The following is a 144,179-nucleotide window of genomic DNA, read 5'->3' on the forward strand; positions in this document are numbered from 1 at the left end:
ATATAGTAGAATACTCTATTTGGCCGGTCATATAGCACGAAAAACCGATTCGTGGAGCAAACGTCTACTGGAGTGGCGACCATGGGGGGAGGAACATCCTCAAAGTAGACCCCAGATGCGTTGGGACGACGACATCAAAAGGACTGCGGGGAAGAAGTGGCTCCAGGTCGCACAGAACCGTGACGAGTAGCATAAAATGAAGGAGGCCTACAAGGGCTAAAGAAGAAGAAGACTCTATTGCGGGTATTTTACCAGTCTTTTTAATTTCATTGTATGAAATCCAAAATCAACAATAATCTTTCTTTCACCGGTCTCCATCACTGAAGCCGATTTTTTTTTCTTAAAAAATATTTTTATGTCAAAGACTTTCATCATACAAATGTTAAAATTTAGGACGTTTAAAATGCGTAAAATACGCCTTTAGAGACCGATTATTATGTCCACATAAAAATTGTAATCTTAAGTTTTTGGCCCATACATAGAGGCTTTTCTCATTTTTGTGATATTATAGCCTGTATGGGCGTGCGGGGCGGCAAGCAGCTGCCGCTGTCAGTAACAGATTCCTTCAATTCTATACATTTTGATCGTGCCGCTCGTAGCCAGGCAGCGCGAGCGGTGGTTGGTGGTGAGTCGTCATATATCCGAAAACGGGAAGTAGACCTCCAGTGCCCTGGGCTAGGATCAAACCAGCGTCCTCTGTATTCGCGGCAGATACCACTCGGCCACCGCGGTATAAAATTTTCTCGAATATGTGCAATTTCTTAAATGCTTCATATACAGTTATTAACTGATCTGTGCTTACCCATCATCAAATCTCTTCTTCAAAACATCATACACTTGTTTTATAATCATACCGCTTAAGCAAATATTAAAGGTTAATATATTATTTAGTATTTCATTTGTGAACGTAGAACAATCCTTTTAACAACTTAACTTTGCTCTGTAGTTCTGACTTCTGAGTTCTGCGCAGGTCTTACTGTTTTTATATTTCCTGCTATATAAGGTTCTGTTCCGTAGGTGAAGCGAGGCGAGATAAAATAATAAATAAGATTTTTTTTATTGCCACATAAATGTAAATACAGGTACATAAGAACATAAATAATAATAGAAAAAAATATACAAAACAATAAAACCGACCAAGTGCGAGTCGGACTCGCCCACCGAGGGTTCCGTACTTTTAAGAACTTGTTGTTATAGCGGCAACAGCAATACATCATCTGTGAAAATTTCAACTGTCTAACTATCATGGTTCAAGAGATACAGCCTGGTGACAGACGGACGGACAGCGGAGTGTTAGTAATAGGGTCCCGTTCTACCCTCTGGGTACGGTAAAAATGTAGAAATGTACCGGGCAAAGATCCAGTCTCACCGTGTGTTAGGCTGAGATGCCCAGCGCTGGTTTTCAGGCCAGTCCCAGACTTGGACGGTCGGAGACACAGTAAAAACCCCTTATTACCCATCATTTTGGTAAAGAGCTGATACTCTTCAAACTGCTAGATTAATCACTATGAAATATAACTCAGAACCACTGCAAGGAAACTAGCTTTCGTGTAAATAAAACCGCATCGAAATTTGTCCATCTGTTGGAGCGCTACGAAGCCAAAGATAGACATTGACAGCAAACATATAATGCCCCTCTTTTTGCATTGGGGTCACAAACAGCAATAGAGTTATAAGTCGTTAGCAAAATGTTACAATGTCTAAATAAAACAAAAACTAAGTACTTAACAAACATTCCGTTGAAATACCACGTCGGCAAACAAGCATACGGCCCGCTTGATGGTAATCAGTCTCCGGAGCCTATGGATGCATGCAACTCCAAAGGTTTTACATGGCTGTTGCCGACCCTATCACCCCGCAAGTCCGCACCCTCTGTGCCTACTTACTCACCGGCAGGAACACAACACTATAAGTAGGGTCTAGTGTTATTTGGCTGCGGTTTTCTGTAAGGTGGAGGTACTTCCTCAGTTGAACACTCTTAAACATTCAGATCTGCAACACCTGGATGTAAAAATCAAATCACATTATACAACTATTTATTTTTATCAATACAGTTATTTAATTTGGCATTTGGCATAGGAATTTTCTCGCTTCGCTCCTCTACTGGATAAGGTCTGAACATACTACAATAAGTAGGTAATTGTAGCATATAACTGTTATATATGTGTATGCTTATATATTTGTAATAAAGGGGTAATGTCGAGTAATAAATACTTGGCAAGCAATACGTCTTTCATTGAACAGTTGAGGCGAATGATAAAATTATAGTACCAAGTCATACTCATTATAAAAAAGCTGCACTTTATGAGGTCACCAGAATCACAAACAAACGGCCCGATTCGAAGAATGATTAAGACACGTAACCTTTTGAACGCCAAGAGCCACTAAAGTGGTCGTGTGCTGTCGTGCCTACCACGCCAACGACCACTAAAGTAGGCTTGAGTCGGTCAGGACCGAAGAACTAAAAAGAATGAAATCCCACCACAGACCGAAAGGAACTAGTTCATCTTAAGCGCTCTTAATCGGTCTCGGTCCTTTAGTTCAGTAGTCGGTATGTCAGCGGGCCTACCGCGAACTACGTTCGGCGGGTTGCCTCCCTGCTTGCGTACGAATTTACAAGTGCGACAGAGAGGCAACACGTCGAACGTGGTTCGCGGTAGGCCCTCAGTACCAAGTAACAAATCGGTCGGGAGCGAATGATCGGAATGAGTCAAGGTCAAGAAATTCGCTCTCTCACGCTCTCGCTCTGTTTATTTGCGAGCGAGAGCAAGATATAACCTAGTCATCCTCATTCAGATCTCGAGATTTGCTCCTGAACTAAAGGAACTAAAGGACCTAAAAGAGCGAACTAGTTCGTTTGACCGATTGACCGAGATCGGAGCGCTCTTTTTAAAGACCGAGCGGGCACAACTCTACACTAAAGAGGTCATGGCAGACGCTGTCAAAGCAATTTTACTGTTGACAGATAAGGTTTAAATTCGTTTCTCAATAGTTGACATATTGGCGTGTATGCCACATTGTGATGCGAGGGAGAAAGCGTTGAAAAGGTTAAGATCTTGGAAAGATCTTTAAAAGATCGATAACTAAACGACATGTCAAAATTGACGTTTATTTCGATTCCACTGTGATCCCAATAAGATCCATCTACGATATTTCTAACTTCAAACTGACATTGGTTGCCCGAATCGAGCTGCTTCTGTCAATTATACGATATAAAAACGATATTTAAATTAGAACTTATCGTTATCGTATCTCATTCTTCGAATCGGGCCGAAAGTAAAAAGGGGGTTCAGGTGCAATAGGTTCAGAAAACGGGATTTTTAAAAAGTCGTAGCGCTTTTTATTTGGATCTCAAAACGACTGCCATAAATTTAATTAGCAATCTTGTGGCATTTCTCGGGTACCCACTGTACCGATTGGAATCCCGAGTTTTAGACTTTCGCTCTATAGAAAAAAAGTCATGAACGTAGATCTAAAATGCAATTTAATTTGTAACAAATTATGCACAAAGGCTAATAACATGAAAATTGCTTCTAAAATCGGTAATTTCATGTTTGAGGGAACGTATCCATTGTTTTTTATTTTATTTAAACGTTCAAATAATCAAAATTAAACTTGTTTCGTGTCGCTCACGGTGACGGTTCTAATTATGTGTCGAAAGATGGCAGTAAATTTACGTCGCTACAAAGTTTTCTTTGACAATACACGTCTATTTCCAATTCTCTTTGGTATAGGTTCATTCGTTCAATTATGTACTAATGCGGTAAATAAAACCATGTCAACCATAACGCCATCTATGTGACCTAGCCAGCATTTCTTAAGCGTTTAGCAATGGCTCTTGAATCAACATCAGGGTATAATAAGCTAAACAGTTCCACGCTTCTCCGCTAGATGTCAGTTACAACTATTATAAGATGTTTATTTAGATGTGTTATTTTTAGTTTACTACGTTTGTAGCAAATAAGCATACGGCCTCTCTGACGGAAAGCAGTCTCTATAGCATATGGACGCCTACAACTCCTGTGTGTGTTAATTTTGTTAAATATTAAAAGGTGGCGCCATCTTACCGGGCACCACCTAAAGGTTATGGCGCCATCGCTCGAAACGATGCTGCTATCCTTTGGCCTTTGATCTATTACGTTGGCGCCACTTTTTGATATTTAACACATATCAGTGAAAGAATAAGTATCAAAGTCAAACGGCGTTCTAAAAGTTTTAATCATGTGTCCAAAGATGGCAGTAAATTTATGTGGCTACAAAGTTTTCTTTGACAATACACCTCTATTTCAAATTCGCTTTGATACTTACCTAGCACGTTGGTTTATTGCATATTAAGCTATAAATTTTACTTTAGACTCGCAAACTTGCCGTCTCCCTCACACACCGAAGCAGTGGGCTGATCCGCATCGGCGTGATAACCGCGTTTAGCTTTTTCAACCTCATTACGACGTCGTAGATTGATTCGTCTTCCCACCTATTTTAACGGTTTTCAAGATGGCGACCAAAATAGCGCTTTGATGTCTCCGCGTCGAATTACAAAAGTCGAACTTCCTTCTGATCTGTTGGTCGCATTTATAGGCGATATTTAATATTAAATTATAAAAACCCTACGCAATAATCATTATGCCGTTTTATGACATTATATATTTAACTTCATTTTGAAAAATAACCGATACTTTTCAAACTGCTGGATCGATTTTTATCAAACTTAGGTACTTAGCTAGGAACTACCGCAGGGAAACTCATTTTCACGTAATAATAGCGCATCGAAATCCGTCCATCCGTTTGAGAGCTACGATGCAACAGACAGATAGACATATTGACGTCGAACGTATATCACCCCTATTTTTTCATCAAAGGTTAAAAAGTCGTTGGGATTTATAAAATGTTGAGCCATGATACGAGTACTTTCTTTATTTACGAAAAAAACATCAAAAAGTTTTTACGCTTTTTTCTTCACTCTTTTTTTTTCTTTTTATTGGAGAAACAACAGAAGTATGCGACAGGATAATAGGATACATTGTTATGTACAAACAATATAAAGATGAACACTTACTTCCTTAAACGCTCTCACTAAAACATACATAAAATAAACGGACTTAACTAAACGGTATGTTAACATACAAGTTTACCAAGTGTTGTAGACCAAGCTTATGTATATTATAATTTAGGTACTAAAATTCTAATGGAGAAGAAAATAAAATCAGCAAAAAGTCGAAATTAGATACTGATAACCAATTTGCGCAAAATATTATTAAGTACATTGACAGTACCGATACTAGCAATGATGACGACACACTACTGATGAACATTATGTTGGCCGTTGAGAATATTGAGTATTTGATAACGGAATTTGGGCCTAGTGACATTGAATATATCGATGGAAATAAATTCTTTATTGTAAGTGTTACAAATACGACTCTTCTAAATATCTACAGTTTTTATATATATATTTCCTTATCATATAAATTTATTCGTGGCAAAATAAAAGAGGAAAACAACAAGTAACAAAACATAACATATGTTAACGTGGCGTTTGGACATTTAAGAGAAAATTTGGAGTATTTTTGATATTTCACCGACACCTGTAAAACTTCTACCGCTTTACGCTTTAAAAGTTGAATTTCCAATTCGTCTTTTATGTTTGCTATGTATTGAATGAAAGCTGCAATTGGTTTTAGTATTATTTTATTTTATTTTTATTTTATTTATTAAGTACAACCACATCGTATATATTACATATGTTACATCACAATAATCTTAAAGTACTTCACCTGATATAATACGACAATTATGGAGTACATAGCATTGTCCAAGCATGATATTGGGACGACATAAGAACTATGGGACATTACATTTTAAAACATTAAATTTGTAAGACTTATAAAACAATTAACTACTATATGTACATTATTTACAATTTTACATATAAATACTAATTCTAATATATAATTTAACACAGAATAATTTAATTTAATTTAAATTTGAAATTTGACACTAATTATTATTTTTGTTTCGGCAATATCTTAGATTTAAATGTGGCTAGACGGTCATGAAAGATGTCAACGAAATTTTTGTGGGTTGTAAGGCTGTTGTAACTCGAGCATATTCGTACCATGGGGGCTTGCAGATCAATGTTTGTCCTGGTAATCGGTATAGAAAAGGGTTTAGCTATAGGCCGCCGTGGGTAGTTGTAGGGTGTAGTTAACGAGATTTTCTCAAGTAGTTTGCTGCTTACCTGTCCGTGTGTTATTATTATTAACCAATTAAAACTGTGTTTTTTTGCTCCAGTCATGGAATGTATGGCGCCATTTATTTTCAAAATAACAAATATCAATTAAAAATTAAACTTAAGCAGCTCTTTGGCTCTTGTTTATGGTAAAATGTTGCCAGCGATTAAAAACTGATGGTAAATACTTGTTGTACAGGATTTGTCTATACCATCCCATTACTGGTGCCTGTTCCATTATAGGGGTGTTTACTATAGTTTCTCTGTAGAAAGATACACGTGAGGTTTTCTTATACCCCCCCCCCCCCCCTTCCTCACGTGTTCTGTCGTAATTTTGTAGTGTCCCCCTCCACCCCTTCGAACCTCGCGTGATTTGTGCATAAGCCCTTAGCGTCAAGACGGAAACAGTGGCTCAGTCGCCCAAATATCGCCTCTCTCGTGTTGATATTTGTTTGAGTGAGTCACTGTACCCGGCTTTTTTCTACCAAGCCACTGTTCCCTCCTTGATCCTACTCGTATTATATTATCGAGGAATCTTTAATACCGGTCAATAAATTTAGTTTTACAAGCTCAAGCTATTATTAACACAGAATATGTACAAGGTAAATAAATCATTTGCTTCGAATTTTCAACGGAAATTAGGAAATTACATTTGCGTGTTACCCGATACAGAGGAAGTGAACAAAATGATTGAATTTAGGTGCTTTTTCATGTTAAACAACAATATGTTGTGAAAAGTTCTATAAAGTCTATGTAGACTAAAGTTAGACTCAATTTGGTGAAAATATAGTCTCCATAAAACTGGCTTTTGTAATTGTTGCCTTATAACGGCCCGATTCGAAGAATGAGTAAGACACGTTTAAGATCTCGGAAAGATCTTTAAAATATCGATTACTAAACGACATGTCAAAATTGACGTTTATTTCGATTCCACTGTGATCCAAATAAGATCTATCTACGATATTTCTAACGTCAAAGTGACATTGGTTGCCCGAATCGAGCTGCTTCGGTCAATTATACGACATACAACCGACATCTAAATGAGAACTTATCTAAACGAGAACTTATCATTATCGTATCTCATTCTTCGAATCGGGTCGGGTCTTTATGTATTTATTTTTACGCCCGTCGTCTTTAAATTAACAATATAAAACAAAGATCCGTAACGTAATGGTTACCGTAAAACCACCCAACTATAGTCCAATACTGCAACTATGGTCCACAAGTTCAAAAGGAAATTAAGTATCTATACCAATGTTCCTTGTGGTTTACTCCTAGTTTTACCTTCCATTTATAAACATACTTTGCCTTAGAACTACAAAAATATAGTAAAATACACACCTGAACGAGAAAAATTGAGTTTATTTGTGGACCATATTTGGGAGCTTTGGACTATAGTTGGGTGGTTTTACGGTATTCCAGTATTTGACAATGACCAGGTGGCCTTTTGAGGTCAAAAACATGATTTTAAAAAACAAGAACACGTTGTCTTTATTCACGTATATAAAACTAACCGACCCTTACTGAATGCAAGGCGGAATGTAGCAACGCATTGTACATTTTGACGTCAATTATCTTGATTTATCTCATCAATTACACAACTCATGAAAGTATTGTTTGGTGAACTGGTTATTCATGGCATCGACTTCATTTCTGTAGTTGCCGTTACACGATTGATTAACTTTTATACCAGAGAAAATCGTATCAAAATGCCCCATTTTAAACAAGCATTTTCATTGTACAGGCAAATGGGAGAGATTCAAGCCTGTATAATCCATGTAGATTTGTCTTAAGGGGCTGTCAACACCCATTATCCTTGAAATTGATGTTACTTAAACAGTTTTTTAAGAAAGACTATTTGTTTTAGTCAAGTAAGAAAAATATATGTTCATATTGATTACATTTCAAAGACCGTGGTTGTACTCGATAGGTACATGATTGAACGAAATCGGCTCGATAAAAAATAATTGCAAAGATTGGTCTTAAAATCACAATTAAACGGTTCTATGTCTTTATTGTTTTGACTTATGGGTCTGCAATTAAAATCACAATTTCAGAACATTTATATCTAAACCTCTAACGAGTCAAATATTACACTAATAATCCACTTTTTTTTATTTAAATAATTTTCTTATTATTCCCTTGCCTAGGCCCAGCAACATGCGACAGTGCTATCTCATTTACTCCGATACAAATAGTCAGTGTGCGCGCTTTAGGTATTGACAGCCTCTTAAACAGACTTCAATACTGTAATTGTGATTTTTGGATTATTTCTTGTTTTTTTACTTTAAATAGTAAAACCCGTTTTGCCGCATGCGACCTTATAGAATAAATAAGCTAGCGCAAAATCAAATTCACTACTCGCGAATTATCGGGATGAGCGTGGGTTTCGGGAAGCAAGCAAGCGCCGCATTTTTTGATTTTATTGTTTAACCATGCGTCAACTTAAATAGGTTTAAAGATCATTTATTCCCATTAAATAAATAAATATTATAGGACATTATTACACAAATTGACTAAGACCCACAGTAAGCTCAATAAGGCTTGTGTTGAGGGTACTTAGACAACGATATATATAATATATAAATATCTATAAATACTTAAATACATAGAAAACACCCATGACTCAGGAACAAATATCCATGCTCATCACACAAATACATGCCCTTACCAGGATTTGAACCCGGGACCATCAGCTTCGTAGGCAGGGTCACTACCCACTAGGCCAAACCGGTCGTCAAAGAAAGAAAGAATAAGAATTTTACAATTCACTTATTATGAGAACATAAATTAATTACTTAGTAATAAGCGTTAAGAAAACAAAAAGAAGGTAGTTTACAAAATACGCGGACAATAAGTTACCGATACACATTTCCGACTCATGCGCTGCAGAAACATAATAATGGATAATATATATCTATAAGTGATAGTAGATTGTGATACAAGTGTGCTAAGTTGGTCATTACACACAAGGCGATATTGTGCGCGCGAGCTGCAAGGGAGCCGATGTGTGTAATGACCATAGCACACGCGTTTCATACGACGTTTTTCAACACACTTGCGAGGAAAAAAGAAACTTTCACATTAATCAAATTTTAATTGTTAAATCGGTTAGTAAAAGTCTTGCATCTGTCATACGATACGTGATTTTAATTATTGTCATGCTGTAAATATTTGATTTTAATTACCTATTATTCTATTTGTCATTGTTGTTTACAGATTTATTTTATAAGAGAGTGCCTTAGAAATAAGTACTTAGACATAAAAATGTTGCTACGCCCTAGTAGGGTCCATGATTGTACTCTATTTAAAGAACATCTGTAATACCATGGTTGCAACGAATAAATGAAATGAAATGAAATGAAATACTGCCTGCCGCCCCTCGCCGGGCCGGGGCTTGCGGGCGCCGGCTCCCGCCAGTCCACGTTGTCAAATCTACTCGACCAATTTAAGAAGGCCCGGTTTCCATACATATTATTAGCAATTAGTTACCTTCTTAACTCAGTCGGATAACATAATGAAAAAGCCCAAGTGTTATAATATACTGAAAAAGCACGCGTGTTTAATATCTAGGATTATGAGCCAAAAAATTAAGAGCCGGTGGAATAAAAACGCCGTTTTGAGCAAGTGTGTTGAAAAGTATCAAAGAATATACCTATTTTCAAACGATTTTTCCACAAATCAATAAGTACTGTTATTATAATATACCCATCTCAACCGGTGGTCTTTAACAAGACAGTTACGTTTAGTTCCGCGCCGTTCCGGACTATTATATTTTATCGATTAACAATAATAACAATTAACTAAAGGAATTCGTGTTTAATTGGTGTTCGTATGAGTCAACCGGATTTACAGTACATTGAACTTAATTATAACATACCTACAAATGGCGCCAGGCTATATCGAAGAGAATTGGAATTTGGTGTATTGTAAAAGGAAACTTTGTAGAAACTTAAATTTACTGCCATATTACATCGATCCGGACCCGGACCCGGATACGTCCTTAAACTACGTCCAAAAGAGAGGTATGGACATTGTGAATGTCATCTCGCTTTGTGTGGTAGGGCACAGCCAGTGGATGTCATTCCAGATCTAGAGCAGAGCCCAACTGGGGATGTACCTCCACCTTACAGAAAACAGCAGCCAAATAACGCTAGACCCTACTCATAGTGTTGTGTTCCTGCCGGTGAGTAAGGTTGCCAGAGCTCAGCGAGGGGGGGCGGGTTTAGGGTCGGCAACGCGCTTGTAACTTCTCTGGAGATGCAGGCGTACATAGGCTACGGACACTGCTTACCATCAGGCGGGCCGTATGCTTGATTGCCACCAACGTAGTATTAAAAAAAAAATTAGTTATATTAAATCCTCTTTACCTATATATCCATTATACTCACAACATCATGCACTCGTTTTAAAAACATGCCGATTAAAACCGAAAATTCAGTAATATTATATTATTGAGTATTCTATTTATGAATCTTTATGTATGTCTGTATGTATATACTTTATTGTACATAGAAATAAAAAACACGAAAAACACAGTTACAGAGTAAATTAAATACAACAAAGGCGAACTTATCCCTGTATGGGATCTCTTCCAGTCAACCTTTGAGGAAACAAATTGCGTAGAAAATTCCATTTAGCAACTTTGTTTGTGGTTCACGTGACCCATAAAGTGCAGCTTTTTTTATAATGAGTATGACTTGGTACTATAATTTTGTCATTTGCGTCTACTGTTAAATAAAAGACGTATTGCTCGGCAAGTATTTATTACGCGACATTATCCCTTTATTGCAAATATACATGTATACACATGTAAGGCTGTGGACTGTACGCACGCGGCGCACGGCGCGGAGAACGGGGCGGCGGGTAGCGCGAAAAAGCGCCGCCGCTGTCGTTTAAAATAGGTTAATTAAGAGGAAAGGGGACGGCTGCTTCTCCATACAACCGTAGTCCTCATTTTCCTCTTTGGATATTAATATTATTGACAATATTTTTACACAATTTGTTGTATATCGACCACAGCTATGCCCCTACGTTTGATTGTATTTTCGAATTTTTAATAAGTAAGTAAGTAAGTAAATATTCTTTATTGCACCAACAATTATACATTTTACATACATGTAAAACTACAAATGATAATAATAATTATAAGATATAGGAGTATTTCATTTATAGTATTTTATGCAACAGTTGTATAAGAAGGGTCAAAAAAGGCGAGTGGCGTGAGTTACAATGTGAGCCGGAGCCGAACACGTAGGCGAACATTGTAAAGGAATACGCCACGAGCATTTTTTTACCTACTCATACAACGTTGCATACAATACTTTTCCTACGAGTCAACAAAAATAAATCTTAATTTAGGTAAAGAAAGCAAAAGTATAGAGCTAAGATACGCGAGCATCCCTTGTTACGCGCCCTGCCCGCCGCGGCCTGGCCTAAGGACTACGTTTGTATCGATAGGCGATTTCCCACGGGTGATTCGCGCGGTGGTGCGCGCGGCACGAATAAAATCTACAGACTTGAATGAACCTCTTATGGATCGGTTATTCGCGGATGGTCTAAAACGCAAAAAGACTAGTGTAATATTTTGCCTACATCGCTTTTAGTCTACATCGCGAACGGTCTAGAACGCAAAATGACCACTTTTTTTATTTCATTAGGTAGGTTAGGTTTGTTAGTTATCTTCAAATGGCCGAACGCCAACCGCCCAGAATAGGAGCTCCGCGGTAGCGGTACTAAAAGCGATATAGGCAAAATATTACACTAGTCATTTTGCGTTTTAGACCATCCGCGAATAACCGTTATGGATGACAGCAGCGCCGCCCGCCGCGCCGCCGGCCGCTCCGCTCGCCGCGCCGCGCGGTGCTTGCGTCCAGTCAGCCGCCTTTATACACTATAATTACCTACTTATTAGAACGTGCCTAGAGCTTATCCAGTAGTGGAGCGAAGCGAGGAAATTTCTATGGCAACAAATTAATAATTTTCCCTCCTAGCACTTTTTTACACGCAATAAAAATTAATTGAATGAATTTAAGGGGCTCCCCGCGGTTTTCATCGATTTTTGGCGAGTTTTGAGTCGTTACTCCTTAATTTGCACTACAGATAGAATTATAAGACAAACGGCTATCGGTTCTTTAATCTTTTATCTCAATTTTTGTCTGCCGGATTTTGAAAGAAATTAATACTTATTTTTTTATGATTTTTATAAACATTGTCTAAACAAACACTATTTTCGTAACTAGATTGCTATGAAGGATCTTACATATATGAGATCAACATATTTGTGTTCGTCTTTGACGTCTCTAAAAATTTGTCAGAGTTTAATTTTAAATTAATTAACAAAAAAGTTATGGGCAGAAAACCAGTTTTTTGGCCTAAAATTCTTCAACTTTGATGCCAAATATCTCGAATATAATGAACTTTGAAAGTAAATATGGGATACTATATTGCTTACAGCCAATGCTGTTAATATGATTAGCTACTAAAAACATTAGAAAACTAAGGGATTCAGATCGAAGGTCATTGGCGTTAGGGACCCCCTTAAGGTGTGCCAACAAGTGTAATATATTTTTCACCACACCAACTAGTAAAGGCCTTCTTGATTGTTCAAAAACTAATGAGAAAATTGCATTTTATCCACATGTGGGGCAAAGTAATCAGATGCAAATTTTGAGTTGTTTCCTAATGTTAGCTGGTAGAATTGACTTTTAAATGATGATTTTGAATGACACATTTTTTATTACATTCGTACGTTACGGATTTGATTAGGTTTGATTTTTTTGGTATTTCATAGTTAGTATTTTCCTCGCGTTGGTGTGGTGAAAAATTTTGTGTTTCACTCGGGGGCAAAGTTTGTTTAACCCTCGTGCCTTGAAACCCTCGCAACGCTCAAGATTACACTTCTTGAACCTTTTCGGAATCTTTCGCTTGCTCGGGTATCAATATTAGCACGAGCGGTTAAACAACAACTTTTCCCCCTTGTATAACAAATAACTATTTCTCTAACTTGCAATGAAATGTTGACATGACTTACTTCAAATTAGGTCCGGAATTACTACATATCAGTTGCGATGAGTGTCGTTTGTAATCTCAGTAATCAGGATATAATGCATCCAAGTCGTCCCGCTATCTCTTTTTGGTATACCTACACCGGCTATACGGAAAAAAAAAAAAAAAAAAAAAATAAATCATTTATTCTGGTAAAAAAACCCTGATTTTACAATTTTATTTTCTTCTGCCAAACTGTAAGACAGTTTGTTGGCAGAGGGAACTCCCTTAAATACAGATGGGTTAGCTTATTTCCTAGTTAATTAATAAGTAAGTACGGTACATCTTATAGCTTATTGTGGTGGTAATTTAATTTTGTTTAATAGGTACGTTTTCAATTTACATTTAAACATCCTAAATGATTTACATTCCCTTATATCATACGGAATGATTCAGGAGACGTGAGCAGGAGCTATTTAGTAAGTTATAAGCAACTGTTTCGTACTAGTATTTGTGAGATAAACGTTAATTTAATTTCAACTGTTTAAAAAAAGTTTTAATTTATTTACGACATTTATGGTCACCCTCTTTGTTTTATCCATAACAAGTGACAAATTGAATGTCATCGGAGCCAGGTTACTTTTGAAAAATCGTATCTCACTCAAGTGTGACATTTTGTTTTCTTCATAATCAAAGTGCTGCCATAACGGTTAAAGCGGTTTTATCTTTGTTAATTAAGCGTTGTAGGGTGTCCATGATTGTAGATAATCAAATTTGTCCTTAGCAAAAAGTTAAATAACAGAAAAACAGCGTGATTGTTTTACTTAAATATGATCGTTAACGATTCATTAGATTTACTTATTATGTAGGCTTATTTTTTTTTATAATACGTCGGTGGCAAACAAGCATACGGCCCGCCTGATGGTAAGCAGTCTCCGTAGCCTATGTACGCCTGCAACTCCAGAGGAGTTACATGCGCGTTGCCGACCCTAAACCCGCCCCCCCTCGATGAGCTCTGGTAACCTTACTCACCGGCAGGAACACAACACTATGAGTAGGGTCTAGTGTTATTTGGCTGCTGTTTTCTGTAAGGTGGAGGTAATTCCCCAGTTGGGCTCTGCTCTAGATCTGGAATGACATCCACTGGCAGTGCCCTACCACAAAAAGCCAGATGACATTCACAATGCCCATACCTCTCTTTTGGACGTAGTTTAAGGACGTACCCGGGTCCTAAAGGGCTTAGTCCTGCTCACGTCTCATGAATCACCCTGTAGTGTTCCATGGGTCCCCACTCGGTAACCATTTTGGCTCGTCTTTCCGGCTGCATGCAGCATGTTTGTCCAGCCCAGCCCCACTTAAGCTTAGCAGTTTTGACGCCTACATCTAAAACTCAAGTTGTTAATAGATTCTTTAAGCTAAATTCTGGATACTGACATTATCAGGGTTGATGGCAAGAGGCCTGATGGGGTGTCCTTGGTTCCTTGGAGCCTGGGACGGATATTAGTGTGGGATGCTATCTGCGTAGATACACTGATACCGTCCCACCTCCAACGGACTAATGTTAAAGCGGGCGCATCGGCGGAAAACGCTGAAATTTTGAAACGTAATAAATATAAGAGCCTCGGTAGAGAGTAACATTTGGCGTTGAAACTCTAGGGCCATGGGGTCCCAGCGCGCACAAGTTTTTTGCAGAAATCGCGAAGCTGGTCGACGTAACTGGTGACCGAAGAGCTGACGGCTTCCTCGCACAATCTATCGGTATTGCAATGCCTCAAGGGCCTATTTTAGATTTAAGCTAGCTATAGTACCTATAGTGCCTATGAAGCTGATGGTCCCGGGTTCAAATCCTGGTAAGAGCATATATTTGTGTGATGAACACAGATATTTGTTTCTGAGTCATGGGTGTTTATATGTATTTAAGTATTTATAATTATAACATATTATATCGTTGTCTAGGTACCTACAACACAAGCCTTATTGAGCTTACTGTGGGGCTTAGTCAATTTGTGTAATAATGTCCTATAACATTTATTTATTATTTATTTATTTATTTATAGTAATCCTCTGTATATATCCATTATGTATATTGTTACTGTAAATTATAGATAATATTGTCATTCTTGGTGGAAATATACTAGTAATTCTTCGATTCTCGTCTCGCCTCGCTTCGCCTCTGGAACAGAACTTTATACCTACTTAACAGGTAATGTAAAAACCATAAGCACTGCGCAGAAGTTATAATAGCAGTACAAAGTTAAGCGGCTAAATGAAATGTTCTACGTTCTTAAATACAATATTAAATAATATTAACCTTTAATATTCGGCTATATCAGCATGGATATAAAACGATTGTATGAGGTTTTGAAGAAGAGATTTGATGATGGGTAAGCACAGATCATAAATTAAAATAAATGTACCAAAAAAAAATAACGATGCCCTTCAGGGGCAGAGTTCGGATTCAAACCGGTGTCTTTCGGCCCGATTCGAAGAATGAGATACGATAACGATAAGTTCTGGTTTAGATAAGTTCTCATTTAGATATCGTTGGTATGTCGTATAATTGACAGAAGCAGTTTGATTCGGGCAATTAATGTCACTTTGACGTTAGAAATATCGTAAATAGATCTTATTAGGATCACAGCGGAATCGAAGTAAACGTCAATTTTGACATGTCGTTTAGTTATCGATCTTTTAAAGATCTTTCCAAGATCTTAAACGTGTCTTAATCATTCTTCGAATCGGTCTGTTTAGCTGTTTTTTTCTCGCTATAGCGGCTACCCCGTCACGGCGGTACCCAGTCCAATTTATCGAGTATATGCATAAAGGTCTTAGCACATTGTTACAACTCAACAGCCACTCGACTCAATATTAAATATTGAAATTAAAGCCTTATCTTGTATGCCCTATAGTACAATGTTTAAAATTTAGGTAACTGTCGGGTGGTCTACGCGTCGTCCACTCGTCGTCCACTAAGGTGAACCAAAAGTGAGTTGAGTTGGTGTGGAATTGATATAGTGTGCGAAGACCTTTATGAAATCTTAGAAATGTATTATTTCAGTTTATAATTTAAGTATATATAAGTATAAGTAGTAGTGTGCTACTTAAAACAAATTAAAATACTCTAAGAAATAATTAAATTACTTTCTAGAGTTAGAGCAAGATAAGTTGGCAGCGATTTTGGCAGACCAGTCAGTGTAAGTGTTATTTTAAACGTATGAAAATATAAATAAATAAATATTATAGGACATTATTACACAAATTGACTAAGTCCCACAGTAAGCTCAATAAGGCTTGTGTTGAGGGTACTTAGACAACGATATATATAATATTTATAAATACTTAAATACATAGAAAACACCCATGACTCAGGAACAAATATCCATGCTCATCACACGAATAAATGCCCTTACCAGGATTTGAACCCGGGACCATCAGCTTCGTAGGCAGGGTCACTACCCACTAGGCCAAACCAGTCGTCAAATATGACGTTTACTAAACCCTTGCACAGGCTGGGCTATCAAAATCGTTGCCAACTTATCTTGGTGATGAAAATATTTTAATTTGTGTTAATTTCAAGTTAGCACAATCGGAATAGAACAAACCTCGAAATCTCTGGGACAGTCCTGAAATTTGGTATGTAAGTAAATTAGAGGCCCTTGTTCATGTCCACACCATTTGACATTTAGGGACCTCGAGGAATCGCAGCCATCTTGGAAAATGGGTACCATCATTGAGAAATTCGCGTTTTACTCAAAATCGACGACGTTCTCTATGAAAATATGTTGTAGGAATTTTACACAAAAAAGTCCTAGATATCTTTGCGAAAAAAATACACCTTGTTATAGAAAATACTTGCTGAATCTAGATTTAGCGCTTATACACTTCCAGGGGACATTCTCTTAATAGGCAACTCGGAGGAATATGAATTCCAATTTTGGCTAAACATTTGTACATCTAGGACTTTTTAGAATTTAATAAGCTTTAATGTTGTCTTACACCATATTTTCCTAGATAACGTAGATTAAGAGTAAAATGCGAATTTCTCCAGGAAGGTACACATTTTCCAAGATGGCTGCGTTTACTCGAGATCCCCAAATGTCAAATGTTGTGGACATGAAAAGGGGCCTTTAATTTACTTACATGCCAAATTTCAGGACTGTTCCAGAAATTTCGAGGTTTTTTCTATTCCGATTGTGCTATTGACATTCATATGCGCATTGTGATAGGTATGCCTATGTAGCCCAAGTAGCATTTTACTCCATTTAAGAGTACACATTTAGTTCCCAGGTGTACTTGAAGCATTATTACAGTTCACTCGTGATGTATAAGCTGCATTATTGCGATTAATAACACCTATACCTGTCTAAGGGACTTATAGGAGGGTAGAGTTATACTTTTATACGACTGTTGGTGTTATAATACTCTAACAACTATCCTTTAGTCAGCCGTCTGACTAAGAGCATTATAGGAGGGTAGAGATACGGCAACCGCTGTTTAACAGCCTACTTGTACGATGTTGTAGAGCTAGCATTTTAATAGAACACACATGGTCATTTATAAAGCCAAAAGCTGTTATGTTTACTTGTTTGAGACTGTTATACAGCTAGTAGCTGTAGTAGGACTTGTTTGTGATCATTAAAATAACCTTTTTTTACTAGCTGTACAGAAGTGTTTAAATGGTTCGCATGTGCACTGTAGGCTGTTAAAAGGATTATATGTGTTGTCCATTAACATCAATAGCAGTTTATTTGTCCACAAGTACTACTCTAATTTGCTGTAAGCTGAAAATGAATGTGAATGTGATATTCTATTACACTTATCCCACAAGCTGTGTGTTTATATTACGTCGCGTGCAAAAATTTCTGAAAATGAATAACAAACCTTGGAAAATAAGAGCGAGAACCGGTGGAAGAAGAAAGGATCTCTAAAATTTCAGTATATTGAAAGAATTATACGATGATACACAATTGACCTAAACTACATCTTAAAGCTGTACATTAGTTCACATTAGAATAAATTTATAGACATTGGCTCTGTAGTGGTACAAATGTGGGACTTTATATAGGTAACAGCATTCTAACAGAACACATGTGAACCTATTATACGCTCACCGCATTAAATTGGAGTTATATCAGTTCACATAACCGTATTTCATTTCCACCATTTTGTTCTGCGTAACCTAAAATATTTACCAAATAAATCTCCAAAATTATCATGCAAATTTATCACAAAATACGCAGATAGAGCGATTGAGTTTTGGTTTCATGCTATAATTAATTACCGTAGTATAATTATAATGCCAATATAATGTCAAAAACTGAAAATTGTTGATTTCCTCTCAGCCAGTTTTAAATATTTTAAAATGAATATCGCGTTTTTACAGAGGCGCGTGAATATTTTAGCTGTAAATATGTATACATTTCACGATAAACTTGCATTCCCATAGCATTTAACATTATTAAGAATTTAAAACAGGTACTTTACCGCGTGTTATCATAAAATTTATCCAAAGGATATCCGCCGGTGTTTCTGATGGCACACAAAAAACCAAACTTAATGAGGAATAAATAAAATAAAGAAATATAATGGACCCACGTGAATTTTAGGTAGCACTGGAGTACTTTTGTCGGATTTTATAACTGTGATAGCTGTGTATTTAGCCACTTGTTACTCTTTATTACACTCATGTACGTTGTATGGTTCACACTGCGTCCCATATAGTGCCATTAGTCAGCCTTAAGTCCGATGTTACTACTTAAACTGCTATTATAATGCTATTATACTGCTAATGTACAGCCATAGTGAACTTAAGGCTGTCTAATTTGTGCCCAAACTGGTTCTATAAGAGCATTATAGCAAGCTATACAGCTCTTATACAGCTGACTTACACAGCTTGTGGAGTACATGTGAACGACTAGACATCTCATATAGAACCCCGAATGCTACTTGGGAGGTACTAGAAAATAAACTAAGTATCTGGTATTGAATTTTTCTTTTACTTTCTATCATTATCTTTTCAGTTACGTCAATTCGCCTCTAGATTTTAAGTATGTGGCTCAATTGCGTTTCGTGATGACGACCATAGGCTCCTGGCCATATAAGCAATTTGGACGAAATCAATTAGCGGCCATTTTGTCCATATACAACGCCTTTCTCATACTCGTTGGCACCACTTTGTCCGTTTTGGGATTAATCTATATGCGTGTCAATAGAGTAAAACTGTCGTTTTTTGATTTGGGCCATACTATTTTATGTTGGACTTTTGATACCCTGTATCTGGTAAGTAATGAATAATAATAAAACAATAAATTTCCATAAACTTACGGATTTTGAGGACTTTGTGAGTATAGTAAATATATTAAAACGGGTCACTCACGTTATTTTAAGTGTCGCGTCATGTCGAGCGTTTAGACTGAAAATACGTGAGTGACCCGATTTAATATATTAAATATGTCTGTTTCTCACGGAAGTTTTGTTACTTTGTGAGTATTTTTGTGTAGGAATACCTCATGGCATTCCTACACAAAAATACTTACAAAGTCCCCACAATAACCATTCTGACATTTACCTCTGGTTTGCCTTTTATACGACGTTTACTGTGCAATAAAGTTTTAATAAAATAAGCTTTTTGGCGACGTGGACAACACTGTAATAAAATCAAGCAATCATTGAAAATTGGTTCGTTAGAATTGTTTAAATAAGTATTAATTAGATTTCTTTAAAAAAATCATATAGATTATGGAAAAAAATAAGAGAAAAAATATTATCTTACTTTTTTCTCTTATTTTTTTTTTATAGTATAAGGTTTATAAAGCCCTTATGAGCTGACTGTGGGTCTAGGTCGGTTTGTCTAAGATTGTCGATTATTTATTACCATTATAATTTCAGCAAAGGCTATTGACGGCAAGGACAAGCAAATATCAAGAAATAATAAAGGATTATTTACTTGACTTTCACTTGTTTTACTTCAAAGGCCGGTCACCATACGCTGAAAAGGTAGAATATTACTTTTTATAATAAATACCTACATAATTAGGGATTGCGCCAATTAATTGTGTATTGGATTACTGAGCGTACTGGGGTACCTTAAAAATACCTACGAAAGAAATGAATTAAGTTTTTTTTAATGGAAAGTGGTTCATATTTCTACATATTTCTTTAAGAGTTCGCAGCAAGCTCGGTTCTCCATACAAACGTAACTAGCTTGATTGCTCTAAAACTTTGTACTAAAATAATATTATAGGGACATTCTCATACATAGAAAGTCCCACGGTAAGCCAAGAAGGCTTGTGTTGTGGGTACTCAGACAACGATATATAATATACAAATACTTAAGTACATAGAAAAAATCCATGACTCAGGAATAAACGGTCGTGTGTGCTCATTACACAAATAAATGCCTTTACTGGGATTCGAACCCAGGCAATCGGCTTTTTTTTATGATACTGGAGGCAAACGAGCAGACAGATCACCTGATGGTAAGCGATTACCGCCGCCCATGGACACCTGCAACACCAGAGGGGTTGTAAGTACGTTGCCAGCCTTTAAGATAGGAGTGCGCTCTTTTCTTGAAGGTTTGAAGGTCGTATCGATCCGGAAATACCGCAGGCGACAGTTCATTCCACAGTTTAGCTGTGCGAGACAGGAAGTTTCTGGAGAAACGCACAGTTGAGGACTGCCAACCATCTAAGTGGTGAGGATGGAAATGTTGTCGCGTAGTGCGATGGCGAAAAGAAGCGGCAGGGATTAATCCGAACAATTCCTCGGAGCACTCCCCATTATAAATGCGATAGAAAATGCAGAGTGAGGCCACATCTCTACGCAGTGCCAAGGGGTCAAGCCGATCCGAAATACGCTGGCAGTCGACAATTGAGTCGCTCTTCGTTGGATGCGGTCCAGAGGGAGAAGCTGGTACTGGGGTGCCCCTGCCCATAGATGAGAACAGTATTCCATGTGCGCCTTATAAAGCTGTAGGCGGTGGGCCGGTGTGAAATACTGTCCCGATCTGTTGAGCACACCAAGCTTTTTTGAGGCTAATTTAGCCTTACCCTCTAAATGGCCGCGGAACTGGACTTCACTCGAGATGTTGACGCCAAGGATTCCGATACCGGCTGTGGCAGTCAGGGGAGTGCCCAGGCCATTAAATAGGTTTCAATCCACTAAGTGGGCCAATTTATATATTGCTGTCGATTTTTTTTCTAAAATTTTCGGTAAAATTTGGTAAGTTTGAAGGGTTACTCATCAGTAGGGCTAAGATGGTCGGTTTTTTTTATCATCTGTCACTATGCCTAACACGTTCTAATAAGTATGTAAGTGCGAAAGTGACGCATGACATGAAGTGATAAAAATATGACCACAATACCGCCGCTGGGCTCAATAAACAGGAAATCCCAATTTGGGACAAAAATGTATATAACTTTATTAATTTTCCTATGAGGTACAAAAATACCATACGTATTCGAACCTTAAAGGAAGATTTGTAAGAAAAGATACGGTAGAATTGCGCTTATTAAGTATATTAAAAACGGGTCACTCACGTATTTTAAATCAAAAAACTCTCGATATGGGTCACTCCGTACCGAGGAGCCCACCAACCGCCGCCAACTCATTCAAGACACTTCTCGGTACGGAGTGAAACGTATCGAGTGTTTTTTGACTTAGAATACGTGAGTGACCCGTTCTTAGTATATTTGATATGTGTCTCACGAAAGTTTTGATATTAAATTTGCGCTTATATTGCACAAAATAAAGGAACTCTCTATCTATACATCCAATTTTATCGAATTCTGACAAAACGTTTTCTTATTTTTGTCGAAAGTTTATAATGTTACAGATATATTTATCCGACGACGACGACGACCGGTCTGGCCTAGTGGGTAGTGACCCTGCCTACGAAGCTGATGGTCCCGGGTTCAAATCCTGGTAAGGGCATGTATTCGTGTGATGAGATGATATTTGTTCCTGAGTCATGGGTGTTTTCTATGTATTTAAGTATTTATAAATATTTATATATTATATATATCGTTGTCTAAGTACCCTCAACACAAGCCTTATTGAGCTTACTGTGGGACTTAGTCAATTTGTGTAATAAAGTCCTATAATATTTATTTATTTTAGGTACACGTGCAAATCCACATTATATCAGGAATGTTCACGATCTACGTGATGTGGCAGATGTTCATAGGAGTGTCTTTGTTCATATTCATGCCGTGGTTCAACAATTATAACAGAGGCATGTTCAGTGAAAACCGGCCCCAAAACAGCACGTTTGAGCACTCTGTATACTATTATCTGCCTGAAGCCGTTTATACTACTGAAAAGGGTATGTTGTGTACGGATTTACTGTCATAAAGTAACCAAAATTGCGAAATTTCCACATGGAAACATTTCGGAAATTTATCATATTTTTGTATGGGAATGGAATTCCATTTCTACAAAGAAAGTTTCTTCTTTGTTACCTGTGTCCTGAAATTCCCGAGAAATTTTGTGTTGTGTGTCCTCAACCGGAGCTCGATTCTGATTTGTAACTTGATACGGTTTTGAACTGATTTTTATCAAAATCAAATTTGCGAGCGATACTACAGATGTTATCAAGGAAAAGTTTTTCGCTAATATTAAATTTATGGTACAAGCTTTTATCGCTGACTGTACTTTCCTTCCCACAGGTAACTAATACTCATCGAGAAAATTCTAAAAACCCCAAACACAATTAGGTTGCGTTGTTTCACCACAGAGTTCATATGGCTACCTCCTGTCTCCATCATTACATTAACTCGATGGCCTTTTGTCCGGATCTGCCTAAAACGTAGTCTGACTAATTCGCGTTATGCCTAGACCAACCGAGAAATAGTCGCACTGAGACAGGCCTAATGAGTTTTTGTCCAAATGCGAATCTGGCACAAGAAGACTTAAGCCTCTTGCATTATAGTAGAAAAGCGAATCTCGCACAGAGAGACTTGTATCCAAATGCGAATCTAGTGTTACTTTCTCCTATAATAGATTATTTCTAATAATTTCCTTTCCAAAAACATTTCCTCTTAAACGTAACTAGACGGAGCCCCGCTTTGCGGGGCTCCTATTTCTGGGTAGTTTGCCCTCCGGGCATCTGAAGCTACCTAACGAACCTAACCTACCTGACTAATTGTGACTTCCCTGAAAACATTACACTTTGGGGGGCGACTAAGGCGAATCGCGAAATGGACAAATAGTTACTTAGGCTTACTGCGTTTGGGACATATTGCGAAATAGGTAATATAAGTAATAGGTCAATAGCGATTTAGACGAATAGCGAATTTCAAATGAAGTTTTGTCATAACGCGAATTAGTCCGACTAAGTTTTAGGCAGACCCGGACAAAAGGCTCGATGGTACCATAACATTGCATTGTCACCCGACTTACATATGTATGCAAAATTTCAGCTTAGTCGGAAACCGGGAATTTGACCCACACATACATATGAAGGCATGTTTACAAAAACAATATCACTACACTAGACATGATTTTACAGGAAACGAAATAACTAAATGTCTTCTTATATATTAGTTAGTACTAGTAGAGATAGATATTGTAGTGATTTTAGTAAGTGGCCAGTGGCCAATAGTTCGGAAGTATACGATTACACATTTCAAAGACCAGTAATTTTGAAAAAATAGGAAAAAAAGTTTCGTCACTTATGCTGTTTTTATTAAATTTTGTTAGTTATGTTCTTTTTGTAAGAAAATAAAAGAACTTTCTATAGAAATTATCTTCTTATTCTATGGGAGAGGTACAGGCTTATTTTACTTAACTATGTGGATTTATTTTAATCCTCACATCCGATGCTGTTGTCATCGCTATCTACCTCCAGAGACGACGATTTTTTGGATACAACATGGATTGGTAGAATTGATGGCTCGATGGTTTGACCAAAAACTGCATCCATTTCCTCAAGGCACGTACTTTGTGAGGATTTAGGGGTAGTGGAGACTCATAAGAACGTTTTAAATTCAAGTATTAAAATGGCTGAGGGCGGGACTTATTGCTCGTAGTACCGACATCCGATGGAGCTTAAAGGTTCTTGGGTGGCGACCGCGAACCGGAAAATGCAACAATTAAAGACCCACAAACAAGGTGGTCCGACGACCTGGTTAAAGTAGCACCGAGCTGATGGATGAGAGTGGCGCAAGACCTGTCGTTATGGAGATCACTGGGCCTATGTCCAGTGGACGTCTTTCGGCTGATATGATGATTAATATTAATAATATAATATTATAGGACTTTATTACACAAATTGAGTAAGACACAGTAAGCTTAATAAGGCTTGTGTTGAGGGTACTTATACAATGATATATATAATATATAAATATTTATAAATACTTAAATACATAGAAAACACCCATGACTCAGGAACAAATATCCATGCTCATCACACGAATACATGCCCTTACCAGGATTTGAACCCGGGACCGTCAGCTTCGTAGGCAGGGTCACTACCCACTAGGCCAGACCGGTCGTCTTCATCATGATGATGATGATGACTCATTTTTCGATAAAAAGGAATCTCGGTAATGAAGGAATTTTCAAAGAAAAGCTTGAAGCGGCTATTGCTTTCCTTCCATGACTTTATCTATGTATAAAATGATAGATCTTGCTGTGTGTCATCCATTTTACTACACAATTTTTGGCTTTTGGGTACGGTTGCCTGAGTTAGACAATTACCCCATAAAAAAAATCGCATCCAAAACAATTACTTCTACTTTTCCCTAATCAGAATACAATACCAAATATGCCTTTAAGGGGCTGTCAACACGCAATGTCCTTGAAATTGATGTTACTTAAACAGTTTTTTAAGAAAGACTTTTTGTTTTAGTCAAGTAAGAAAAATATATGTTCATATTTATTATATTTCAAAGACCGTGGTCGTACTCGATACACGATTGAACGAAATCGGCTCGATAGAAAATAATTGCAAAGATTGGTCTTAAAATCACAATTAAACGGTTTTATGTCTTTATTGTTTTGACTTATGGGTCTGCAATTAAAATCACAATTTCAGAACATTTATATCTAAACCTCTAACGAGTCAAATATTACACTAATAATCCATTTTTTTTATTTAAATATTTTTCTTATTATTCCCTTGCCCAGGCCCAGTAACATGCGACAGTGCTATCTCATTTACTCCGATACAAATAGACAGTGTGCGCGCTTTAGGTGTTGACAGCCTCTTAAACAGATGCCACTATTTTTGTAACACTTTGTATACGTTTTTTTAAGGTCATTGGATGTTATTTATCTTCAATATTCCAATTTCCTACGTCACCACAATCGGACTTTGCGTTTTTGATCTCTTACTGATCTTGATAGTGTTCCAAATTTGGGGGCACCTGAGGATTCTGAAGCATAATTTGCAAAACATTCCACTCCCGGAAAACAGTATTATGTACTCAGTTGAAGAAAATAATAATATACGAATGTTATTAAAGGAGAATATATCACATCACAACTTTATTATAAAGTAAGTACCGCCTTTAATGAAGGTTATAGTTCGTGTCATCAACGATGGCGCGCAGATTTGTCAAATCTAACCTTTAATAATATGACAATACAAATCAAGGCACGCGTCTTCGTGAATGACACGATCTATAAGCATCAATACTACGATGGATAGCCGGGTGTTGACTAACGAATGGTTAAAAGCTTTTCAAGATTATTCTTCGTTAGATGTGTTCGTAAAGTTAATAAAATAGAATTAGGATTAAGTAAGTAAATAAATTAGGTTTTATTGTAATTATACTTATGATTGTAAATTATAATTTTAATATTGATTGTAATTACATGTTATACTTAGTATAATAAATTTAGTTAAAATTGAATTCAAATTAAATGTATTATATTTTTCTTTGAATAGTTACAACAAATCTCATTCAATTGTTTTGTAATAATATTTATATAAATAAGCTATATATATACATAGTTAAACTATCAAAATGTACCGTATAAAATAATAATATGTCAACTGAGATAAACCCGAAAAACTCCTTCAGGAAGGAGCGGTACCTCCTAACACAAGTATTGCTATCTTACCAGGAGGTATCCATTACTAATATTGTTTAAATTCTACTAGATACCAAATAAACTATTTTGATTTTGATTTGATTTTGAGTTGCACACTTCCACGTTAGTATAAATGTATCATTATTATGCAAAAAAAAACTTGACACGACTTCGCCATTTTGAAGTTTAATCTGAAATCAAGAATTTCTTGTTAACAGATTCGTAGACAGATGCTCGGATGCGTTCAGCGAATACCTGTTTGGATTCTACTTGTTTATGCAATTCATCACATGCATCTTGCTGTTGGAAGTTACGTCGTTCACCGCCGATTCGCTGGCTAAGTACGGCCCCTTAACCATTGGAATGCATCAGCAGTTAATACAAGTGTCCATATTGTTCGAGATGTTGAACACTAAGGTACATATTTTAAATTAGTTTTCACCACACCAGCTATAAAAGTTTTACCCTCGCGTTGCTGTAATGAAAAGTTTTGTGCTTCACTCGGTAGAAAGTTTGTTTAACCCACGTGCCTTGAAACCCTCGCAAAGCTTCATTTGCTTGCTCGGGTATCAATATTAGCACGAGGAGATAAACAATAACTTTGCCCCCTTGTAAAACAAATAACTAATTAGTCGAATTTAGAGCTGCGTCTTCTTCCTCGCGTTGTCTCGGCACTTTGCCACGGCTCATGGGAGCCTGGGGTCCGCTTTACAACAAATCCTTGGAATTGGCGTACGTTTACGAAAACGACTGCCATCTGACCTTCCAACCCAGAGGGTAAAATAGGTCTTATTTGGATAAGTCCGGTTTCCTCACGATGTTTTCCTTCACCGAAAAGCAACTGGTGAATATCAAATGATATTTTGTACACAAGTAAGTCCTGAAAACTCATTGGTACGAGCCGGGGTTTGAACCCGCGACCTCTGAATTGCAAGTCGCACGCTCTTAGCCCTAGGCCACTGGCGCTTCTGGTGGCAAAGTGAATTTAGAACTTCATCTCCACTACCTAAAGCTTGTCTGGAAGATATAGCTCTTACCTGACTATATGAATGATGTGTGTTCCTTTTAAATTTATTTTGAATTTGTGCAATAAAGCGGTTTGTTATTGTATCGTATAGTAACCATGTGTGCCGCTTGCTGTGGCAGACCCGGTGCCCTCCACCAGACGTGTACGTGCAGGCTTTGGAGCAACTACCGCCTGGCCATAAAGAACCTTGGCCAATTTGGAAGTCCTTAAACAGGCTCAGGTCCCAAGTTGGTCGCTGCAAGCAAAATATGGCCAAATGGGGATTGCTCCGTAGCTCCTCGACTCAATGTACCTGCGACACAGCAACGTAAACCATGGCACATCTACTGGCGTGCCCCACATGCCCGCATCACTGCTCGGAGCTGGATCTGAGGGACTCGACAGCCAGGGCTGTCAACACCGCTGCCTATTGGGCTTCCATCGTATAAAAAAAAAAGGAACCTCGACACGAAAAGAAGATAGTAACCATTATTTTTATTTTTCTTCAGAGTGAGCAGCTGGTAGACGCCGTATACGCCATCCCGTGGGAGCATATGGACACGAAGAACAGGAGAACTGTGTTGTTTTTCCTGCACAGGATCCAGAGCCCAGTCAGTCTGAAGGCCGCCAAGGTCGTCCCTGTGGGGGTTAACACTATGTCTGCGGTAAGCATATTCAATTATAATTGCATGTACATGCTGACCGTACGGTCAGCTGCAGAGAAAAAGTACCCCCCCTGTATACAAAATTTCTATACCTTTTTTCTGCAGCTTATTGTACTAATTAAAATATCGGGTGAAAATGCGCGTTGAGCATGTTTCGATCCGCTATCAGCGCTAAAGCGACATCTGCTTTTTGAAGCACTACTTGTTCTTAGATTTTAAAGCTATAGTCTACAACTAAAGGCAGAAATACACTAGGATGCATCTGGCGCACTTGCATAACAGCTCATCATTCAATCATCCATTGTCATGCATTGACATATATCTAAGGAAAGGCCTTAGAAGCGATAAAAATGAGGCCAGTACAGCGGTGTCACGTACACGAATTCGAGCCAATCGTGCAGTGGGGTTGTCATGTGTATAGTTAGACTAATTTGCATGGCTGTATCAGGAATTCCAGTCGATTGCGAAACATTTAATTTACTGGCATGCCACATGAGGGGGATGGGGGCACATTTTCTTTGGAGTATTGCTAATTGACTTGTAAAAGAGACTTATTAGACTAGAGCAAAATATTTTTTTGCATTCTGAATTTTGACCTATTTATTTAACCTATTTGTTCTTAGACTTTAATATACTTCTAAACTCATTTATACAGTAAAGCCAGGGATAGACTAGACGTCAAATGTCTCACGACACGTGTCGGCAGCGACGTCGGGTGATGTGGCGCGACGTTGCCGGACTTCAATCGACATGTCTGGCGACATCGTATGTAAGGCCGCGGACTGGACGCACGAGGTGCGCGGCGCGGCGGGCGACGCGGTAAGCCACCGCCGCTGTCGTCCAAAATAGGTCCATTCTAGTCTTGATCGTGCCGCTTGGAACCAGACGGCGCGAGAGGTGGTCCGCGCGACCGGCGCGACACGATCAAAATGTATTGAGACCACGTTAAAGGACTTAGCCCGACATGTCGAGCTAAGTCCTTTAACGTCTCGCCACATCACCCGACGTCGCTGGAGGCACATGTCGTCTAGTCTATCCTTTCTTCTTCTTTCTTCTTCTATCCCTAGCTTAAGTGTCTAGTTCGTGTGTTTGTTTCAGGTTCTAAAGACTACGTTCTCGTATTACATGATGCTGAAGGCGTTAGCTGGGGAGCGATAAATCAAGTGGGAACGTGCGAAAATATTTACATAGTCAGATATAAATTATCAATAAGTTTTTTGCAGAAATTTCATTTTTGGTACAAGCATTATCGCTGCCTGTTCGTTTCCTTCCACAGGCAAATAATACTTATCGAGACAATTTTAATAACCCCAAACACAATTAGTTTGCATTGTTTTATCAGAGAGTTCATCATCATGTGATCATAATATTGCATTGACTTCCGATTTTTATGTACGCAAAATTTCAGCTCAATCGGAAATCGGGAAGTGGGTCTTTAGCTTCCAAGATTCGATCCACACAAACTAACAAACGTACATACTAACATCTGCTTTATCTACATCCATATCATAAGCTTCAACACAAAACGCAACAAACTATTCATATACTTACAAACTAATTAAAAGATAACAAAACGTCAAATGGCGGTAAATGATTTTTTCAAGCGTGTTACGCATCCGTACTTTTTTTTAATTCAGAGACAAACTAGAGTCGGGGCCGACGGCCATATCGTTCGATATCAAGTCATACGAGATTCGTCAAAACTGTTTGCAATTGATATTTCATTTCGAATAAATCGTCATCTCGGCTGATATTAGAATAGACGTCAAATCAAATTCCTTTGTTTCTTCATTAAAATATTGGCTATCCATAACGTAAAGTAAAGATTACGATACCACCACAGATTAGGGTTTGTAAATATAGGCCATTATAATACCTTATCGCTTCTGAACATACTGTAGGCAAGTTATGATATGGAAAGTTATAATTAGTACATTACGATACGAGTGCGAAAAATAGGAAATTCGCGACGAGTGGGGATAAATTAAAACACGACCAAAGGGATTGTTTTAAATCGACACGAGTTGCGAATTGCCTATTCGCACATGTATCATACAACATTTTACGTTTTTTGACGACCAGTTTGTCCTAGTGACCCCCCTACGAAGCCGATGGTCTCGGGTTCAAATCCTGGTAAGGGCATTTATTCGTGTGATGAGCATGGATATTTGTTCCTGAGTCATGGGTGTTTTCTATGTATTTAAGTATTTATAAATATTTATATATTATTATATATCGTTGTCTAAGTACCCTCAACACAAGCCTTATTGAGCTTACTGTGGGACTTAGTCAATTTGTGTAATAATGACCTAATATTTATTTACAGTACATAATGTCACTTTACGTACTCTTCGAAAGGTCTTGGACGTGCGCACGGTTGGTGCGCCTCTCCTATACTTGCGCACGGTTGGTGCGCCTCACCTACTAGCGCGTCCAGTTGGTGCGCCTTCCGTGAGTGCGCCCCACCTTTAAGCGTGCGAGCCTGGGCTCGCTTCTGGAGTACCCCTGCCGAAGTGTGTACCTGCCGGACGACGGTGCGCCCTGCGCCCTCCCTTCTTTATCTAGTTCGGAGTTGACCTTTTCTTCTTAACCTTATATAACTAAACACGATCTAATGATACACGATTTTGTCTGCGGTAAGCGTGTACCGCCTTTGTAATTTTAGTGCCGTATTGACTCGGTGACTTTGGCTGGAAAATAAAGTAACCTACCCATGACCATGTTTTTCACTAAACCTCCTCGCATTCCCCGGTTTCTCCACACTCTGCTCGGTTACGTATTCTTCCAAGACCTTTGGAAGAGTACGTAACGCGACAATATGGCCCTTTAAATTTTCGACACAGTTACGTAATATGCTAATTTACAGTACATATGGGGCTACTTTATAGCACTAGTGCGAGAAGTAGCATATTACGTTACTGTGTCGAACATTTAAAGGGCCATATGTACTGTAAAACGTTGTACGATACATGTGCGAATAGGTAATTCGCAACTCGTGTCGATTTAAAACACTCCCTTCAGTCGTGTTTTAATTTATCGCCACTCGTTTCGAATTTCCTATTTTTCGCACTTGTATCGTAATGTACTATATCGCACTAGTAAATAAGATTAAGTTAATTTAAAAAAAGCAAGCATACTTTCAATTAGTACGACATTTTAACGTCAATAATTTAATGAATAATAAGCAGTTTGGTTTTACACGGGGTTGCTCGACAACCGATGTTGGAGTTGAGCTAATTAAGCATATTTTCGATGCCTGGGAGGAGTCACGAGATGCTTTAGGTATCTTCTGTGATTTGTATAAGGCCTTCGACTGCGTTTGTCATGAAACTTTAATCAGGAAACTACACTACTTAATAGTACATTACGATACAAGTGCGAAAAATAGGAAATTCGAAACGAGTGGCGATAAATTAAAACACGACCGAAGGGAGTGTTTTAAATTGACACGAGTTGCACCCACGTTTGAGAATTTCTATTTTGCCCTATAGTTGACTGGTAGAGAATGCCTTAAGGCATTAAGTCCGCCATTTGTACTTAATTTTATTGTGCAATAAGGTGACGACCGCTCTGGCCTAGTGGGCGATGGTCCCGGGTTCAAATCCTGGTAAGGGCACTTATTCGTGTGATGAACATGGATATTTGTTCCTGAGTCATGGGTGTTTTCTATGTATTTAAGTATTTATAAATATTTATATATTATACATATCGTTGTCTAAGTACCCTCAACACAAGCCTTATTGAGCTTACTGTGGGACTTAGTCAATTTGTGTAATAATACCCTATAATATAACAAAAAAAAAAAAAAAAAAGTTTTTTTATTTTTATTAGCCTATTTGTGTGTCCCACTGCTGGGCAAAGGTTAAATAAATAATTTTGATGGCAGCCGTATTGTGATCCAAAAAGCACTGCGACTTTTTTAAAACTCCGTTTTTTGAACCTACTGCACCTAACCCGCCTTTTAACTAATTTTTTTTTACCATAACAATATGAATAGAATGAATGAATAGAGCTTTATTAATTCCATACAGATTGACTTAAATTAAATTACACATAAATATTACCATTGATAAATTGATTCTTGCATGCTAAGTATATACAGAGGATCACTATAACTAGCTTAAATCTAACTAGGCCCTTGAGGCATTGTACCAAGGATGCTGGCGGCATTTCCTCGTGGTATCGCAATACTGATACGTTATGCGAGGAAGCCGCTAGCTTTTAACTTTGTGATTCGTGTGACCGCATAATGCAGCTTGTTTTCGAAATGAGTATGACTTGGTACTATAATTTTATAATTTGCCTCCACTGTTAAATAAAAGACGTATTGCTTGGCAAGTATTTATTACGCGACATTACCCTTTTATTACAAAAATATAAGTATACACATATATAACATACATTTATATGCTACATTACCTACGTATTGGAGCATGTTCAGACCTTATCCAGTGGAGGAGCGAAGCGAGGAAATTCCCATTTCAAATTCAATAATTTTAGTAACTTTAATTTAAACTTTTGGACCCGGGTACGTCCTTAAACTACGTCCAAAAGAGAGGTATGGGCATTGTGAATGTCATCTCGCTTTGTGTGGTAGGGCACAGCCAGTGGATGTCATTCCAGATCTAGAGCAGAGCCCAACTGGGGAAGTACCTCCACCTTACAGAAAACAGCAGCCAAATAACACTAGATCCTACTCATAGTGTTGTGTTCCTGCGGGTGAGTAAGGTTGCCAGAGCTCAACGAGGGGGGGCGGGTTTAGGGTCGGCAACGCGCATGTAACTCCTCTGGAGTTGCAGGCGTACATAGGCTACGGAGACTGCTTAACATCAGGCGGACCGTATGCTTGTTTGCCACCGACGTAGTATAAAAAAAAAAAACTTTAACTAACACAAACGACTAACCAAACCACTGGATCGAGCTGCATAACCCTAAAATCCTTTCCACGGATCGCCATTTCTACAGTAGAAAAGTGCGGGAAGCCATTGAAATCAAAAAACATTGCAATTTAAATCGGGACGAGGGTTTGGGGATCTCATCCACATGGAATCCAGTCATTAGCAATGAGCGGAATTCTTCATAGCAAAAATCAAACTGTCAGAGGGATTGACCTAACTGTTTTATCGACTTATCGATAAATATTTGTCACTTAACGAAACACAGGTGTCCCTAATTAGCTGACCGCCACTGTATTTTGGTATAATAAAGCCACTGTATTTTGGTAAAGAATAAAACAGAAAATACTTTTATGATGTAAATGAACGTAACATTTAGAGCAATATATTGTGGAAGAATCTTCTTTGAAACTGAAATAAGAATCTTTCTGTATCCATTTTTTTATTGTTTTCTTTTAGGATTAACCATTTTAGTAACACGGCACGGAAATCACTCATGAAAACTCAAGTGACATAAATGACATATGTGACGCTGACATGATTTACTTTAATACGGAGATGCAAGTTGCTTATCAAAGAGGTCAAATGTTACAGAATAATCTTTTAAGTTGATTATGGATACCTAATGCGATATTATTCCGTAACATCGATAAGTCGATAAAACAGCTAGGTCAATCCCTCTGACAGTTTGATTTTTGCTATGAAGAATTCCGCTCATTGGTCATTAGTTTATGTAAGCGAGAACGAATATTGACAGTCGAAAAATCGAATATCGTTAGTGTTGTGTGTCGACAAAGTAACATCCCTAGTGCGCAGAATGTTCAAGTCAATAAACAAGATCAAGTGCGGGTAGTTCGAAAAACTCGCGCGGCTAGATGTTGATGTCAACTTTAGCCAGTCTTCTCCGAGACCACGGAGACAACGCTGTCCTCGAAAGGTCTGAGGTAAATTTAAAACTTAATACGCGATTAAGTCCCGTTTGCTCAGTGACTTTGTTGATAAGAATTAATAGTTGTAAAATGTGATTCTTTATTTAATCAAAATCAAGCATTAATAAAATAATGACAAATTCATATCCGCAACGCAGTCTTCGTCACGAGGGTACAACTAAAACAATAAAGCTATCCGCAACAGGTTTCGTCATTTTTATACACAGTTAGTTAATTTAAAAAGGACTACCCCGAATCGCATCCGATCCAAAGTTCCCATTACGCTAGCAGTGGTTCTACGTTGTATAGCTAATGAAATCCCCTGCACCAGATACGATCCGGAGAGTGGATCACAGCCTCTATCCCTAAGTCGACGACCAAGATCTTTTTTTTCATGGTAGAGGAGGCAAACGAGCAGACGGATCATCTGATGGTTAGCGATTACCGCCGGCCATGGACACCAGAGGGGTTGTAAGTGCGTTGACGCTCTTTTCTTGAAGGTTTGAAGATCGTATCAGTCCGGAAATACCGCAGGCGGCAGTTCATTCCACAGTTTAGCTGTGCGAGGCGGTAAGTTCCTGGAGAAACGCACAGTTGAGGACTCTTTTACAAAAACCTTAGCCTCTCTTCGCCAGGGTCCCGCAGTCTTTACTGCAATTGGCACAAATACATTGGTTCCAGGGCACTGTACTTAGCGTGCTTGAGTTTGGCCTGGTTCAGCAGCTGCCCCAGCAGATCTAAGCGTGAGGCTAAGGTGGGAAATGTGATTTGCTTTTTACAACTAGGTGTTGCAGATGAGAGTGTTTCATTGTGTTCAACTGGGGAAGTACCTCCACCTTCCAGAAAACCGCAGCCAAATAACACTAGACCCTACTCATAGTGTTGTGGTCCTGCCGGTGATAAGGTTGCCAGAGCTCAAAGAGGGTGCCGAGTGTTAGGGTCGGCAACGCGCATGCAAAAACTTTGGAGTTGCATGCTACGGAAACTGATTACCATCAAGCGGACTGTATGCTTGTTTGCTGACGTGGTATTTTAACTGAATGCTTGTTACTTATTTATTGTTTTATTTAGATATTGTAATATTTTGCTTACGACTTATTACTTTATTTCTGTTTGTGACTTGTTTTAACCCCCCGATGCAAAATGAGGGACGTTATATGTTTCATGTCTATCAGTCTATGGCATTGTAGCGCTCCAACAGATAGGCCGATTTCGATGCGGTTTTATTTAAACGAAAGTTAGTTTCCTTTCAGTGAGAAGAACTTATGTTTCATAGTGATTAATCTTAGCAGTTTGAAGAATATCAGATCTTTTCCAAAATGATTTTGGCATAAAATTGATTGTGTTAGGTTAGGTTAGCGTAAGGGTTTTTTACTGTGCCTTTGACCGACTTTTTTTTTGTTATACTACGTCTGTGGCAAACAAGCATACGGCCCGCCTGATGGTAAACAGTCACCAAGCAGTCAGATGGATGGGACTGGTCTGAAAACCAGCGTCGGGCAACTCGACCTGGCACACGATGAGACTGGAACCCTTTATTAGGTTTAGAATTTAGATTAAATTTTACATTCCTGAACGTCAAACCTGTCTTGTTTAAAAAAAAAAAAATTAGTTCCTAGTTTCCTCACCTAGCGCCACTGTCAATGTAATTTCCCCTCATGTCTTTTTGGTTAGAAATACCAGTCGAATAAATTGAGTGTTATCAGAATTTCTTGTATTTTTATTAAATGGGCTACCGATTTCCTATAAACTATAATAGGTTGTGGGCCCAGCCATTTAATAAAAACACAAAGAGCAGTGCGCGGACTCGGTACAGTGGTAAAGTAAAGATTACCAAGTCATTGTTAGAATAACCTCAAAATATGGATCTCGGCGGACTCAAGATGAATGTGGAACATTTCGATGGTAATAACTTCCGTCAATGGAAATTTCAAATTAAATGTGCGCTGAGAGCGAAGGGCATTGATATATCTAAGCCAGAACCAGAGAACAACAAGGAATCATGGCTCAAAAACGACGGCATGGCGATGTTCATTATGACGTCCGCCATGGATTACCGGCAAATCGCGCTTGTGGAAAACTGTAACAGTGCGTTGCAGATTATGGAGAAACTTGAGTCAATTTACGAAAAGAAGTCAGAATTTAACAAAATGTTAGTTCATGAGCAATTTTACCAATATAAAATGAACCCGTCAGATAGTATGGCGCAGCACATATCTAAAGTGGAGAGTTTAGCGCAACAACTGAAAGATTGTGATGAGAAGATTAGTGATACAGCCATAATCACAAAAATCATAAGTACTTTACCTTCTCAGTACCGCTCTGTTAGACAGGCCTGGCTGTCACTGGATTCATCTCAGCAAACCTTACAAAATCTGACGGCTCGGTTGATGGACGAGGAAGCCAGCTTAACGGTAGAAGAAAAGACTGACGTAGCACTTGTAACTACGCAAGAAAAAGCGAAACCGAAAAAGAAATCCAGTTCTCACAATGATGAAGATAAGCGTCATCGCTTCATTTGTTATCACTGCAACAAGCGGGGGCATTTCGCCAGAGATTGTAGGTCTAAAAGGAAATCATACAACAAGCCAGATAGTAATATGTTGGCATTTCACATGGAACAGTGTTTAAACTTAACAGAGGAATCTGAAGATGTTTTTCTGCTCGATAGCGGCGCTTCAGTGCATACAACTTTTAGAAGGGATTTCTTTTTGAAACTAGATCTATACAGTGATAATGACAACAGATATGTGAAACTAGGAAACAAACAGAACCTGAAAGTATGTGGAGTAGGTACCATACTTATAAAGAAATGCTTGAACGGCCAGTGGGAGGAAAATATCCTAAAGAATGTTTTATGGGTACCTGAACTGAAGAGGAATTTGTTTTCAGAGGGTGCAATAATGGACTATAATTATGTAATCATTAAGAAGAACAATTCTGCCCTTATCTACAAAGACAATAAAATAGTTCTGAGTGCAACTAAAAAGTCTAATAACTTATATGTGATGAACTTTGAAGTTGTGACAAGTGCAAGTTGTAATACAGTGCATGTGCCAGTGAACAATCTTAAGGTTTGGCACGAGAGACTTGGACATCTAAATGTGAAAGAAATACAAAAAATGGTGAAAAGTGAACTTATACAGTGTACAGACATAAATAATGAAAAATCTGTATGTGAAGGCTGCATGTATGGGAAACAAAGCCGCCTCCCATTCCATACTTCACGCCGAGGTGAGCAGTGTCCTGGAGACCTAGTCTACAGTGATGTTTGTGGACCTATGAGTGAATCATCTGTGCAAGGTATGGTGTACTTTGTCTTGTTTAAAGATGCAGCCTCAAGCTTTTTATATGTTTGTTTTATGAGGCATAAAAGTGAGGTTTTGGAACATTTTAAGACTTTTAATGCCATTATACGGAACAAATTCGGCCACAACATACGCATCCTGCATACTGACAATGGTAAGGAGTATGTGCACAATGAGTTTAAGAAGTACCTTAACCAAAATGGCATCCAGCATGAATGCACAGCACCTTGTACACCACAACAAAACTCTCGCGCAGAGAGAGAATTACGTACAATTGTTGAAAGTGCACGTTCAATGCTTTATAGCCGCAATCTGCCAATGAGTTTGTGGGCAGAAGCTGTCGGATGTGCAGTGTATATACTGAACAGGACCACTTCAACACAAACACCAGATAAGTCACCATTTGAGATTTGGTATGGGGAAAAACCAAATTTGCAACACCTCAGAATATTTGGATCTTGTGGTTTTGTGCATGTTCCTGATGCATGTAGAACAAAACTTGAAAAGAAAAGTAACAAACTGTACTTAGTTGGTTATGAAAATGAAAATTACAGGATGTATGATCCAAATACCAAGAAGATAAAAGTGACACGTGATGTTATATTTGATGAAACTTGCAGTGACAACATTGTGAACAAACCTGCTCAGATTGAAATAGAAGAGTCAAATAGTGAAAGTCCCTTAGTACCTGTGACTACTTCTACTCCGATATCCACTCCATCAAGAGTTGAAACTTCTTCAGCTGCGGATGATAGTTTGAGGAGCTGCAATGATGATGGTGACATTACTTTTGAACCAGCTCAGACAGTTAACACACCTGAAGTGAGATCCCCTATACTGCTGAGATCGAGGAAGAATATCCATTTTGATGAAGTCAACTTTACTGAATACCCGGTGCCCTCAACATATGAGGAAGCAATGAACAGCTCTGATGCAATGAAATGGAGGGAAGCAATCAATGAAGAGCTAAACGCACACGAGGATAACAAAACGTGGACAATAGTTGATAAAGAAGCTGGTAAGAAGCCTATAACATCAAAGTGGGTGTTCAATATCAAACAGGACCGAGAAGGCAATATTGAGAGGTATAAAGCTCGACTATGTGCTCGAGGTTTCACACAAATTAAAAATGTTGACTACACAGAGACCTTCTCCCCGACTACTCGATATGATTCAATCAGAGTCTTACTGAGCTTGGCTGCAAAGCATAATTACAAAATTGTTCAATTTGATGTTAAAACAGCTTTTTTGTATGGGGAGCTTGAAGAAGAAATTTTTATGGAAATTCCACTAGGCGTGCATGTAGAAAATGGTAAAGTTTGCAAGCTGAATAAATCTCTGTATGGATTAAAACAAGCGTCTCGTTGTTGGAATGCAAAATTTACCAATTTCATTGTGTATTTACAAGTTACATAAATAATGTTAAAGTAACGATAATTATATATGTTGATGATGGTCTCATATTTTGCTCTAATCAAGAAATATTAAACTTAGTTATTGAAGCTCTAAAAACCAATTTTTGTGTAAGAATCTTGGATCTTAATTACTTTGTTGGACTAGAAATAGTTAAAAGTGAATATGCCATTCGCATCACTCAAAAGAGATATGTAGAACAGATCATTCAAAGATTTAATATGTCAGATGCTCATTCTTGCTCTACGCCAGTAGACCCAAATGTGTCATTAACAAATTGTAATAATGATGGTGAGACAGTAAATTTTCCTTTTAGAGAGGCAGTAGGCTCATTGTTATTTCTGGCCTCGGTGTCTCGTCCAGACATTTCATTTGCAGTAAATCTTGTATGTCGTTATGTCAATAATCCAAGCATAGAGCATGTAAAAGCTGTAAAACGTATTTTAAGATACTTAATAGCAACCAAACACATTGGTATAGAGTATAAAGGAAATTCAGATCTGGTTGGTTACTGCGATTCAGATTATGCAAGTGACACTGAGTCGAGGAAATCTACCAGTGGGTATATTTTCTTAATGAATAATGGTCCAATTATATGGGCCAGCAGAAAACAGCAAACCATTGCCCTGTCTACAATGGAAGCTGAATTTATGGCAGCCTGTGAAGCCACAAAACAATTTTTATGGATTAGACAACTTTTAATAGACTTAGGTGAATCTCTTAATAATATGACTCTGTTGGTGGATAACCAAGCTGCTATAAAATTAATAAGCAACCCTGTGTTACATCAACGATCCAAACACATAGATGTAAAATATAAATTTATCCGTGAGAAGGTAGAGCAAGGATTGTTAAAAGTTCAATATGTTCAAAGTTCAAACCAGTTGGCTGATTTTTTGACAAAAGCTCTGCCTTTACAAAAGTTCTCTGTCAATAGAGATCTAGTACTTTGTTAAGCTGATATATTTATTATGGTTTGAATGTATCAAGACCGGTGTGATGTAATGCAATGTAAAATTAGTGGGAGTATTAGGTTTAGATTAAATTTTACATTCCTGAACGTCAAACCTGTCTTGTTTAAAAAAAAAAATAATTAGTTCCTAGTTTCCTCACCTAGCGCCACTGTCAATGTAATTTCCCCTCATGTCTTTTTGGTTAGAAATACCAGTCGAATAAATTGAGTGTTATCAGAATTTCTTGTATTTTTATTAAATGGGCTACCGATTTCCTATAAACTATAATACCCTTTGCCCAGTACATTTCTACCTTGTTTGATGAGTATGTACCTGTATTCGGATCTCTTTCTTTCGCATAATTATCGAAAGTCATAATGAAACCGTTAACTTTTCAGGAATTCCCTTAGGTTATCCTATATTTTATGGCAATCCTGAAAAGCTACGCGTTACTGAGAAAAACCAAATTATGGATAACGAAAATGCGGACAAACAATACATTATGACATTTATGACTTAAAACTTTACGGGAAACAATAGAGACTCACATTTAATATGTTGCAATAAAACAGTTCTTATTTTTATTTCTTTTTTATCTCGCCTCGCTTCGCCTATGGAACAGAACCTTATAAGAAAATGGAAATATAAAAACAATAAGAACTGCGCAGAATTCAGAACTTAACAACTTAACTTTGCTAAGTTAAGTTGTTAAACGGATTGTTCTACGTTCACAAATAAAATAATATTTGCTAAAGCAGTATGATTTTAAACCAAGTGTATGATGTTTTGAAGAAGAGACTTGATGATGGGTAAGCACAGATTAGTAAATAACTGGATATAAAGCATTTAAGAAATAGCACATATTCGAGAAAATTCGACTTATTCCGCCGTGACTCGTGTGGCCGAATGGTTGAGGCATCTGCCACGAATGCAGAAGACGCTGGTTTAAATCCAGCCCAGGGCACTGGAGACGTAGGTCCCGTTTTTGGATATTGACGACTCGTAGTCACAATATTATTCTAATTATGAAAACTAAATACAATAAGGTGCCCGCAAGGAAACGGAAAAAATTTAACCACGTATTCCTGAAGTCATAAGAAGGAAAAAATCTTATATAAAACTTACCTAAGTCAATTCCGCAAAATCTTTTTTTTTTAGTTTTTGCATGTTTTTAAACATAATAAGTACAGTCAGCATCAATAGTAGCGGATGAAATAAGTGAAATAACGCACCAAAAGTATCTGTCGTCCTAGATAACTTTTCTAAATATAGATAAATCTCTAAAATTCACTTTCAAAAGTATATCTTTTAGAGTCTTAGTTGTTCTATATTGAAGACATCACTTTTTGTTAAGAGGCTGTCAATACCTAAAGCGTATGCGAGCTGAACTGGTTGCTATCAAAGAAGCTTTGAGTTATGCAAATAAGCTACCGAATAGTGCTCCAGTTGTGATACTATCTGACTCAAAGAGTGCACTTCAACACCTTAATCGTTGTGTTTACGGACAAAGACTACAAAGAGGCATGCCTATTGCATATGAAGCTCTCCAGTTAATTCATGAGTTTACTTGTAATGATAAGGTTGTCAAAATTCAGTGGATTCCTTCCCACGTAGGGTTAGTAGGAAACGAGGCAGTAGATAAGCTTGCTAAAACCGCTGTAATGGGTGGCTCTGTACTAGATTCTATACCATATACAAGTGAAGTCATTCCTAGAATTAAAAAAGATGTTTACAAAAATGGGAATACCATTTTGGAGAACAATCTTTATCAAGAGATGTAGGAATCTGGTACAGAACAATCCAAGCTAGGCCCTTGTGGATACCCTGGTTTGATTCTGCCAACCTCGCTCGAAAAGTGTTAGTCTCAGCTTTCCGAGTCCGGTCCGGACACATCCCTACAAATAAGTTTCTATGTATGATGGGTGTTAAACCGTCACCTCTGTGTGTAGACTGTCAGAAGCCTGATGACTTGTCTCACGTATTGTTGGACTGCGTCCGGAATTCGGACTTGAGAAAAAGGATATTTAGTTGTTTGGGCTCCATGCACAATGGATAGATCAATTGTTGGTTGGCAGAGCCTTTATCAGACATAGCAATCAGCGTATACCACTTTATTGATCTCTCCCTTGCGTAGGGAGCTATGAAAGCACCCATGAGGCTGACATGTTCACCTAGAGTGTCCAAAGCCTCAATAAAAATCAGATTAAAAAAAAAAATACCTAAAGCGCGCACACTGTCTATTTGTATCGGAGTAAATGAGATAGCACTGTCGCATGTTACTGGGCCTGGGCAAGGGAATAATAAGAAAAATATTTAAATAAAAAAAAGTGGATTATTAGTGTAATATTTTACTCAACCACGGTTTAGATATAAATGTTTTGAAATTGTGATTTTAATTGCAAACCCATAAGTCAAAACAATAAAGACATAAAACCGTTTAATTGTGATTTTAAGACCAATCTTTGCAATTATTTTCTATCGAGCCGATTTCGTTCAATCATGTATCGAGTACAACCACTTTGAAATATAATTAATATGAACATATATTTTTCTTACTTGACTAAAACAAATAATAGTCTAATAGTCTTTATTAAAAAACTGTTTAAGTAACATCAATTTCAAGGACATTGGGTGTTGACAGCCTTTTAAGCTGTTACAGAATGGTAGATATTAATGAAGCGTTATTTGATCCGCTACTTTTGATGCTGACTGTACATGTTCTTGGAAAATTTACGGATTAATATAAATCGGTAGATAGATAGATACAATCTTTATTCAACCACAACTTACATGCTTTGTGACACAAACAAAAAACAAGAGAAAAAGAAAATTGACAAGAGACAAAGAAAAAGTAACATACAGTTTGACACTAATATCAATAACAATGTATTACGTGTCTTATTTTTAGATTAGTAGAGATATTAGTAGAGGGTCATGTGTTGTGGTAAAGAATAGGCGCTGACTCAGCATAAATGCTGCGGAGACCACAGCGCTGATCTTCCGGCAGAACCTTAAAACCTACACTAATAAACGACCAGTGCATACATTTACATTTTTTTACATACATTTACATTACATTACATACATACATACATACATACATACATTTTTTTTGGTAAAAACTAGTCTATTCAAAGGGTTCCTTGTCACTTTGATATCTGTCAATAAGGCAGTCTAGACCAAAGGTCTAGACTATGGAAGGTAGAGAAATGCAATATCCATAGGCAGAACTGATGCTGTCAGCTATAAATAGTTCCAAATCTCTCCAGAGTAGCGCTAGAGTAGCTAAGAACGTAGGCGTTATTGACGGAGTGAATTGCGCTGTCTATATGATTTGTTTTCAAGTATTCTAGGTATTGTAGCGCCACCTATTTAAGGTTTTTTAATGACACTTTTTGGTATATAGAAATTCCATTCCTTACCTCCACCTTTCATAGTCTAGACTAGATCACATAGTGGCGACGTAGCCATCAAAAAGGCGTTATGCAATGAAACACAATAAAATAAAAAAAATAATTGGTATGAACTCTGAAACCAGGCGAATTAAAAAAAAATTATATGAAATTTTTGTCTTTAAATACAATCCTGAATATACTGTTAAAATCTTTCCGTTTCCTAGCGGGCCCCGTGTATATAATTTTCATCTATTTTTGTACAGTGGGCTCAAAAACATTTAGAATGACATCTCGCATTTTTTTGTTTTGGCACTGTGAATGATATTTCGCTTTGTTTGGTACGGAACAGCACAGCAGATGTCATTCCAGATCTAGAGCAGAGCCCAACTGGGGAAGTACCTCCACCTTACAGAAAACCGCAGCTAAACAACACTAGACCCTACTCATAGTGTTGTGTTCCTGCCGGTGAGTAAGGTTGCCAGAGCTCAACGAGGGTGAGGAGGGTCGGCAACGCACGTGTAACTCCTCTGGAGTTGCAGGCGTGCATAGGCTACGTAGACTCCTTACTATCAGCTGGTGCTTGTTTGCCACCGACGTAGTATTTAAAAAAAAATAGTCTGTAAGTCGAACTTTTTGACCCACAGGTCAATTTGAACGTACACTGACATCAGAATGATATTTGAATGATGTCATTTAGTGCATTTCGCTTGTGTTTGACCGTACATGTATTGGTGCTACTAAATGATATCATTCAGATATTTGATGTCGGTGTACGCTCGAGATGGCCTAGCAGTCACTTTCATAGGATGTGATTCTCGTGGAGGCCATTCACGGAAATTAGGTTCACTTGTCTCCAGTACAGCACATATTTACCTACCCAAAGTGAGGCCGTGGACTCGCGGACTGGACGCACGTGGCGCGGCAAACGACCACCGCTCTCGTCCAAAACAGATTCACCGTCAACCACGCACGATCAAAATGTACGTACCATTGAATGAATCTATTATGGACGACAGCGGCGGCCGCTTGCCGCCCCGCGCGCCGCGTGCGTCCAATCTGCGCCCTTTCAGGCTATAATTTCACAAAAATGAGAAAAGCCTCTGTAAATCGGCCAAAAATTACAACAATCCCGTGGACATAATAATTAGTGTCTAAAGCCTTATTTTATTTTTCTACCCTACGCATTTTAAACCTCCTAAATTTTAAAATTTGTATGTAAAAGATTTAGAAAAATGTTAACCCTAATCGTTAACTTTTGTAATGTCCACAAAAAAACGCCGGTTTTCCTGATTATATTTAACCCGCTTATTTAACTACATTTTCCAGTTACGTGAACTCGCCTCTGGATTTCAAGTATGTGGCTTCACTGCAATTCGTGATGACAACCATAGGCTCCTGGCCATATAAGCAATTTGGACGAAATCGTTTAGCGGCCATTTTGTCTACGTACAACGCCTTTCTAATACTCCTTGGCACCGTTTTGTGCGTTTTGGGCTTAATCTATATGCGTGAGAGTGTAGTAAAACTGTCATTTTTTGATTTGGGCCATAATATTTTGTGTTTGATTTTCGATACCATGTATCTGGTAAGTGATCAATAATTTTAATTAAATTTTATTAGAATAAAAAGCAAGTAAATTAAACTTCTGCTAACACAAAACAATACTAGGCAAACAATGCTAAAGTAAACTTAAGAATTTTTTTATTGGGTTAGCGTGCTACACAATAAGTGAATTTATATTAAGGACCACTGATATCTCCAACTAAATGATGTAATCTTAAACTATGTACCTAATTATACTAATAAACTAAGATATGAAAAAGTACCATTATAACTTACCGAATCTGCTAAACTGAGACTAACGATAACAGCTAGTAATAATAATATTTTGTGATACTTATGTATATTACTGTGTGACATGTAAAATTATTTATATATTTTTTAATAAATACGAGAATCTCAATCTCAATTTAAATTAAAACCTAAATATAAAATAGTTCCCCCAAATCACCCCCTTCCGGCAAGGCATGGCATGTTTTTTTTTTTTTTTTTTTTTTTTATTATAACGATAGGCAAGCGTTTGACCACGATCTCACCTGATGGTAAGTGATGATGCGGTCTACGGTGGAGCACGCTTACCTATGAGACGCTTATCAATAATATATATGTATATATATATATAAATGCGTGTGGCATGACTGACTGCCTGCCCGATTCGTGAACGCAGAGCCATAACTACAAAAGATAGAAAGTTGAAATTTGCACACCTATAAAAAGCGAATTTCAAAAATTCAACCCAATTCAATTCAGGGGGTTTAATGTCTAATTATGTAGATATACCCATGTGTCGTGCGCGATGGCGACATGTTTGAATAATGGCGGACGTAGAACACTTGTCCATGAATATCTGTCAAACGTCAGCTGTCAAAATAGTAGGCACTGAACCGATCATTCGCGACCTCTAGGTAAATTCCAATTTAGCGGGAAAACTTAAAACTGACATCTGATAAACTTTTATGTACAGCGTATTGTACACTGGGCGTTTAGCTCTGAATTTGATTCCTAAAGTCCGGGCAGTTATGCTGAGTGTCACTTTGTACAATTTATTTGCACATTGGGCGGCACAAGGTTAATGTTGACCATCATTTAGGGATTTCTAAGGCATCATAGAATACATAGAAGATTTATGATATCTGTGTAGATAAAATAATTCATATACCTACAGTATGTAATTTCAATACGGGCGAATATTTCAACGGGGTGGTTAGCATAGGACCATTAGCATATTATAATTAATTTTGCTTTGAAATACAATGAAAATATCAACCATACAAAACAATTCGGCCCGTAATGTAAAGCAACACACAAGTTACGACATACGAGCTTTTTAAAGTACCTGTCAACACTTGTTGAACAATACATAATAAGTAAGACTGATACGCATGAAAACGATAAATATATTTGCTGCTCGGTAAATTTTCAAAAATTATTACGTGGTCAAAATTAAGTGCAATATTAAAAAAACTTCTTAACTATTGACTAATGGATAAATTCTATCATGTGGTTTAATTAGCCCGTATTAGATTTTCACATACTTACTATAGAAAAAAATAATCAGCGATAGAATTTTCTCTAAGTATTGAAACTTAGAATAATGTGTCTATGCCATAATGTGCTCATTATAGGTCTAGGTCAGTTTATGTAACATTGTCCAATATTTATTAATTTATTATAATTTCAGCAAAGACTATTGACGGCAAGGACAAAGAAATATCAAGAGGTAATAAAGGATTATTTACTTCACTTTAACTTGTTTTACTTCAAGGGCCGGTCACCATACGCTGCAAAGGTAATTTTTTTATAACAAATACAATATTCATTATCAAAAATCCTCCATTATGAATCCGAAAGGTACTGAGTGCAGTTTTGTTTAAATCGAAAATGGTCTAAATAGGTTTTAAATCACTAGACAGGGCTTTTTAAAACTATGTCTTAAATTTTAAGGTTTTAAGTCTTTATTTTAGGTACACGCGCAAATCCACATTATATCAGGAATGTTCACGATCTACGTGATGTGGCAGATGTTCATAGGATTGTTACTGTTCATATTCATGCCGTGGTTCAACAACTATAACAGAGGCATGTTCGGCGAAAACCGGCCCCAAAACAGCACGTTCGAGCACTCTGTATACTATTATCTACCTGATGACATTGATACAACTGAAGAGGGTGTGTTGTGTACTGATGTGTCATCGATAAGTTCTCAAAATTAAGAAATTCCGAAATGAAAAAAAAAACAAAACGAAAGTATTGTATGGAAATCGAAATTTCTAATTTTTGCAAGTTTTTTTATTTAACTTGCAATGTAATGTGTACGGATCAAATCTTGCAAGTTAAATTTGACCCACTTCCCGGTTTTCGATGAAGCTGAAAAATTGCGTACATATGTAAGTCGGGTGACAATGCAATATTATTGTACCATCGAGCTGATCTGATGACGGAGACAGGAGGCGGCCATGGGGACTCTTTCATAAAACAACCTAACTGTGTTTGGGGTTTTTAGAATTGTCTCGATGAGTATTAGAGTTGCCTGTGGAAAGAGAAGTACTGTTAGCGATAAAAATCTTGTGCTAAAACACTTTACTATTAATTAATTTATAGTTAAGGTGCAGTATTCAGCCAACGGAGTTTTTGAAAAATCGTAGTTCTTTTTCAGATCAGGATCAATACGGTTGCCAAAAATTAAAATTTAATTTTGACCCTTCTCTAGACCATACCATCGATCACCATCGATTCGGAATCTAATTTCTTGACTTTAGCTTCAAAGAAATAAATCACGAACATGGGTCTAAAACACCTTGAAAATTGTAGAAATTTTTGCTCAAACACTAAAAATATAAAAGTTGCTTATAAAATGCGCAAGTTTTTGATCGAATTCATTGATTACTTTTTTTTGTTAAAACTTACTATTGATGACTGTAAAATCTTCGCTGGTCTCAGGTGTTGTCGAGGTGATAAATAAGAGTGGACTGTATAGTATAAACGCTGGTTTACTTCCAAAATTACAAAATACAAAAAGGTGACAAAGTGAATAGTCGTTGGGGGATTGGACAATAACCGTAAGTTTTTAAAAGCTCTGTAAACTGTCAATGTTTCTGAATACAAAATTGCCATACTTAAATTTGAACATAGAGATTTGAATTATGCTTGAATTTATACAATTCATTGAATATTTTAATTACAAAATATGCAAATTGAATATAATTAATTATGAGATTATTTGTTTACATGAAATTGAACTTATATTAAAATTTACAAAGATTATTTTTTATTACACTCCGTAATTAGTTCCGTTATAACGAACAAGGATCAAAAATGCGTGCATTTTTGAACGTTTCGTAACATGCTCCGGGCCTTGAAGTCTGAGAACTTCAATTGTGTGTCTGCTGCGAGAGGGGAGAGGTTGTTGACTACCCCGTCGGGAGGCCTCCTATCTTCTACTGTATATTTTGTGCTCCGCGTGCGACACCGTTGCTGCCATGGATGCCTCGGAATACTCGACCGAGTTGCCAGAAGAGAAGAGGAAGCAGTTTTGTCCTTCACAGCAACCAGAACGCCGTCCATGATCTCTCCTGTTGATGAGTGCAACAAATATGGAATTGATGAAGTCCTGGAGTCAGCAATCTGTGCGTGAGGCATGAAAATTGTGGATCGCCCTATAAGGAAGTGGGAAGGAATTAAGGGACTGAAGCTAATTGAGACGTTTGACATTGAAGTCAGCGGCCTTGAGATTGAAATTGCCTGAATTTGAATCAGAAGAGTAGATATTATTTCGTAGGTCATGTACAAAGGCGGTGTAAAAGATAACTGGATGCTTCCGGTTACCTGCGATGACGTTGATGCATTATCAGATAATATTGTCTGAATGAATGAATCTGCAATTAATCGGCGCAAGGCTGCATTACAACGTGAATGAGATTCGAGGTGCACTGCTTTCGTTGTAAGACACACACACGCACAAATATTACCGTTTTGGCTAGATATGTTGACCGGATCAGCACGCAAGAATGCGCTGTTATAAAACTTGAATATTGAACTGAGCAACACTGGATGACTGGGATCATAATTGTAGCTGGAGTTGCTCAGTCTTCCCCCCACACAAATGAGTTTGCCATCACCGTGAAACGGAGGAGACCGTGTGAATGTGTTTTCTGGTTGTTGATTGACAACATGAGATTGCTCTGCCATTTCTGGCAAATCAACGATGGATCCCCTATCTGGATTGCTTTCTAAGCGACGCTCTATTGAAAGAGACGTTACCGGAGGACGTTGATATGAGTCCCCAAGAACCTCAGGCGACTCCTTCAACTGCATTGAAACATTGAATTGATCGTCAGGATCGGTCTTTAAAGACTGCTCCACACAAACGTTTTGCTTTGACTGAATTGAATCTGACGGTATGTCATGTGAATTGATTTTTGGTAAATAGATGAAGTCTGAATTGTGTGCCCTGACAACGGTACTAGCAGAGCTTACCTCCGAGACATTGACGGGAAAATTACGCCTCGAATGTTTTTGAATTAGCACTTGCGCAGACGACATGCTCGCGAAGTAGGTATCTTCGAAGAGAGTCCACTCCTCTCCGATATCCCCTTCGCTTGCAGACGCAGACAAAATCTCGATGTCTGTCTGTAATGCATCAAATTCATCGTATAAAGGCACTATATTGTCAAATCTTAACTGTAATTCGGCAAGCTGCATGTCACTTAATTGCGGCTCGGCTGCTACATTTGAAACGAACTTCTGAAAGGCATTAAGTTTGCCTTTAATAACCCCACGCTTGTAATTCAGCTCCTTTAAATCTTGTTCTGAAGACATTATGGAATAAAGTAAATTAATAAGCCTACTCAAAATAAATATTCGAAATTATCTTTGAATGGAATTTGCTATGCGAAATAACTAGGCGCTTAACTTATATGCAATGCAGATCCGAGATGCAAGTTATGTAATCACTTAATTACTTTGTTTACGCCCTCCCGGCACACTGCAGTTCGCTATAAAAATTGATCGATTAACGTGTTCTGGTGAAGTTATAATGGTTTTAAATTGAAATTAGACTATTGAATTGATTAGTTAATGTATATTGTGATTAATGAACAGTTAGATATCAAGTTGGAAGTGAAATTGTGAGATGAAATGTTATATATTGCTATGAAATGCGCTAAGAGGTTATATCTGCCTACAATTATGAATACCGCTAATGAATACTTTTGAATATCTACTTGCTACTGATCAAATGATGGCAATGAAGACAATGAATCTACTTTCTGCACTGGATGGAAAAGTAATGAATAATGGATATGGTTGACTGAATATGGATATGGATATAGTTTAAATATATGGATGGTGCAGCTACAACAAAAAAACAAAGGAAATGTGGATTGAATAAAAGGAAATGGAACGATCTCACTTTTTCGTGATTCTCCTAGTTCTCCTTCTGTATAGACTGCTTCTGGATCTGAATCTGGATGTTGGTTGCCGTTGCTCCCCACTGGATGCTCCTGGACTGGTCTGGTTGGTGCTGGATGGGCTGGATTCCGTAACTGACTCCGGTTACGGCTGGATTCCCACTGCAATGGGATGCTCCGTGTGTTCGTCGATGCTGTGTTCACTCGTCGTTGATCCTGACTGCTGGGACGCGATGAGTGTCAGCTCTGGAACTTGCACGTAGCTGGATGTGCCCTACGCCAACCTGGATGACCCACGGCTTCACTGGAACCGTTGAATATGTGGAGCACGACTCGATGCCACAATCTTGCCTTCTCGTAATTCAGACGCTTCGTAAGGACCATGTGAATTCTAAATTACGTATATGGATTCCAAATTGCAAAAAATCAAAGAAATACAAAAAGTGGCAAAGTGAATAGTCGTTGGGGGATTGCACAATAACCGTAAGTTTTTAAAAGCTCTGTAAACTGTCAATGTTTCTGAATACAAAATTGCCATACTTAAATTTGAACATAGAGATTTGAATTATGCTTGAATTTATACAATTCATTGAATATTTTAATTACAAAATATGCAAATTGAATATAATTAATTATGAGATTATTTGTTTACATGAAATTGAACTTATATTAAAATTTACAAAGATTATTTTTTATTACACTCCGTAATTAGTTCCGTTATAACGAACAAGGATCAAAAATGCGTGCATTTTTGAACGTTTCGTAACAATGACTTTGTCTTTAAAATAGAAGCACAGACTATAATAAAACTGTTTTTTTTTCAGAATATTGGCTATTATTTATCTTCAATATGTTACTTTCCTATATGACCACAATTTGCATGTGCGTTTTTGATCTCTTACTGATCTTGATAGTGTTCCAAATTTGGGGGCACCTGAGGATTCTGAAGCATAATTTGCAAAACGTTCCACTGCCGGAAAACAGTATTATGTACTCAGTTGAAGAGAATAATAACATACGAATGTTATTGAAGGAGAATATATTACATCACAACTTTATTATACAGTAAGTACAGCTAAATAATATTAAAAGCTAAGCTGCCAAGGTACCTGCAAGGTGTAAAAAAAAAATATGGGGACCCGTTCATGAACATATTCAGTGTCGTAGGAAAAATTCAAAATAAAAACTTTTTTGAAACGAATAATTTTTTATCTTTTACTTTTTCAATTTCACATTCAATAGAAAGAAGTAAAGAGTGTCATAGGTATGCGGGATTGGACACAACATAACTGCGTCACTTGATAAAGACCTAGTGACGCAGTTAGTGTTGCGTTGTTGTATTATGATAGAAATAACACAGAGGGTAGATCCGTCCTCGCAACCGGCGCCATCTGTCGTGAACAGCTTCAAGCGGGCTTCGGCCCGCAGTATACGTCACGCCCTCACCCAGTAAAGACGGTACAGTCATTGCTCCGAGAAGATCCTCTAAAATTGGATCGAAACATGTCAAGCATGTTCATTCAATTTAATTATACGTAACTCGTTTAATAATTAATTATAACGTTTTACAGTTAAGATTACGCTATACAGCAACGACTTTTCTTCGTCTTATCCATTTTCCATCTTAAAGATGTAAGTCTCCTTCAAAAGGGTTGTCGACACATGTTTAATTTTATAACTAAATCTAGTTCAATGGATAAGAAACGAGCCATTTCTCACAATAAACCAAAAACTTAACTTTAATTTCATCCCAAGTGAACTAGAACTTGGCACCTATATAGATCTCAATTCTTTGCAAGTGAAGCCAAAAACAACGCATATTATGAAACTTAATATTGAACTTGGTCCTCATTTCACTTTGTTTTAATTGGTTTAGTATTTAATCTCACGATTCGAGAACAGTCGACGCACATGTAAGGCCATGGATAATTTTATACTTATTTATTTGTCAACAGATTCGTGAACAGATGCTCGGACGCATTCAGCGAATATTTGTTTGCGTTCTACTTGTTCATGCAGTTCAACACCTGCATCTTACTGCTGGAAGTCACTACGTTCACCGCGGACTCGCTGGCGAAGTACGGCGCCCTAACCGTCGTCATGCATCAGCAGTTAATACAAGTGTCCATATTGTTCGAGATGTTGAACACCAAGGTATGTATGTTTAATAATTTTTCATCACAAGCTTAAAGGCTCTCATTATTCTTCAAAAAGCGATGTGAAAGTAGCATTTTATCCACAAGAGTGGCAAAGTACCTTGAATTATATTTTCAGTCACTCGCCCATGGTTCAATTTTGGAATCTTCCGCTTGCTCTGGTACCAATATTAGTACGAGAGGTTAAACAACAACTTTGCCCCCTTGTAAAACAAAAACTATTATAAATTGAAAAAAAATGACATATACGTACTAAATAAAGAGTAACAAAGCATCTTCAGCTTGGATCTTTAGGCTAGGTATCTTATCACAATTTCTCGTCTATAAGGCAACTTAGAAAGACTAAGGCGTCCTGACCAGCTCTAAGGGCTAACAGTAAGTGCTTACACTTATGCGAAACCCTATTAATGACTATTATTTGATTTATTTAATCAAATAACAGTTATCTTTAAAAAGCAGTAATGTCTGTGAATGTTCCTATTAAGCATAGAATAAAATATAAAGTGGAAAAATTACTGTATTGGGTGAGACTTGAGCCAGACCAGACCAGAGCCAGAGGGCCAGAGGCCGTGAGTTCAAGTCTTAAAATTAGTATGGGTAGCACATCGTCACTGGTGAATTTCCAATATGACTTGGAACTCCGGTAGCCGTCCAAGAAGTGTAACGTTCTTACGGTATATGTCGCTAGGGTCCCCTAGACCCATATGGAGGAAAATTTGCTGCCTATGGATGAGGTCTTGGTGGCTCAGATGGCAGAGCGCTGGAGTATCTATCCAGAGGCCGTGAGTTCAAGTCTCACCCAAGACAGTATTTTTTACACTTTAAAATTTATTCTAAGCTAAATAACACGTATTTTTTGTCTTCAGAGTGAGCAGCTGACCGACGCTGTATACGCCATCCCGTGGGAGCATATGGACACGAAAAACAAGAGAACTGTGTTGTTTTTTCTGCACAGGATTCAGACCCCAGTCAGTCTGAAGGCCGCCAAGGTCGTCCCTGTGGGGGTCAACACTATGTCCGCAGTATGCATATTACATTATAATTGCATGTACTAATTCAAATATCGAGTGACGGTGATCTTTCGATCCGCTACCAGCACGTGTGGACGTACGTGATAGCTACAGATAAAAATATACAAATTGCAGAACAGAGTAAAAATTTCCGAAAATTTGTGGGATCATTCTTTAGAAAATTGTCATGCTAGTTACCACTTAGAAAGTTTCTGATCAAATTAAATGTGGTTAACTGTTGACGATTGTTTCATATAATGATTACGTCACTGGAGTTCTCATTGTTACTCATTGGAGTCTATTTCCAGCGTGATAGAAAAGTCTAGTTGGTATATTTTTGTTTCAGGTTCTGAAGACCACGTTCTCGTATTACATGATGCTGAAGGCGTTGGCTGGGGAGCGATAAATCAAACGGGAGTGGGCAAAAATATATATATATACAGCTCAGAACTAAATTATAAATAAATTTTTGGCAAGAATTTCATTTTTGGTAGTTAGTAGGTTTGGGTTTCGACACGATTGTAACAGCCCCAAATACAATTTAATTTATGTTGTTTTATCACAGAGTTGCCATGGCCACCTCCTGTCTCCATCATCAGATCAGCTCCATGTCATCATAATATTGCATTTAGTGTAAGGCTCACATACTGTATTAGGTTTCAAGCAAATAAATACTATAACAATTCTTATTTCCTTTATTTATTTTTCTTCTTATGTTAGGCTTTTTACAATATAACTATAAAAGTAAAATACAAAAACACGTACAAAAACAATACAAAAACCTATAAACATATTATAAAAAACCTAACCTAGGGTGCCGCTAGCATTGGGGAGGGCCCAAGCTGCCGGTGGTCAGGGCCGCAGAGAGAGGAACCGCCGGACTATCCGCGCCGTATCCAAGATCACCGCCTTCTGCATCTGACCCTTGATCCAACCACCTAGCGAGAGTCTCTCAAGGTGTTGGTCGTGACTCTTCGCTATGATACCGTTCGCTGAAACGACTATTGGGACAATGATCGTCAAATCAACATCCCACATGGCGGTTATCTAGTGAGCCAAGTCTAGGTACTTACTGGATTTGTCCTTCTCGGCTTTCACGAGATTCTCAGGTTCGCGGTCCACAAGGCCGTATAGGAGTACGTTGCTGGTAAATAATCCCGGCTACGAGATTATGTCTGTGCAAGTACTCGTCGTTAGCAAGATGAGAACAACCGGAAATGATATGCCTGCTGACTCTCCGGGACGGCGGCATGTCCGACAAATGTCGACCGTACCGTCCTTCAGGATATATTTCCGATAGTTGTTCGTCATCATAACATACTTTTTTCTACTCGTTGATTTGTTTAGGTACCTATAAGATTTTATTAATTTAAAGTATTATATTTGTTGACTCGTAGAAAAAGTATTGTATACGACAGTGATAAAATCAAGCTTTTCAATCTCGTACCTCACTTAGGCAACTCAGCAAGCTTCGTTGCTTAAACACGGTACTCGACTGAAAAGCTCTCTATTATATCACGATTGTATAAAATACTATTTTATTATTATCGAACACACACAAACGTAATAAATACAAATATGTAATAATACGTACTATATTAAAATTGGCATGCATTTTGCTGCTAGGTACAATGGTATTCGCACGAGTAGGACGTACCTATTGACCAATGGCGTGGGTGTAATTTGTATTATTGCGTAATAAATAATGTAATATATGTTGGTGGAGAAGGGCTGAGTAGATAAATAAAACACAATAAATTTATTTGTATGTTAAGCTTTATTGCACAAAAATCTTATGACATGTGACATTGTATCAGACTTAAGGAAAACTGAAAGATTTTAGACAGTTCTACTACATTGCAAAAAAAATTAAATCATGAACGAAACCTACGACTAAAAATATAATAATATGTAGGGTAGACTGAGGCGAATCGGTTCACAAGGCGAATTTGATCAGACTAAAAATATAAAATAATAATAATAATAATTCAGCCTATATACGTCCCACTGCTGGGCACAGGCCTCCTCTCATGCGCGAGAGGGCTCGGGCTATAGTCCCCACGCTAGCCCAAAATGCGGATTGGGGACTTCACATACACCTTTGAATTTCTTCGCAGATGTATGCAGGTTTCCTCACGATGTTTTCCTTCACCGAAAAGCTAAACAATAAAAATAATATAATTAATATTTAAACTATTTTTTACGACTGACATCGCAGGCTAAGAAAAATGACGTACGGTAAAATTTTGATGTGCTCATATCAAAGAGAATTTGAATTACTAGAGGAGGATTTTCAAAGTAAATTTTGTAACCATAGTAAATCTACTGCGACTCTATATTTCGACAGATTTTTAAAACTTTTAGAACGCCATTTGCCTTTGATCCTTATTCTTTCACTGATATGTGTTAAATTTGTTACATATCAAAAAGTGGCGCCATCTTACCGGGCATCGGCCAAAGGTTATGGTGCCATCCAAAAAGATACCTTTGGCCTATGATCTAGTAGATCGCGCTACTTTTTGATATTTAACAAATTTGACACATATCAGTGGAAAAATAAGGATCAAAGTGAAATGACGTTCTAAAAGTTTTAATCATGTGTCAAAAGATGATAGTAAATTTACTGTGGCTACAAAATTTACTTTGCCCATCCACCTCTATTTCAAATTCTCTTTGGCTCATATCAACGCAATATTTCAGTCAACAGATTTTTGATCGTGATCCGATTAGCTTCGGTCGACCCTTGTATAAATAGTGCACGATTCTACAATATTAAAATATTTATTTATTATATTTATTCTATTAAAAGTACATTAAAATATAAAATTTCACTAGACTTAAATCGACCGTGATATAAACCGTAATTACCTTTTCTATTGTTTTTGAGGTCCAGATATTTCGACGCATATTAGATGCATGTAACTGCATCTTTTTCACGGGCAACTGGAGATAGCGGGTGGGTGTCAAAGTTGTGGAGACCGCACTTGGTCTCCCCTCATTCGTGCCCGCTGTCTCTAGTTACCCGTGAACAAGATGCATGTAACTGCGTCGGAATATCGGGAGCTCGAAACAATATAAAAGGTAATCACAGTTTATATCCCAGTCGATTTAAGTCTAGTGAAACTAACCGTGAATAATTCAAAACTGTTATTTCAAAATTTCTTCTGAAAATGTGTTCGTAATATTACTTATGTGTATTTGTGCTAGAAATATAATGATTTATTGGTGGATTATATTTTGCAGATAATACTTCCTAGTATTTTATTTTTATTGGTAAAAACATAGAAAAAAAAATCATGTGCCACAATAAATAGATTTGACAAACTGCAGAGAAGTTTATTGGCGATTATATCATTATAATTATATTCATTTTACTAGAAAATAAATATTATAATTTTTTTTTCCATGCTAGTAATCTCAACTGCTTCAGAAGATAAATGATTAAGAGAAAACATGTGGTAATTTTTCCATACCAGCATTCTCGACATTTTCCTCTCTGCATTAAGTACGATTTTCGTTATATTATTGTTTTTATAAGAATTAGGTTACTTTAATAAGCGCTAAAAACGATCAAATAAATACACAGTAAACATTCGCGTAGCATAATAATAATATAATAATAATAATAATATTCTTTATTGTGCACAACGAAAACATGATTAAATACAGTAATTAACATGGCTCAGGGGTGTCGAGAGGTGTACGCCGCTTTCTACCCAGTGGCTGATAACAGCCACTGTGCCAACTCGCGTCTTATGCAAGTTTTCACTTCCACCCCTGGAGCATTTAGCTCTAACGACTCCTCTCTTGACGGCCAATGAAGGCAAGCCAGAGCTGAGAGTCCCGCAGGTCCCCTTGGGGTCCACTCCTACCGAAGAAGACACGCTGGAGACGGAGACCCTGACTGACTCTCGGGAGCACTCGGGTCCGTGGGGTCGTTACTCCCCAACAGCTCGCCACAAGCTGCCCTGCGGTTATATAATAATAATAATAATATTCTTTATTGTGCACAACGAAAACATGATTAAATACAGTAATTAACATTAAAAAAAACTAAGCAACAACAGGCGGTCTTATCGCTAAAAAGCGATCTCTTCCAGACAACCTTCAGGTAGTAGAAATTACCGTAAGGAAGAAATATGTATAAGGGTAGCAAATATAAATGGAGAACCATAACAGAGGAAAAAAATAAAACAGCACAAATATATGTATAACATATAAATATATACATAAATATGATAAATAAATAAATATATATATATATATATATATATAAACATATACATACATATTTCACACAACACAGAATCAAAGAGACTGAATCGAATGATTAACGAGTTTGAGGAAGGGACAGATAGTGTATTTTGAGTTGAGCCTTAAAAATGGGGAGCGATTTAGCATGTCTTATCTCAGACGGCAGGGCATTCCATAACCGAATCGCTTTGAAGGTAAAAGAATCGTTATAGAATTTTGAAGAAGAAGAAATTTGGGCAAGCATATAATTTTGAGAGCATCTCAAAGAAGAGAGGTATTTGAAGCGCTCCTTCAAGTAGAGTGGGGTAGAGGGGTTGAATAAAATACCGTACAGGTGAGCAAGAATATGTGAATTGCGTCGCAAACGTATAGGAAGCCACTTGAGCTGCGAACGGTAATAGGAGACATGATCATATTTTCGCAAGCCATAAATGAACCGGATGCATAGATTTTGAAGACGTTCGAGTTTATTTAGTTGTTCTTCAGTAAGATCGGGATAACTGATATCCGCATAATCTAAAATGGGGAGAAGCAGAGCATGAGCAAGCGCAGCTTTGGTAGCGAGCGGTAAAAAGTTACGAAGCCGCCGAAGCGATCCTATTGCAGCATACATAATTGGTGACGGTAAAAAAAGAACGTAAATGGTTACGTTCTCAACATTTTCCTCCTCGAATACTAAACCAATCATAACGAAATATTGGGAACGGAATGAAAAAGAAATGACCTGTGTCTGACCATTTTGATTTTTTGGGTTTAATGTCGCCAATTATATATGCTACGCGAATGTTTACTGTGTATTTATTTGATCGTTTTTTGCGCTTTAGTAACCTAATTCTTATAACTCGGCAATCATGGGATCGCTGAGATTTTTACGCAATATTTTTTTTATTTTTAATTTAGGACCCGCCCTCGTCATTAAAACGAAGAATTATATCTAAAATTCTCAAATTTGAAAGAGGCTCAGCTGGTATTTCCTCTTAAGTTGTTCCTCCACTTCTCTAACAAAATTTACCCCTCAGCAGCGAAAGCCTTCAACATCATATAGTACGTCACCGAACCCTTCAAGACCTGAAAAATGCTTACAGTTAAAACAGGGCCTTAAGGTCAACCGCTAGCGTGGGCGGGTGCAAGGAGCGGGCGCACGCACGCGGATGCTATTGTAAGTAAAATCCGTCGCACGCGTCCGCGCAACCGCGCCAGCTAGCGGACGCCCTAAGCCACGAAATTAGAAGAAACAACAACAATAACACCCAACAACACACAAAAGCTTAGTTCTTAGATGATGATGCCTCACCGCCGTCATATAGTTGACTCTGATCGGCACCATACCACTAGCCTTCAAACCGACAAGGATTTGGATCCTGCATTTGAAGAACAACGAATACACACAACAAAAATATCCAACAACAATACACGAAAGCTCAGTTCTTAGATGATGATGCCTCACCGCCGTCATAGTGTTGACTCCCACCGGAACATTTCCACCAGCTTTCAAACTGTCACGGGTTTCGATCCTGCGTATCAAGAACAACAATTACCTACACACAACAAAAACACTACACAACAACAACACCCAAAAACAATATACAAAAGCTCAGTTCTTAGATGATGATGGCTCATCGCCTGCATAGTATTGACTCCGACCAGCACCATCCCACCAGCCTTCAAACTGACAGGGATGTGGATCCTCCGTATCAAGAACAACAACTACGCACAATACCAACATTACACAACAACATACAACAACAACACACAAAAGCTCAGTTCTTAAATGATGCCAAACCACCTGCATAGTATTGACTTCGACCAGCACCATCCCACCAGCCTTCAAACTGGCAGGGATGTGGATCCTGCGTATCAAGAACAACAACTACACACAACAACAACATCACATAACAACAACACACAAAAGCTCAGTTCTTAAATGATGCCTCACCACCTGCATAGTATTGACTCCGACCAGCACCATCCCACCAGCCTTCAAACTGACAGGGATGTGGATCCTGCGTATCAAGAACAACAACTACACACAACAACAACATCACATAACAACAACACACAAAAGCTCAGTTCTTAAATAATGCCTCACCACCTGCATATAGCAAGATTGACTCCGACCAGCACCATCCCACCAGCCTTCAAACTGGCAGGGATGTGGATCCTGCGTATCAAGAACAACAAATACACACAACAACAACATCACATAACAACAACACACAAAAGCTCAGTTCTTAAATGATGCCTCACCACCTGCATAGTATTGACCAACCAGCACCATCCCACCAGCCTTCAAACTGACAGGAATGTGGATCCTGCGTATCAAGAACAACAACTACACACAACAACATCATATAACAACAACACCCAACAACAACACACAAAAGCTCAGTTCTTAGATGCCTCACCGCCTGCATTGTATTGACTCCGACCGGCACCATCCCACCAGCCTTCAAACTGACAGGGATGTGGATCCTGCGTATCAAGAACAACAACTACACACAACAACATCACATAACAACAACACCCAACAACAAAACACAAAAGCTCAGTTCTTAGATGCCTCACCGCCTGCATTGTATTGACTCCGACCGGCACCATCCCACCAGCCTTCAAACTGACAGGAATGTGGATCCTGCGTATTAAGAACAACAACTACACACAACAACATCACATAACAACAACACCCAACAACAAAACACAAAAGCTCAGTTCTTAGATGCCTCACCGCCTGCATTGTATTGACTCCGACCGGCACCATCCCACCAGCCTTCAAAGAGACAGGAATTTGAATCCTGCATATCAAGAACAACACTGTTCTTCTGTTGCTCGTGTTCATATGTTCCCATGGTATTTGTGTCATAGCGTCGATCAGTTCGTTGCTCTGAAAAGACATAAATTTGTTATTTTATGTATTTGTTGTTTGTTGTGTGTTTGTGTGTTTGTTTTGTGTGTTATTTGTGTAATAATGTCCTATAATATTAATTATTTATTTATTTATTTATAAATATGCAAGTATAGCTTTTCTTTGTGCAGTAAATATAATAATGAAACGAAAGCTGCCTCACAAGATACAATGATGTAATGGCATTTTGCAGCAAAAGGGGATAGAATTTGGGAACCTGTTGTAAATGGGCTAATCCCAAAATTTCAGTACCATGGATATTTTTGTTATGCTATTTTAATTTAAAAGATATTAACCTTTTTTATTTATTAAATTATTATTGAAATCGGCATTAGCCTCGGTGCTCAATAGTAGCAATGATTTTGCTTAAGAAAAAACCGGCCAAGTGTGAGTCGGACTCGAGGATTTCGCACATTTTTTTTTTTACAAATTTATTGATAGTTTTCAGGTTTATCCTATTTTTGTAGTGTAGGCGATATTACTTGCCAAATTTCATAGTTTAAGGTCAACGGGAAGTATACACTATACATTTTGTTTCCCTTGAGAGTGTCGAAATATACGTTTTTTGCGGCATACACGGCCTTGTCTTTTTTTACGTAAACTTATGTGCTTTTTTTAGAGCTTGAAGGGACCGTAGACCTGAGTATATGGTTTTAATTTCAACTCGATAGTCAACACGTTCCCGAGATAAAGGGTCTTGACAGGCAGACGGTCACCCGGACGGACGGACGGACGGACGAACAACAATATAATCCTATAAGGGTTCCGTTTTGCCTTTTGAGGTACGGAACCCCAAAAATACAAACGTCATGTTTTTTTTGGATGTTGCCGAATTAAACCTAGTTACAATCAAGAAAAACAAAGAGTTAGACCAAAACAAGCACATGTAGAGCAAGTGTTATTTTAAATGTTCAACTTCTTTCAAATTATGACGTATAAATAACACTTGCACAGGTGCTATCAAAATCGTTGCAGACTTATCTTGGTTGCTAGTTAAATTTATATACTTTGGTTTAAGATGTTTATTTCTCAAAAGATTACAAATAATCACTTACTGAGAAATACATATTTCAACTTAACATAACACAAAGGAGAGGGTAATTATGCAACTTTCAAGGCCAATTTTAAACTAAATATACAACTATGTAAACTATACTACTACATATTAAAACTAAAGTGGGTAGATATAAGCAACGAAAATACTTTACCTTTGTATTCAAGACTTCAAAAAGTATAGACACTTGTATTAACTGCTGATGCATCCCAATGGTTAAGGGGCCGTATTTACCCAGAGCGTCTGCTGTGAACGAAGATACTTCCAGCAGTAAGATGCAGGTGATGAACTGCATGAACAGGTAGAACGTGAACAGGTACTCGCTAAACGTATTGGAACATCCGTCCACGAATCTGGAAGAATGGATTTTATAGTCAATTTAGCTCATATTTATTTAGCAAATATGTAATACAATTATTTTTAAATTTAAAATCCAAATAAACGTTAATTTTATATACCTGTTAACTATAATTGAACAGATGTATGTCTAAAAGTTATTGATTAAACAGAATACAAAGATTTAGCTCATAGTTCGTTTGTGTCTAGGAAGCAGTAAAATCATTTTTGTCCATCAGCCAAACAATTCCTCTAACCAAACAAATCGTTCCTACTTAGAAAATAAGCCTTCAACTGGTTACTGTGAAGTTATTTTCTAATCAGTACCGATTTGGTCGGTCACGGGCGTGGCTAAGAAAATCTGTTGTATTTCTATTACATTTTATTAACTCAATCATAAGGCTATAAAGTTACAAGCCAGTCGCTTACTAAAACAACATACTAGTAATATGGGAATAACCCAAAAAGCTGTTTTTTTTTTTTAATAGTACTTTATTACACAAAACTAAGTCCCACAGTAAGCTCAATAAGGCTTGTGTTGAGGGTACTAAGACAACGATATATTATAATATATAAATATTTATAAATACTTAAATACATAGAAAACACCCAGGACTCAGGAACAAATATCCATGCTCATCACACGAATAAATGCCCTTACCAGGATTTGAATTCGTCAAAATAAAAATATAAAGTGATATATAAAGAAATAATCATACTTAATATTATATAATCGAATAAGGTTTTAATTTTTATTCGCGAAATTTTATTTATACAATAATTAAAACAGTATATAGATATTTAGAAATATTTGAACATTGCTGACATTTACAAAATAACACAGCCATATCAAAAATCCAAATAAAACATTAAAAAAAATTAGAATATAATTATAAGATAAGAACAAAATTATTGTCTAATAAATTAAAATAAAATAATTAAAAAATCAGAAATTTCAAATTAGATACAATCAATTACAATTCATTACTATTAAAATCTAGACTACATTGTTAAATAAAAACGTTAAAATTAATTATTGTATATAAAATAATATTTAATCTATAAACTATAAAACTAAATCCGTAAAGAAATTAACTCACTTTATAATCAGGGTGTGATGTTCAATAATTTCCTTCAACAATGCTTTGATTTTGATATTCTCTTCTGGTGAATACAAGCCGTCTTTGCTGTTTACCGGCAAAGGCATAGTTAACAAGCTATTTTTCAAAATTTTTAGATGACCCCAGATTTGGAAGACCATCATACTGATCATAAGGTCGAACTCGAAGAGACCAATAGTTATAATGTAAGACGAGAAAGCATTGAAAGCGAGTAATATCCAGTATCCTGTAGAAAAAATAAACTATATACCACCCGGTATTACACCCTCCAGTATCCTATAGAAAAGATAAACTATATACCACCCGGTATTACACCCTCCAGTATCCTGTAGAAAAGATAAACTATATACCACCCGGTATTACACCCTCCAGTATCCTGTAGAAAAGATAAACTATATACCACCCGGTATTACACCCTCCAGTATCCTGTAGAAAAGATAAACTATATACCACCCGGTATTACACCCTCCAGTATCCTGTAGAAAAGATAAACTATATACCACCCGGTATTACACCCTCCAGTATCCTGTAGAAAAGATAAACTATATACCACCCGGTATTACACCCTCCAGTATCCTGTAGAAAAGATAAACTATATACCACCCGGTATTACACCCTCCAGTATCCTGTAGAAAAGATAAACTATATACCACCCGGTATTACACCCTCCAGTATCCTGTAGAAAAGATAAACTATATACCGGGTGTTTGTAACTTAACCCTAAATAAAACCTACCCCATCAAATAAACCCCAGACCTAATAAAATACTTAACCTAATATTAAACAATAATATAATAATAATAATATTAATTATTATTTCGTACCTTGCATCTCTAGTTTAAATAAGTTATTGTGAAAAAAAACATTTTTGTTACATGCTTTTATCGCTGACTGTCAGTCACATACATTTTACTAAATTTTCATCACACTTGCTCGAAAAAGATCTTATTTGATGCAGGTGTACTAAAGGACAATGGCCTATATTGTTCCTGCGGGAGTAATGGATTGTGAAAAGAAACCTCCAGGGAGTTATAGCTTTTTTAAAATTCTGTCACTAATTCATACGAACCGTATAGGTTTACTTTTAAAATACTGACGTTACTAATTTAATATTTTTGTTTCAAATACTTTTACACAATTTTCAATCGTGGCTGAATGCCAGATAGGTCTGTGCTTTCGATGCCTGTCAAACAATGACAATATCGCGGACGAATGTCTGAAATGTCATCGTATTTATGAATTATTTCGCTGAAATTTTAGTTTTTTTTCGCAAGTGTGATGAAAAACATTGTGTATAAATCCGGGTACTATAACATACCTCGTAAAGTAGTATAACAGGCGTCCGGTAGGTAGTAGTAAGCTGAATTCTCGAAGGTGCTATTCTCAGGCCTGTTTTTGCCAAACATGCCTTTGCGTAAGTTACTGTAGCAAGGCATTAGCACGAACAATGCCATGCCGTGGGCCATCTGACATATGACGTAAAAACTGAACATGCCCGATATGGTATGAACTTGCGTGTGGACCTAAAAACGTAAACACAATAATTATTATTGTATCTCCTTGGATTTCACGGGCCTATAAATCCCGGTCTTACAATGCAGAACTATTGTTATGTGCTTGTGCATTGACTGGACGCTTCGAGCCTTCAGCTCTAAGCGGAGCTCGGCCTTCGCAATTAGACATTTATACTATAAATTATAGTGAAAAATACTGTGGCCCTAGTGAAAAAGGGTACAAGTCTCTGGCAGCGCAGTTGTAAAGGGGTGTAAGTTCAACGTAACACTTACGCCCTTATACACCTAAACTGCCAGAGACTTGTACCCTTTTTCACTAGGGCCACAGTATTGTTCTGTGTTTGACCTGAGTGATCTTCTGGACGCTTCGGGCCTTCGGCCCTACGCGGAGCTCGGCCTTCGGCCTTCGCATTTAGACACTTATACTATTGTTCTGTGTTTGAGCTGGACGCTTCGGGCACACAACATTTCACGTAAACCATTGCGGCTGTGTCCCTGATATAGCGTACCCCCATTTTGTTTTATTAAATGTTTTTAACATGGCGAGGCTCTCTGAACATTATATTACACATTATTTAAAACAAAATGAATAATAGAAAGTTCGAAAGAAAAACATTTGTTTCTGGATAACACTCAGTTAGCTACGATTAAAATATTCATGATCTACTATTTTGCCTACCTTTTTGTACCTATCAAGCAGAAACACTGCAGAGCACTGGGCTAGCGATTCAGTAGTCGTGGGTTCAAGTCCCACCCAAGACAGTGAATTGTTCCACTTTTAAATTGTTTCTAGTATCGTTCGCAGACGTTTTTGTTTGATAGCGCATCGAATTTCCAATATGACCTGGAACTCCGGTAGCCGTTTAGGAAGTGTAACACTGTTACGGTAGATGTCGCTAGGATCTCCCTAAGCTCATATATGGTGGAAATATTCGCTGTATTAGGTAAGTTCTTGGTAGCTTAGCTGGCAGGACACTGGGCAAGCTACCCAGTGGTCGCGGGTTCAAATCCCACCCAAGATAGAGATTTTTTCTAATTTGAATCTGTTTCAAAAATATAGATATTTATAATTATAGATACCTTTGCAGCATACGGCGATCGATCCTTGAAGTAAAACAGGTGAAATTCAAGCAAAAAAGCTTTAATTGTTTCTTGATATTTCGTTGTCTGAGTCACCATGAATCTCAGCTAGAAAAAACACAAAATTAATACTAAAATGCTACAAAAATTTGGAACTAATTGTATATTAGGTAAGGTTAAAGGGTCTAGCCGCAATCCTAAGTGAAAGGATTGCGGCTAGACCCTTTATTTACTATATTATTTAGGGCAAACCTAGGCTATTTAGTGATACATAGTTATTCGGTGATAGTCAGTTTTATTGTCTTTTCGCCAAGTTACCTGGTAATTTTATGACTTGAAACCATATTACACCACATTAGCCACATTTGTGCTATTTCTTAGACATCGATTTAAGCAATAAAATTACAGGACAACTCGGCTAAAGACAATAAAACTGACTATCACTGAATAACCAAGTATCACCGAATAGCCCAGGTTTCCCCTACTATAATAAAAAATCACGCAATACCTAATATCTTTTATTAATTTTGTGGGTATATTAAAACAACCTAACTACATAATTTCCATACAAAATTTTAATAATAGTCGCGCTTAAAGTTTTCAATTATAGTTTACGTTATAGGGACCGTGCGCGTTGGAGGGTCTGCCATCTTGTGGCCTGAATCGGAACCATAAACATGCACATGTACACGTCACGTGTTTTCTTGTGCGTAGTAGGTTCTGCCATCTTGTGGGCTACATCGGAACAAAAAACTTCATTTACGCCTCGCGCCAAAAATCTGACGGCTCCTGTGCTGCCTCCTACAGTTCATGCACGCTCCCTATAGCAGTTTTACGTAATTCAAACTCTATTAATACAGCATGTGTATTGTACTTAGTCAGGAGATAAGTTTTGTCAAAAAGGTTTTGACTTATAAAAAAGCTATAGGTACAGATTCCTTATTTTTCATATAAATTGTTTGAAAGCTTATTTAATGCTGAATTATTTACAATATAATTCATTGTAATTTGCTGTGTTAGTTTTGTATAATTCTATTTAATATTCGGAAAAATGTTATAAAAAAACATGTAAAAAATACGCGACTTGTTCGAGGTGATTTTGATCCCTATTTTATTTATTAACTTATTATTATTATTATTTTATTTTTCTTCTTTACATGGTTAAATTGTACATGAAACAAATTCTGTATCTTTTATCTTTTTCAAAGTATATAATTCATGTGTATTGGTATTGCCAAAATTGCAACTGTACGTGCTTTACCAAACCAACTCGTTGGATGGCAGTCAAAAATTAGCGTGTCACTGAAAAGTACCCTAAGTTTGAAGAGTATTTGCTGAAGTACTTGTATATTAGGTTCATACAAATAAACAATTGTATCTATTATATTAATGTGACACTGATTTTGACGCCCTAATTTGTAAAGTATAATTTTTCACAATACAGCCGTCTAACGACAATCCCAAAAAACAAGTAGTAAATAAAGACGCGATCTAAATTTTAAACTAATTATATTACGTTTTGATCGGTATAAAAAACCTTTCAAATAATGTATTTTTTTTTATTAAAAGCTTTGTATTACATTTTATCAGTAAAAACCTTTGTGACAGAACTTATGACCTAAGTAATGTACCTACATTGGGTCTTATGAAATTATGATCAATTTGAAACGTAAAATAGTTCCAGACATTTCGAAGATTCATATATTATATAGGTCTGATTCTGGTTAGATGTTAGTTTCATGACATAATATTAAAAAAAATCTCGATTAAAGGAACTTAAAATACTTTACACCGATAAAACCTTTTAGTGGTATCGAAATTCGAAGATTGTTTTATAATTCCATGTCAAATGGCAAAAATTACTTACCAAAACCAAAAGGTCAAAAAGCATACACAAAAATATGTGCCCCGAATCGAAAAACGACATATTATGTCTGCGCTGCCGCCAATACAACAGCCCAAGAATAAACATGCCTGCGCACACGCCATGTAGCCCGAGATTATAGATTGATAGCAGAGTGTGGAGTTTCTGGCGACCAAACTGCCTGTGAGGCCAGGCGCCGACGGAACTCATTAGGCATGACACTTGTTTGACGTACGTGTATTTCAGAGGGGAGTCTACCTCACTGTAAAAAGAGAAGAGTTACAGTTAAAAAGCCCTGACAATAGGGTTGTTTCCAATTATTTGAAACGCTTGTATTACGTTCTATATTAACTAAAAGTTGCTAACAAAATTTACTTTGACAGATGATTTCGCGCCCAAAACGCTCTTTGAAAATTGTGTGACGTCACAGTTTAGGGTTTGACACATAACTACATACACGCGTAGAAGATACGAACTGTCAACTGACATTTGTCATTTGTTGTTTATCGCCTAACTGTCAACAGTGTCAATCCGAGAATTGTGACGTCATATTTTAAATTCAATATTTACAAAAATATGGTCATTACAGGTCCCCTAAGAGTAGTTTAACATATTCTTAAAATCCAAAAGAATTTATTGGGATACAATTCTGCCCTAAGATTTGTAGATGGAAACAACCCTATTAGACAAGCCAAGACACAAACTTGCTTGGAGTTTGTTTTCAAACGTTGGTTGCACTCATAGTTTTTATAATATATTGTTATTATATATTACATGTTGTATATTGATATTATATGTTATATTTATGTATATTATATATTGGTATTTATCTAGCATTATGTCTATATATATGTAGTGCCTAATATAATTTGTGTAACATTGTAAATAGTTTTTTAAAATTACTTTTATAGTTGTCATTTCTTTTGAATTATTTTTCTCACTGCACCCACATTCGAGAATTTCTGTTTTGCCCTATGGTTGACTGGTAGAGAATGCCTTAAGGCATTAAGTCCGCCATTTGTACTTATTTTTATTGTGCAATAAAGTTTAAACAAATAAATAAATAAACTACCCTCTTTTTTATTGTTAGTAGTGAGATAGACAGACTGCGAAGTTTGAGTCAGACAACGCTTAAGCGACGTCCCGCTCGGACGTGCCATGCCCCTATGCCCCACCTCCGAGAGCGTACTTTAGGGTGACGAAGCACGAGTTGAATTTTAAAAAGTGTCTAAAAATAGAAAAATATGGAAAAAAATACTATTTTTATTTCACTAAGATTTTTTTGGGGACTATTCGCAACTTATATTAGCGTATGGCTAACTGCTCAAAAAGAATCCTGTACAACCATTAAAAATTTATACCATATTACGAATGCTTTTATAACACAAAGTGAATTTATTGATAAAACTATCATCACTTAAAATGAATTTATAAACGTTTTTACAGTACATAATCTGATACACTTTATGTGCCTATGTCAAAAATTTAAAGGGCCACATGTACTGTAAAACGTTCTACGATACACGTGCAAATTTACAACTCATCGCACTTGTATAGGTATTATTTATTTTTATTATTTTAATGGCTTTCATCATTATTTCAATTTAGTATTATTTCTGCTTTTATATTGTTATGATTATTTTACAATAAATTTACCTTTAATACATTAATTCCTAGGCAATGTTATACTTTATCAATTTTATCGGGCATTTGCTCTGAAACCATTGTTAGAAATTCTTACTATGGAAATGTTTTTCCACTGCTGACCTACAGAATCATATTTTGGGGAAATTCTGTAAATGTTCAAAATTCTTTTCTTTTATATAAGAGATGTGTAGATAATATAACGCTTCCGGATTTATTTAAAGAAAAACGGATATTCACTCTTACGGGTATGTACTTGAATCCTGTCTTTTCCAATAAGGATACTTTTTAATATTTCGCTAAAAAGTCTTCACTAAGAGATAATCTTAGAGAAAAGTACTAATTAATGTGTCCAAAGGCAAATAACACATTGTATTACCAAAGCGCCTTCTATATGTGTATTCAATGCCTTTATGTACACAGTTTACAATGCATTACTTACTAATCGTTGCGTTAGTTAATCTTAAATTTTTATACTTTCCATAGTTATACACGCCAGTTTTCTGAGACTTTTTTAACCGATTGTCGAAAAGTATTTAGTTTTACTAATGACTTCCTAGCCAAAGACGTTAGTGACCCTGCATACGAAACAAAATATCTTGGGTTCTAATTCTGGTAAGGGGGCGTCCATTAATCGCGTCATACGTTTTTGGCTTGGTTTAGACCCCCCCCTCCCCCATGGTGATCGTTGGTGATATTTGCAGGACCCCCCCCCCCCATCCAATATGACGTGTATTTTTTTCGATAACTAAAGAACAGTTTTCTAACAAATGAACCTAAGTACACGTGTTTTGACAGTTTGGTTAATTGAAGGGCGGAAAACTATTATTTTTATTTTATTGACTATAATACAGTATAGCACAGATGAAAAAAAAAATACACGTGATACGTGTCCATACCCCCCCGTCCCCTGTGGTGATCATTGGTGATTTTTTGCTGACCCCCTCCCCCCCCCCTATACAATATGACGCGATTAATGGACGCCCCCTAAGGGAATTTATTTGTGTACTTTGTGTACGTACTTTAGAATAAGTACTTACTGTTGCTACTAGCCAACTAGCCGCTAATGCTTACAAATATGTCAATTATAACTTAACTTAGGGACTGGAGTTGGCCATGTAACTGTACTGTGCTATATCTACTTGCTAAGTTAATTAATACCTATATCAATGTAAACAAAAACGTAAGCAAATATTTGTCCTTTATTACTGAATAAAGATATTTATTATTTAAAAAAAAACAAAAAAAACTTATTAAGTATTTCCTCTATGAGACAGGCTATGCCTAGTGTGGATGTCAGTATAACATGTAACACTATTGAAACTTATATTTGTCTAATAAACAAATTGTATTTGTATTTGGTGTTACCTATTTGTCCATCCTTGGCACAGATGGGAATAGATGCATACATATAAATCAGTCCCATTAGATCTATTCCCGCTTCATGGCTCCTCTATACGATGGGCCATCATACTGGCCTACTAAGATGGGCCAGCGTGTAGAGAGGGTAATGGTGTCGGATGGCTTATGGCACGGCGGGATGGCGATGAGATGGCTACGGTGTCGGTATTTCGTCCGCACATCACAGTTAGTGGGCCAGCGATGGTGCGTACGTTTCTACACGTGGCCCATTACATAGTGTGTGTTTTCAACCATCTCATAGCCATCTCGCTGGTTTAGCGCTGGGCCATCGTGTAGAGGAGCCATCATGATGGGAACAAATAGGAATACACCTAACATCTATTTGTCCCATAAATATTTATTTATTTACTAATAACTAATCTTACCCGTCATCAAACTTCTTCTTCAACTTTTCCCAAACACGGCTTTTCAAAGACATGACGAAATAATTTTAAATTAAATTAAATTTTAAATGTATATTAAATATCAATACAACATTCGAGGCGTCATTCAACTTGTGACGTTCGATTGGCATTAAGGGCACAGTTAAAATAGTCTAAGAGCAAGCTTCTAAAAATTAATCTACAAGTGAAAAAATCGTTATTATATGCAATTACTGACCCATAGATGCCTTAAGAGGCTGTCAATACCTAAAGCGCGCACACTGTCTATTTGTATTGGAGTAAATGAGATAGCACTGTCGCATGTTACTGGGCCTGGGCAAGGGAATAATAAGAAAATTATTTAAATAAAAAAAAGTGGATTATTAGTGTAATATTTTACTCGTTAGCGGTTTAGATATAAATGTTTTGAAATTGTGATTTTAATTGCAGACCCATAAGTCAAAACAATAAAGACATAGAACCGTTTAATTGTGATTTTAAGACCAATATTTGCAATTATTTTCTATCGAGCCGATTTCGTTCAATCATGTATCGAATACAACCACGGTCAATATGAACATATATTTTTCTTACTTGACTAAAACAAATAGTCTTTCTTAAAAAACTGTTTAAGTAACATCAATTGCAAGGACATTGGGTGTTGACAGCCCCTTAAAATAAAACTAAACAATACAATAAAATTGCGAAGGCCGAAGGCCGAGCTCCACGTAAGACCGAATGCCCGAAGCGTCCAGGAGGACATTGCTCAAACACAGAACAATGGTACGAGTACCTATTTATAATAATGTATAATATTCATTTGGATATGATTTGGTTTAATTTTGTGTGTAGTAGCGAAAAACCAGTTTCATACAATTTTTTAAGTGCTCCTAACTCTTATAATATTAGAAATATCGAAAACAATCAAACGGTCACGCATAGCTATCATATAAAAATATTTTCAATAATGTTAATATCCAGAGAGGAAAATGGGGACTACGTTTGTATGGAAAGGCGCTTTGGGGGCGGTCGTCCCCTTTCGTATTAAGTTTAGTACGAGGACTAGTCAGATTTGCCATTATGATTTGAAATTGCTTGCTATTGATATCGATAAAACTTGAGTCGAAAAAACCGGTCAAGTGCGAGTCCGTTTTATTAGTTTTTTGGAGAAATCGCGAAACATCTGGTTGACGTAACTGGTGATAGGATTCCTCGCACAACGTATCAGTATTGCGATACAACGAGGAAATACCGCCAGTATCCTTGGTACAATGCCACAAGGGCCTATTTTAGATATAAGCTAGTTATAGTAATCATCTGTATATATCCATTATGTATATTGTTATTGTAAATAGAGATGTATATTTGATTAAGCATTACCAGTGGGTAGGTTTTACAAACCAGGCTTTAATATGATCAGGAATTTCCTGGAGCTAGCTCTCTGCCTATATATTAAATTAATTATATAAATATATTATGATTATGATTATTATGAATAAATACAAAAGTGAAAATCGATAACAGTTAACACCAATTGAAAAATAAATAACTTAGACCAGCCAAGTGTGGTTTCGTATCTTCATAAGAAGATATATGTTGCACCCATCTGGTTAAATAAGCCAGCTAATTAGTCGCCTAGACTATTAATTAAACGCCGGCATCCAATTTGATGCCTAGGCCGATAGTTAATTGCATTAGTACAACTCCACGTTTAACAACTTGGCATATTGTAAGTCAGCCCTTTGAAAACGACTGGTTCACTCGGCTTTTTAAATGTAACCTAATATCAAATCAAATATCAAACATTTATTCAGCAAATAGGCCACAGGGGCACTTTTACATGTCCATTTTTACAAACAATAAAAATTACAAAAAACAAATCAATGACTTGGCTGGTTATTCTTTAGCCATAAAATTAGATGTCGGCGTTTAATGACCGGGCTAGGCGTCTAATTAGCTGGCTAATTTAACCAGCTGGCTGCGATATATGCATAATTTGAAGTAGATGTCATATATTATGCGGAAGAAAATGTGACAAGCCATTGGGGTGACATTGACACTGGACTTTCGGGCGCTTTCGGCTTCGTTCGGCTGAGCGTTGCAACGGGCAATTATTAGGGTTGGCACAACTTGACATTCTTTTGCGTCACAGCCACAGATAAGATAGCATAATAAATAAATAAATAAATAAAAATAAAACATTATTACACAAATTGTTTAAGTCCCACGGTAAGCTCTATAAGGCTTGTGTTGAGGGTTTTTCGTTTTTATTAATTTTTATACTACGGGCGGGCCGTATGCTTGTTTGCTACGTCGGTGGCAAACAAGCATACGGCCCGCCTGATGGTAAGCAGTCTCCGTAGCCTATGGACGGCTGCAACTCCAGAGGAGTTACATGGGCGTTGCCGACCCTAAACCCGCCCCCCCTAGTTGAGCTCTGGCAACCTTACTCACCGGCAGGAACACAACACTATGAGTAGGGTCTAGTGTTCCGCATCCGTTAGACATCCGCTGTGCTGTGCCTTACGCTTGCCTGTGGTAGGGACCACACAAAGCGAGATGACATTCACAATGCCCATACCTCTCTTTTGGACGTAGTTTAAAGACACACACACCCTTTAACTATTATTTTTTTAATCAGTACCCCTAGTGTAAATAAATTCGATTTCGAAACGTGACGTACGCGTTTGCGTTTAGTCTCATTTTGTATTGGATTTAGAAAGAGCGCGCCAAGCGGGACGTTTTTGAAACTCAAAATCCTATACAAAATGAGACTTAACGCAAACGCGTTCGTCACGTTATGATGTCGATCAAATTTACACTAGGGGTACTGAACGATAATACGAGGGATTTTAATACGAGGGATCCCAAATATAATATATATTACAAAAAAGTAGGTATTCATTGCAAGCAAAAAGGAGTTGAATATTAAGTATTCCTAATCGTTATTTTATTGATATTATATTATATATAATAAAATTGCCCTAACCTTAGCAATTGCTTTGATCTATAATTTATGCACAAAAGTTCGTTATTTATGCAACAATCAGTGACATGTGTAGGTAAAGAATCTTTTCACATAACCTATTCGAAAATAGTACATTACGATACAAGTGCGAAAAATAGGAAATTCGAAACGAGTGGTGATAAATTAAAACACGACCGAAGGGAGTATTTTAAATCGACACGAGGTGCGAATTACCTATTCGCACATGTATCGTACAACGTTTTACAGTACATATGGCCCTTTAAATGTTCGACATAGTAACGTAATATGCTAATTTTCGCACTAGTGCGGTAAAGTAGCACCATATGTACTGTAAAATACTTTTTACTTCCTGCTAGAAGTCATATTGCCACTTTTCTGTTCTAGGACACTATTTTTGTTGTTTTTTTTTTCGCTTAATGAAAATAAAAAATATTTCCTCATAGGTGATGTGAAAAGCATTATGTGAGGCAAGGTAGCAAAATTATTTCCACCATAAGCGTTAACACTTGAATCCCTCACTGCGCTCGGGATTCTATTTTAGAATCCTTCACTTCGTTTAGGATTCAATGTATGCCCACGCCATAAATATGACATTTTGCTCCCTTGTGACACAATGAGGCGAAACGAGAAAATTGAATTTCATACAAACGTGATAAAATAGAGAGCTTTTCAGTCGAGTACCGTTTTTAGGCAACGAAGCTTGCTGAGTTGCCTAAGTAAGGTACGAGATTGATAAGCTTGATTATATAACTATTGTATACAAAACTGTTTCTACGAGTCATCTAAAATAATACTTTTTTAACTATAAAACCTAAATAATTAATGAAAATCGGTAAGTATCTCAGGTAGACAAAAATGTAGTACAAAAGACATAAACGCACGAAATCCCCCACCCGCCCTTCCCCTGCTTACTCTTTTCTATGGGAACGCGGCGGCAGGTGATTGGTCAATTTTTTATAGCTGACTACAGCGTATTGAAATTAATATTATAGTTGAGTTGGGAGCACATACATGAAAAGTACGCAATTACAGTTTGGTATACGAAATCTTAATTCAACCATTACAGTCGACGAGTGGAAATAGTTATTTACGATACAAGTGCGAAAAATAAGAAATTCGTAACGAGTGGCGATAAATTAAAACATGACCGAAGGGAGTTTTTTTTAAATCGACACGAGTTGCGAATTACCTATTCGCTCATATATCGTACAAGGTTTTACAGTACATATGACCCTTTAAATTTTCGACATAGTTACATAATGTGCTAATTTACGCACTAGTGTGGAAAAGTAGCACCATATGTACTGTAAAACGTTGTACGATACATGTGCGAATAGGTATTTCGCAACTCGTGTCAATTTAAAACACTCCCTTCGATCGCGTTTTAATTTTTTTTTTATACTACATCGGTGGCAAATAAGCATACGGCCCGCCTGATGGTAAGCAGTCTCCGTAGCCTATGTACGCCTGCAACTCCAGAGGAGTTACATGCGCGTTGCCGACCGTAACCCCGCCCCCCCTCGTTGAGCTCTGGCAACCTTACTCACCGACAGGAACACAACACTACTACTACTATTTATCGCCACTGGTTACGAATTTCCTATTTTTCGCACTTGTATCGTAATAGTACAAAATAAAACGATAAAATATTTGGTCTCTGCCATCATCGTAACAGCAGACACTCCTGGAAAACTGACATCTGGCAATTTTGTAAAAGCACCACGCCTTTTTCCGATGGACATGCAGTCTCATAGAGTTTAGAACGAGCAGAGGGGCACTCCTTATGGCTCCTCTACATGATGGCCCAGCGCTGAACCAGCGAGATGGCCATAACAGAGAGGTTGGGTAACGATCGGTAGCGAAGAGCTGGCCAACACCAGCAGCATCGTCCACAAAACGACAAGGATTGATCTCCCCACATCGGTGGGGAGCGACCTGCTGCAGCTGTCACAGCCGAAAGGCGGAAGCGGCTTCTCATTCCAAGGAAGTATCGAATGACATCATCTTGATGCCCATAATCATAATCTTATAAATAATAATAAATAATAAATAAATATTATAGGACATTATTACACAAATTGACTAAGTCCCACAGTAAGCTCAATAAGGCTTGTGTTGAGGGTACTTAGACAACGATATATATAATATATAAATATTTATAAATACTTAAATACATAGAAAACACCCATGACTCAGGAACAATCCATGCTCATCACACGAATACATGCCCGTACCAGGATTTGAACCCGGGACCATCAGCTTCGTAGGCAGCTACCCACTAGGCCAGACCGGTCGTCTGAATCTTAAATTCTTATTTCAAAGAATGTCTTAGGTAGAATTGAGTTAAAAACATTTTATTTTGGTCTGAACAGCATATTCTGCCAACACTGGCGTGGTAATATAAAAATAGAGATCAGATAGGAATATTACCCAAAAATATAAATTAATTTGCAAACAAATTTCCACAAATTCAATTAAAAGTCAAAATTACGAGATAGATATTCTCAGAAAAACACTAATTGCACTTTTTTATTTTTTTCATTCTCTCTCTAGCTCTCTCTCTCGTCTCATAATAATTTAATATCAAAATTCATAATTCAATACAATTTAATAATGCGATGGCTATGGCTCCTCTACACGATGGCCCAGCGCTGAACCAGTGAGATGGCCATGAGGCCATAGGATGGTTAAGAGCACGCACTATGGAATGGGCCATCTAGCGTACGAAAAACCGACGCAGCCATTCCATCGCTATCCCGCCGCGCCATAAGCCATTCCGACACCACACGCCACCCGCCTCTCCACACGCTGGCCCATCTTGACGACCGGTTTGGCCTAGTGGGTAGTGACCCAGTTTCATGGGTGAGTTTATTTGATGGGGTAGGTTTTATTTAGGGTTAAGTTACAAACATCCGGTATATAGTTTATTTTTTCTACAGGATATTGGATATTACTCGCTTTCAATGCTTTCTCGTCTTACATAGTAACTATTGGTCTCTTCGAGTTCGACCTTATGATTAGTTTGATGGTCTTCCAAATCTGGGGTCATCTAAAAATTTTGAAAAATAGCTTGTTAACTATGCCTTTGCCGGTAAACAGCAAAGACGGCTTGTATTCACCAGAAGAGAATATCAAAATCAAAGCATTGTTGAAGGAAATTATTGAACATCACACCCTGATTATAAAGTGAGTTCATTTCTTTATATATCACTTTATATTTTTATTTTGAAGACTGGTTTGGCCTAGTGGGTAGTGACCCTGCCTACGAAGCTGATGGTCCCGGGTTCAAATCCTGGTAAGGGCATTTATTCGTGTGATGAGCATGGATATTTGTTCCTGAGTCATGGGTGTTTTCTATCTATTTAAGTATTTATAAATATTTATATATTATATATATCGTTGTCTAAGTACCCTCAACACAAGCCTTATTGAGCTTACTGTGGGACTTAGTCAATTTGTGTAATAATGTCCTATAATATTAAAAGAAAAAAAAAAACTTAGTGGGCCAGTATGATGGCCCATCGTGTAGAGGAACCAATAAAATATTTACCGTTTCTAAGAGATAAAAGGATGAATGCATCTCCATACAAAGGTAATCCCCATTTCCTCTCATGTTATGATATTGACAGTATATTATAGTAAATATTCTTACCCAATTTGATGTACGTTATTCACAGCGAAGCCCCTTAGTTTTTTTACTGCGCACAATTGTTGTGCCGTTTCTAACTTTTACAATAAATAATAATAATATAATAATTTAGCCTATATACGTCCCACTGCTGGGCACAGGCCTCCTCTCATGCGCGAGAGGGCTCGGGCTATAGTCCCCACGCTAGCCCAATGCGGATTGGGGACTTCACATACACCTTTTACAATAAAAGGGAGGAAAATGGGGACTGACTGGAACGGAGAAGCAGTTCACTTTCCGCTTAAGGCCCCATAGTTTCGTGTTATTCTCTCACTCTAATCTCTCATAATAAATCGTTAATAAAACTTTTATACAAATAAAAATTACTCCATGAATGTATTTGTTTTTTTAATAGTATCAACAACAGAAGATACACAAAGAACACTCAAAAATAAAAATACGCATTTTTCATATTTTTTACATAAACTTATGTGCCTAAACTGTTACATACATGATTAATATGCAATGTATGTGTAACGTACTGTATTTACCTTAGTAAATCATACGATACAATGTATTTCCAACGGTTCGCCAAAACAAACATCACGCGACACGACTGCGCTGCTCGCCGGTCTAACATCGCCTGACCGTAACTGTCAGTGACGTCACCACTACGTAAGCGTTCGAAACGTCTATTACACTACAGTATAGGGACCGTGCGCGTTGGAGGGTCTGCCATCTTGTGGCCTGAATCGGAACCATAAACATGCACATGTACACGTCACGTGTTTTCTTGTGCATAGTAGGTTCTGCCATCTTTTGGGCTACATCGGAACAAAAAGCATCACATTAATGCCTTGATCACACGTACCGAGTAAACGGGCGAGACAGTGCTCTCGGCCGAGTACTCGGTGCGTATAAACATAGCGCCGAGTACTCGGCCGAGCACTCGGGCGAACGAAGCGGCGAGTCAGTAGCTCGGTGGACGTTCTATCTGCTAGGCCGAGTGCCCACCCTCCCGCTTCCCCGCACTGTCTCGCTCGCTCGCTCGGCAGGTCTGAACGCGCACTGACTCGCCACTCGGTCGTCACATGGGCACATCGCCGCGCGCGTCATATAACTGACTGTCCTAATTTCAAAACATGTGTGAACAATTACTCGCTTACATCACTGTCTCGGCCGAGAAACATTTTACTGTATCGCCCGTTTACTCGGTACGTGTGATCAAGGCATTACGCCTCGTGCCAAAAATCTGACGGCTCCTGTGCTGCCTCCTACAGTTCATGCACGCTCCCTATACAGTACATAGTGTACTTGTGTGTCTTTTAATCCTGTAGAAATTGGAAACATTTTTCATGTCTGTCAAGTCGTAACTCTACAAGCAATCGCCGACACCTCGAAATGGTCGCATCCGGTCGCGGCAAGATGGCGGACTTCCGTTGAACGTCACCATTCTGTTTCACGAATCATTGCGATATCGGCTGTTTTAACAAATGGATTTATTAATGATTACTGGGCGTGGGTTTAACTTGTCTATTTTCTTTTTATTACAAGCTTTTATTTAGTTTCACCTGTCCCGTTGTCTGTCTGTAATCAAATTTTGCAAGTTAAAGGACTATGCGTCAAAATGGCCCCAATACCAACAGAGTTGAGAGTAAGGTCATTAGATAGGTATTTCTATGTACTTCATTTCGTTCTATGGGCACCAAGCGAAATTCCATTGCAGAACTGAGATATTGGTATTTTAGTCAAAATGTCGTCACCCTTATTACCTAGGCAATATAGTCCACCGCCGGGCCAGCGCGGCAAATCATTCAGTGTGCTCGCCCGGCGGTGCGCGAACATCTACCCTGCAGTAATTAATTTACTTACTTGGACTCTATTGCCTAGGTAATAAGGGTGACGACATTTTGGCTAAAATACCAATATCTCAGTTCTGCAATGGAATTCCGCTTGGTGCCCATAGAACAAAATGAAGTGCATAGAAATACCTATCTAATGACCTTACTCTCATTTCTGTTGGCGTTGGGTCCAGGCTCCATACAAAGTTGCCCATGGTCCTTTGACCCACTTCCCGGTTTCCAATGAAGCTGAAAATTTGCATACATATGTAAGTCGGGTGATAATGCAATATTATGGTACCAACGATCTGATCTCATGATGGCATAGATATAAGAAGTAAGGAGATTTATAACGAAGCATAATTTAAACGAGTCTCGCTGTCTCCAACTGTCCCCCACCACATCATTAAAGGCGTGGCCAGACAACCAACTCACGCGCTGTGATTGGCCAAACCGCGCGGTGTAGGAGCCTAGAGCGGCGGCACTAGAGTGAGGACAATTCGATAGAGCTATCGATATTTTACATGTTCTGAAAATGACCTTATAGTTTAGACATTTTTGTTTTAAGTAATAATTGCCATAGACTTAATTTATATTCCTTTAAATTTTTGACCTTATTTACGAGCTAAGAATTTTTAGGTACGTGTAAGGTATATTAGTTGAGCCATAAGTTCTCTCACAAAGGTTTTTACTGATAAAATGTAACACAAAGCTTATAATTAAAAAAAAAAATGTACCATGATGCGAAAGCTTGTTTATGCTTAACTAATCAAATTGGTTTACATTTTAGTCATTAGTTGATGTAATGTTTGTTTAAATTGTTTACTTTGGGATTGTCGTTAGACGCGAGCGCTTCATTAAAAAAAAGTTTCAGTTTATTATAGCATATTTCGTCACCAATTGAAAGCAATTTCAGCATGTTATATAGTAAGTATAATGCACCATTAAATAAGCTTTTATATCATATGTACGAATAATAAGGAAAGAGTAATTATAATTATCAGTAAAAATCTTTCTGATAGAACTTTTGGATCGACTAAGTATACAATATACTATTATTTTAAACATATTTATATTCTAACTGTAACTGGAAACATTTTTCTTGAAAATGATCCGAACCAATAACACTTTTCTCGCTCGTAAACCAGTTAGGGCCCTCTTCCTGTAGCATCTATCCATTTTTCGTTAATACTGGGATTTTCGGGAAACTGAAAAAAATTGCAATCATGAACATATTTCTTTTTTGACTCACTGTAAACTGTACCTCTGTAAATTCCATTCACCACCGTTTCTTTTTCAATTTTTTACTCTAAATAATTGTATATTATTATTTTCAATTGTAGTATTGTTTTTTTTTTACTTGTAAACCGTATTATCCACCACAGGACAGGCTATGCCTAGTGTGGGGGCCAGCATAAATGTAATACTGTTATTATTTTATTTCTGAAATAAAACATTTGTACATTTGTACAATTGTACTTAATTAAATCAGTTTATTTTTTGGCTTACCTTTTCGATTTTTAATCCAAATTAATAAGTATTAAATTAAACATTAGGTGCATATAAAATAATTGTAAAATTTTACTTGAAAAATAATTACTTTCGTATGAAAGTAATTATTTTTAATGTGTGTATACAGTATATCCAAACATTTTTATCGATAACGCTCAAAGATCAATTATATGCACGAGCACCACTCTACTTCGCGGCGTCAATGAAGGGAGCGGTTGGCGGTCGTACCAAGAAACAATAATGTCCCTGTGAATATCGTTAGCGGTTTAATGCATTGCGCCGTTGCTAAGGACACTACAGATAGTTTTCCATGCCAAAGCGTCAATGTAGAATGAATAGACAAATTGCCACGCGATTGTATGACAACATGGTCTGACTCAGAAAAATCATATGTCACTGGATTTATTTGTTAAAATGTGTGGTTTTATTGACTAATACTTGAAAAAAAAAGTACTATGTAACTCCATGATCCTTATAGTTTTTGGATGCACTCCTATTTCGACACAAAATAACGCTACAATTCGGCATTTCAATAAAATTGACGCGCACATTGTTCAATGACAGCTAATTTGCTACTGTCTTACGGCGGGCCGGTATGGCCACGATGTGGCCATGTCGCGGCGACACGCGCCACGCCTCCGTCAGCCATCTAGTACTTTCTATGATCTGAGCATGATGGAGACAGGAGGTGGCCATAGGAACTTTGTGATGAAACAACGCAACCTTATTGTGTATAGGTTTTTTAGAATTGTCTCGATGAGTATTCATTGCCCGTGGTAAGAAAAGTACAGTCAGCGACAAAAGCTTGTACCAAAAACGATTTTTTTGTCAACGACTTATTAAAAATAAAAAAAATGGTGAGCACATTTAGATTTCACCGCTTTGTAATGCCTAATCAGTAGGCATTAGAAAAATCAAATCTGAAGTTGATACAACATTTATTTGGAATAAAATGTCATCAGGCGAATCAACGGAGCCACGGAGTTTTGTCGTCTTCAGTTTTAAGTTTATAAATTGTATGTTAGTCTATGAGGTAAGGGTTTATAATATGGGCCGTGTTGCCTGATTAAAAATTTTGAAATGAAAAATAAAAAATTCGTGAGTGTTGTCAAACACTTGGTTTGAACGAATTATTGTATATTAATATTGATAATAGTATTATATTATATTATTGATTTAAAAGAAAAAATCCCAAAATCGACATGTAACACACGATTCACAAATCGTCTGACTTCGGACCGTCAACATCTCCTGAGCATGCCTCGTAGAGAGGCAAAACATGTGTCCAGTTTTGTACTTTCGGTGGTGGATTGTTATATTTATTTGCGTATTTATTTTTGCGGTGGGAGGGTGGGCACATAAATTGCATGTGAAAATACGCAAGTAAGTATAACGGGTTAGCATTGATTGACTAGCACGTTATATTTTCGCGGATTAGCAAAGTAATATTTTTTGTTTTAATTAATATGGATTTCCGCAAAGTAACGCCTGATTCTATTCGTTACAGACAGAACAGTTTTTGATACGTGCTAGTAAATATTTAAATAAACTTGCGAAGGAGCGTGAAATTGATATTTTCAATAGCAACATGCCTTATTAAAATTGTAATTTCATTGAATTTTGTTTTTTTTTTCTTTTTTTTCAACCATCTTTAGTTATTTTTAAATTAAGAATAGTTGCTCTGGCGTTGATGTTAATTGTAGGTATAGTAAAATAGTGCTAAGTGAAATAGTGAAGGGGAAGAGGATATCTTGCCGTAATACAGTATAAACTAGTACGGAAGGTAGCTTGCTTTCGCTATACCTTGCACATCCATATAAGTATAAATATATAGATCCATATATATAGCAATTTATGTACCTAATCTATGTTCCTACGTAAAAGTAAGCAATAAAGATATTGATTGATTGATTGAACTACCAATTGTGTTTGTTAATCTATACAATTCAATACAAATACTCTTTATTGCACACCTCAATACAGAAACAGTACAAATAATACAACACATAAGGAAGAGGTAAACAAGCGCTGGTGGCCTAGCAGTAAGAGCGTGCGACTTGCAATCCGGAGGTCGCGGGTTCAAACCCCGGCTCGTACCAATGAGTTTTTCGGAACTTATGTTCGAAATATCATTCGATATTTACCAGTCGCTTTTCGGAGAAGGAAAACATCGTGAGGAAACCGGACTAATCCAAATAAGGTCTAGTTTACCCTCTGGGTTGGAAGGTCAGATGGCAGTCGCTTTCGTAAAAACTAGTACCTACGCTAATTCTGGGGATTAGTTGTCAAGCGGACCCCAGGTTCCCATGAGCTGTAGCAAAATGCCGGGACAACGTGAGGAAGAAGAAATAGAAGAAAAATATTGGCCCAAATTTTATCATCTTACATACAATTATTCACGGTATACGATCAAGAAAGCGATCTTCAACACTTACGATACGATCGGACATTGTTATTAGCTTACATCCTAAATAATGCTGAACAATTTCCGATACAATTGCTGATTGATAGCGAGACACGGGTCGTGTGAACGTTAAGGTCATGGAAGGGTGACTGTTCACGGACGATTTGTTGCGACTTTCAACTAAAATATATATATATTTTTAAATTTTAATATTACGTCGGTGGCAAGTATACGGCCCGCCTAATAGTAAACGGTCACCATAGCCTATAGACGCCTGCAACTCCGGAGGAGTTACATGCGCGTTGCCAACCCTAACTGCCCGTACTCTCGTTGAGCCCTGGCAACCTTACTCACCGGCAGGAACACAACACTATGAGTCTAGTGTTATTTGGCTGCGGTTTTTGCTATTCCAATTTTGTATAGCATTTTGCATTCCATTAGTCGTATTTTTTTTAGAAATATTCTAAAAAATAAACTGTTAGATTCTTCAGTATTGCCTAACGTAAGGTTTCCTTAATGCGCACATTTTAATTATCTCAAGGTTTCAGCTGTAATTATAACAATGCTCGCAAAACATAGTAAATAATATAACATGAAATTCACGGGTCGATCAACTATTTCTTGTTATTATCCTGTCCCATTAGCCAGGGGACAATTTACACATGTTGTTAGAGGAACTGTTGTTAGTACTACGTTCTACTAACATGGTTAGGGCATCCGCGTTGCGGGCGCATGGAGCGGGCGCACGTATGCAGGTGCCATTGTCAGTAAAATCCATCGCACACTTGTGTATTACATATTATTTTTCTCAGACCGTGGGTACCTTATACATCTCCAAACTTAAAGTATTAACCGTGGAGACTATGTAATATTGTATAATATACTTGAATTGGTACATACTACATAGTTATGTATTCTGTAGCATTAGTTTATGAGACTGACACTCCAGACGCGATTTATTTATTTAGCAACATTTTTATTTTGACACTTGGAGAGACTTCACACCTCCAAATCTTATTAGTATTCATACTCTGACATTGGGGACCTTTTACATCTCCAGATTTAATGTATTTTTAACCATTGTATTGTAGTAATTATTTATTTTAAGAATATTATATTGTCATGTTTTCCCAGGTATTGGCTGTTGTATTTTAAAATGTTGTTATGTATTTTTGATATTTCACTATATGATGTTAGTATAAATGTTGTATTGACTTGTAAAAGTGCCCTTGAGCTTGAACCCTTAGTAGATAGCTCACCATAAATAGTATTTACATGTAGATTTGTTTTATAGTAAGATCACTATTATTATCAATATATAGTAATGATACCCGACATAACTCTGCGTTCATAGTTTCTGACCTGTACCCCTAGTGTAAAATTATTCGATAGCGAAACGTGACGTACGCGTTTGCGTTAAGTCTCATTTTGTATGCGATTTTCAGTTTCCAAACCGCCCCGCTTGGCGCGCTTTCTAAATCCCATACAAAATGAGACTTATCGCAAACGCGTACGTCAAGTCACACTATCGAACAAATTTACACTACGGGTTCTGAATACTACCTATGTGGTGTAAGATTTTGCTATTTCTAGACCTTCATATTTATGTTATTTAGCATCGTATAAGTGGAAGCTTGTAATTTGCATCTAGTAAATTAGTCTATTAACCCATGTATTTTAGGCAGTAAGCATTCCAAAAAAATACAAAAAAAACAACCAAAAAATTACATGTTTTGTTAATATAAATAATATAAGGCGATTTAATCAGGTTATAAGAGTGACCCAGGACCATGGCAAAGAGTGAAAAAAAAAAATTATATTCATCCAAATTCAATTTCCAGTCGCACTCACAACTTTAAGTTTGCCCGTGAATAGCTTGTACAAAGTAAAGCATCACAAAAGGCCGGCATACAAAAGAGTGTTAAAAGACGTCCGTATTCTGAATATACGACTGATTGCGTGTTTTGATCGCTTACACCTCGGGGATTGGTTTATGCAACATGTGGTCATGAAAGGGAAAAGACTTGTAAGTTTCAATTTGCTTTTGTAAGTCGTACGGGTACCAGTTTCACCCTGGCATATTTGCTAGAGTGTGCGTAAATAACTTACTTTCTATACTTCTCGCTCGTACTCGCGTATTAAAGCGAGCGAGACGTATACAAAGTAAGTTACGCAATCGTTAGCGAATGTGTTGGTTGGACACTGTTAAGGCAGTCGTGGTAGGGCTATAGAAAGTGTTTTGCCAACTTCGCACTCTTGCCTTAGGTTAATCCGCATGATGCAATTTTTCGCATTGATTTTAAGTGTCTTTAAATATAACGCCAATTAGCAGATTTGTTGAGATTTATTATGTTATATGTACATATATCATAAATCATAAAGCTTACCTACCTTATAAAGATTATTATGTATTGGCTGTTGTATTAATTTGTTATGTTGCCATTATTTATGTCACTCTATGGCATTGGAAATATTTTATTAACTTGTAAAAGAGCTCTTGAGGCCTACTTACATAATACATTTTTGAATGTTGAAATTCAATTACAACATAATTTACATTATACATTTGAATATTTAGATGTCAGAATTTTATAAATTACCATCTGATTCTAGATCGTCGAATAGTGTAACTTAGGTATAAGAAAAAATTGTAATCAAAATAATTGTAAAAAATATATTTCTGAAAATATTATTGCGTAATTAATGTTACTTATTAAAACGAAATTCCACTCATTACTCATATCTTGTTATAAAGTTTTAATTATCAGTCAATTAAAAACAGACATTGCTTCTTCAGTTTAAGTAGGTAGTTTATTTTATAAATCTCGCTTATTCCTACAATATTTTTCATATCGGTACTGCGGTAACAACTGCCATCGCAATTTATGTTTGTTTTAAGGTTAAAATTGTATGGAGATGAGACCGTACCCGAGCTATGTGTAAAAAAATATACTTAGGTGCACACACTTGCTTACTATGGGAAGGCCTCAGACTAGATGGACCGATAATCTGGTTAAAGTTGCGGGAAACCATTGGTTGAGGGCATGGAATGATCGTTTGTTGTGGAGATTCATGAGGGAGGTCTTTGTCCAGCAGTGGACTTTTTTTTTATATAATACATATTTATTCCCGCCAAACTGTAACGTTTATTGGCGAGAGGCGCTCAGTATCTTTATACAATTTAACAACTTGACCTATCGAACTTATGATATTAGCATGCTCTCATAGTCTCATACGAGTACATTAAGACAAATCGAGGAGACACTCTTTTAGCCTGTTTTTTATCAGGGATTTACTTAATTTAGGACTGTGTCGTAGTAAGCTAATTTTATTCAGTATTTGTGGTACCATATACTTTGAGGTTTGTTTTCCGTAATAATTGTTCATTTTTGGTTGTACTAGTTTTTTATCTCTCACACTTCTAGTATTGTATCTATTACTAATTAACACTTTGTACTTTTCATTGTAATAATGCTCTAATCCTAATAAGTATGTGACTTTTTTTATCTACTTACTTTAGGAAATAGTTTATCATACTCGTGGTTACATTCTTTCTTAACCTTTTTACTAACTAGGAATTTAATCAGTCTTGTTTGTAGGCTTTTCGGCTGAGATGATGGTGACTAGCTTAGGTTAAGCATTAGATCGGGAGCCGTGGAGATCAAGGAGAGCTTTGCCCAGTGGGACTAAATCAGTCTAGGAAAAAAAGGTACATAAATCAATTATAACATAATGCATACACCCATCCAAAGTATAGGCAGCAAGGTGTAGTGATTTCCGTTGCACTTCTTTTGTGCACCGTACCATTGTGGAGTATAATAGGCCTTTTGTCTGTTCTGATTTATTTGGTGATCGTACTTGATTGGAATGGGCTTGAGACGATGACTTTTATGCTGACGCCCTTTTTGGGAACGTTAATTGTTTATATAAGAGTAAGTAGGTACGTACTTTTTTAAATTACATATTAATTTAAATTGTATTTATTTATTTAATGCACGGAATGCAGGAAAGCCGTCTACGCTGGTATTACCACGTCATGCGCAGAGACCTGGATCATATGACCAGAAAGGTTCTGGCCATAGATGAAGTGAAGACGGGAAGAGGCCGCCCACCGACAACCTGGACAAGGACTATCAACAATGATATGCTGACGATGGGCTTAACGCCAGAACTGACTCAGAACCGCCATGACTGGCGCAAATGTATTAGGAGGGCTGACCCCGGATAGGGAAAAAGCCAGGGGATTGATTGAATGCATGTTAGCTATAAGATGTAATGTTATGAAAGGATGTGTCCCGCCGAGTTTGCCGGTCTCATATTGGGATACCCTCCTACAATTTAGGAGGGATTTAAATCTCGGGTCAGAGGTGTAGGGTTAGAGCCGGTGTAGTTTTATTTGACGTTCATAAGCGCATTGTAATATGCCTACCTAGAAAATAAACTATCTTTATCTTTATTACAAGAACATTCCTGAGAAGAAATTGTAATTATACACCGTGGCCTTGAGTAATCCGTCAGATTTTAACCACGCGTACCTAAGCTCATAAGCATTAAGGACCAAATAATGTTATACAGTATATTTATTAAAGTAAAACCATTCAGACCCGTAAATATTTATGTGATACTGAGTAACTTTTACTATGGAACCAATCCCGAAATCACGAAATAAAATTTGGCTATGTCGTACATTTTGGTTGGTGGCTAGCAGTAATGGCTCCTCTACACGATGGTCCAGCGTAGGCCAGTCCTAGGGACGCATTTATGCGTTAGAGGGAGCAAGTGATATTGCTATCTCATTTCGCCGCATAGCTGCGTCCCTTAGACTGGCCTATGCTGGGTCATCGTGTTAGGAACCCTAAGAGCGTACGACCTGCAATCCGGAGGTACCGCGTACCAATGAGTTTTTCGGAACTTATGTACGAAATATCATTTGATATTTACCAGTCGCTTTTCGGTGATGGAAAACATCGTGAGGAAACCGGACTAATCCCAACAAGGCCTAGTTTACCCTCTGGGTTGGAAAGTCAGACGGCAGTCACTTTCGTAAAGACTAGTGCCTACGCCAAATCTTGGGATTAGTTGTCAAGCGGACCCCAGGCTCCCATGAGCCGTGGCAAAATGCCGGGAGAACGCGAGGAAGAAAAGAGTAAATTTTGGCTGGCCTGGCGTTGAAATTTTCTATGGGAAAGTAAATTTTTTTTTTCGTAATTTCGAGCCTGGTCCCATAATAAAAGTTGGTCAGTATGACCTAAATATAAGCGGGTTAAAGTGGGTACAGAGAGAACCGTTAAGAAGCAACCAAGTATTACAGAATATGTAACTATACCTTAATAGAGGGGAGGGACAATTTTTTTCTTTTGGAGCAATTATTTTCTAAAATATTAACGTAATCGAAATCATTTTTTTTGTAGATCCTTTTTCAGTTTGAAAGACTTATCCAGCGATATCCCAATCTAATATTGGGTCAAAGCAAAAAAAAGCTAAAACTAACATTTTGTATGGGAGGTACCCTAACATTGACGACCGGTTTGGCCTAGTGGGTAGTGACCCTGCCTATGAAGCCGATGGTCCCGTGTTCAAATCCTGGTAAGGGCATGTATTCGTGTGATGAGCATGGATATTTGTTCCTGAGTCATGGGTGTTTTCTATGTATTTAAGTATTTATAAATATTTATATATTATATATATCGTTGTCTAAGTACCCTCAACACAAGCCTTATTGAGCTTACTTTGGGACTTAGTCAATTTGTGTAATAATGTCCTATAATATTTATTTATATATTTTATTTTTTGTATTATATTTTATTTTACCGTTCTGTCGCCAGTCATGATTTATGTATCCATGCCAAATTGCAGCTTTCTAGCGCTAACGATCACAGAGCAAAGCCGCGGATGGACAGACAGACGGACATGGCGAAACTATAAGGGTTTCTAGGTGACTACGAAACCCTAAAAAGGGCGAAAGTGCAGTGGTTTGCTAAGGCAGTTAAGCTGTTTTGATTAAGTGTTTTCGTGTGTAAGCATTTGATGGATCGCACGATAGATATTAATGTTATTCGAACATACATACAGAGGGATACACCATTCATCTCTTTTTATTTTTCTTAATATAATTTACGTATAAAAACACCGGTCAAGTCCGAATCGGACTCGCCCACCGAGGGTTCCGTACTTTTTAGTATTTATTGTTATAGCGGCATCAGCAATACATCATTTGTGGAAACTTCAACTGTCTTACTCATACTATCACGGTTCATGAGATAGAAGCTTGGTGACAGACGGTCAGACGGACGGACAACGGAGTCTTAGTAGGGGTCCCGTTTTACCCTTTGGGTACGGAACCCTAAAAAAGGCGCTGGACTTGCAATCCGGAGTTTTTTTGTGCAATTCGACATTTAGAGACTGTATACATCTCTAATAAAGTCTTCTAATCTTCTTCTTACTCGCGTTGTCCCGGCATTTTGCCACGCTTGCTTGACAACTAATCCCAAGATTTGGCGTAGGCACTTGTTTTTACGAATTATCCCATAGTTTTAAGTCATAATGTATTGTTTGTCCGCATTTTCGTTATCCATAATTTGGTTTTTCTCAGAAACGCGTAGCTTTTCAGGATTGCCATAAAACAAACCTAACTTAACCTATCTACTCGTATCTTCTTCTTCCTCGCGTTGTCCCGGCATTTTGCCACGGCTCATGGGAGCCTGGGGTCCGCTTGACAACTAATCCCAAGATTTGGTGTAGGCACTAATTTTTACGAAAGCGACTGCCATCTGCCCTTCCAACCCAGAGGGTAAACTAGGCCTTGTTGGGATTAGTCCGGTTTCCTCACGATGTTTTCCTTCACCGAAAAGCGACTGGTAAATATCAAATGGTATTTCGAACATAAGTTCCGAGAAACTCATTGGTACGAGCCGGGGTTTGAACCTGCGACCTCCGGATTGCAAGTCGCACGCTCTTACCGCTAGGCTACCAGCGCTCTTCTAATATCTAATATTTAAAAGTATCTAATATTTAATTGTTTCCATATTTTTAATTTTATTTTGTTAAATTTGACATGTCAAAGTGCCCTTGTGGCCTATTTGCTGAATGAATGTTTGTTTGTTCGTTTGTAATGCATGCTCTTAAAATAATTTAATAATTCATTTAATCAAATATAACTTATAATTATTGGTGCAATAAAGAATATTTACTTACTTATTTACTGACTTATATGTAACATCAAAAACCGGAACCCCCTGTATACCGGCCGTGTTACCAAATGATCTATAATGAAATATCACTCGCCTTCCTGCGTGAAATATGAAGTTATTTTGACCTGAGACATAACTTAGACGCAGACTAGTCACTTAAATATAAATTGAATAAATATGTTTTCCGTATTTTCGCTATAGCGGTTGTTATGATACTTTGTACACTGCATTGACATATATATCTAAGGACAGGTCTTACGGGCAATAAGAATGGGGCCAGTACAGCGGTGTCACGCACACGAATTCGAACCAATCGCGCAGTCTAACGCCGCAACGCGATTGGTTGATGAGTTCGCATCACGCGCGCGATTCGTCGCAACTAGTTGCGTTAGACTGCACGCTTGGCTCGAATTCGTGAGTGACACCACTGAACTAGCGCCATTCTTAGTGCCCGTAAGGCCCGTCCTTAGAATATATGTGAATGTTATACCTACTGGTTCTAAATACCCTAATACATATGTACATTTTGGCTTTGTCCATTGGCTATGGACACACTGTACAGAATTTGAAATAGGGGTGGATTGTCAAAGAACTTTGTGGCCACAGTAAATTTACTGCCGTTTTTCGACAGATGATTAAAACTTTTAGAATGCTATTTGACTTTTATCCTTATTTTTTCACTGATATGTGTTAAATTAGTTAAATATCGAAAAGTGGCGCCATCTAATAGATCAAAGGCCAAAGGTATGGCGGCATCGTTCCGAGCGATGGCGCCACAACTTTTAACCGATGCCCGGTAAGATGGCACCACTTTTCGATATTAAACAAATTTAATACATATCAGTGAAAGAATAAGGATCAAAGTTAAATGGCGTTCTAAAAGTTTTAATCCTGTGTCAAAAGATGGCTGTAAATTTACTGTGGCTACAAAATGTTCTTTGACAATGTTATATTTGGGAAATATAAGCTAGAATATATAATACACAACAGCTTACAGGATCGTCTATTTATTCATTGACATATATCATTATTTGAAATGACGTAAGACGGTACTTCTAAATAGTCCTGCGGCCGGAGGTCGCATACACTATAGTTCCTCCACCATAGTCATCAAAATAATTAGGTAATAATTTAACTCAACTATCTACTCCTTATAACAAACAACCTTATCGAGTCGACACTTACGAACTGGGCGAGGCTCGGGCGGTACTGGGGTGTCTGAAACCGAATATGTCTGTGGCATGTTTTCTGAAGGCGCGATAGCGGACGAGGTTACCGGCGAAGGCAAAGCCGGCGGTGATGTGGCCACTGATGCCGAGGTGGTGGGTGGCGCGTCCGCCGACAGCGCGGCTGGCGATGGCGTGATTGCCGTCGGTGTGGTGTATGCGGCTGGTGCCGGCCTGAGTGAGACTGGCAAGTCAGTCGCTAAAGGCGTTAAAGGGATTCCGGACTGAAGCGGTCCCGTGTGGGTACGATCCAGTAAGGGGACAGTCATAGATCTACTTGTAGAGGCGACACAATCAGAATCTGAGCGGGTTGCGGGTTGCGTGGAACTCCCTACATATCTCCTCAGCTGGTCGACGTGCCTATGAATGTGCTTGCCGGTTGTTCTATCTGATACTGTATAATTTCTTGGTCCAGTGGAGCTAATTACCTTACCCGGTAACCGCTTTTCTCCCTTTAGGTATTGGCGAAACCATACATCTTGACCTACAGAGAAGGTCCTAACCCCTGCCCTCTCACTATTAGGCGAACTGTCTGGGACGCCCAAGTCTTGGTCGGGTTTAAGGGCATCCAACTTGGTACGGAGGTGTTTTTTTTGCAAAATTGCGGCTGGAGTTTCTCCAGTAGTGGCATGGTTAGTATTCCTATAATGTTTTAGGAAGGTATGCAAAGCTATTTCAACGTCTTTTGATTCTGTCAAAGCCTTTTTAATTACCTTTTTTAAGGTTTTTACAGCATTCTCAGCGGCCCCATTAGACGCAGGATGGTACGGTGGTGTAAATATATGCTCGATACGCTCATTCTTGATAAAATCATTAAACTCGCTACTGGTAAAGGGAGGGCCGTTGTCGGTCACGACTTGTCTTGGGTTCCCAAACCTGCTAAACAGTTCACTAAGCCTATTGATGGTAAATTTGGCTGCCGTGCTTGGAACCGGAAATACCTCTAGCCACTTGGATGTCGCATCAACGGCCACCAAATACGTTTTCCCCGCTATAGGGCCCATGAAATCTAAATGAAGCCTGGACCAAGCTTGCGCAGGGCACCCCCAAGAGCGTGGTGTAGCGCGGGGAGGATCATCCGCGTGAGCCGCGCACACTGTACAAGCGAGGCACTTACGCTCCAAAGCCTCATCGATTCCGGGCCACCACACGTAACTTCGTGCTAGAGCTTTCGACTTTACTACGCCCATGTGTGGTTCGTGGATAAGATCTAAAATTTGTTTGCGACATCCCTCCGGCACGACTAATCTATGGCCCCACATTACACAACCTAATTCCTCATACAATTCAGATTTCCGGTTAAAGTATGGCTTCATCGCTAAGATCTCGCACGTCTCTGGCCAGCCATCGCGGATAAAAGACAGCAACCTCTGCAAGATGTTGTCTTCCGCTGTAAACCGCTTTAACTCGCTGTAGTCTAATAAGAGCGCATCTTGCACACAATGTAAGTATGTTTGTTCTGGAACTACTTCAGCCGCGCTAGCTTGAGTGTCCGCACCGGGTGGTAACCTTGACAACCCGTCAGCACAGTTTTCGTTCGTTTTGATATACTCTATCTCATAGTCATAGGCTGACAAAATTACTGCCCAGCGTTGCATCCTGCTCGCAGTCATAGTCGGGATCCCGGCGTTAGGCCCAAAAATGGAAACAAGGGGCTTGTGATCGGTACGTAAGACAAATTTCCTGCCATATAGGTACTGATGGAATTTTTTCATACAGTATATAATCGCCAAAGCCTCCCGATGGATCTGCGAATAGTTTTTTTCAGCCGATGTGAGCGAGCGTGATGCGTACGCCACGGGGCGCTCTCCGGTGGGCCCGGGCTGCGCTAGTACTCCGCCTACGCCACGAGCGCTAGCGTCACATGTCACTATCAGAGTCTTTTTAGGGTCGTAGTGGGCTAGAACATTTGTGCTGGTGAGAGCCTTTTTGACTTCTGAAAATGAACACTCACATTCTTTATTCCAAAACCACTCGACTCCCTTGCGAAGCAAATTATTTAGCGGAACTAGCAGGCAGCTAAAATTTCTCACGAACTTTGCAAAGAAATTGACCATTCCCAAAAAGGACCGTAACTCACTTACGTTTGTCGGTCGTTGAATTTTCATAATGGCCTCTATTTTAGTTTTATCCGCCTTAATTCCATTTTTAGAAACTATATAACCTAAATATGAAACTTCATCTGCTAAAAAGACACATTTACTTTTCTTTAGTTTTAAACCATTCTCCACCAAACGTTTAAAAACCGCGTTAAGTGCAAATACGTGTTCCGACTTGTTTTTCCCGCCTATAATTACGTCATCAAGAAAGACTTGCACATTAGGGATGTCACAAAATAAATTTGTCATGATACGCTGGAAAATACCTACGCTTGATGACAGACCAAAAACTAGTCGGTTGTATTTAAATAGACCTCTGTGGGTATTAATCACAGTGAACATTTTCGTCTCGTCTAATTCTATCTGATTATATGCTTGAGAAAGATCTATTTTGGAAAAATATTGAGCACCGTTTAACCCGACAAGCACATCCTCTATCCTAGGAAGGGGGTAGCGGTCTACCAACAATACAGGATTTAACGTTGCCTTATAATCCGCACAGATTCTAAGTGTACCGTCAGCCTTGTTGACCGGCACCAGCGGCGATGCCCACTCGGAGCAGTCGACGGGCTCGATAATGTTCTCCCGCATGGCGTCGAGCTCCGCATCGACCCGCTCTCGCAGCGCGTAGGGCATGGGCCGCGCGCGCCGAAACACCGGAGTCGCGCCCTCGCGCACCCGCAGTGTCGCCTTGCCGCCCAAGTACCGCCCCAGTCCGCCGCTAAACACTTCACTGTACCTGTCAAGTAAATTACAAATGTCTTCATCAATTTGGATTTGACAGTTATGAATGTCCAGGTCTACGCTAAAATCTGGCAATTTTATTTTTAATTCCGTTAGCCACTGCCTTCCTATTAAGGATGTAGTACCATCTTCGATGATAAAAAGTTCTAGCTTCTTCTCCCGATCCAAATACCGTACTGTGGGTCTTACGATACCCATAGGCTTCACTTTAGAGCCATTGTAAAATCGAAGAACAGTACTATCCCTTTCTATTGGGAGATGCGAGAACTTTTTGTTATATGTTGCTCTGCTAACGCACGCGATAGCAGTGCCCGTGTCGATTTCCATTTTAATAATCTTATTATCAATTGATATTGGTAAACATACCGGTGGATACTTATCTAAGCTAGAATATATAATACACAACAGCTTACAGGATCGTCTATTTATTCATTGACATATATCATTATTTGAAATGACGTAAGACGGTACTTCTAAATAGTCCTGCGGCCGGAGGTCGCATACACTATAGACAATATACCTCTATTTCAAATTCTGTTTGGTATAAGTACATGTTTTCAACTTAATGCATTCGATTAAAGTGAAGAAATTTTATTTATTTCTTAATTATTTCTTCTGACATTTTTCCAATAAGTTAATAATTATTTAGTAATATTTTAAATTAAGATTGTAATTTAATTTTAAAATTTTATGTTCCCAGGCTTTTATGAGCCATATTGCTTGATTATAATAATAATATGAACTCGACTGTACATTTAAAACTATGTACCTATATTTTTGCGACAGAACGGGGTGGCTCCGTTGAATCGACATCTTGCAATTGCGGTTTAAGAGGAACTTCCTCCCGCGCACGCTCCGGTTGTGGAATGAGCTACCTGCCGAGGTTTTCCCGAGGGTCTACAGTATGAGGTTCTTCAAAAAAGGAGTGTACATATTTTTAAAAGGTCGGCAACGCGCATGCCACACCTCTGGAGTTGCAGGCGTCCATAGGTTACGGTGACTGCTTACTATCAGGCGGGCCGTATGCTTGCTTGCCACCGTCGTGGTATTAAAAAAAGCCACAGGAAAATACTGAATCGAAAAAAATGTAATCATCGAACCTGCTCACAAAGTTTCACGAGAATCGCTTGAGAACTGTAACCTGCAGTGGGAAGCATGGTTGTATTCTTATCACCTGTCACTATGCCTGTCCCTTTCGCACTTACCCAATTGTTAGAACAAGACAGGTGATAAAAATACGACCATACTTAGCCCGCTGTAGTGAGAACATCCGAACATGCGAAAGCATTTTTGCGCAAGTTGATTTATTGGATAAGATTGGCAGTCCTCAACTGCGCGTTTCTCCGGATACTTCCTGCCTCGCATAGCAAAACTGTGGAATGAACTGCCGCCTGCGGTATTTCCGGACCGATACGATCTTCAAAATTTAAGGAAATGAGCGTACTCCCATCTTAAATTCCGGCAACGCACTTACAACCCATCTGGTGTTGCGGGTGTCCGTGGGCGGCGGTAATCGTTTACCATCAGGTGATCCGTCTGCTCGTTTGCCTCCTGAATCATAAAAAAAAGTTGAACGGAGCCCGCTAACGCTTCGGTCAAAAAGTTTTTGGCAGAAATTGATAAAAATATACAGTGAACTATCTTCTTCTACCTAATTTACCTGTTAGAGAAAGCTAGCCTTACTTACAAAACGACGTAACCACATTGAAGCTTATGTTCCATCTCACTTTTCTTCCCTTATCAGACAGAGACGCAATCGGAATGCATGTAATGTGCATAAATCTAGTGTCATAGGTCATATGACAACGTGTGGGTTGAGCATGTCGATGAAATAGTGATTCATAAACAATGTAAATCAATATGAAATATATTTTTCGGGATTTCGCACAGATCGATATACATCGTGTTTTTTTAGGGTTCCGTAGCCAAATGGCAAAAAACGGAACCCTTATAGATTCGTCATGTCCGTCTGTCTGTCCGATTATGTCACAGCCAGTTTTTTCCGAAAATATAAGAGCTATACTGTTCAAACTTGGTAAGTAGATGTATTCTATGAACCGCATTAAGATTTTTACACAAAAATAGAAAAAAAAAACAATAAATTTTGGGGGTTCCCCAAACTTAGAACTGAAACTCTAAAATTTTTTTCATCAAACCCATACGTGTGGGGTATCTATGGATAGGTCTTTAAAAAAGATATTGAGATATATAATAAAAAAAATTCTAAACTGAATAGTTTGCGCGAGAGACACTTCCAAAGTGATAAATTGTGTGTCCCCCCCCCCCCCGTAACTTCTAAAATAACAGAATGAAAAATCTAAAAAAAATATATGATACACAAAATGCCATGCAAACTTCCACCGAAAATTGGTTTGAACGAGATCTAGTAAGTAGTATTTTTTTTATACGTCATAAAATTTCAAAAAAAATTTTTTGTTCAACAAACCCATACGTGTGGGGTATCAATGGATAGGTCTTCAAAAATGATATTTAGTTTTCTAATATCATTTTTTTCTAAACTGAATTGCTTGAGCATCACTTTTTATAGGAGTTAGAAGATTTAGTAACTTTTTAGTACTTTGGAGGACGATTTCTTCCAATAGGTTGAGTTTGGGCAGCTGAAAAAATACGTGGCCGTTATTTTAGACTACTCTATAACATATATAAATATAAATCAAATCGGAACCGGACAGCTAGGTACCTTTCCTTGTTAGTACAATAAGGTAATGTATATCTATCTATGTCTGTAGTGCTATGCTTCAGACACCATAGTTAAAAATACAACGAATTACAGTTTATCATACAAAACTTGTTTTGCTATATTTCGTTTATTTTATATTAAGCTGGAGCTATATAAACTATAATTACAGGCATAGATATACCTCATATCATTCTTATTCCTCGCGTTGTCACTGCATTTTTGCCACGGCTCATGGGAGCCTGGGGTACGCTTGACAACTAATTCCAAGATTTGGCGTAAACACTAGTTTTTACGAAAGCGACCGCATCTGACCAACTCAGACGGTAAACTAGGCCTTGTTGGGATTAGTCCGGTTTCCTCACGATGTTTTCCTTCACCGGAAAGCGACTGGTAAATATCAAATGATATTTCGTACATAAGTTCCGAAAAACTCATTGGTACGAGCCGGGGTTTGAAAGCGCGACCTCCGGATTGCAAGTCGCACGCTCTTACCGCTAGGCCACCAGCGCTTCATATACCTTATAAATAAATACATAAATAAATAAATAAATATTATAAGACATTATTACACAAATTGACTAAGTCCCACAGTAAGCTCAATAAGGCTTGTGTTGAGGGTACTTAGACAACGATATATATAATATATAAATACTTAAATACATAGAAAACACCCATGACTCAGGAACAAATATCCATGCTCATCACACAAATACATGCCCTTACCAGGATTTGAACCCGGGACCATCAGCTTCGTACGCAGGGTCACTACCCACTAGGCCAAACCGGTCGTCGAAATATTATTGTATGTGCAAAGTTTCATTATAATCCAACGCGTAGTTTTAAAATGAGAACGAAACTCCTTTTGTATGGGAAGGTGTAATTCACCCGAGCTTGCTGCGGTCCTTAACGACTCTAAACGCTCGTTAACGAACCGATCATTAACTGATTAATTAATTAACGGTTAACGTTATTTGCCGTGACGTAATCAAAGTGAGTTTTACAATCGTTTGTTACAAGTTTTTGATTGAAATAATAATTGGTACAGTCAACGTATATAAGAAAGCGATTTATAAGTTGTATAGTCAGCATCAGATGAGTTGTTCATAGCTTTACAAAAAGATGTACATTTATCAGAAGGAAAAGTTGATGGTCGGATGTCAAATGCAACTGTATTTTATGTATACATGTTATCAGTCATCAGCATCAGTATTATATTGGTAAACTAGTTTTATTTTAACTTGCTAGTTTTTGCTTGCTTGCTTGTTTTTGCTTGCTTGTTTTATTTGCTGCCTATGGATGAGGTCTTGGTTGCTCAGATGGCAGAGCGCTGGAGTATCGATCCAGAGGGCCTACCGCGAACCACGTTCGACGTGTTGCCTCTCTGTCGCACTTGTACATTTGTACGTAAGTGTGACAGGGAGGCAACACGTCGAACGTGGTTCGCGGTAGGCCCTCAGAAGCCGTGAGTTCGTCTCACCCAAGACAGTAATACTTCCACTTTTAAATTCCACTTTATTTATTCTAAGCTTAACAGCATCGTTCGCAGACGATGCTGCTTGTTAAACATTAATTTAGTTTTAACTTTTCACTAAAAACGGGTTTTACGGTAACATATATTATACAGTATGCATCTAAACGTAAACTTACTTACTTACTCCGTTGGCTCAGCGACCCAAAATGACACTTGGCCTCCGACACAAGACAGCGCCACTTTTCTCGGTCCTGTGCGACCTCTCGCCAATTGTCGACTCGAAGCTCGCGCAGATCCGCCTCCACCATGTCGCTCCAGCGATACCTAGGGCGTCCGATAGGACGTCCTCCTGCTAGGCGACCCAGGTACGCTCTTTTTACGTTCCGATCTTCGTCCATTCTCTCAAGGTGGCCTAACCAACGGAGTCTGTGGGCTTTACTTTCTCCCATGATGTTAGGTTCAGCCACTAGGCATCTAAACGTAAAGCGATTACTTAAACCCGCCAATATTGAGGTCATACTGAGCAACTTTTACTATGGGACAAACCCTGAAATCGCGAAAAAAATTGGCTTTTCATACATTTTGCTGGTCTGATCATCTGATGTTGAAGTTTCCTATTAAATTAAAATTAAAATTCGTTTATTTCGAGTATCATAATGACTCATACATATTAATCTGGAACACTAGACTTAAAAACTATACTATAAATACACATGCATTAATACAATAAAATAATACAAAAAAATAAATAAACGTTTGTTTTTAACGCATCAGTGGTTAACACATTGACAGTTATCACCTACTATATCTCAATGTGTTAGTGTAAGGCCTGAGTGGACGCTCGGAGCTCCGTTCGGCGGGGCGTGCAGCGGGGCGGGCGAGCGTGAGATAGAGCGTCTAGCGAGTGGCCTCAGTGCACGCTCACCGCTCGTGTGAATCGGTCGCATTCACCATGGCATCGACGTAGGACTACATTCTTGATTTCTTTTTAGAAGAGACTTCATGGCTGAAAATGTGTCGTTTTTCTACAAAGCAAGGTCCTAGTGTCGTAGTGAAGCAAAGAAGACGGTTTGGAGAATTTCCCGCTTTATACGAAACCTTAAGAAGCAATGGATTAAAAGTGAAAATAAATACTTTAATTTACCTTCCATTTATTTAAACAGTCTATTTTTGTAATGATAGCCAAAATGCTGGTTTATATTGTATTTCAATAATTATTTGTTTGTACGACATGACTGCACGCTCTTATCGCCGCTGCAAATCACAAACAGGTTTGAACCTCTCCGCGACGCCCCGCTCGACGCTGCATTGCCCGCAAACTTGCCCGCTCGGCATTCGCTTTGAGCAGCGTCCACTCAGGACACCAGTATGAGTTTCATTTGTTTAACATGCACGCCGCACGCCCCGCCCCGCTGCACGCCCGACTCGAGCGTCCACTCAGGCCTTACACTTACACTTAACCACAGCGCTGCTGGGCACATGGAGTCCACAGCAAAATGACATGTACGGGCAAAACTTGTCCGCAATCATTGCCAGGACGCTGTTGGAGCTGGCGCGCACGCGTCGCACCAGAGATACGGCTCGCAAGCGCATGGTAGCTTTAAAACACGCCACCTGCGCCTCCGCAAACATCCCTGTTGCGCTGCAGTATGGGAGAGTAAATTTTTTTTCACGATTTCGGGGTCAGTGCAATATTAAAAATTGCTTAGTGTGATCTAAACGTTAACGGGTTTGAGTAATTACTTTACGTATATATACATACTGTATACTTATAATTAGTCTAAAAACGTATCTTAAATAAAATACTTAACTCTTTTACGTGCCAACCTACCTACCGCTAGATTTATTTCAAGAGGGAGTATTCTTCGAGCAACACCGGGAAGGGAGACGGCATTCATAATATTTCCGCTCTGCCGAAGCATAGGTACAACTCTACCTATGGCGGTGCATGTTGCGACTCGTCCGTACACAAAAAGAGATCGAGGTGTGCAAGATTTGTCTTTGACGCGTGTCATTGTCTATGTATTTGTGTCGTCATTACAGATTGGATGTATGTAGTGAGTGAGAAGTGCGACTGTGTGCACGTTTCCCCCGCAAAAAATGGCAGAAAGATTTGTACGGTAAGATATCGCTTACTCTCCTCCCTTATGACGTGTCGGAAGCCGGTGTTGCTCGAAGGCAGTATTACTGCAAAGTTCTGCCGCCAGAGTGCAGCACTAGCACATTTCATAAACCATAGAGTAACTTATACATATCTACTGCAGTATTCTAAGCGTGCTGGCGCAGCGCTGGGACTCGCCTTTGTTCGCGCGCTGGGTACGGCTGCAGGCGCCGCCGCTCGCCGCACCGCGCCGCTTTTAATTAATGTTTATTATTATTTTTATTTTTGTTTATTGTTATAGGTGTCACTAACATAGATTTATAAGTATTGCTGTGCTATGTACTAACACTAATATGGATTGTATTATTCGAATTAAAAATATTGAATTGAATTGAATGTGCCTTAAACTGTTTTTTGACAAGTTTTTACAGATATTAAAATATGACATTGATGCATCAAGGCGATTTGTTTATAAAGGGCCTACCGGGAAACGTGAAAATCGAAATGTAGTTATCTGCCCCTTCATCGCTCGAATATACAAGAGTGATAGAGAGGTTAGATAACGAAATTTCGATTTTCTTGTTTCGCGGTAGACCCTCAGATTGTGATAGATCGTGGTAGTTGCGCCCCCTACGCAGAGTTTCACGTAATATTCCCTATTATTTCACTCGTTTTCAAAATTCGTCTCCAAAAACCAGTCGGCAAACTACAAACGAGTCTATCTGTCACAAAAGAACGAATGAATGGATTGAGTGAATGGTATATAATATTTGTGATTAGACAAAAGGCCAAAAGCGTGTTTAATTGCTATGAAGTTGTCGGCTTTGTCGGCAATAGTTCTGGTACCGTTTAAAACAGCCGTATGTCACACCGAAGCGTATGCACGAACAAGTGCTCATCCTTCATACGCCGGGCACAACAAACTATGTTTAACAATTAGCTTCACGCATGAATTATTTGAAAGTTGGTAATCTAATCTACTTCCCGTGAGATTCAAATATTTCTAATAAACTTGATATCTATTGTGGCCCAGAAACTTACTAATTGAAAAAGGTAACGTGGCGCGCGCGCTGCCAGTGAAAACGCTCCATACGAAAAGCGAGCGTTAGACGTCGCGTCATCTTACTCAGGTCCGCGCCGCGTAAGCAAAAAAACCGGGTAAGTGCGAGTCGGGCTCGCCCACCGAGGGTTCCGTACTTTTTAGTACCTATTTGTTGTTATAGCGGCAACAGAAATACATCATCTGTAAAAATTTCAACTAGACAGTTCTATCACGGTTCATAAGATACAGCCTGGTGACACACGGACGGACGGACGGACAGCGGAGTCTTAGTAATAGGGTCCCGTCTTACCCTTTGGGTACGGAACCCTAAAAATCGTGAAGAATAAGTTTTTAATGCCGTAAAAAATGCTTTTAAGTATTATAGTTGTCGTACATTTGTGTGGTTTTCAAGCAAATGGTACCACAACACTAACATAAGGAATCCGTTAAATTTATGTGTTTTAGGCGCAATGTAACATTTTTAAACTCGAATATCTTTACAAAAAAATGCGAATTTCACATCGATTACTTTTGTGTTTATGAACATGATTATTAAACAAATACCAATTGCAAAATATTTTTCATGCCTGTGATTTCAGGCAGAAAAATAAACTGAAGCTCAAAAATATCCTCACGTGTATTGTTCCGCGAGCGACTCAACTTACTCAACTGTACTGCGCTCAGTTTGACAACGTCAAATATTGTAATGCCGACTGTCCTCGTGGCTATTTGTATTAAGTCCAGCTATAACTTATAAAAACCAACTACTGCACAACGTCATGCTCTACGGGCATAATTTTGACATTGATGAAATCTATATAAGGCTTCGAGCAACACCAGGAAGGGAGGCGGCATTCGTACTATTTCCCCTCTGCCTAAGCATAGGTACAGCTGCTGTACCTATGGCGGTGCATGTTGTGACTCGTCCGTACACAAAAAGAGATCGAGATGTGCAAGATTTGTCTTTGGCGTGTGTCATTTTCTATGTATTTGTGTCGTCATTACAGATTGAATATTGTATGTAGTGAGTGAGAAATGCGACTGTGTGCACTTTTCCCCCCGCAAAAAATGGCAGAATGATTTGTACGGTAAAATATCGCTTGGGCTTAAGCCTGCCATCTCGAATTTCGCCAAACCCGGACAAAGATTAAAAAAAATCCCGGACATTTGGCGTAAATCGCATTTTTTCCCCGGACGAGTCCGAAAATAATATGTTTAAAAGACAAGACCTTTAATTTTACATGTAGTTTTAATGTGCTTCCTGACATGAAAAGTGTCCGGGTTTTCCCCGGACCCCCCCCCCCCCCCCCCGGATGGCCTCCAAACTAGGACAAATCCGGGAAAACCCAGACGGATGGCAGCCCTACTTGAGCTCCTCGTGTCGGAAGCCGGTGTTGCTCGAAGATATAAGGTCATTTCTATTAAAGAAGAATATTCCGTAGCTGTTCTATTTCGTGACGTCGGTGTCACAGACGGACAGTTGATAAAACTCATCAATTACTCGCTCATTGTGTCGCTCGAATAAAAAGCTTTGTGCGAGCAAACGGACCGCTCATTAATATCTTCACGTGTATAACGTAAAGGGTTAAGGGTTCCGTACTTAATAAGACGAACATTTTATTTACAATAACAATATACATAATGGATATATACAGAAGATTACTATAACTAGCTTAAATCTAAAATAGGCCCTTGAGGCATTGTACCAAGGATGCTGGCGGCATTTTCTCGTTGTATCGCAATCCGAGGAGCGAGGAAGCTTCGGTCACCAGTTACGTCAACCAGACGCTTCACGATTTCTGCAAAAAACTTGTGCGCGCTGGGACCCCATGGACTAAGAATCAGAATATTTAAGGATCAAGTTTTTTTTTTAGTAAAATATTACGTCTATGGAAAACAATCACTATGTTTTAAAGTAGTTTTTTTTTACAACAAAATTACACAGCATTACAGTATAAATGCATACACATCAGGTACAGAATACAATCTGGGACTAGGTAGGTCAATATTATTTTAAGTTATATGTCCGTACACAAATAGAAGGGTATTGATTGATTTTATCTATATCTATTGGAGTTAGATCGATTTGCGTAAGGGCGGTTTCAGACTTGTGTTTGCGTACGCGCGTGTAAGCTCGTATAGATAGATCTAATGTAATGTATGTAAAAGTAACGCGCGTCTCTTCTTCTTCGTCACGTTATACCGGCATTTTTGCCACGGCATGGCGTAGGGTTCGCTTGGCAACTAGTCCATAGAATTGGCATAGGCTCTAGTTTTTACGAAAGCGACTGCTATCTAACCTTCCAACCCAGAAGGTAAACTAGGCCTTATTGGGATTAGTCCGGTTTCCTCAAGATGTTTTTCTTCCCCGAAATTCGACTGGTAAATATCAAATGTTATTAGGTTCGTACATAAGTTCTTTTTTTTCAGAATTTTAAAGGTTGGTCCCGTAGTAAAAGTAGCTCGATTTAGCGAGTAGAATCCCTGGATTGAAAGCCCCATGGTGGGAGACACTGTAGAATATAAATATCTTACGAATGGTTTTCCTATCTTTCACAGATCCCTAAAGCTGGCAAATTGACTAGCATCACCAATCGATTAGCTTCACAAAGAGCCTTAATTGTACTCCGTAGTTATTTTATTATTACACCGCTTGATTGGTAGATATAAAAAAAATAGATATACAGGTGAAGACAACACAAAAAGTTACGGCGGGATGACATCATAGTACTTTTTTCTAGTAATGCATCAGAATTAGCATATACCTTAGCATTATACACCGTGTTTTTGTTGAATTCCGTTAAGTCCAGGGTATCAGTAAGTCGTTTAAGGAAACTAAATGGCATAGTTCTCTCTCTCTCTTCTTCCTCGCGCTGGCCCGGCATTTTGCCACGGCTCATGGGAGCCTGGGGTCCGCTTGATAACTAATCCCAAGATATGGCGTAGGCACTAGTTTTTACGAAAGCGACTGCCATCTGACCTTCCAACCCAGAGGGTAAACTAGGCCGTGTTAGGATTAGTCCGGTTTCCTCACGATGTTTTCCTTCACCGAAAAGCGACTGGTAAATATCAAATGATATTTCGTACATAAGTTCCGAAAAACTCATTGGTCGGGGTTTGAACCCGCGACCTCCGGATTGCAAGTCGCACGCTCTTACCGCTAGGCAACCAGCGCTTAAACGAAATGGCATAGTTAATTTTCAATATTTTATTTTTATTTTTAACCGACTTCAAATAATGAAAAGGTTCGGACTCTTTTTTTTTGTATGTTGTTACTCGATATCTCCGAGAATCGAGAACCGATTTTCAAAATATATTTTTTCATCGAACGGGTATAACCCCGAGATGGTCCCGTTGGCACCAAGCAGGGTCTGATGTTCAGTTCAGTTCAGTACAAATATACTTTATTCATGTAGGCCTAGCAACAAGCACTTAATTGATGATCAAACGAACTTCTTGAAGTGAAGTTCGATCGATAAATTTTATATTAACCATGTAGTTTCCCTATTGTACAGAATAGCATCGCACACATTTAAGAGTAACTATTTTGATTAAAACTGTGAAAACCAATTAAACCAATTAAACCAACCAATAAAATTATATCTGAAATATGAAGTGACAAAATATAATGAATAGTAAGACAGTATTACATATAATTATCTTAAGTTAATTATCAGAGCATTATTGATGAAGGGATCTTGGAGAAATCGAGGGAACTCTTCAAATGTTATAGGTACATGTATGGCGCTTTTGGTAATATTTGAAGTCGGTTTTAGTTTTTGTTAAAAAGTTTTTTTGTAAAATTTTATAAAAAATCCGTTTGTTAGTACTACGTCGGTGGCAAAAAAGTATACGGCCCGCCTGATGGTAAGCAGTCTCCGTAGCCTATGTACGCCTGCAAGCCGTTGCCGACCCTAAAACTCCGCACACGACACTATGAGTAGGGTCTAGAGTTATTTGGCTGCGGTTTTCTGTAAAATGGAGGTACTTCCCCAGTTGGGCTTCGCATACCATACAACGCGAGATGACATTCACAGTGCCCATACCTCTCTTTTGGACGTAGTTTAAGGACATACCCGGGTCCAAAAGTCGAGTCCAATTAAATGTTGCATTGTTGTAATACGGGCATAACATTTAACTGAACCACACAATTTAAAAGTTTTAAAACTAACATATCAATGTCATTTCGAACATCGCTCGTCCGAGATACTAGTACTTACTTTTAGTAGCAAATATATGGCAGTTGGCGCTTACGACGCGTAGTACTTTCTATGTATTTAAGTATTTATAAATATTTATATATTATATATATCGTTGTCTAAGTACACTCAACACAAGCCTTATTGAGCTTACTCTGGGACTTAGTCAATTTGTGTAATAATGTCCTATAATATTTATTTTATTTATTTATTATTTATTACCGCCACTCGGCTAATAATGGTATTATAAGCGCCGACCGCTATAAGGTCCCTTTTGATTTAGACTGTCACATTTTTGCTCAAGCTGAAACGGAGACGTTCCCTCACGCTCAGTTAAATACTTTGTTCTGACTCTGTAGGTACCTAATATAAGGCACAGGGTATTACTTATAATAATAATAGAGAGCGTACTATTCGCCAACAAACTGTCTTCTGTTTGGCGAAACTTTTGTATGTATATAGTCATAAGTATTAAAAAAAAAGTTTCTGTAAAATTAACTGCGTATTTAAATTTATCTGTACTTAAATGTATTTCCGTGGCAATTAACCGCTAGGGATGAAAAAGTACCAATTAGGCGGTGTCGGTTACCGGGTCTCGTTTACGGGTGATTTGGGTTTTAAATTAGACACGGGGGTTTTATGGGATGTTTTGTGGATGGAGGGTTACGATACGTGTTCAATCTCGTTTATTTTTCATCATGTTTCTTCTTCCCGTCATTTTGCCACGGCTCATGGGAGCCTGGGGTCCGCTTGACAACTAATCCCCAGAATTGGCGTAGACACTAGTTTTTATGAAAGCGACTGCCATCTGACCTTCCAACCCAGAGGGTAAACTAGGCCGTATTGTGATTAGTCCGGTTTCCTCACGATGTTTTCCTTCACCGAAAAGCGACTAGTAAATATCAAACGATATTTCGTACATAAGTTCCGAAAAACTCATTGGTACGAGCCGGGGTTGGAACCCGCGACCGCAGCGCTTAATCTCATTAACTTTGAGAAAACATAAATAATTCTATATTTGCCTTTTGTTTACCATAGTTTAATAACCAGGCCCATTCGAGTTTAATTTTCGATCTGCACCCCTATGGTTTTTGAACAGCGCGCCAAGCGGGACGTTTTGGAAAGTCAAAAATCTCATACAAAATGACACTTAACGCAAACGCGTACGTCACGTTTCGCTGTCGAAAATATTTACACTAGGGGTACTGTTTTCAATATGATACCGATCTGTCAGTTTCACAAGTGACATTTCTTCAACCAAACACATTACTTAATACACTGACAGATAGCTTACCATAAGGCGGGCCGTATGCTTATTTGCACCAACGTAGTATAAAAAAGCGGCTAAGTGCGATTCTGACTCGCCCATGGAGGGTTCCGTACCATTTATGACTTTTTAAAATAAAACTACTTACTAGATATGTAGAAAAAAAAGATATAACAAACCTCAATATCATTTTTGAAGACCTATTCATATAGATACCCCACAGGTATGGGTTTGATGAAAAATAAATTTTTGAGTTTCAGTTCTAAGTAAAAATTTATTGTTTTTTTTTCTATTTTTGTGTGAATATCTTAATGCGGTTCATAGAATACATCTACTTACCAAGTTTCAAAGGTATAGTTCTTATAGTTTCGGAAAAAAGTCGCTGTGACATACGGACGAAAAGACAGAGACAGACATGACGAATCCATAAGGGTTCCGTTTCTTGCCATTTGGCTACGGAACCCTAAAAAAGACAGCTTCATTGACTGAACTACAGACGAGTTCCCGATTGCTAATAAAACTTAGCTAAACCACTAAAATACCAAAATACTTGCTGAACCGAAACGACCTGCTTAAAACCACATAATTAAAAAAAAACTAAAACCATGATATTTAACCCCTTAAAACCGTCTTCTATCATACACTAGAAAGCTCAAGCGAAATTGGTATCTATAACCAACGAGATAGACCCCTGGATAGCATGAAAACAGCCAGTGATAAGGGTTCAACTTAAGCTGGTATTTATTTCGGGAGTACGTTCATAAATTTCAGCAGTCGGTCGCCATCTAAATCATTTTAACGCCAAAACTCAGTTTAGATGATGTTTTCTGTGTTTTTAGATGTTACGATACGATGGCGTTGCGATTTCGATTTAATTAATTATTTTACCTACTCATATATCATAAGCTCTTTATGATTAATAAGAGGTACCTTTGAAGGTACTTTTTTTCAGATTTTTGGCCCTATAATATCTCAAATATCTTTACGTATAGTATTATTATAATTACTTCGGACAAAAGCTTACCATAAATTTCCTAGAAATTTGTTTATGTTTATTTTTACTCTACGATCAGGCTTTACTCCTAGGAGCTCAAGGATGTTAAATAAAACAGACAATAAATAGACGATTAAAGAAAAATTGTTTTTTCATAATTGTTCATTATAACTCTTTTTTTTTAGTTTAGTAATCTGGTGACCAAATATAAAAACCGGTCGAGAGCATGTCGGGCCATGCTCAGGCCGTTCTTGAGTTTTTGCAAAAGTCTATTTTGACGGACGGGTAACTACGGAACCCTACACTGAGCATGACCCGACATGCTCTTGCCCCATTTTTTTTTATTTGGTCAGCAGGAGGCAGAGCTTGCTTATTCTAAACTAAAAAATTGAGTTATAATGAACAATTACGAAAAAACTATGTTTTCGTAAATCGTCTTATTCTCAAATTTTATATTAAAACTTTTGTCAGAAGTAATTCTAATGCTATTTGTACAAATATTCAATACTCACAGCACAACCCCCACCCTTTATGTTTATCTGGAGACCATAAGGTATAACTATATCAATTTTCAGAACTCTTGCTCTTGATATTATTAATTTTTTTGAGCTAAAATGTCCAAATTACACCTGTCAAACCTATTGGGACAGTTGACTAAAATACACATAAGATTTTATGGTTTGTATTATAAATCGTCGGTCATAAATGTCTCCTGCCAAGCGTCGGCCACTCCCGCCGCAGTTGACAGATGTCCGACGTTAATATTACCCGCGGAATTACCCCGTAATTTCTAATACCGACTTATACCCTCGTCAATGACTGCTTTCTATTTCTACGTGGCAAAAAACTTTCCAAAGTAATTGTTTAGATTTAAGTGTCAATTAAAATATATCACTTGATTAAGGGGATACACAAATCCACCTAGTTCCACAGTGAGTTCAATGTAATAAAATACATTTAAATACGAGTATATAGATTCATATTAATACTTAAATACGTAGAATAATATCCATAGCTAAACAACCTATTCCTGGTTAAAAAAAACCGGGATCCTTTTTCCTTATTGCTAACTATTTATAATTTTCTGGATATGCCACATCATGGAATGGACTCGAGGAACAGAAAAACGGTGTTGTTCTTGACGCATGGTGGGCGACACTGTGTCTGCAGTAGACCATACTATATCGAATGATTTTCAAGACCGGTAATGAAATCCGCTATTGGCTTACTATACCAGAATTTCAAAAAATACCGTGGAGCGAGCGAGAGCGAGAGACGGCTATTTAAAAATCTTAGTTTTTTAAGAAGAGCTGAGTGAAATAGTCAATAAAAATGATACCTTTCTAATAATTTGTGACACATATATAATTTATTAACATAATCTATACATTCTCTGTACCAACAGGAGTCTTCCTTTTAGTTAGTATACAGTTTTTTCCTCATTTCACCATTTATTTTAAAAGAAATAAAAAAAATCCAATATTGTTATTCTGCTATATATATTCTGATATTGATCCTCTCCGATTTCGGTATTGAATAATCGAAAAATTGGAAGAATATCCGTGATTTCGGGATCCTGGAATTTCAGAATTCATGCTCTAATAGTCTGCAGATATGTTTCTCATGGTGAGGCTTGAAGGTGGCACAAAAATACTGATCATCCATTAAGTTCAGCGCATTTGAAATTCAGGCATTCGGCTAGTAAAAGTTACCAATATTATGGACAGAAAAAGTGTGGGTCAGGCCGTACAAATAAGCAAACACTTCATTCAAAATAATCTTTTTTTTAAATTTTATTTAACTTGCCCTGTTAGTATGTATCTATATTATTGTGGGTCAAATCTTGGAAGCAAAATTTTACCCACTTCCCGATTTCAGATGGAGCTAAAAATGTACATGCATAAGTTGGGTGACGATGCACCTATGGCACCATCGAGCTGATCTGATGATGGAGACAGCAGATGGCCATAGGAACTCTGTGATGAAACAACGCAACCTAATTGTGTCTGGGGTTTTTGTTTTTAGAACTGTCTCAATGAGTATTAGTTACCTGTGGTAAGAAAAGCACAGCCAGCTATAAAATCTTGTCTCAAAAATTAAATTATTACCTCAAAACTTATTGCTAAATCAGAATAAATGCCAGATATACTCAAATGCCCATTAAAGCTATCACTCTGTGTTAAATAAATAAATAAATATCAGACGTTCTTACACAAATTAACTAAAACCCATCACAGTAAGCTCAAGAAGGCTTGTGTTATGGGTGCTCAGACGCTGATAAATATAATATGTAAATACATAGAAAACTCAAGCCCAGGACCATCGGTTTCATAGGCAGGGTCACCCACTAGGCCAGACCGGTCATCAAAAAATCCAATATCCAACTATGTGTTACATGTATAATGTGGTAAGTGCTATACAATGTCCATTCAATAAGTATCATATTTTTAGAATCTGTTTATTTTTGGTTGTAAATTAATAAAATAAAATGCTTTGATAATAATAAGACGTATTCATCTATAAATGCATCGGAAGTGAGCTTACACAGTTGCCAGATGTGCGGCGTCCGTGTTTCGCCTAACATTGTTATGCTGTGGCCACACTCCTGATAAAATACTTCACGACAATTATTACTGGATTTTGTAATGAATATAATATTTCGACTAGACTTTATTTATTTAAACTTTATTGCACAAAAGAAAACTTATCGTACAAAAGGCGAACTTAATGCCAAAAGGCATTCTCTACCAGTCAACCTTAAGGTAAAGCAGATAGATTGTGGGCGGTGCTATTAGACTTTGTATCTCACAAAATAATTGATTCTTTTGCTACTGATATTTTGAATTAAGGCCCATGTCTTGGCATTTATAATGTATTATCTGTTTCTTAATCTCTTGTCTTTGTACCTAATATGTTTGGATATTTGGATATATGTATGTATTTAGATGTATGTTACTCTTACAATGCAAAAATACATGCATTTATTGGGTCTGGGAGTTCTAAACATTTATTCATTTATTTAATCTTCATTACACACGAAATAAATAACAAAAGGCGGACTTAATGCCAGAAGATATTCTATAACTTTCTATTAAATAAAAAAACATTGAAAAGCTAATATTTATTCTTGCTTACTGTATACAAAAATAATTATTAAATCATTATTAAAATCACTTTTTCGATAATTTTGAGGGCGGGTAAAGTTACCTTGAGTTTAAATAGACCAATTTATTTAAAATGTGAATTTGGGCAAAGAGAAATGGAGGCAATGTTGGCTTATGTGACGATCTGTTAATCTGATTTCCAAAACTATATATTTGCCCTGATGATGATGTAATCCTATTACATCATTAACAGGGCAAATAGATAGTTTTTTTCCATTTGGTGCGATCTTGAGTGGCTACTTCCAGCTCTTTCCAGCCGAGTCCAGTTGATCCAGCCTCCTTCTCGATTGATCGTATTCATGTGGCACGCGGCCGCACTGACCATCTACTGCCAGACCATTGCCAGCGGAAACCCTGCTTGGACAGGTGGTTGTCCGGTCTACGAAGCGTGTCTCCGATCCATCGCTATTTCCTTTCAAGTATTTATAAAGAATCTATTTGCCCTATTATAAGTGAATTATCTCTATTAAATATTTGAGAATTTCCCTTTAAGTTTTAAAACCTAATTTTAAAGCCGTAACGTTTATCTCCGCCGGTGTAGACGCAGCATGCCCTAACGCCACATCAAAGGATTTCATCACCTAATGAGCGAATACATCTCTTTTTACTTCATTACGGCGTAGCCAATATTTTTAGCTTTTAGTTGAACCTGTGTATTAATTAGTTTATTTAGACTTTAAATTATTTAGGATTATTAATGAACTTGCAGAGATATTGGTAATTGTTAACGTAAAAAGTCTTTAATGGGATGGGCATATTTATATTTTATTCGATAAAATAAGATTACGCTTTACGATGAAATTGTATTTATTTGTGAAATAATTTCCTAAAATATTTATTATTTATTTAATTATGGTCGATTTGTATTGTGTATCTTTTTCATATAATGCGACTAGATGAGGAGAGCTCTTGTAATTAGCGTTGTTTCAAAAGGAACTCAAATAGACGCAATAACCCTATAGTTGAATTTACCTCGTTTGACCTTAAACGTTTTTATTCGCAAGCGTCAATTGTCGAACTATTTGGCCCTGTCTATTTAATACGCACGGATAGAGACGTCAACGGCGATAACTTATGGTAATACGCGCATATGTTAGTTTAATAGAACTCTTCGATTAAACGGGAACTTGTTTGGTGTGTTTTCATTGCTGTACGACACGGGATTTGACTTTTGCCCAGATTAGAAATATAAGATACGTCAAAAATTCCTAAAGATACGATATGGATTGGATTTGTCAGTGTCAAAGATGACGTTTTTGTTTAATGAAACGTCGTGCTGTTGAATTTGAAATCTAACAAACATTGTTTTTTACGCGAACCGTTTCGCAAATGTTGTCATTTTCGGAACGAAACATTTACATACTCGTATACAGCCAGCGGTCAGGAAGTGTCTACAGCTGATGTTTGATTTTCAGCCATAATACAATTTGTAGTATTTAGTTTTAAAATATTTATTTAAAAGTAATGTGTGTCAAGGAATTAGTAAAAAAAAAACAGCAGACGCCACCGGTGATCGTAGAGCTGGCAGCTTCCTCGCACAAAGAGTAAGTATTGCGTTACAACGAGGAAATGCTTCCAGCATCTATTACGGCACCTTGCCGCAGGGGGATAATTTTTTATTAATTCCTTTTAAGATTAGTTTTATTTATTGATAGATTTACATTTAAAGTTCTATTGGTTACAGTTATATAATTCTGTTATTTGCTTTTTTCTTCTTACGTTAAACTTTTTTTTCATTTTCTTTCTCGACTAGTATGTGTGCTAGTTTTAAAGTGTTTATCTATGGGTCACAAGTTCCCTGAAAAAAAAACCATTAATTCATTAATTTCATACATTCATTCAATGCAGCAAAATTACTACTCACATTACTTTTTTTTTACCTTGTCACCACTACCCTAAGGTTGTCTGGAAGAGATCGCTCTTTAGCGATAAGACCGCCCGTTGTCTACCATAGTCTAATTTGTATGTTTAAATTTGTATGTCATTATGTTCTTTCATATTGGTGACCAATAAAGAATATTTGTATTGTATCTTTCAATTATGAATCTACGACTGCCATTATGACGTTCATTCCGTCAGTTATTGACAGACACAGCGCGCGCGCACGTCAAGATTGCAGCGGAATGCCCCAATAGTTTACAGCTGCAGTCATCCGAATGTCTCCTTTACTAGAAAAAACAATGGAAACGCACCGTTTAACCGTGTCATTTCTCCTCTGTCTGCAGTACATACGGTATTATTCAACTCAACAGTTTAAGTATTGTGAGTTGCACGATAAAGTCTATAAACGATAATTATGGGTCTTCATCATTTATGTTCTTACTGCGCCATACTTAATTATGATCTTTTGATTATTTAGAATCTAATTAACATACTTAAAATACTATTTATATACTTATGCTTACTTATTAATATACTTCAAATACTTACTGTTACTCTATTATAGTTAAAGTACCTGGGCGACCGAGCTTTGCTCGGTTATAACTATAACTATTTATTGTAATATGGTGGTGTATAGGTGATAATCTTAACTACATTTTTTTTACTAAATTAAACTTGTCTAAAAACAATAAAATTTAAAAAATTATATATAAACTTGAACATATAAAAAAAAACATAAGTTAGTCACTGGGCGAGATTCGAACCCGTAACACTCGTTTCTCGCCGCCCGCGTCTTAACCCGCTGGACCAGACGGAACGTGGCCGGCAACACGAAATTAGCGACCATAGCGTCGAAAGAAAAACGCATGAAAACTCGAAAACACGCGTTTTCCCAAACATAAGACTAATCTAGATCGATTGTTTACCCCCAAAAACCCCCATATACCAAATTTCAGAGAAATCGTTAGAGCCGTTTCCGAGATCCCTGAAATATATATACAAGAATTGCTCGTTTAAAGGTATAAGATAAATACCTACGTATATAATGAAAGGCGTTATAATACGAGTGTGGGTTTATGAAACGAGCCGAACGCGAGTTTCATAGAAATATCATAGAAGTGTTTTAATGCCTAATTATATACAGTTGCATACACTGCTTTATCTACACACATATAAGCTCTCTCTCTCTAACCTTCTTTTCTCTTAACTAAACCATAGTTATTGTGAGATGTACTCTTCTTCCTCCTCGCATTTGTCCCGGCATTTTGCCACGGCTCATGGGAGATGTACGATAATAGTTATTAACGATACAAGTGCGGAAAGTAGGAAATTAGCAACGAGTGGCGATAAATTAAAACACGATCAAAGGGAGTCGACACGAGTTGCGAATTACCTACTTGTACGTGTATCGTAAAACTTTTTACAGTACATATGTACCTTTAAACTTTCGACATAGGCACTAATAGGGCGGGAATAAGCACTTTTAGCAAAACACTCATGACCTCATGACTCAGGAACTCTGTGCTCATCACACAAATAAATGCCCTTACCGGGATTCGAATCCATGGGCTTCATAGGCAGGGTCACCGACTAGCCCAGATCGGTCGGTCAAAATATTCACCATACTATTATAGTATTCTACCATTTTACTCAAACTGGGAGTTAATTGTAGTGCCTATTACTCCTCAGGTACACTTAGAGCAACAAAAATGGGTCAATTTGCAAAGGAATTTCCTTTCAAAGTTATGTTTTCAAAGGATATTCTTTGACAGAAACGGATGCTTTTTTACCCAATTACGAGAATACGCTTAAAGAAATTTCACAAACAACCACTTCTAGTGAGAATTTCGTGTTTTGAGTTTTTAATGAACAGTTTGAGATACAAACTTCAAATCTAAACAGTTTTAGAATAAGTTTAGGCAGAAATTTCATTTTTAGTACAAGGTTTTATCGCTGACTGTACTTTTTTACCACAGATAATACAATTTTAAGAACCACAAACACAATTTGCGTTATTTTATCACAGAATTCCCATGGCCACCTCCTGTCTCCATCATCAGATCAGCTCCATGTCATCATAATGTTGCATTGTCATCCAATATCAATATGTATGCAAAATTTCAGCTCAATTGTAAATCGGGAATTGGATCAAATTTACCTACACACATACTAACAGGGCAAGGGCAACTTGTAAACACGATACCTACTTTGCTAAAATTAGCAAAATATTAAATACATTAGACCCCCTATACCTTAAATATTCGAATCATTTTACTTGGTTCTAATTCTAAAACAAGTCCCAATTAATCGATACCTGCAATGAAATTATAATTGGGTTTGGGTTTAAAGATTTTTTATTACTCATAAAGAACAAAAGTTCACTTACAATGAGCTTAAACTATAAACAATTTCATACGTGGTTTACAATCACATCCAGCTAGTCGATGATACTTAATATACATTATCACTGATATATTTCTTCAACTTGGTTTTAAACATTTTTAATGACTTACAATTTTTCACTTCACTAGGTAAGTTATTGTACATCTGTGCTCCCTCGGACATGATGTTTCTTTTGCCGTATCCTGTTCTGTGCTTAAATAATTTAATTTTGTCTGTATTTCTCAGGCAATGTCTAAAATTTCGTTTTGTTAATGTAATGTTTGTATGTATTTTATTTGTTAGGATTTTTTGAATTAAGATACAAGTAGTATAAGTGTATAGTTGTTTTATATTGAATAGTTTGGTTTTTTTGTAAAGTGTTTTGGTATTCATAAGGTAGTTATACTTGAATAAGGATTTTATTAACTTGTTTTGTGACCTTTGTAAACTTATTAAGTTGGTTTTGGCAGCACAACCCCATATTTCGACTAGATATTCTAAATTACATTTTACTAAAGAGTTGTATACAGTCATACGTACTTTAAGAGGGACACATCCAGCAATTTTACGAAGTGCACCAGTTAAGGAAGTTAATTTAGATCTTACGTGTTCAATGTGTTCCTTCCAGTTTAATTTATCATCTAGGTGGAGGCCAAGGTATTTTTCATGATGGGAACGATGAACTATTTCGTTATTGATGGTTAAGAGCGGAAGTTGGGGGATTGTTTTATTTTTTGCGGCAAATATCATAAAGGAAGTTTTTTTGATGTTAATAGTTAATTGATTGTGCTGACACCAAGTATGAAATTTGTCCAAGTCGAGTTGAGCCTTCCGTGTGAGTTGCAGGAGGTCAGTGCCAAAGTAAAAAATACAGGTATCGTCTGCGTATAATGTAGTATCTCCAGTGAGTCCTATATTACACACGTTATTTACATAAATTAGAAACAGGAGTGGGCCTAATATGGAACCTTGAGGAATGCCGCATTTGATTTCCAAGGGGTTACTAGCGTGTTTGCCAATTTTTACAGTTTGGAATCGTCCATTCAAATAGGATTTTAATAAATCATAGGCCGATCCTGTGATACCTAGGTTCTCAAGTTTTTGTAGGAGCAGTGCGTGATTAACCGTGTCGAACGCTTTTTTTAAATCTATGAAAATTCCCAAACAAAACTGTTTTTGATCAATGCTGGTTTTGATTTTAGTAATAAGATCAATTGTCGCTGATAATGTATTGGCTTGCTTTCTAAAACCGTATTGATTTTGGGTTATAAAGTTATTTTGTTTTAAGTGTTCATCTAGTCGATTGTAAATAATTCTTTCGTAAATTTTTGACATCACAGGCAGGACCGAGATGGGTCGGTAGTTCCCGGGATCGGATCGTGGGCCTGCCTTATAGATAGGTGTTACTTTAGCCATCTTGAGACTGCCTGGAAAGATACCTGATTTAAGAGATAAGTTTATACAGTTTACAAGTTTCTTAGATATAAGGTCTTTTAAACAATTTATGGACTTCGCGCTTATTTCATCTAGTCCTGTGCTAGTGTCCTGTTTCAAATTACTAATTATAGAAATGACTTCACCTTCCGTGCAAGGGCGTAGTTCATTTAGGCTTGTATGAGGAGTTGTGTTGATATACGTTAATATATAGTTTTTATTAATTTGTGAAATTTTTGGGATTTTTTCAGATAGCAGAGAGCCAACTGTCGTAAAAAATTCATTGAATATTTTACAGACTTGATCACCATCCTCTACAAGAATAGAATTCATCATAAGTTTCGGGGGAACACAGATGTGTTTGACCTTATTTGCTACAAGTGTATTTATCAAGTTCCACATTTTCTTCGGATTATTTTGACATTTAGTAAATGCTTCGGAATAATAGGTTTCTTTTGTGTTCTTTATTAGTTGTTGTACCTTATTTCTTTCAATTTTAAACTCATTCTTTAAAATGCTGTTGTTTTTTTGCTTAGTCCAAAGCATATTTCTTTTGTTAATTTTGTCTATTATAGTTTTATTAATCCAATCCTCTTTAGGCGCATTTTGTATTTTTATCTTTGCTACTGTGTTTTTAATTATATTAGTTTTAATCAGATTTTCAAGGCATGTGTAGTTGTGATCATCGGAATCTAAGTTTGTATCTTCAAAGCTTTTGTATAATTGGGAGTAGTTGATAGTCGTGTAGTGTATCTTCCGTTTCTGATCGATCCTTTGATTTATTAATTCAACTGCAACCTGTTTATGGTCTGAGAGAGAGTTGTCAATTAGTGTCAGATTATACGGATTTTTATTAATAGAAGTGCAGACGTGATCTAAGATAGTTTTGTTCGTGGTTGATTCGCGGGTGCAGTGATCAGCGTCAGTTATGTTCATAACGTTATATCCTGATTCTTCCAGCGTGCTCAGGTACATTCTAGTATCGTTGTCATTAGTAAGTAGGTCTATGTTAAAGTCGCCAAAGACAATGCCTCGTTTCCTCTGTTCCAATTGGAGCGAGTATGTATCCAAAAACGTAGATGTGTTCCGTTTGTCAGGCTTATAAATGGCTCCAACATGTAATGCGAATTTTGGTAAATATATCCAGACGTAATGCATTCCAAGGTTATATAGTTCTTCTGTGACGTCATACCTTAGGCTGTTATGCACGTATATTGACACACCCCCTCCACGCTTATCCGGTCTTATATTATATATAATTAACAACACTAGCATTAATTCATCATATCGAACGGTTAAATGAAGCTCCACCTCAATTATAAAAATAACGCGAGCTAGAGATGCGCGCATCCATGTCGATAATTGAGTTAAAATCTGAAAATGTCGGTGCTGTAATTGAATTGGATGTCGGAGATAATTTTATTGTGGGCTGGTTGAAATGGTTTAGTAGATTTTTCGGAAAAGTAAAATGTTTAACACGTTTTATGATGGAATAGACACTAAGTTGTCTATAATATAAAAGTAAAGGACGAATGACTCATTTTAAAACGCCTTATATTAAATGAAACTTGGTATGAACATTTACATATCATATATCTATTATCTTGTACTAGTTGTCATTGCTTAAATGTTAGACAAATTAAGTAAGAAAGTAAATATTCTTTATTGCACCAACAAGTATACATTTTATATACTACATGTAAACTACAAATAAATTTTAAAGGAAAATAGAATTAGGTAACAACAGGCGGTCTTATCGCTAAAAAGCAATCTCTTCCAGATAACCTTTAGGAAGCAGGAAATGTAGAACTCATACAAAAGTCAACAGGTAGTGCAAGGAGCTAAAAATGGAGACTTAAACACAAACACACATACTACATACTACTTATATAAGTAATACCTAATACACTAATAAATAAACACTATAATATAATATAATATATTATATATTTATACTTACATATATAGAATATATAAAATGGCAACTTAAGGCAGAGATATAAAGTATAGTTTCAGCTGATTTTTGAAAATGGGGAGAGATTTAGCTAATTCTACTCTTCTAATTCTACTGCGAGCATTCCACAACCGAACAACCTGAAAGGTAAAAGAGCTATTATAACATTTTGAAGTAGGAGCAAGAATATGAGTCTAAGAACATCTGATAGAAGAGATATACTTGAAACGCTCTTTATGATAAGGTGGTGTAGCGGGGTTAAAGAGAATGCCATAAAGGAGGGCAAGAACATGAGAGTCACGGCGAAGACGAATATGAAGCCACTTGAGCTCAGAATGAAACTGAGACACATGGTCATATTATTTATAATTAAATAGAGCGAGTAGAACTTTTGTACCTATGCAAAACTTATGCTCGCTCTAATTTCTTTGTATTATCATATGTATCATTTCTAAAACTGGAAACTTATGTTACATCAACGTTCATGTCAAATTTCATGTTATTTCAGATAGCCGCTTAAATGAGAGCGCAACTTCAATTGTATGGCGGCGTCTAGGTTCGGTTGTAACTCCTAAGGAACGATAGAATAAAAAAATCGTTTGAATTATTTTTGAATGCTGTATCAGTTGACGTATCACGCAGTTTGAAAAACAACACAAACGGAAAAAAAAAAACACCTTTTTAGTTAACTAAAGAAGTAAAAAAAATAGTTTCCTTCCTTACATCAGTCAGATTATGCAATTTTGGTATTAAGAAAAGGTAATAGGTTAAATATTTCCTCAAATGGAGTTATCTGAGTTTAAAATTAAGCGACACTATTGTTCTATGGATTTTGCAGTGGTCAGACATATTATCGATAACTGACTGATGACAACACTAGTGTCGGGATCGATATCCAAAGCCGGCCGTCTGTTACTACGGCTACAGACTGCACCTATGCGGCGGTAGGGCTGTCGTACACTAAGAGGATAAATTATTTAGTTTTGAAATATGAAATATATCTATATATATCTCTCTCTCTTCTTCCTTGCCACTTCCCATTATTTGGGGTCGGCTCTACTCGTTCTAAGGCGCTAGGACGTTCTGTCCTGGGTTGTCGCATCTGTAAGTTGGGCTCGCTCCAAGTCGCGGCTGATATAGTAGCCAAATACTTATATATATATATATATATATGTTTTTTATTACGAGGAGTGAGTGCTGAGGTGACGAAAGATAGAGGAGAATGGAAGAGAAGAACATGTTATGCCGACCCCACATAACGTGGGATAAGGGCAGGAGGAAGAAGATATGATTTTATTACATTTTTATTGAGAAACAAACAGCTTACAATAATACAGGATGTAAATTATATGACTAATACATGAGCAAAAATCATGTTCAAATAAAGTTTATTAATATTTTTCTTTTGCGTTCATCAGACGGGAGGACTTACATTAAATGAATAAATATTATAGGGACATTCTTACACGAATTAACTAAGTCCCACAGAAAGCTCAAGAAGGCTTGTGTTGTGGGTACTCAGATAACGATATATATAATATATACATTCTTAAATACATAGAAAACACCCACAACTCAGAAACAAATATCTGTGCTTAGCACACAAATAAATACCTCTACCGGGATTCGAACCTAGGACCATCGGTTTCATAGACAGGGTCACCCACTGGCCAGATCGGTCATCAAGGAACCCTAATTTTAGCTTTTATTAAGAATTATTAAATCATATCAAAACGTTAAAACTGCCTGACCTGAATTCGTACCTAATAGGTTTCAGCAACCTTTGGTATTAAGACGTACATGTTAAAATATGAAACTCGACCGCTTACGTAAATATTGAATAGGTTCAATCAATCAAAAATAATAAAATTGCAAATTAAACCTACCTGTAAACATTCCTAGTGTATCTTTAACTTAATAGCGGCACAGACAGCGCGAAATCAGTTAGAGTTCAGACACAAAGAGAAATTAACAGCATTCGTCTTTTACCTTGAATTGTACCGGAACACGCAATGCGAAAACGTTATTAAATATTATTTTATGCAATCATTACATAACAAGAGTTTTTAAAATTCAATAGTAAAAATTACAAAACAAGACGTAGCCGAGTTTTGTTATTATTATATGTTTTAATACATTATTTGTCTATTTCATGAAGGTCCTATATTCCTTTAAACTCCTTGTCATTGTTATGGCTTCCTTTGTCATTTATATATATATGTATATATTTTTTGTACATAGTAATGAATGTAGTCTATCTTAATTATATTTGTGTAGTATATGTATTATATTGTATTTTTACTACTTTTTTCTTTATTTTGCACCACCCGTTAACTTCGCTTCGTTCGCCAACTCACTATCTGAAGGTTGTCTGGAAGAGATCGCTGTTTAGCGAAAAGTCCGCCTGTTGTTACCTACCAATGTATATATTTTATCAATTTCTGTATCTGTTTTTTATGTAGCGTGCAATAAAGAATTTTATTATTATTATTATTATATACAACTGTAATCTTTAGGTATTTCAATAAAAGTAAACAAAATCTACCCTCAAATGGCTCCTTAAGCCAGGGTAGATGAAAACATTACATGACCGAATAATGTAGGTTAAAGTCAGCTCGTTCAGCGACAAATACAGGCGGTACTTGGTTGGTTAACCAATAAATGTTATAACTACCCGAAAATGTAAAAATTATTTGTTTACTTTTATTTAAATACCTACAGAGTATAGCTTTTACCCGCAACTTTACCTGCGCTGGATAATGATAATGATGATGGATAAAACTATCCTATGTACTTCCTCGGGTTGAAACTGTCTCCATACCAAATTCTAAATCGGTTCAGCGTGAGGAGGTAAAAGCAGACAGACAGACAAGAGCTACTTTTGAATTTATAACATAAAAAATGATCGACAGTATATTATTTAATATATATAACCATACGTCGGGGTTTTCGGTGCGGGAATGTTTTCTTGTATTTATAACTTTGTCTATTATAAATAATTACCAAACTATGAATTAAAAATAGAAGGTAAGCTTCAAATGCGCTTAGAAATATTAAAATAGGATTGGTTTTTATAGTTTTAACCTGTTTTTTGGCTAGTGTAAAACATTCCCGCACCGAAAACCCCGGGGTATGTATATAACAGTTTCATAATTTTTGAATTGTTCAGCTTTTATAAGATAAACGTACATTTAAATAACAGTAAGCACAGAGAATTCAGACTCGAAGAGAAATTAATAGCATTCACTTTTACCTTGAATTGTACGGGAACATGTACTGCGAAAATATCATAAAATAGACCAGCGGTTGAACAAAAATGGGTTTCGATAATTTTAAAGTTTTTTCTTTTTTGATATGTCATTGGGAGTATGTTAAATAATACTTTGGTAAAAAGTTAGAAATTTTAAGGTTGAGCTTTCGGTTATATTTAAATATTTTAATTTTTGCTAATAACTAAGTAAATATAGAATTAAAGTTACAGAAAACTTTATCATATCGAATAACACTTCAATTTATGTACAATTTTCAGTTTTTAGAAATCTGGAACAGCTGCTTTCTGGTGAACGCAAAAACACGAGTTATTTTGTAAATATAGAATTAGAGTAGCTGATATTGAAAAATTACGATAATATCGATCAACTTAGTATTCTAGTAAAAAGTTAGACATGTAGACAATGTGCTTGTCTAGATATTGATTTCAGGTTAAGCAGTATAGCCAATATTGAATTAAAGTTTGTAGAGTTAATAATAATCGATCATCAACAATGATCTCAGTTACTAAACAAAAATGTAGAAATATAAAATCACGGCGACACTCATTACTGATATGTATGCATTCCTTGCTTATATAAATACGTTACGTTTCAAACGCGCGGCAAGTTTGCGCGCACCGCGCGCTGTGGCAAGATGCAGCGAACAACGGTAGTGGGGAGCGGGGTGCCCTTGACTGCGTCTACGGTCCATCAAAAAATTCCTAAAGCGTGTTTTAAATTAATAGCAATAGAAAATTGTTATTTTGTTGTTAGTATACTAATGGAAACTTACCTACCCGTATTTATGACTATACTAGGGATTGCCCGCGGTTTCGTTCACGTAGAATTCGTTATCGCGTTATATGAATATTATTTATTTATTTAAACTTTATTGCACAAACAAAAAAAAACACAAATGGCGGACTTAATGCCAAAAGGCATTCTCTACCAGTCAATTGGGTCAAATAGAGACATAAAACAACATTCTCATACAGATGAGGGTGGTCATTCCTTGTACCATTTTAAAAGCCAGTTGCAGCTTTTCTTTCCCGATTTTTTTCTGATGTTTGGACTTGGTATTTTCCTCGCGATAGTTATTTGTTTTAAGGGGAATGTTGTTGTTAACCGCTAATGCTAGTATTGATAACCGATAGTTATAAGGTATATGCACCCTCATGTTATTTATTTCTGATAAGAAATAAATGTAAGACAAAATTCACAGTGATACATTTCAAGTACGTTGCCTTGTAAGATTGCGTACGGATAGTTTTTTTGTTTGTTATTTCATCGTATGATATATCAAATGAAAGCTTATTTGAAAGTTGCCGTATTAAAAAAGTTGGTCCAGTTAATGGTCGCCTAGATTAACCGATTTTTATATTAAATGTAGGCAACCATGGACTGGACCAACTTTTTAAAAAGGCAACCTAGTACAGTTAGTAATATAGTACCTGGGCGACCGAGCTTTGCTCGGTTGTAACTATTTATTGTAATATGGTGGTGATAATCTACATAAACTTAAAAAGTAAAATGTGAACTGACAATTATTATTATTTACAATCGATTTTAACCTTACAGCACTTGTCACAGAGTAACGGCATCTATTGTCAATTTCTCTTATTACATAGGTCACTTTTTTTACTAAATTAAACTTGTGTAAAAGAATAAAAATTAAAAAATTATATATAAACTTGAACATATAAAAAAAAAAAACAAAAGTTAGTCACCGGGCGAGATTCGAACCCGTAACACTCGTTTGGCAGTCCGCGTCTTAACCCGCTGGACCAGACGGACAGTGGCCGGCAACACGAAATTAGCGACCATATTCTGCGTCGAAAGAAAAACGCATGAAAACTCGAAAACACGCGTTTTCCCAAACATAAGACTAATCTAGATAGATTGTATACCCCAAAAACCCCCATATACCAAATTTCAGCGAAATCGTTATAGCCGTTTCCGAGATCACAGAAATATATATATACAAGAATTGCTCGTTTAAAGGTATAAGATAATAACTTTTCTTTTGATATATCATGTGACGTTTTCGTTTACACACTAAAAGCACAGTGTAAAAAGTAACAGTGGGCCGACGCCTTTGATGTTTGCGTAAATGCCGACACCGCTCAAGGTCTCCGTACCTACCTAGGGTTATCACAGACTTACACAACTGCCCAAAAGAGGATGGAAATGTTTTTAGTTTTCATGTTGTATGATGTATGTGTACTAATTTTCCATTTTGGAAATAAAGATGGCGGACGTCACTTTTTTGAAAAAGTCGTCATGGGTGTTGTTTTCTGGGTTTTTAGGGGTGTGGATTTCAAAAATGGCATCTATTTTGAAAATAAATATGGCGGACGCTACTTTTTGAAATGGGTGTCGATGTGTGTAGCCGTGATATCAACCACCTTTAATTCTAAAATGGTCTCTATTTTTGAAATCTGCACCAACAAGAACCGCCAAAATTGCCGTCATTTTTGTAATTGGAACCCCGAGGAACCTCGGAGATGACACCCATATAGATTTTTAAGAAAAATTAATGTCCGCCATCTTGGATTTCAAAATAGACGTCATTTTCGTAATCGGAATCCCGAGGAACCTCGGATATGACACCCATATCGACTTTTAAGAAAAAATAATTTCCGCCATCTTGGATTTAAAAATGAACGTCATTTTCGTAATCGGAACCCCGAGGAACCTCGGAGATGACACCCATATCGATTTTTAAGAAAAAATAATGTCCGCCATCTTGGATTTCAAGATGAACGTCATTTTCGTAATCGAAACCCCGAGGAACCTCGGAGATGACACCCATATCGATTTTTAACAAAAATTAATGTCCGCCATCTTGGATTTCAAAATGGATGTCATTTTCGTCATCGGAACCCCGAGGAACCTCGGATATGACACCCATATCGACTTTTAAGAAATAATAATTTCCGCCATCTTGGATTTCAAAATGAACGTCATTTTCGTAATCGGAACCCCGAGGAACCTCGGAGATGACACCCATATCGATTTTTAAGAAAAAATAATGTCCGCCATCTTGGATTTCAAGATGAACGTCATTTTCGTAATCGGAACCCCGAGGAACCTCGGAGATGACACCCATATCGATTTTTAACAAAAAATAATGTCCGCCATCTTGGATTTCAAAAAGGAAGTCATTTTCGTCATCGGAACCCCGAGGAACCTTGGAGATGACACCCATATCGATTTTTAAGAAAAAATAATGTCCGCCATCTTGGATTTCAAGATGAACGTCATTTTCGTAATCGGAACCCCGAGGAACCTCGGAGATGACACCCATACCGATTTTTAAGAAAAATGAATGTCCGCCATCTTGGGTTCCATAATGGATGTCATTTTCGTAATCGGCACCCTGAGGACTTTCAAAAATAATGAAAACATCAAATACTACATGATACATATACACATACAAACAGAAGCAAGAAACAATTTCTTGCTTTTTAAAGTCTTAAACTACTCATAATTTCTTAAAATAAGTTATGAAACATGTCCGCCATTTTGAATTTAAAAATTGATATCATAATTATGATATATTTTTGTTTACACTGAGACAAATAATTAGCACATGTCGTATGCAATATTTTAATTGTGTGTTTTTTTTATATATTTTAATACTACGTCGGTGGCAAACAAGCATACGGCTTGCCTGATGGTAAGCAGTATCCGTAGCCTATGTACGCCTGCAACTCCAGAGGAGTTACATGCGCGTTGCCGACCCTAACACCCTCCCACCCCTCGTTGAGCTCTGGCAACCTTACTCACCGGCAGGAACACAACACTATGAGTAGGGTCTAGTGTTATTTGGCTGCGATTTTCTGTAAGGTGGAGGTACTTCCCCAGTTGGGCTCTGCTCTAGATCTGGAATGACATCCGCTGTGCTGTGCCCTACCACACAGAGCGAGATGACATTCACAATGCCCATACCTCTCTTATCCTCTTAAGGCCCAGCCATAGAAATGAAAAATCCAAAATTTGCCACTGGAATTTGAACCTATAGTGCACGGAATACAGTAGATTTTATTTTGTTTGAAAATTGCACGAAACAAAACAAATGCAACTCTGTCCTAATTGAATATGATTTAAATTTCATCGAACTGAATAAGTCCTATAGGTAGGACATTGGGCCTTAAAAGGGTTAAAATGCCTGTGCTCAAAGTGTGATTGCGAACTACCTGCAATAACTATACATAATTAGGCATTAAAACACTCGTGTGATCTTTTTAAGAAACTCACTTCGTTCGTTTCCTAAGCCCACACTCGTGTATTTTAATGCCTTTTATTATGTAGCAGTAACATAAACTACTAATATATGTTGAAAGTAAGTATAGGCGGCTAACACAATGGTAACAAAAGACAAAAGTTTTGAAAATGTAATTTTCATCATCGTCACTTGGCTGTACATTTGAGGGCCTATCGCGAACCACGTTCGACGTGTTACCTCTCTGTCGCACTTGTAAATTCGTACGTAAGTATGACAGGGAGGCAACACGTCGAACGTGGTTCGCGGTAAGCCCTCTGATGCCACCTCCATTAGTCTTTTGTACGCCGGTATAGCCTTCGACTCAATGTATAATCTACACTTTTTATGGAAACGTAGTTCCTCCTTCCCGTAGAAATATTTAACTTTCCCATCACCAAGAAAGATTATTTGCTCGCAGTTATTAGCTGCTCAATTCCTCGTTTTTTCTCTGTTACTAAGTCAGTACAGTACACATATCAAACATTTTTCACTCATTTTGAAGTCATAATAACTTTTATTCTATAATTAAATTCATGTAATGTCCGCATCTAATTTATGTGCACGATAAACAAACAAATGAATGATTTGAAAGAAAAGACAAACAGCGCTTGCGAAGCTGAGCGGGGGGCGCGGGCGGGGCGAGGTATCTATCGCTCACTAGGTCGGCTACGATAGGCTCCCGCGCGCCGAGCCGACATGTTGACGGACCAGCACGGCGTGGTTATGAATTTCGCGCCTTTATAAGTTGATTTTACTATTACAATGCAAGCTACACACAGATATTTCTTACTTTCCATAAAATGGCTGCATATATTATTTTATAGTAATAGACTTATCTCTACGGACTTTAATTCAATATTAGATCTTACAGGACAAAAAACGCATATTAATTGTAAAGCACATATCCTATTCTTCTAATTTTTTGCCTTGCCTATTAACTTAAGAATTTAGATATGATATTGTGGATTTTTCAAACTTTAATTCAATATTGACAAAATAATAAGCTAATTTGAGTTTGACAAAGTAGCACGTTAATTTTTTTTCTAAAAATTTGATAGCATAAAGCCTCATACATATTATAAAAGACGATGCTTAAATTTTGTACTTTAATTCAATATTCAAAATTCATCAATAAAAATACATAAATACCTTATTTATATCTAACGCTCGTTCTAAATTTTCTTCATATATTACAAATATGCTTAAAAATATGTCCCATACCAGATAAACATCACTTTTCACTCTTTAGAATTATCGAAACTTATAGGGCAAAAATCCGGTCCCACTATTGGTCTAAAAATAGTACTTTATACAACCGTAACAAAACAAAAGTGTTTAAAATAGGATAGCAATAAATACAAAACCAGACATAATTGAGGTATTTAACCGTTATTTTTACACAGTTTTTTTGTGATCTAACAATTTCATAAAACAAAATTGTGCAACAGTTTTTTTCATATAAAAAGACATGCATTAAAAATAGCGGTAGGTACACACAAAGTTAAGTAAAACCAGTTTGTGTTCAGACACAAAGATAAATTAATAGCATTAATTTAACCTTAAATTGTGGCGAGACATGCACCGTGCAATGGTTGTCATTCACGTAAACATTATAATAAGTAAAACCTAACTTACAAAATAGCATAAACAGAATGTTAGATAATTCCAAAAATCCCTCATAAGCCTGAAAGTGTATCTAAAAACCTTATTTGTAATCGTAGCTCAGTTTATTTTAGTATTGTACCCTTTATGTTGTTACCTAGCGCTATATACCGTAGATTTATAAAATAAAATCTAGGTAATCTAGTAATCTATGGACGATGTTGTTGGTCTCACATTTTATTATTTCTGGTACTCTAATTCTTTGTTAAACCCATGTGTGTTACTGTTTTTGTCCCAAAACGACATGGAATAATTTAGTGTCTGACCGAAGTTTCGGTTTTGGCTTAAAAATCATGTTTCAGCCGAAAGTTACCGCCAAAAAAGCTGCCGAATCTTCGGCCGCGCCGAAAATATATTTTCGGTAGTGTCCGATCGAAGTTTCAGCAGGTTTCGGCATAAAATCCTGTTTCGATCGGACAAAAAATTATAACTTATCAAAGTTTTGTAATAAGATTTAACTAATTAAATCGTATTACAAAACTGTTGCATAAAACACTATTATAATATCCTACAATTCCCACATAAACGCAAGTAGTTTTTATGGCGGCAAATAGCTTCAACGCGCCGAAATCTATAAATACCCCATTCGATAATTCAGTGCCGGTTCGAATCCAGACTCATCTGATATTCCAACAGTCTCTGAACTTTGGACTAGGATGTAGAGTGGTGGAAATGACTTGATGACTAATTTAATTATTTACTTATATATCAATTTCAATTATTTATTTATATCGAATCTAGGGAGATCCATATAGTGTTAGTACAGTACAACGAATCTTAAAATTAATTTAGGTTAGTGACATAGAATTTACAAATAATTTGATATATACATGGCACATTAAACAACACAAAAAGTAGTTTAATAAATGATATAATAAAATAAAATCTAGGCAATCTAGATGCACCATTTCTCAGCATCTGTTGCTGCCACATGCAGACTAATGCTTGAGTAATTGTGCATCTATCTTACCTGCCAACGTTTTCAAAATGCTTTTTTACTGCCACCCACTCTCCGCATAAGTGACGCCGATCTGCGTATAATCGCAAAATAGTCGTCCGTATGCGCCTTTACGAACATTCCGCTGCGTATCGCTGGAGCGTCATTGTGGAGGCCTGCGCGAACATCGAGTCAAAAATTGGCGAGAAAATTAGCGCATGACCGAGAAAAGTGGCGCTGTCTTGTGTCGGAGGCCAAGTCTCAGTTTGGGTCGCTGAGCCAACGGAGTATGTAAGTACTTAAGAGTTTTTTTTATACTACGTCGGTGGCAAACAAGCATACGGCCCGCCTGATGGTAAGCAGCCTCCGTAGCCTATGTACGGCTGCAACTCCAGAGGAATTACATGCGCGTTGCCGACCCTAAACCCGCCCTCCCTCATTGAGCTCTGGCAACCTTACTCACCGGCAGGAACACAACACTATGAGTAGGGTCTAGTGTTATTTGGCTGCTGTTTTCTGTAAGGTGGAGGTACTTCTCCAGTTGGGCTCTGCTCTAGATCTGGAATGACATCCACTGGCTGTGCCCTACCACACAAAGCGAGATGTCATTCACAATGCCCATACCTCTCTTTTGGACGTAGTTTAAGGACGTACCCGGGTCCAAGAGTTTTTTTTACATTTTAAAACTAAATGAAATAACATGAAAATTGATGCTCACGCCAAGTTTTATGCAATTTACGCATGGCGTTTTCAAAAGAGACTTAAATGCATAGAAAACACCCAAGACTCGGGCACAGATATCCGTGCTCATCACACAAATAAATGCCCTTACCATTTTTTTTATGATACAGCAGGCAAACGAGCAGACGGATCACCTGATGGTAAGCGATTACCGCCGCCCATGGACACCTGCAACACCAGAGGGGTTGTAAGTGTGTCGCCGGGTATCCTGCTTTTTCGCCGAAAATTGTATTGCCGAATTTCACTTGCCAATCAACTTTTCGCAGACATTTCATTTGGCAGAATAACTTTTCCCAAATAATAATTTCGCAACCATTTCATTTCTCAACCCCATAGTTGGGAAATGAAAATTGCGTACTAGGTTCGGTTAGGTTAGGTTGGATTATGTAAAGATGGGAAATGAAATTCGCCCAAATGAAATTTCTGCGAAAAGTTGGTTGGCAAGTGAAATTCGGCAATGCAATTTTCGGCGAAAAGGCAGAGAACCGTGTTGCCGGCCTTTAAGATGGGATTACGTTCTTTACCATGAATGATTGCTTTTACATGATGGGAGGTCCATAATTTGACTCGGGTCCATCGGCTTCACAGGCAGGGTCACAACCCACTAGGCCAAACAGGTCCTCAAAAAGTCGTCAGGTTCTTTGAAAGTCTGTTCCATCACCGAAAATCTTAAAAATAATTCATTAACCCTAAAATGCTATTCACTAATTAATCACATCCAGGGATTATTAATCTTAGTTCTGACCACCCCTTTTAATTACTTACCCTAATGCCTGGCTCATGGAAGAATCCAACTTAGCCGTTAAAATAATTGCTTTTCAGGTTTTAAACGGGGCGTAGACGTATGTAAAATTAAGACGACGCATTGTAAATTTTGGCGTCGGGTATCTTGATTTATCTGAGCAATTACAAAACTCGTGAAGGTATTGTTTGGTGAACTGGTTATTCATGGCATCGACTTCATTTCGGTAGTTGCCGTTACACGATTGGTAAACATTTATAACAGAGGAAATCGTATCAAAGATGTCTCTTTAAACAAACATTTTAAATGTACAGGCAAATGGGACCGATTCAAGTCTCTAAATTTTGCATGTAAATTAGTCTAAACAAACACTTCAATATTTGCATAGTTGTGATTTTGCGATTAATTCTTGTTTTTTTTTTACTTTAACGTTAAAATCATAAGCTAGCACAAAAATTCACTACGCGCGAAGTATCGGGATGAGCGCAGGTTCCGGAAAGCAAGCAAGCAAGTAAGCCGCATTTCAGATTTTATTGTTTAAAGATGCGACCTTATTAGCGAAAAAATCTTTGGCGATAAACCACATGAATATAACGATATTATAAAAATAATAATAATAAAGAGCTTTATTTCATCGACACATATTTTAAAAACGAGATAATTACTTATAGAAATTAACTTAAAATTAAACTTCAAAAATATAAGGGCCCCTTTCGGGTAAAAGCCTCCCCCAAGGTATTCCACTTCTCTCTATTATTCTCTCCGTTATTTTTTTTTTTAATTTTTTTTTATTGTTATTTTTATTTGAATTGTTCTCGTATTTTCGTAAGTTTTGACATTGTAAATTTATATTTTGGATTTTGTAAGTATTTACCTACTTACTGTTATTCTAATTGTATTGACAATCCTTATTGGAGCTATAATTTTATTTTATTAGTACTGTTATTATTTTCATTTTTATTTTATTTTGACGATCATGATAGAAATTCTTATATTTTTGACATCAATGCAAATTTATTATGTAATTGTCTTTCATGAAATAAATCATCTAATCTAATCTAATCTATCTTGGGCTGTCTCTAGCCATTTTGGACCCGCCGTTGCTACTAATTCGTCTGACCATCTGCCAGGTGCCTCTTGAGTTCTTGAGCCCTATGGCTCAGACCACTTTACTGTTCGTATGGTCCATCTGTCGTATCAATATCTGGCAACTTGCCCTGCCCATTTCCACTTTCTCTCGAGTGAGAGTGTTAAGACGTCTGTAATTTTAGTTTTTCTTCGGAAACACGGCTACAGCCTTTTCATGAGATAAGTTTGCCACGCTTGTGGATACATTTTCAATCAGGTTTTAAAAAGCAATACAGCCTTTATAGACCAATAGTGGGACCGGATTTTTGCCCTATAAGTTTCGATAATTCTAAAGAGTGAAAAGTGATGTTTATCTGGTATGGGACATATTTTTAAGCATATTTGTAATATATGAAGAAAATTTAGAACGAGCGTTAGATATAAATAAGGTATTTATGTATTTTTATTGATGAATTTTGAATATTGAATTAAAGTACAAAATTTAAGCATCGTCTTTTATAATATGTATGAGGCTTTATGCTATCAAATTTTTAGAAAAAAAATCAACGTGCTACTTTGTCAAACTCAAATTAGCTTATTATTTTGTCAATATTGAATTAAAGTTTGAAAAATCCACAATATCATATCTAAATTCTTAAGTTAATAGGCAAGGCAAAAAATTAGAAGAATAGGATATGTGCTTTACAATTAATATGCGTTTTTTGTCCTGTAAGATCTAATATTGAATTAAAGTCCGTAGAGATAAGTCTATTACTATAAAATAATATATGCAGCCATTTTATGGAAAGGTAGAAATATCTGTGTGTAGCTTGCATTGTAATAGTAAAATCAACTTAAAAAGGCGCGAAATTCATAACCACGCCGCGCTGGTCCGTCAACATGTCGGCTCGGCGCGCGGGAGCCTATCGTAGCCGACCTAGTGAGCGATAGATACCTCGCCCCGCCCGCGCCCCCCGCTCAGCTTCGCAAGCGCTGTTTGTCTTTTCTTTCAAATCATTCATTTGTTTGTTTATCGTGCACATAAATTAGATGCGGACATTACATGAATTTAATTATAGAATAAAAGTTATTATGACTTCAAAATGAGTGAAAAATGTTTGATATGTGTACTGTACTGTACTGACTTAGTAACAGAGAAAAAACGAGGAATTGAGCAGTTAATGCGAGCAAATAATCTTTCTTGGTGATGGGAAAGTTAAATATTTCTACGGGAAGGAGCAACTACGTTTCCATAAAAAGTGTAGATTATACATTGAGTCGAAGGCTATACCGGCGTACAAAAGACTAATGGAGGTGGCATCAGAGGGCTTACCGCGAACCACGTTCAACGTGTTGCCTCCCTGTCATACTTACGTACGAATTTACAAGTGCGACAGAGAGGTAACACGTCGAACGTGGTTCGCGATAGGCCCTCAAATGTAGAGCCAAGTGACGATGATGAAAATTACATTTTCAAAACTTTTGTCTTTTGTTACCATTGTGTTAGCCGCCTGTACTTACTTTCAACATATATTAGTACATTACGATACAAGTGCGAAAAATAGGAAATTCGAAACGAGTGGCGATAAATTAAAACACGACCGAAGGGAGTGTTTTAAATCGACACGAGTTGCGAATTACCTATTCGCACATGTATCGTACAACGTTTTACAGTACATATGGCCCTTTAAATGTTCGACACAGTAACGTAATATGCTACTTCTCGCACTAGTGCTATAAAGTAGCCCCATATGTACTGTAATAGTAGTTTATGTTACTGCTACATAATAAAAGGCATTAAAATACACGAGTGTGGGCTTAGGAAACGAACGAAGTGAGTTTCTTAAAAAGATCACACGAGTGTTTTAATGCCTAATTATCTTATACCTTTAAACGAGCAATTCTTGTATATATATATTTCCGGGATCTCGGAAACGGCTCTAACGATTTTGCTGAAATTTGGTATATGGGGGTTTTTGGGGGTAAACAATCGATCTAGATTAGTCTTATGTTTGGGAAAACGCGTGTTTTCGAGTTTTCATGCGTTTTTCTTTCGACGCAGAATATGGTCGCTAATTTCGTGTTGCCGGCCACTGTCCGTCTGGTCCAGCGGGTTAAGACACGAACTGCTAAACGAGTGTTACGGGTTCGAATCTCGCCTGGTGACTAACTTTTGTTTTTTTTTATATGTTCAATTTTATATATAATTTTTTAATTTTTATTGTTTTAGACAAGTTTAATTTAGTAAAAGAATGTAGTTAAGATTATCACCTATACACCACCATATTACAATAAATAGTTAGTTATAACCGAGCAAAGCTCGGTCGCCCAGGTACTGTATAGTTATTGCAGGTAGTTCGCAATCACATTTTTAGCACAGGCATTATAAGAGAGGTATGGGCATTGTAAATGTCATCTGGCTCTGTGTGGTAGGGCACAGCACAGCGGATGTCATTCCAGATCTAGAGCAGAACCCAACTGGGGAAGTACCTCCACCTTACAGAAAATCGCAGCCAAATAACACTAGACCCTACTCATAGTGTTGTGTTCCTGCCGGTGAGTAAGGTTGCCAGAGCTCAACGAGGGGTGGGAGGGTGTTAGGGTCGGCAACGCGCATGTAACTCCTCTGGAGTTGCAGGCGTACATAGGCTACGGATACTGCTTACCATCAGGCAGGCCGTATGCTTGTTTGCCACCGACGTAGTATAAAAAAAATTTAAAAAAACACACAATTAAAATATTTCATACGACATGTGCTAATTATTTGTCTCAGTGTAAACAAAAATATATCATAATTATGATATCAATTTTCAAATTCAAAATGGCGGACATGTTTTATAACTTATTTTAAGAAATTATGAGTAGTTTAAGACTTTAAAAAGCAAGAAATTGTTTCTTGCTTCTGTTTGTATATGTATCATGTAGTATTTGATGTTTTCATTATTTTTGAAAGTCCTCAGGGTGCCGATTACGAAAATGACATCCATTATGGAACCCAAGAAGGCGGACATTCATTTTTCTTAAAAATCGGTATGGGTGTCATCTCCGAGGTTCTTCGAGGTTCCGATTACGAAAATGACGTCCATTTTGCAATCCAAGATGGCGAACATTATTTTTTCTTAAAAATCGATATGGGTGTCATCTCCGAGGTTCCTCCTCGGGGATCCGATTACGAAAATGACGTTCATTTTGAAATCCAAGATGGCGGAAATTATTTTTTTTTAAGTCGATATGGGTGTCATATCCGAGGTTCCTCGGGATTCCGATTACGAAAATGACGTCTATTTTGAAATCCAAGATGGCGGACATTAATTTTTCTTAAAAATCGATATGGGTGTCATCTCCGAGGTTCCTCGGGGTTCCGATTACGAAAATGACGTTCATTTTGAAATCCAAGATGGCGGACATTAATTTTTTTTAAAAATCGATATGGGTGTCATCTCCGAGGTTCCTCGGGGATCCGATTACGAAAATGACGTTCATTTTGAAATCCAAGATGGCGGAAATTATTTTTTCTTAAAAGTCGATATGGGTGTCATATCCGAGGTTTCTCAGGATTCCGATTACGAAAATGACGTCTATTTTGAAATCCAAGATGGCGGACATTAATTTTTCTTAAAAATCGATATGGGTTCCTCGGGGTTCCAATTACAAAAATGACGTCAATTTTGGCGGTTCTTGTTGGTGCAGATTTCAAAAATAGAGACCATTTTAGAATTAAAGGTGGTTGATATCACGGCTACATACATCGACACCCATTTCAAAAAGTAGCGTCCGCCATATTTATTTTCAAAAAAGATGCCATTTTTGAAATCCACACCCCTAAAAACCCAGAAAACAAGACCCATGACGACTTTTTCAAAAAAGTGACGTCCGCCATCTTTATTTCCAAAATGGACGTCATTTGTAAAATTAGTACACATACATCATACAACATGAAAACTAAAAACATTTCCATCCTCTTTTGGGCAGTTGTGTAAGTCTGTGATAACCCTAGGTAGGTACGGAGACCTTGAGCGGTGTCGGCATTTACGCAAACATCAAAGGCGTCGGCCCACTGTTACTTTTTACACTGTGCTTTTAGTGTGTAAACGAAAACGTCACATGATATATCAAAAGAAAAGTTATTTTATCTTATACCTTTAAACGAGCAATTCTTGTATATATATATAATTATATTTCTGTGATCTCGGAAACGGTTCTAACGATTTCGCTGAAATTTGGTATATAGGGGTTTTTGGGGGTATACAATCTATCTAGATTAGTCTTATGTTTGGGAAAACGCGTGTTTTCGAGTTTTCATGCGTTTTTCTTTCGACGCAGAATATGGTCACTAATTTCGTGTTGCCGGCCACTGTCTGTCTGGTCCAGCGGGTTAAGACGCGGACTGCTAAACGAGTGTTACGGGTTCGAATCTCGCCCGGTGACTAACTTTTGTTTTTTTTTATATGTTCAAGTTTATATATAATTTTTTAATTTTTATTGTTTTACACAAGTTTAATTTAGTAAAAAAAATGACCTATGTAATAAGAGAAATCGACAATAGATGGCGTTACTCTGTGACAAGTGCTGTAAGGTTAAAATCGATTGTAAATAATAATAATTGTCAGTTGACATTTTACTTTTTAAGTTTATGTACATTATCACCACCATATTACAATAAATAGTTATAACCGAGCAAAGCTCGGTCGCCCAGGTACTATATTACTAACTGTACTAGGTTGCCTTTTTAACAAGTTGGTCCAGTCCATGGTTGCCTACATTTTATATAAAAATCGGTTAATCTAGGCGAACATTAACTGGACCAACTTTTTTAATACGGCAACTTTCAAATAAGCTTTCATTTGATATATCATACGATGAAATAACAAACAAAAAAACTATCCGTACGCAATCTTACAAGGCAACCTACTTGAAATTAGGGAATGCAATCTTGATCTTGCAAGATCAAGATTCCACCAAGATCTTGAGTGATTTTCCAAGATTCAATCTTGAAGGCCATCAATCTTGAATTTTGAAATCCCTTTCGCGATCTTGGCAAAATAGACCAAGATTGTAACAAGATTTTCAGACAGATCGCGCGTGAAACGTCATACGTGTTCATACCTGCGCGGCAACGCGCGAACTGTCTCGCGGCTCGCCTGAGCCGTCTCACGCGCCGCGCCGCGCTCGGCCGACCGTCTGACTGGCGACTAGCAACGGAGCGGGGTGTGTGTGTGTGAGGCGTGGGGTCGCGGGACGAGGAATGAATCGACCAATCACGTTCTACAATCGCGCGGTGCGCCGAATTTGTTTATTATTTAGTCGCAATTTGACAACTTTGCGACTAAATAATAAATTATGATCTCATTGCATTGTTGGCAAGAAACAATCAACATTTTAATGATTAAAATAAAATAAATGCAATAATGTATTGCATTTATTATTATAGTCACTAAAATCTTGATTGTTTCTTGTTAATTTTTGAAATAAACGTTGATTATTGTGTTCATGGAAAGTTGTTTACTTTGAAAAGTATACTCAATTATATAAAATAATCCAAAAATACTGGTTACTCTCAATTTACAGAATTTGACTCAAAAATAACGCCTTTTTTAATTATTCTGCTCAATCTGGAATAATCCCGATAATCTTGATTCGAGACCAAGATCTTGACCCGAATCTTGACAAGATCTTGAACTGACCAATCTTGATTCCGAAAAGAGACTCCAAGATCTTGAATGGTCAATCTTGGCCCAAGATTGCATTCCCTACTTGAAATGTATCACTGTGAATCTTGTCTTACATTTATTTCTTATCAGAAATAAATAACATGAGGGTGCACATACCTTATAACGTATCTCTATATAACTATCGGTTATCAATATTAGCATTAGCGGTTAAAAACAACATTCCCCTTAAAACAAATAACTATCGCGAGGAAAATACCAAGTCCAAACATCTGAAAAAAATCGGGAAAGAAAAGCTGCAACTGGCAAAAGCTGTACAAGGAAGGGTGGTCATCTGTATGGGAATGTGTTTTTTTTTGTCTCTATTTGACCCAATGGTTAACTGGTAGAGAATGCCTTTTGGCATTAAGTCCGCCATTTGTGTTTTTTTTTGTTTGTGCAATAAAGTTTAAATAAATAAATAATATTCATGTAACGCGATAACGAATTCTACGTGATCGAAACCGCGGGCAATACCAACAAAATAACAATTTTCTATTGCTATCAATTTAAAACACGCTTTAGGACTCCTGCCACAGCGCGCGGCACGCGCAAACTTGCCGCGCGTTTGAAACGTAACGTATTTATATAAGCAAGGAATGCATACATATCAGTAATGAGTGTCGCCGTGATTTTATATTTCTAAATTTTTGTTTAGTAACTGAGATCATTGTTGATGATCGATTATTATTAACTCTACAAACTTTAATTCAATATTAGCTATACTGCTTAACCTGAAATCAATATCTAGACAAGCACATTGTCTACATGTCTAACTTTTTACTAGAATACTAAGTTGATCGATAATATCGTAATTTTGCAATATCAGCAACTCTAATTCTATATTTACAAAATAACTCGTGTTTTTACGTTTACCAGAAAGCAGCTGTTCCAGATTTCTAAAAACTGAAAATTGTACATAAATTGAAGTGTTATTCGATATGCTAAAGTTTTCTGTAACTTTAATTCTATATTTACTTAGTTATTAGCAAAAATTAAAATATTTAAATATAACCGAAAGCTCAACCTTAAAACTTCTAACTTTTTACCAAAGTATTATTTAACATACTCCCAATGACATATCAAAAAAGAAAAAACTTTAATATTATCGAAACCCATTTTTGTTCAACCGCTGGTCTATTACGAGCTGGTATGGTAAAAATATGTCCATAGTTTATACATAGTGTGTATGAAATGAAAGCTGTTTGTTTCATATACAGTCCGAAAAAAACATATCAAGCGACAAATCAAATTTCAACGGAGTTGTGCTAGCAATATTTTTACCATGAACAGTCCAATTCATTGTAAAAATTCCCAATCACAGCTCCAGTCCCAAAGAATTAAGGTTCAAAAAGTTTATTGAGTACGTTTTTGTATCCAGTAAAGTCTGACCTCCCATTTCATACAGTTACTTCTACTTAAGGGCTCAAATTAATTAAATTTCTTAGCGTTGATTTTTGAGAATAGTTTCAGGGTTTGATTACTACCTAGGTTTTAAATAGTGCCTAGACGTCTGGGAAGTTAGATAAACAAAAACAGTTAGATTTAGATTGGATTTAAGCCGTCTTGGGGTTGGTGTGGTAGCTATGGATATTTTACAAACTTATTAGACTAAAGGGCTTGTTTCACAATGTCCAAGTAAAGTCTAAAGAGCTACCCGCGTAGCCAACGTGCATATCGTTCACGCTCCGTGGCGAACGAAACGCAACTGTCACAGTCGCACTAATATGGAAGAGTGATAGAGAGAGATGACTACGCTACGCTACGGAGCGTGAACGATTGTAACGTTGGCTACACGGCCTACTTGCCACTTTCTGACGAATAAAATCATCGTTAGCGTTTCACAAACTTCAAATAAGCTTGGTAGATAAAGTGCTAAGTTATGCAGGAAATTTTAACTGGCAGTTAATTTATTTGTTAATTAGCTATCCAATACTTGGACATTGAGAAACAAGCCCTAAGTATAGATATAGCTTGTATTGGGTAATGGGAAAAGCTATTACATGTCAGTTTTTGAGCAAGAATACGTGAAGCGGGAGCGAAGAATCTATGTTTCAGCTTGGCCAAAAATGTTTTTGTACCTTTCAGTCCGATTCGAAGAGTGAGATACGATAACGACAAGTTCTGTTTTAGATAAGTTCTCATTTAGATATCGTTTGTATGTCGTATAATTGACAGAAGCAGCTCGATTCGGGCAACCAATGACACTTTGACGTTAGAAATATCGTAGATAGATCTTATTGGGATCACAACGAAATCGAAATAAATGTCAATTTGGACACGTCGTTTAGTTATCGATCTTCTAAAGATCTTTCCAAGATCTTAAGCGCGTCTTAAACATTGTTCGAATCGGGCCGTTAGTTTGGCTGTTTTCCACAGGTCACATATTTCAACCGTTGCTCGTGCAATTTTGCGAGCTGGTTTGACGATTAGGTAAAAATTTGGTCTTTTAGTTGTCTTGTTTTTTTGTTCCCAAAAATGTGATGGAGTGCAGCTTTTTGTATGAGATTATATTTTGTTTTTAATTTTTATTTGGTTTTGGTTTTTGGGTTTGGTTTTTTTTTGGTTTTGACGACCGGTTTGGCCTAGTGGGTATAGTGACCCTGCCTACGAAGCTGATGGTCCCGGGTTCAAATCCTGGTAAGGGCATGTATTTGTACGATGAGCATGGATATTTGTTCCTGAGTCATGGGTGTTTTCTATGTATCTAAGTATTAATAAATATTTATATATTATATATATCGTTGTCTAAGTACCCTCAACACAAGCCTTATTGAGCTTACTGTGGGACTTAGTCAATTTGTGTAATAATGTCCTATAATACAATACAATTCAATACAAATATACTTTATTGCACACCTCAATACAGAAACAGTACAAATAATACAACACATAAAGAAGAGGTAAACAACAGGTGGTCTTATCGCTAAAAAGCGATCTCTTCCAGACAACCTTTAGGTAGCGGAATTAAAAAAAAAATGTTATGTCAGTAGGTGTTCCAGATGCAATAGAAGAATATTTATTTATTTATTTTATTTATTTCTCATGTAAAATTTAATCACCAGCTAGAAAGACATACAATAACACTCGACTTTATTTATTTGAATGACGATATAGATGCAAGCGTGACAGAGTGGTCAGATACAAGACAACGAAAATAATGAAGACACAAACATTAACAGTTTTTTGTCTATTCAGATTTTTTTTTCCATAATGGCGGAATTTTTGTGATTTTTCGTGTACTATCAGTTTTGACACTGCAGTTGACCTATGGGCTGCGGTGACCGCTTACCATCAGACTAGCTAGACATTGTTTGGCATAATCATCGAGGACAACTTCAGAATCAATTAAGGTACAGTCAGCGTCAGAAGTATCGGATCAGATTACGCGTCAAAAATTAGCACCAGTCTGTGAAGAATTAAAAATAAATATGTCTCTATATGTAGAGACAACAATTAAACTGTTAACATATCTGAGGACATGGTAGAGCCCTCGCTAAGACGAGACAAGCGAAGCGCAAGGACACTACCTACCTTTTCTCGAAGCGCTTCGTCGTTTTTTTGAACCCTCAGTACTTGGGTTTGAATTATACCAGATAAACACAATTCTCGGGATATGATGTCGATAGTAGACTTATAAAACATATAAAGTTTCAATTGCATGACTCTTATACATTAGATTTCATTGATAACTACCCCAATTTTGTCACTACCTCACTCACTCACTGATGATCATAAAAATTTTAGGGTATTCCTGAAGTCATAGGAAGCTGAAATTTTGTGTATAAGATAGTATTAGTAGACAAACAACAAAAAAAATCAAAAACTTGTAATGTTTAGCCCTTTTTTAGAAAGTAGGTGAAACGTATCTAGGGTGGAATTTTGTATGTAACAAGTAAAAATTACTTCAATACATTAAAAGTCTTCTTCTTCTTCCTCGCGCTGTCCGGCATTTTGCCACGGCTCATAGGAGCCTGGGGTCCGCTTGATAACTTATCCCAAGATTTGGCGTAGGCACTACTTTTTACGAAAACGACTGCCATCTGACCTTCCAACTCAGAGGGTAAACTAGGCCTTGTTGGGATAAGTCCGGTTTCCTCACGATGTTTTCCTTCACCGAAAAGCGAATGGTAAATATCAAATGATATTTCGTACATATGTTCCGAAAAACTCATTAGTACGAGCCGGGGTTTGAACCCGCGGCCTCCGTATTGCAATGCAAGTCGCACGCTCTTACCGCTAGGCCACCAGCTCTGCAAAAACACATTATAAGTAACATAGAATAAGGAAAAGCGAAGTACAAAGGCGAATTAATCCCTTTGAGGGATCTTTTCCAGTTAACCAACGACTTACATAATAGCTTCGTTTCAACAGGAAGGTAATGAAGAGTGAATAAATTTTTCACTTTACGCTCATGTGACGTATTTTATCATATTTTAACTAAGGTGTAGAGTTTGTAAAGTTAGGGCTTGTAGAGTTAGAAGCTTGGCTCTACATGAGATCTGTACCCCTAGTGTAACTTTGATCGACATCATAACGTGACGAACGCGTTTGCGTTAAGTCTCATTTTGTATAGGATTTTGAGTTTCCAAAACGTCCCGCTTGGCGCGCTCTTTCGAAATCCAATACAAAATGAGACTAAACGCAAACGCGTACGTCACGTTTCTAAATCGAATTTATTTACACTAGGGGTACTGATAACTTTTTGACAGTGTCTCGTCTCGTCTTGACAGCATTTTACATAAAAATGTTTGTGGTGGGATACTTTTGTACGCAAACTATCGAAAATTATATCTATTTGGAAAAATATTCCAGGGTGTACACTGTACAGTGGTACATACTTTTGGTGCGTTTTTTCATACGCTGCTAGTGATGCTGACTGTACTTAATCAATAATAAAGTAATTAAAGTGGTTGTTTAGACTACGCTTAAGAAATTGCGCGACAATATTTATTGTTTACCCAATCGGCTTCGGCCTGAGAGCAAATTAAAGTTAAAGATATTTAAACTTTGATTTAAGTATAAAGTGACTGTTATGTCTTAGAATGGTTATATTATTAAATAAGTTTTTGGTAAAATTTTCATTTGTGGCACAAGCTTTTATCGCTGACTGTACTTTTCTTTCCACATGCAACTAATACTCATCGGGACAATTCTAAAAACCCCGAACACAATTAGGTTGCGTTGTTTTATCACAGAGTTACTATGTCCACCTCTTGTCTCCATCATCAGATCAGCTCGATGGTACCATAATATTGCATTGTCACCCGACTTACATATGTATGCAAATTTTCAGCTCAATCGGTAACCAGGAAGTGGATCAAATTTAACTTGAACTTAACTTAAAGATTTGATTACTTAAACAGACAACGGTCAGGTGAAAGTAAATAAAAGCTTGTAATGAGATGACAATGAGGTCAATTAATATAAGTAGTAGATGTTTAAAAGACTTTATTTACAATAACAATATACATAATGGATATATACAGAGGATTACTATAACTGGCTTAAATCTAAAATAGGCCCTTGACACATTGTAGGTACCAAGGATGCTGCCAGCATATCCTCGTATCGCATTACTGATATGTTGTGCGGGGAAGCGGCCAGCTCTTCGGTCACCAGTTGCGTCAACCATATAGTAGATCGTTAACCAAGAGATGAAATGGTGCCTTGCGAACACTCTAATTAACTTATCGTTATCGTATCTCATTCTTCGAATCGGGCCGTAAGTCCACTATTGACATTATATCTAGTATTAAGGCAAATCAATTTCAATTTACTTTGTCAATGTGCCATTATTGTTTTATAATTGTTAATGCTTATAATTATTATTGCTGTTAGTATAAGTTTCGTGACGCATTGGTTCAACTGTAATGACATGTAAACATTTTTTATCAATAAAAAAAATTAAGACATATTTTTAGGTACCTATAACAATATTTTTAATAACAAAACTAGAATGACATACAACTGATGTTATCTTACCCATATCATTCGGTTATCGTGCATATGCATGTCCGTACATGTATTTGCGCAAGGGAGACGCACGATAACAATAACATAATGATTTAAATACGATCGATTTCGCCTGTCAGACTTTGTTCGGTCATTTAATTTTTTTATCTACACCTTCGTCAGTTGAATCACTGACCAATGCTTTAGCTTTTGTACCTGTCTATTCAAATTGTATTGTAATGTCCGTTTGTTAATATACGTTGCGCCTGCGCAACAGAGTCTAATTCTCACTAACCAGTGTATCATGACCTACGTATGTACTCGTACCACGGGTAAAGGGGCATTATGGCGGTTGGGCAAGCGCTGACTAGGTACCTTCACACATGGTACGTGTCAGGGCGCTGCCAGCCAGTGAACTGGGGGGGGGGGGGGGGGGCTTGATATCGCCGGAAGCCTGGGGGGGAGGGGGCAGGCACCGCAGGGGGACATACATTGTATGCAAGATTGGAGCTCCGGGGGGGCAGCTGCCCCCTCTGGCTGTCCCTGGCTACACCCATGATTATTACAACTTGTAAGACTACTGTACTGTACTTAATCTTTTTTTCATTGTAGAAGGCCCTCTGATTCTGTGCCTTGTAAGTAGTAGGTACTTATCACGTTGTAACAGTAGATTGTTAACCAAGGGATTAAAACGACAGGCAATCCGAGACTGAAATGGTGCCTTTTAACCGAGTTAAATACTCTACTTTTCATTTCGAATACGAGTAACGTAAAATACATGTGTATTTCAAAAACATGGCTAAGTATAAACGTCAGTAGTATTTTCAAAATAAAGTACTTAGAAAGTATAATGCTTTCGAGCAGAAACGTATCATTTTCTGCACACTTTTTAGAACAACAGCGACCCACTTTAGACCAGCGGTTGAACAAAAATGGGTTTCGATAATATTAAAGTTTTTTCTTTTTTGATATGTCATTGGGAGTATGTTAAATAATACTTTGGTAAAAAGTTAGAAATTTTAAGGTTGAGCTTTCGGTTATATTTAAATATTTTAATTTTTGCTAATAACTAAGTAAATATAGAATTAAAGTTACAGAAAACTTTAGCATATCGAATAACACT

General features: G+C 37.3%; 4 protein-coding genes across 4 annotated transcripts in view; 2 read left to right on the forward strand and 2 right to left on the reverse strand.

The window, feature by feature from the left end:
• LOC133531823 (putative odorant receptor 59c) overlaps nucleotides 1-1,262 on the reverse strand; it is a 21,092-nt gene extending 19,830 nt beyond the window's left edge. The window contains exon 1 of the mRNA XM_061870215.1: nucleotides 803-1,262. Within this exon, the coding sequence (XP_061726199.1) occupies nucleotides 803-852 (50 nt within the window). The 5' untranslated portion in view covers nucleotides 853-1,262. The remainder of the gene's footprint in view (nucleotides 1-802) is intronic.
• Nucleotides 1,263-14,584: 13,322 nt separating this feature from the next.
• Nucleotides 14,585-30,639, forward strand: LOC133532116 (putative odorant receptor 59c). Its single transcript, XM_061870641.1, has 8 exons — nucleotides 14,585-15,600; nucleotides 19,237-19,495; nucleotides 20,105-20,212; nucleotides 22,334-22,538; nucleotides 25,472-25,712; nucleotides 26,470-26,668; nucleotides 27,767-27,922; nucleotides 29,021-30,639. Exons 1-8 carry the CDS (start codon nucleotides 15,551-15,553, stop codon nucleotides 29,078-29,080), a joined length of 1,278 nt encoding a protein of 425 aa, XP_061726625.1. The 5' UTR covers nucleotides 14,585-15,550; the 3' UTR covers nucleotides 29,081-30,639.
• A 9,540-nt stretch (nucleotides 30,640-40,179) lies between these two features.
• On the forward strand, nucleotides 40,180-53,631 carry LOC133532118 (odorant receptor 22a-like). The gene is made up of 8 exons (XM_061870643.1): nucleotides 40,180-40,229; nucleotides 44,142-44,400; nucleotides 46,057-46,164; nucleotides 46,340-46,544; nucleotides 50,608-50,848; nucleotides 51,739-51,937; nucleotides 52,806-52,961; nucleotides 53,296-53,631. The coding sequence occupies exons 1-8, from the start codon at nucleotides 40,180-40,182 to the stop codon at nucleotides 53,353-53,355; spliced, it is 1,278 nt and encodes a 425-aa protein (XP_061726627.1). The 3' UTR covers nucleotides 53,356-53,631.
• Nucleotides 53,632-58,117: 4,486 nt separating this feature from the next.
• Nucleotides 58,118-70,656, reverse strand: LOC133532115 (uncharacterized). Its single transcript, XM_061870639.1, has 8 exons — nucleotides 70,506-70,656; nucleotides 67,078-67,336; nucleotides 65,211-65,318; nucleotides 63,935-64,139; nucleotides 62,596-62,842; nucleotides 61,314-61,512; nucleotides 59,929-60,084; nucleotides 58,118-58,271 (listed from the first exon to the last, which is right to left on the reverse strand). The coding sequence occupies exons 1-8, from the start codon at nucleotides 70,556-70,558 to the stop codon at nucleotides 58,212-58,214; spliced, it is 1,287 nt and encodes a 428-aa protein (XP_061726623.1). The 5' UTR covers nucleotides 70,559-70,656; the 3' UTR covers nucleotides 58,118-58,211.
• Nucleotides 70,657-144,179: the final 73,523 nt, after the last annotated feature.

This window comes from Cydia pomonella, chromosome 26 (genome assembly GCF_033807575.1).
Source record: "Cydia pomonella isolate Wapato2018A chromosome 26, ilCydPomo1, whole genome shotgun sequence".
Taxonomy (NCBI): domain Eukaryota; kingdom Metazoa; phylum Arthropoda; class Insecta; order Lepidoptera; family Tortricidae; genus Cydia; species Cydia pomonella.

Excerpts from the sequence above, each read along its gene's own strand:
- LOC133532115 (XM_061870639.1), bottom strand. The coding sequence starts at position 70,558 with ATGTCTTTGAAAAGCCGTGTTTGGGAAAAGTTGAAGAAGAAGTTTGAT. Across the intron at positions 65,319-67,077 it reads TTTTTGACCTTTTGGTTTTG|CTGAGATTCATGGTGACTCA; the intron begins GTAAGTAATTTT and ends TGTTTTTTCTAG. Across the intron at positions 60,085-61,313 it reads TTGAAGTCTTGAATACAAAG|AGCAACGAACTGATCGACGC; the intron begins GTAAAGTATTTT and ends ATGTCTTTTCAG.
- LOC133532116 (XM_061870641.1), top strand. The coding sequence starts at position 15,551 with ATGGATATAAAACGATTGTATGAGGTTTTGAAGAAGAGATTTGATGAT. Across the intron at positions 25,713-26,469 it reads CATCACAACTTTATTATAAA|ATTCGTAGACAGATGCTCGG; the intron begins GTAAGTACCGCC and ends TCTTGTTAACAG. Across the intron at positions 26,669-27,766 it reads TCGAGATGTTGAACACTAAG|AGTGAGCAGCTGGTAGACGC; the intron begins GTACATATTTTA and ends ATTTTTCTTCAG.
- LOC133532118 (XM_061870643.1), top strand. The coding sequence starts at position 40,180 with ATGATTTTAAACCAAGTGTATGATGTTTTGAAGAAGAGACTTGATGAT. Across the intron at positions 46,545-50,607 it reads CATTGATACAACTGAAGAGG|AATATTGGCTATTATTTATC; the intron begins GTGTGTTGTGTA and ends TTTTTTTTTCAG. Across the intron at positions 51,938-52,805 it reads TCGAGATGTTGAACACCAAG|AGTGAGCAGCTGACCGACGC; the intron begins GTATGTATGTTT and ends TTTTGTCTTCAG.